This window comes from Platichthys flesus, chromosome 12 (genome assembly GCF_949316205.1).
Source record: "Platichthys flesus chromosome 12, fPlaFle2.1, whole genome shotgun sequence".
Classification (NCBI taxonomy): Eukaryota; Metazoa; Chordata; class Actinopteri; order Pleuronectiformes; family Pleuronectidae; genus Platichthys; species Platichthys flesus.
In genome coordinates this window covers 3502561-3646739 of record NC_084956.1, presented here as the reverse complement: position 1 = coordinate 3646739, position 144179 = coordinate 3502561, and the positions used below count along the sequence as shown (strand labels likewise).

The window sequence follows — 144179 nt, the reverse complement described above, 5'->3', positions numbered from 1 at the left end:
CATACACCCTGCCTGCTCCATGTTAGCAGCTGGGACATGTGAGACAGATTGGCTGCACTCAAACCTGTGATGTTTTCTGTTCATGTTTTCACAACAGGAGGAAGTGGAGTAGGGTCTTCCATCTGTATTTACAGTCTCTGGTTTCCATTGCTTCAAGTTCTTTACAGATGTTGTTCAGTTGTATCACGTGACTCAGTGAAAGTGTGTGTTTTTGTTTGACACTTTCCTTGTTTTTACGAGGCAACGCAAAACAAATCTGTGACACCCTCCCTGCTTAATGCAAGCCATGCTCTCATTCATGGTAGTGTAACATAGAATACACACTTGTGTAATGTTGTCATTACACAACTCAATCTCAAGTTCCAGGAGAATGTGACGTGATTTTCATGCTGTGCAGAAACTGATGGGAAACAAATGGCTGCCTGTGGGAAAAATATGTTTCAAAAAAATCTAAAACCCCTGCAGGCTTCACCAGAGCTGTGATTTGTCGGAGGCTTCATCTTTCCAAAACACGCTCACATTGGTGCTGTGCTTATTAAATACATGCTTGGCTTTAAAACAAAAAACAACTTTCAATTTGCATCATTGAAACTGCTTCTATTTTTGCAGAAACTCAGCCAACAAGTACATTTTTTTTTGCGAGAGGAGAAAATTCACTCAACTTTTCCACATCCAAGTTGGCTCTCTCTCTTCTCCTTCAGGCTGGGTGTGTATTTCTAAGGTCCCTGAGAATCTTCTGTTTCCCTGAGCAATACTAATGTGCACTACACATACAAATGGACAGCAGGGAAGAACATGATGCTCAAGGACGGCTTCACCCCCTGAGTTCAGAATCTATCATGGACTTCATGTGTGTGTCACCTTGCCTTTGTCTCGCAGCCCCCACTGAACGAGGTCCAGCCTGCGTGACGGTGTGTTGGAAGCTTATTGGGAGTACTGGGCTCTATCAGTGGAAGATATCTGTGCTCTTGTTTACTCTCCTTAGATCCCACTCACCACATTCAGCCGCCGGACAAATGTCGTCTGGAAACTTGGCAAACACGCCGGAAATGAGATTTGTTATCGCCTCTCGATTGTGGCCCCTCTGGCATACCAATCCAAAGGCAGAGGAATGTGTGTGTGTGTGTGTGTGTGTGTGTGTGTGTGTGTGTGTGTGTGTGCGACTCTCGTTGTTGAATCGGCCTTTCTCTGCTCACACCTGTTCGCCCGAACTCATCCCACAGACAGATTTGGCATTTTTTCCAGGTGTTTTTATGATGTAAATCCACAAGTGCACCCATGTGAGAGTCCTTTGTGAGGCAGCTGCATTGTGTCCAACAATCAGACCAGTGGCGTCCCTGCAGACTCTCTGCTTCAATGCTTTCACTCTTCATTTATTAGCGCGGATCATATTTTATGCCGAGAAGCAAAGCTGCAAATCCTATCTGTGTGCAGTCACAGCATTGAGCTTCAAAAGCCACATAATGAGGGAATAATTGAGTTCTTATCAGCATCAATCATGGTTGTATGAATCTGTGTGTGTCTCTGTGCTTTTGTTTGTGTAGATGTCTATCTTAGGGCGCCAAGAGTGATCTGCTACCAGACGATGATCTCTTTGTGTTTCTTGAAAGTTTTGCACCTTTGTGTCTCTGCATGTTTGTGAGTGTGACGATTGGTTTGAATAGCTCGTGATATATTGTGTTTTCTAGGTTTTTGGGGAAAGCCTGAGCCCGAGTGAATCGTCGTGGAGAAACTCGCTTCTGACACTCCTATTTGGAAAAGCAATTTTACTGGCAGCGAAATAGCAGCAGATGCAAACATTAATGTCCACATTAGTCCCATTTAGAAACAGCATGGGCGCCACTCTTCAGAATTTTGACTTGCATCCAAGATCTAATCTACAATTAATGTCATTATGGGCATAATTTGGAAGAAAATAGACTCGGGTCACTGTTGTAGCCTCTGGACACTCTGTGCTCTGTCAGGCTGAAACATGGATGACGTGTGTACGGGGTGTGAACTGAAGCCTGAAGCTGACGGATGCCCTCTGAAGATCATTTAACGTTGTGTCCTGTTCTGGTCTGAGGAACCTTTCACACCTGATATTTAGGTTCAGACTAAACGGAAATGTCTGAAGGTTTCTGACAAAATAAGGTCGATGTGATAGTTCTTTAAGATTCTGGTCAAATCTCTGGGCCAAGAAGTATTTTAACACTGTGGGGATTACATACCTGGCCTGGTGTCGGCTTTGGGAATCACACAGATTCCTTCAATAATACATAATATAGAGATCCATGATGGTTAAACAGGATCCAATAAAGAATTCTGTTATAGGCTACATTCTGAAAATTGAGATCCAACAAAGTGACAGTGTAATTTGTTATATTGAACAGATTTTACTTTCACATGAGATTTTCCCTTCTACTTTTGTTGCTGATCTGTGAATTCTACTGTCACACTCCCCCTTTTCATTTCTTTCTTCTCCTCGCACTTACTTTGAGGCAGAAACTTTTTTTAACTACAGTCAGTTCCAACGAGGGACGTCACTGTGATGTTATAACTCCTCCCTGCTCATCCGTTGACATATTTAAACTCTGACAGTCGCTGTCCACATTTCCTGTGAAGCATGCGCCTGAGAGTTATAAAAGTCCTGTCCAGAAATGCCTGCTTCTCTCAGATCTCTGATTAAAACATTAATCAGACCTAAACCTGCAGCCTCCCGTGGCATTGATTAAAGCCTCCGGTTAAGTTACAGATGGACTGCAGGAGCCGGGGGTGCTGATGTTGCATTATGTCTAGGTCAGATATCTGTGCAGATCAACTTCTTCAACACAGATTTTATTTCCTTTATAGACGTGGTTATGTGCATGGGGCGCTGTCCAGTTGATCCCAAACTGTTGGAAGGACGTGCTGCAGCATTAAGAGTTGTTGTACAAGTTCTGCAAAGTTAAAAAAAGTCCCCCACTTCCACAGAAAACATTGAAACTCCTGAATCACTCGCCCACATCATCGTGACATCACACTACCCAACATTTGCATAATGCTCACCCAGTGAATTGCCAGACACGCCCCCTTAGTGCAGCAGGAGCGTGAGAAAACGAAAAATCCACAGGCTGCTCCATTTTACTGTCAAATTGCTCGTCTAATCTGAGCGTTGTTGTGTATATATTTACACAAATGTTCATGCTGCAGGATAAGAAACCAATTTTTCAACTTTTCAAAACTACACACTACACAAAAAACCCTACACAAACCCACACTCAGGCTCGCAGATGTGCTCCCTCTCGTTTCCCCCTCGCAGAGATGCTGGGGAGTTTAATTGGTGCCATAGTAGCGGCCAGCCACTTGTTGTGTTGTGAAACCAGTCATTTGCATGGGGGGGGGGCAAACCACAATCAGCAAACAGCACATTACAGATATTTCCAGTCCGTCTAACAGGAGCTGCAATTTCATCTCGCAGGTGCCACTGTGGTCGAGCCGGGTTCTGTGTAATTCACCATGTGATTGGATCCATTGTTGCAGCTCGCCCGTTTCTCTCCTGGCTGTTTATCCGTGGTCCGTCCAGTCGAGACGGACGGACGAGTGAAATGATGTGTGGACGTCAGCCCCCCCCAACCCCACCAACCCCCCCTCGGGGATGAATACACAGGGATGTTCAGTGTGGAGCGGAGGAATCGACAAAAGGCTCATTGGAAATATTCACTTCCTGGTGTTTATTTTGAAATCCAGCCGTCCGTCTGGAACCCTTGACTCTTTGTACTTCAGACACAGACACGCACATCTCCCTGTCTGGACACCCCCCCCCCCCCCCCCCCCCCTCCTCTTGTCATCCGGTCGGGGGTGTCTGGTGCATGTGGCACTGCTTGTTTACAGCACAGCAGAGTCAATTAGCCGTTTTATGGCTGATTTACAGCCCGACGGGCGGACAGAAGATGGCCGCTGCATCGTCCTTGTCAAAGGGGACATTAAACTCACAACACATGCATGAGCACACACACACAAGTGTTTTTTTACAACTCAAACAAGAAAGAAAGTGCGTTACGTTTGCATGGGGTGACGACAAATATCCCAACACACACTTCGACATTATCAAAGTGACTTAAGTCTAAATTGAACATGTGGCTGAATGTTCCCCCCACTTTATATGTCTGAACACCAGACTGATTTATCAGGTAACAACACACACACACACACACACACACACACACACACACAACACTGTGACCCGGCTCACCTTGACCAGTTTGTCTAATCTCATTAACGGAGCAGCAGCAGCTTCAGGGAGGAGAGAGATGAGCAAACACCTCTTTGACTCAAACTCACACATGGATGCACCCAAACAATGTTCATACACAGTGTCGGTTACACAACACAACACAACCACCTGTGCACCAAAGTTACTTTAGAAGAGGCACCCCTGACAACTACAAAATAAAATATAAATTGTATGCATATGTAAAAGTGGTATTTTAGGCTTAAACAAAACAAATTACAGCCCGGATGAGATTTTGATAAAAATAATAAGAACTTTGATTTATCTGAGCTGCTCAAAGTAGCCAAGGCCACTTTAATAAAAGAAACCAAGGACAGAAGAAACAAGTCGAGGGGTTTCCTGGGGATAAAACTTGTCTGTAGTGAGTACTTAAAAAAAAAAATGTGTATCTCAGTTATCAAAAGTTCAAACGAAAGATTGTCTTCCAAAAATATACATTTGTGCAGAAGCTTGCAGAAGTGAACTGCGAGTAACTGATAAATGATCAATTAAACACTAATATATGGAGAACTGTATGCACTCATAAAGGTTTAAAAATGTGTTATCACCTGATGTGAAGCTGGTAGATCACAACCCCCCCCCCCGTCCTCCCACACCTCCTCACCTGAGCGCCTGCAAATGCAACGTGACACCTGCAGGAGGCCGCCGGCGTCGCTAGCGAGCACACGCTGTCATCCGAGCGCGTGTTAGCGTAGCGGGTGACAGCTAACAAGAGAAGACATCACATTAGCCCGAGTGCCGGCGCTGCTGGTGGAGCAGTTGTGCTGATGTAGCTACAGGTGTAGGATTCATTCATGCTTAAAGAGTCTGACACTGGCAGGCGAGCAGCCGGCGGCACACGAGCACAACACCTGACAGCCAGTTGATGTCGGCTCTGCCTTTTCTCTGCAGCAGACGCTCGGGTGCAGGAGGTGCCTGAGTGTGCAGGAGGTGCCTCAGTGGGCAGGAGGTGCCTCAGTGTGCAGGAGGTGCCTCAGTGTGCAGGAGGTGCCTCAGTGTGCAGGAGGTGCCTCAGTGTGCAGGAGGTGTCTCAGTGTGCAGGAGGTGCCTCAGTGTGCAGGAGGTGTCTCAGTGTGCAGGAGGTGCCTCAGTGTGCAGGAGGTGCCTCAGTGTGCAGGAGGTGCCTCAGTGTGCAGGAGGTGTCTCAGTGTGCAGGAGGTGCCTCAGTGTGCAGACTTCACCCTCGTCCCCTCGTTGGTCACCTCTCATCTGAACCATAGTCCTGCACTCGTCTGTTTTTCCTGTTTTGAATTCATATAATTGTATTTTTTACCCATTAAACCACAGCTGCAGGACTCCGGTCTGGGACCTTCCCAGTGGAGTCCAGTCTCCTGTCTCTGGACCTGTAAAGGACTTTTCACCTCCTCTTCCTTTACGCCTGGCTGACATTTGTAATTTTATATTTCTGTACTTGATTAGTTTTAGTTTTTCTCCTTGTTTCTCAACTCTCGAAAACAGCCTTATACACTGAAAGGTGCTATAACGAGCAAAGTAATTATAATTATCATTATGTTTATATTTTTGTATAAGATTTGATATTTTACTGCTCGTGCTTCTTGTTGATCATTTATCAGACTTTTCTCTGTTGTCTTTGACTTGTTTTAATTGGATCATTTGCAGCAGAGGATGACAAGAATCACAGAAACATCACGTCACAGTTTCATCTCCAACACGAGTCTTTGGTTTTTTCTTTCTTTCACTTCTCTCGCTCTTCCGTCTGTGCCAGTTTTTCTAATGACTGGATTGGGTTGTGTGCAGAGGTCACTGCAGGCTGTAAACAAACCCAAGTTTCTCTCCCCTGTTGAAGGGTCACAGTCAGCAGCATAGATTCTCTCTCTGCTTTCATTAATGTGTGTGTGTCTGTGTGTTTGTGTGTAGTTGCATCAGACAGACCTTCAACCGAAACAACGAGCAACATACTGATGATTAGAGCTTTGGCACGTTATCGGGCAGGAATGAGTTTGTTGTGCACGGAGCAGGTGGCCACCTCGGAGCTAAATGTGGAAACAAAAGCTCATTATCTGAAGTGAAGTGGAGAGAAATGGAAATCAGGGTTTTGGATTGAGAGTGGTTTTTTTTCAGGTACATATTCACCCGCTGCTCAGAGCGACTCTGCGTTTGACTTTGTGTTTGTCTGTTTGTGGTGATTTTGTGTTTGTGTGTTCCCGATATGTTTCTCTTTTTTTTTCATCATGCCCTGTTTGTGTTTTCACTCGGGGAGTTTGGACCTCATGCTGATCGAGGCCTCGCCGTTTGCCTTTGTTCAGCTAACTTTTCGTCATTAATTGAAGTTTGCCCTCCTTCCTCCTCCTCCCTCCGTCCCTCCACCACCCCCCTCCCCCCTCTCCTCCTCTTTCACTTTGATCTGTGCTCCCATCTTCTCCTCTCGCTCCTCCTCCCATCCTTCTGTCCTGACCCCCGTTTCCTCGACTTCTTTTCTCTCACCCACTCGTTTTTCCGATTTCTTTTCACCCACGTTCTCCTTCCATCGTTTCACCGCTCTTTTTCTCCTGCATCTCACATCATCACCACAAACGCACCATTTGCAGGATTTACACGCCCATGAGCAAGGCTTTAATCTTCTTTTTGGTCCATGCAGATGTCCACGTTGCACTGTTGTCCTCCAGCACTGTGTTGCCAAAATGCCGTATTCGATTTAAAGTCCCGTTTTGCCTCTGTCTCCCTCTGCAGCAGCTGATGAGAGAGCGACAGCAGATGGCCAGTCGTCCCTTCGCCTCGGTGGCTGTGGTGCTGGAGGTGGGCGGCGACCAGGAGGAGCTGCTGCAGGTCGGAGAAATCACACAAAAACATGGACACACACACACACACACACACAGAGGATCAATACTAAAGACAACAAGTTTGTCCAGTTTTTCATTTTAACGCTAAATATGCTCATCTTAAATAACAGCAGAGATCTCTATTAATGCCATGTGTGCACTCATGTTATCGTCCATAAAGTCGTCGCCATCCATGCAGACAGTCAGACCCTTATAGTTTCAGCTGCAGTTGTGCATGCACCAGCAAGTTGTGCGCTCTGTATTCTGTGGATCTGGTGCTCAGGCGAAGAAGTGAAACCATAACCTCCTGCACTGAGGTAATAACTGCAGGGATCAGTCCTGTAAACGATGTCTGTGACCAATCAAAACCTGCTCAGCTCATGTTCTGACGTCAACAAAAGGTCTTTTCATGGTGCTGGATTACACGATGTAGGAGCTGGAGACAAAATAAGTCGACACGACAGGATCCAGGTTTCCCCCTCGGGAACGTGCTGACTCCAACAGAGGTGGAGGGAGGGAGGAGAGAACACATCTGGTTTCAGTGGTTGTCTCTCTCTCTCTCTCTGTGTGTGATTCACCACCACACTGGATCCTCAGCTTCACCCAGCGGCCCTGAAGGGTCCTCCAGCGCCGCCCCCCCCCCCCCCCCCCCCCCCCCCCAAGAGGTTTCTGTGCACATGCTGCAACATGAGTGTTACATTCAGTGAGGGTCTGACTGTCAAATCTGATGTGTGCTTCTCCTGAGGGGAGGGGGGGGGGGGGGGGGCGTGTCACCTCTGTTTTCTGCTTCACGTTGCTTTGTGAATAGCGAGTGTGTGTCCAGTGTCCAGTGGGACGCAGGGACATGAATATGCACGTTTTCTAGAATTGCCTCACAAGCTGTTGTCAGATATGAACTCAAGGTATTTGTGTTCTTCCAGTTTCACGTCCGTCACGTGTTAGAAACCTCATCAACACGTCCACTCGCTCACTGTGAAGTTTACAGATGGCATTACCCAATTAAAAGGTTTCTACACTTTTATTTATCACACTTTTCCTGTTCACTTCTGTAAATCAACGATGTGCTGCCTTCTCTTCTCCAGAAAGTGTAACAGGGCAGATGATGTGATGGTTATAGTGGACAGTAAGAATCCTCACAGCAGGGACACGTTATGAATCTGTTAACACGTCTACACCTGAGCCCCCTCTGTCCTCTGAAGCCTCCGTGGAGCCCAGAGACAGATGTTCCAGGAGATTCACTGTGAACGAGAGGCCGAGAGAGCTCGACCCTCATTTATCACGCTGCACAAAAACAAATGGATCTGGAAAACCATTCAAAATGTCCGTCAAGTCTGAAAGTCGTTTGATTTTAAACAACTTTTTGTTTTATTCATCATTTGAATAACCTTCAGCATCATATATTAAAACATCAAATAAAATACTACAATGAAATGAACGCTGACCACGCACATAGGATCCAAATAACCTCTGTGTCCATCTGTTATTCAGATGGAGCAGGTTTCTCATAAACAGCTGTTTACTAACCAATCTAGGAGTTATGAGGTCAGCACCGAACTTCTGTCCTTTCCTCACAAAAAGTTGTTCCCAGTCAACGTCACACTTTTCTTTTGTTTCTACTGAAGTGAGCAGGAAGCCCCCGGCTCAACCTCAGAGCCCACTGGCTGTCGTCTGATAATAAATCAGCAACTGGGTGCAACGGACAATATTTTGAGGATTTCCCTTGTTCGTCATTCATTTCAGTGAATAAGTTGAAAATCAGAAGGCGTCCAAACCAAGGATGTCCCCCCTCGTCCTCAGATTTAGAAAATTCCAATGTAGACTCTGTTTAAAGAGATTATCCTCGAGCCGTCCCCTCCTTGTCCGATGAGTCACCGGAGCGTCCTGCTCTCCAGACGTGGCGCGGCTCAGAGGACGTGTTATAACCTTTTGTCTCGTAAACACAACGATGCCTGAAGCTCTCGGTGATCGACTTTCACCACCAGCCACTCCCGTAAAGACACAGCAAGACAAATCATACAAATACGACCTTTAAGTAAAAGTAAAGTTCAGGTATTGATTTTAATTTGATTTCAATTCGGGGTTTGTTTGTAAAATAACAAATTTAAAACCTCCTCATATCTCCCCTCCTGTCTGAGGATCCATCTCCTCTCCCAGTCGGAGCTGAAGGTGATGGAGACAATGGAGCAAAAGGCCGATCAGCACATGATGCTTAGTTAGCTTCAGCTCCGTGTTGACCAGGCTCGGCCCGGCTCGGCTCGGCTCACGTGCCAGTCGGAGCCTCCGGGGCTTCCTCCAGCTGATCTGCGTCTCAGCCTGGTTTCCATTTCATTCTTGAAGGTGAGAGACAATGGGCCAGAACGATAACTTCACACTGAGGTTAATTACACAACATCTGGTTCACAGTGGAGCGTGCAGCTTAGCATAATTGTGTAATGAATGAGGGAACGGGCGCAGAATAGAGAAACTGAGAGAGTCGTCATCGGCCTGTTCCACCACGCCGTGTTCAGACAGGAAGCAGGAAGCAGGAAGCAGGAAACAGGAAACAGGAAGCAGCCCCTGTTGTGTCCCCACCAATCAGGTTTGGTTTACTTAGGAGAAGAACGACTCAGACGATGAGGAGCTCAGTGTTAATTTAAAATAACAAATCCTACATAAACATCTCGACTTTCGATGCTCAGGTATCTGGAACACAGAGGCCGCCATCTTCTCCAATCAAGACACATCTTCAGTTCTTTCTATCTCTATTGTCATCACTTCCTTGATAACCCAAAAAACTATTCCTCCACGTGTTAGTAAAATATCTTTGAACAGAGATGGTCGACTGCCTCCTGCTTCTTTCTCCCCCTCCATATGTTAAATGGCGGTAAAAGCTCCTACATCAGTATATATCCTCCTCCTCCTCCTCCCCCTCCTCCTCCTCCTCCTCCTCCTCCTACCTGATCCCAGCTTTACCGTGTGTCATGGCTGCATTACACAACATGGGCAGAGTCATCAGCATAAATCGATGATTCCACCGCCGCCATAAAGCACTGCCGTTATGTCGTAAAGCTGATGAGCTCTCAGCCGCTAGCATCCGCACGCCTCCGCCCACGGGAAGCAGTTCCCACCTTGCTGCTGATTAACGACAGCCTCCCGCTTTCATAATGCTATTCAAAGCAGAGAATGAATCAATATCATATCTTGTGTTTTAATGCTAGCGTATTTATTCTTCAATTGCGGGGATTTAATACAGCACGGGAAGGAGGGATGATGGGAGGGGGGAGGGACGGATGGATGGAGAGAGGGAGAGAGTGGGGGCGAAAGGAGAGAGGGGGAGATAAAGAAAATTTATGAGACCTGGGAGTAATGTATGTTTGTTGGAAAAACACACAGCTAAACACTGATTTACCCACAGTACACACACACACACACACACAGCACTGCAGGGCCGATCTGATAACACAAAAGCTTCAATCAGGCACAGAAGAAAAATGAGAAACACATGAAAGCACACCCACACACAGACACACACTCATTTGCATTCATCCTGGACACACTCACACACACAAACTGCCTCAGTTTACTCTGCAGTCACCTGTGGCTCCGAGTGTGTGTCTCACGACTGGACACACACACACACACACTCACACAATCGCACACGTTATTAACTCAATAACTCACACCTCTGTCAACACTAACAAGGCTAACACAAACCCATCGCTCCTCATGTTTCTGTTTGCGCTCTAACAAAAAGGCTGTTTTGTCTTCTTTCTTTTTATCATTACAAAGATTAGTAGAAATAAAGAAAGCGTCTCACACACATTATCTCAGAGGCTGGAGGAGAAGCACCTGCGGCTCCGTCAGCTGAGCAAACGTAACCGCCGCTCTACATCCTTCTTTCCTCTGCCACCGCTCTGTCTCTCTGAGGAGTCGCTCACAGGAGGAAGAGTCAGTGGAGTTAAATAAAAATCATCCTTTCCAATCCCGAGATTTTTAAAAGCATTTCACGCGGACACAGGCTCCATCCATTTTTATTTTAAAGTTGTTTTTTTGTGGAAAATGTCAAACATGAAATCTGCAACCACTCATGTGTTCTATTTGACATGAGAGGCAGAAGGAGACTTATCTCACCACAGCTGATTGAAGCCTGGAGGGAAACCAAAGAGGATTTGAGGCTGTTGTGATTTCACCTCCTCTCCTGCAGCCGAGGATTTACCTTGAAACAGCACTGACCAATATCTCACTGGAGGGGAAGCGGAGCTATAACAAAAAATATAGGAGCTCACGTTTTCTGACAGTTTTTTGTTCTTCACCGGTTGTTTTAATAATGACTTTTATCAGTCGGGGACACGTTTTCCTGTTCACTGCTCTTTTAAAGAGCGTCTCACCCTCCTCACCGTGTTTCACCGTTTTCACAGAGAGCGAACAGATGTTTCACTTGATCTCTGACCAGCAGTCGTTAAAACAGGTTTTATTTCCAGCCCAGATTCTCTTGAACTGACTCGATCCACAGCAGCGTCGGCAGCACAGAGGTGTGTGTGTGTGTGTGGGGGGGGGAGTTCAGAGTCACTCTTTCACTTTTCCTTTAACTTTTTGAAGGACGAAATCCAAACAGTGTGTGGATCTGAAACGCTTGAGTTTGTGAGACAGGGACTATAAATCATATTAACAGCCGACCCTTGTGGATGTTTGGAAACCTGAGTTGTGAGCTCTGAGACAAAATATAGTTTTGAAACTCTTTAGGTCCGATTTTCTCAAAACGCCACAAAACACCAGGTCACCACTTCACCCTGGAACATTGTGATTCTACTCTGCTGTGACAGAACTCATCTGTACTCGTCCCAGACTCCGTGTCTCTAAAGAACAGAACCACTCTGGTGTCTGTGGGAATAACCTGAGACGATGAAGGGAAGTGATTCTTCCTCCTGTGACGGTTCATTCAGTGAAGATTCATTTCAACCTCATCGACCTCTTGAGAGTTAAAGCGTTAATCTGCGGAGCTCGGTTGATTTTCAAATTCCCCGCCTGTCCGACTTGGTGTTAAATCCACGAGAGCAGGTCTAGAGACGTGGAACCAGCTATAGTCTGGTCCCCGGCACCTGTATTCTTTCTCATTAGGCCATTTTCTCTCAGTTCAGGTTGTTTTTTCGCTGCCCTCTTAAAATGAGTGTGTTTCTCTGTTCCCGTCTTTTCTCCCTCAATCGATATCTGCACCTCCGCCGCTGTGATCCATCAATACTGCATCAGAACCAGGAGAGAAAAGCATTTTCAGGAATGATGATGGCCTTTGGAGCGTTGTTATGTGGTGCATGTGTGTGTGTGTGCGTGTGCATGAGTGTACATCTATACAGTACAAGTGAGTGTATATATAAGTGTGTGTGTGTGTGGGGGGGGGGGGGGGTGTTTGTGTGTGTGTGTGTGCAGCCATGTACATATCTGTGTGTGTATCTTCCCGTGTGGATGTAGCCTCACATCCTCGGCGAGCAGAAAACACATTCATCTTTCCAGCGCTAATAGTGAAAGGCGAAGAGGTGGAGAGGACAGTGTGTGTGTGTGTGTGTGTGTGTGTGTGTGTCTGTGTCTGGAGGAGGAGGGGAGGATGGTGGGGGGGGGGGGGGGGGGAGTGGAAGATACTCTCCACCTCCTGAATTAAGGCCAAAAAAAAGAAGAAGTGTGGCTCTTACGAGGCATTAGAGAGATGATTCATTTGTCGTCATGGAGAAAGAGAGAGAGGGTTGGAGAGAGAGAGGGATGGAGGGATTAAACGAGGGTAAACGAGGGAGAGGGGAAGAGATGGAGAGAGGGAGGGGTTGTGAAGTGGCCCTCCCGTCCTCCCCTTGCAGTAATAGGATTGTTCGCCCCTCCGACGTGCTGATTAAGATGTAAATCCAAACGCATCTCTCTCTCTTTCTCTTTTTCTCTCTCTCTCTCTCTCTCTCTCTCTCTCACACACACACACACACACTCACTCACACACATTTCATCCAGACACAGTTAGTACAATGTGCTTTAACATGCAGGTGTGCGTGGACGAGGACGCGACCCCCCCCCCGTCTCGTGAGACGAGACGACTGAGACGGACAATAAACAGGTTGAGGGCGATCATGAAGGAGAGAGCGAGGACGAGAGAGAGACATAGAAGATGAGTGGAGGAGGAGTGAGATTCTGGTTGGAGAAGTTTCCAGGAGTTAACGTTAATACTCTTGTTTGGTTTCAAACTAACAACAAAGGAGAAAAGTTTCAAAGGAGAAGTCGATTTACGACGTCGCTGTTTTATCCACATTTGTTTAATTTTGGGAGTTGGTACATTGACCCATACATTGATACACAAAATATGAGGATTACATATTAGAAACACTCGTTTGATGACATAGCTTCTTTGTGCAGGCTCGATTCCTTTGACATCCTAACGAGCTCCAGTAAATATCCTCCTCCTGGAGACGGGTTGATTGTTGGAGCTTCAGTTGAGTTACGTCTGAATCGGACGACTTCTTCTTTTTGGAAAATGAAAGATGAGATTTACCGCGTCTGTAATTTGATTAATTTGGTTTAGTGTCTGGCTGCGGGAAACAATACTGTGCAACAACAACTCCCTGTGTTTGTGTGTTTGTGTGTGTGTATGTGTGTGTGTGTGTGTGTCAGCAGAATCTGTCGACAGATTAACTCTCTAATAGATGAACATTGTAAATAATTTGCAGCGATGATGATGAGTCCCGGCTCTCGGAGCGAAGGCCTGATTCAACCTGACACTGGATCTCAGTTCCTCTCTGTGTGTGTGTGTGTGTTTGTGTGTGTGTGTGTGTGTGTGTGTGTGTGTGTGTGTGTGTGTTATCGTTCCTCATATCTTCTCCTGATTCCAATCCTTCCTCTCTCCCATCATCTCTCCCCCTCTGTCCTACCTTCTCCTCTTCTCCTCTCCTTCATCCATCTGCTCTCATCCACTATCACCTCCTCTTTCCTTCTCTCCTTCCCTCGTGTCCGTTCTTCCCCTCCGTCTTTCTCTGTCTCAGGCGGTCTGCTCATCTTCTCCCCTCCTTTCACCCTCTGTCTTTCTCTCCGTTCCTCCCTTTCTTCCGTCCCTTGAATTCTTTCATATTTCCTAATGTTCACTCACATCTGTTTAGTCCTCATCTCCTCTTCTCTTCCCTCTTCTCCTTTCTGTCCTTTCTTATCTCTACCTCTCCTCAGCATCCCCTCCTCATTTCCTCTCCTAGATTCCATCTCTTCCTTTCCATTCCTCTTCCTCCCCTTGCTTCTCCTCCTCCTCCTCCCCTCTCCTCACATAAATCCCTGTGTCAGGCTCTTCATGCATTTTAAATGTAGTTGTTGTGTGGATAACGTTGTGCACAGCCTGCAGAGGCTTTTTTTGTATTTACTTGTTTTAGAAGGAAACAAACTTTGTGAGACAAGAGGCTCTGCAGCTTTTTATGGAGATTAGAGGATGAAGAAGAGGAGAAGAGGAGGAGGAGAAGGGACGCGGCTCAAAACATCTCCCGTTGGATCTCTCTGATTACAGGGATAAAGATACCACTTTGCGCCGGAAAATCTCCTCTCACTCTCAAAGCTCGGAGGGATTTTCTCTTTTTTTCTTAGAAACACCTTCAGCATGCTGCTCCCTCCGTCACCCCCCCCCCCCCCCCCCTCACTCGGAACAGAGTCTGAATGTAAATGGCAAACTGCTCTTTTTTCCTCCTGTTATTCATTAGATAAAAAAAAGAAAATCTCTTTTCCAAATGCCACGAGGAAGAAATGACACACGCTGTGGTTTGCTCACTGGGAAGGTCAGAGGTCGCAGGCAGTGCTCAGTGGTTCTGAATTAGTGGGATGAGCTCACTTCCCCGTCTCAAACTGGTTTCCAGGTAATCACCTGATTCAGTTGTAGCAGCAGCGTCCGTGCAAAATGTGTGAAAGTGACATTAACACAAAACCCTTCCGTTCACAAATACAAAAAAACATGTTTCCACCAGACATGTTATATCACTTATACGACTGTGCTCTACACACCCACACACACAGACACACACACAGACACACACACAGACACACTCTCAATCTGTCTCGCTCCCTGATCAGAACCATTTCCTCTCAATCCTGCAGACTCCCCGTGGAGCTCAGCAACAGATACAGACAGACAGAGAAGGGAGGAAACAGGGAAAATGGGGTTTTAGATGGAGGGAGGATTGGACACGACAGTTTTCTGCCCGGGGGGGGGGGGGCGGCGGTCATGCATGGCCAGTCTAATCGGCTAAGGAGGGCACGGCGGGGGGGCGGCCACTCTCCACACCTCAGGGGTCAGAGAGCAACGGCGTGTTGATGTACGTGTGTGTTCCCACGTGTGTGTGAGAAGTGTTGGACAGGGAGGCCAGTCGGGGTGATGGCTCGTTCAAACACAATCCAGCATTGAACCCTTTGTGTCACTTTGAAACCATATAAAAGACCACCAGGGAGAATGAAGAACCTGAAGCAACCTCCAGATGTTTATTTTTCTCTCCTCTGGATCATCATTTCCACAAATAATTCAACGTAATTTTAATTTCAGATATTTTTCCTTTGCATAAATTAACACAAAAGGTGAGAGAAGTTAATTTATAAAACCACTATCCTGCCGTATCGCCCCTCAAACTTTAAAGTTGCTTCCTTCACAGCCAATAAAAAAAGATTATAACTCAATTCATCCCTGAGGTTGTAGCTGCTTCCAACTTTACAGATGTTTCAAGCAGATCTAATAATAGTCTGATTCAGATCTCTATCTGTTGACACGTCGCGTCTTCGCCCCTCACAGAAGAATTAAGAGTGGAACATGCAGACAATGAGCAGAACAAAGATCCTGCTGCGCGCTGAGATTGAGCCCCGGGCTTCTATTGATGTGAACAAAGATAAGACTCGGCTTCGTCTCAGGAGATGCACCGGATATCTGACTTCTACAGGCTGTGATCTGGGGGGATTGTGTTTGAATAACACGCAGATTAAGTGTGCGATTTCTGCACTTTTTATGATTTTGGCATGTTTTTGTCTGGGTCAGAATAATCAGAATAGCCTCGGGGATAAAAATCGAGCCACGTTTAGTTGCAAAGTAAATGTTCTTTAGACGTCTCGGCTCAATAAAACTGTTTCAATGACACTGCAGTGTTTTGACATTAAACTTTAAAATTCACCGCCGTCATTGAAAAGTCGGCTTTAAAAACCTTTGCAGACAAATTCATCCCAGTTCTAACCAGTATATGGTTCTAACCTTGTTGTCTAGACATCGTTTGACCAGTAAATCAACAAATCAGAAGAAGCTCAGTCCGTTGAAATGCAGATTGTGTCTGTTGTGCAATGTGTTCATGGTCCAGCTCAATTCGGAATGAGTGTTTGTGACAGACAAAAAAGAGACACAACGGAGTGGAGAGAGGGAGAGAGAGAGAGAGAGAGGGAGAGAGGGAGAGGAGGCCATTGAGGAGGACGAGACGGACTGAGTCATGGAAGTAATGGTGAAGACGGAGAAGCCCGACAGCGAAGATTGCAAAGGACAAAGTGGGGAAAGTGCATCTGAGGAGGCGAGCTGAGGGTTTAGAGGACGGAGGTGATTCCACAGACGCTTCTTCTTCTTCTCTCTGTTATTATGTGGATTTCTGTGAGTGTTTGTCTCCTGACCTTCAGCCACCTTGTTAGATTTCACCGGTATAATCTCACATGTTTCCGGCCAAACACTTTCTTTAGTCGATTTTAGAGATATTTTTATTCAGGTAAAATGCAACAATTTAAAATGAATGAAATAAGAATCACAGGAAAATGAGAGAAACCAATTTTTGACAAAGTTTTATTTAACGTCTACTTTGATTTTGTTTTGTTGGGTCCATGTCACTTCTGTTAACATGGAGGAGGACAGGTTTAAAACATATACAGGAGCCAGCCACTAGGGGGTGAAAGAGATGTCACATCCTCCATCTTTATACAAAGACTATGTCTGTATTCCTTTCTTTTCTCAGTAGATTGTACTCCCATGCCTCGCTTGCTGTCCACCAGTTATTCGGATGATTGAATTTAGAATTTGCAATTTACAGCTGTGATGTCGGCGCAGAACAGAAACTCTGTGAAAGCTGAAAACAAGAAAGATAAGAGAGAGTAGAAAGAACAGATAAACAGTAGTTTTCAGTGGAGGGGAAACTTCTGCCTCAATTTCCTGTGGTGTGAGAGAATGAATCCATCATGCTGCTACCCCCCCCCCCCCCCCCACCCCAACCCTTTCACCTCAAAATACTCAATTTACCACTTGTTCGTACCGAGTGTTGCAACGACTGTTTTTATTTGAGGCGAGAACGACAGACGAGAGGAGAAAGTGAGTGGAGGAAGGAAACATCTCAGTTTGTTATTCACCTTGAGTGAAAAGAGGAACCGACGGGCGGAGCTGCAGCGTAGAGCAACAGCCAATCACGAGAGACGTCTCATTAGCGTAACTGAGGGGTTGTTATTGTTGTCGATGCAAACAGGACGGATTGTGAAACACAAATTCGTGGAAACTTGACATTTTCTGGAGTTTGAGTGTGAAAACAGCTTTAGCACAGTTTTCCTATCGACTCCTCACTAATGGATGAGAATGTAAACTTCATAAGTTCCTCAAACTTCATTTTAGTTGTGGATTAAACTGTTTACTGTTCAACAGGCTTCAAATGAACCTTTATTTATAATATCGTGATGAACCGGGTTTTCATTCCAGCCGCGGTGTGATTTCCCCGAGTTATTTGCTTTTCACTGGAAGCATCTGGCCTCAGCTCTAAACACACAGCTGCAGTTATCTAAAATTTTAAATAGAAATAAAAACGGCCTCAAACCGATAAAAAAACCTGCAGGGCAACAAACAAACAACCTCTCTGGATTATTTCCAGTCGTCCTTTCGAGAACAAGGGGCTGAAAATGCTGAGTATTGCCAAGGAGCCAATTTCGACTTTGTTCCCAGTCAGCAGAAACCATTTCATGGGCTTAAGTGGCACTTGATATTTAAAATATATAAATAAAATGAGAGAGAGAGACACTGTGATGTCTTTCTCTTCCCCCCCCCTCTCTCTCTCTCTCTCTCCCTCTCTCAAACACACACACACACACATACACACTCACACAAAGAGACACACACACACTTACTGGGATTACTTCGGGAACGCAGCCAGACAAAGCTCTTAGCGTCGTCACTTCACTCGGACTCGGCTTCATCATTTACTCCCAACACGACACATGATGAAGATTCAGCTTCACTCCGTTTATCTTTGGATCATTTTGGTGTTTATCAAAGAAAAAGACAATTTAAAAAGCAGCAAAATAGAATTAAAGTGTTTATTGGATTTTGATTTTCAAATTTGATCCACTTTAGATTTTGTTAAAACACAAAAAGGGGGGGGGGGGGGGACATAAGTTTTAAATAGTTAAATGTATTATTAGTTAAATAGTTAAATGTATTATTTAGAGGAGTGATATACAGAAAAACCAAATCACCTGAAATAATAAAATGATCCTTTTCTCAATTCCTTTATTTCTCTTTCATACACTCTGTCTTTTGAGTTTCGTTCAGCTCAGGTTCAGATTCATTGTTAATCAAAGTAGCTCAAGGATTCTCTCCCTGCAGGTGACAGAGGAGAAATACATTTTTAAAACAGAGTTCACTGATGTATTTTTTCAACTTGATGTCTTTAATGGGTCTCACATCAGATAAACTGAGTTGATATTTATCTGACTCGCTGCTCTGAAGGAATCCACGTTGCTCACTTCACAGTGAAGTTAATGACTTTTAACACAATTAACCAGTCGTGACGAGAAGGAAACAAGCTAATGTCCACATTGTTGTGTTTGTGTGTGTGTGTGTGCGTGTGTGCTTGTGTGATACAACTCACTAGCTCTTTTGATCTAAGATGCACATAAATTAAGAAAAGTGAGCACAAACACACAAAGTGCACAAGCGATACTGCTGTTGACTTGTTAACCAAGTGTATGTCACCATAAAGCAAGCTAATGTATAAATTAATATTAGTTAGTTGTGTAGTTCATAGTTAGTGTGTGTCTGTGTGTATTTTACCTAAACTCAAACACACTCATCTTTTCAGTGCCAATAACACCTGTAATTCATTTTGCGTAGTGCACCTCCTCGCCGCTTTACATCTCAATCAGGAGAATAAGTCGTGCTAATGGGAAATTTAATTACACAGTCAGTTGTGTGTTTACTTGTGTTTATTTCAAATGTCCTGCTTTTTCTTGTGTCGCTCTTGTCGTTCAGTCGTGAAGGGAAGTGACAGAGTCTCATCACAGAGGAAACAGAGAAAACTGGAAATATCAGGGAGGTGGTTAAAACACGTGACCAGTAACAGGAGAGGAACAGATGGACATGTATAGATATATATTTATATACATATACTTTGTGTGTGTGTGTGTGTGTGTGTGTGTGTCCCAACAGACCTCAGTAATAAACAGGGTTCATCTGTGTGACCTCTGTGGCTACGCTGTGGCCTGAGGGTCAAACCTGATCAATACCTCAGTGACTCCTCTCAGACGTGAGGAAACTGGATCTCAGCCATTAGATGATCTGATCCCGACTCTATAAGAGACACGTTATATACAACGAGTCCCAGCGGTACCACAGTGACATATGGTCCCATGGATATAAGAGATCATTAGAGTTGAAGGGGTTTAGGGTTCGTGATTAATATCATTATTAGTTTATGTTTTTAAGTTGTAGATCGTAGATAAAGATTGACGACGTGACGGCTCCAGAAACCATCGTGACGATTTGACCTTTTGTTCTTTTTTGAAACCAGAAGTAACCATATTTTGAGGAGAAGGGGGAGGAGCCTGACTAAACTCAAGGGCACAACATGCCCAACTGCACCCATTGGATAGTATAGTTCTCAACAACCAGTGGAGTCGCCCCCCGCTGGTCAGAGAGAGAATACATGTCAGGCTCTTCTGCTTTTATATCCGGACCTGGAGTCTACATCCATTTGTATAAACAGTCGATTTGCAGCGAAGATTTGGCCTCAAATTGAGGCCAAATCTTCTTGATCACCCTCTAGTGGCTGGCTGCAGTATATCTTCCAAACCCCGCCTCCTCCGTGTTAGCATATGGAACATTGACCAAAGTAAAAAACCTGAATCTAATCTAAGTCTGTCCGGGTGTTTTGGCTTCATTTTGGTTCCAACGAGAGGAAGCAGAGACGCGTCGTCCGTCTTTATTTAGATTCATTGGTTTGAATACAGAGCTGACTTCCTCTGAGGCTTTATGGGCTGTAATGGGACGAGGGTGCCAAAGAGGCACACGGGATCTTTATGGATATAAATGAGGAAACCTGTGACGGTGCATGTGGACTGTGGAATCACAACATGTGAGCTCGGTGCGTGGAACGAGTGAGAGAGTCTCCAACCTGTTAACATCAGCTGCACAGCAGGTGGAGCTCCATAGGCTGCAGGTCGGGCTGCTCCCCCCCCAGCTGGGAGCTCTGATCCTGGGGGAGGTGGCAGCAGTCATCTGGGCAGTGGGGCTGGAGCTCATGGATGTTTCCTAGATGGGAGAAATAATATCTATTTATGTACTATATATTTGATTTTCTCTATTTTAGTCAATGCAATTGGATTTCCCACTAAAAATGTATTATTTTTGTGTGTTATTATACATTTTCTTTGCAGTGTGAGTTTACTGTGTGTGTTTATGTTGTGTTTGTACAGGCGTTGCCGAAGCCCATAGCCATGGAGCCGTGCTGGGGGAGCAGAGCAGGTGTTCTGACGGTGCTGCTGTATCTGCCCAGAGTCCCGTCTGGAACACCTCCGCCTGGACAGTGTGGTACGACACACACACACACACACACACACACAAACACACACACACACACAAACACACACACACACACACACACACACACACACAGTACAAACATCGGTAGTCGTCTGTTTTTCTTTGTTTAAATCTAAAAACTGTCTAACATCAATCATCTGAGTTTAAGGCTTTAAAGTCATAAATATGTTAAAATATTATGTAATACTAAAATACCTTCAGGTTTGTGCCTTACTTTATTCCCCTTTCTATAACATATTCTAATTAGCATACTTGAATTTTAACACTCAGATCCGACATGTTCAATTTTAAATGTCCACTTTCTCTGTTTGTTTGTTGTTCAGCGGTTTACACCATAAAGAAATCCCACATTTCACTGTAGACTCACAAACACACAGTCCACACTGTGTTGTCTTTACAAGTTCACCAGGTTTCAGCTGCTCAGTGATGTGGAAAATGACACAGATGCTTTCAAACAACAGCTCCCTGAATCTCAGGCTGTGTGAGAGTGAAACGTGTGTGGGTGTTGTGTAGCTGTGTCGTCGGGGTCGACCTCTGGTCTATTAAACGTTCTCAGGGTAAATGCAGAAAACAGAGAAACTGTGCAGATCAGCGTCTTTCACGATGAGCTGCTAATGGAATCGAATCGTGTTCCTGTCGTGACGCGTGTTTCCACAGCAGCTTGTTAAAGTCTGATGTGGTCGGAGCTGCCTGGTTTCCCTCTGTCCGATCAATTGTTCCTCTCACTGACACATCGTGACTTTCCAGCGTCTGAGCTCAAGTTGCTGCTATAGGCGGACGACACGCGATCCCCCCCCCCCCCCCCCCCCCCCCCCGTCGCTGCAGCTGTACAAATCACTGAAAGGTCCGCAGCACTTCCTCACAGCCCCTGACCGAGGCCCGGCGAGCTCTGCACCGTCAGCACCAGCCCCCCCCCCCTCCGGCTCGTCTTCCACTTCACACGATCCCTCACACCGATGCATTTAGTCCCAGACCGCTCCGGCTTTGTGTTCTGCTCGTTCCCCCCCCCTGCAGCTTTCCTCTGGGCGAGCACTGTCAGTTTGTGTGTGGGTCGGTTCTGCTCTCTGCCCGGTGGACGGTGTGTAACTGGAGCAGGTGTGAGAGGCCTCGGCTCCTCCAGGCCGGAGGAAACAGCTTTAACACAGAGAAGCGCCTGACGGAGGAAACAGACGAGGAATGAAGTGATTTGCAAGAAACGAGTCGTCGGAGCTGGAAGGAGCTTTTATATTAAACTGTGGAAACTGAAGCCTGAGAGAGAGAGGGGTGGGGGGGGGAGTGAAAAGCTTGAGGATGTGTGGGAATGAAAAGAGAGAAAATCTAACTTGTTTCCCCCAGAGGTAAAATATAAGAAATATCTATATAAGAAAGACTCGGATGTAAAGTAAATCTCTAATTTATAAAAAGTTTTATTCCAAAAACACTTGAATTTCATCGTCCTGAGCTTTTTGACATGTCAGAGAAAATCCAAACGTGAACAGTGAATAGAATAAAGGGATGATTTTAACAACCCAGGTCTTCATGGTTTGTTTTTCTGATGTATAACATTTTACTAATAACCTCGATACAGGTTTACAACCAAATAAATGCAGAAGTAAAAAGCTAATGTTTGATTTGAATCAATAATAAAGGTGTGTTTACTTAAACTACATTAAAGAGTTAGTGTGAAGAGTACAGATGAACTAGTGGTGTGTTTACAACCTGTTTAAGAATCACTTCATTTTAACTTTAACTTTAAGATGCTAACGATTTGAACAAAACCTGATATGCATTCATTTCCTAATGTGACTTAAAACACTCGAGTGAATCGGATTTTATCCTTTAAGTCACATTTTGAGGATTTCTGTCTCAAATCTGTCAACAAGATGTAGACATGGAACTCAAACTGTCAATCATCAAACACAAGCAACACTCAATAGCATCAACATATCGAGGTCCATGTTCGACCTGTCAACCAGTTTCAAGAAAATCAAATTTTTGCGTTATCAGCGAGAGAAAGCTGAAACCTCATTGGTGGAGGAGAATGTCCCAAACTGAAACCAGTTTGATGCACCAGTCCAAACCTGACCTCAAACCCGGTTCTGCCTTTGGGTAAAAGAACTTCTCCAACATCAAGTGACTTAACATTCACCCCCCGACTCTTCTTAGCATTAGCAGAAGGCCAGCGCTGCACTTTCAGGTTCAGATCAGACTGCAGATCAGATCAGTTTAAGGGCATTTAACCAGTTTGAACACAGACTGGTGGATCTGAATTTAAAGCAGTGGAGGTGTTTTCTCCTGAAGCTGGTCACAGCAGCAGCCGACTCATTTTCGAGGAATTAGGTCCAATAAGTGGCTCATCAGTTCTCGGCAGGCGGCTCCCCGGGGGACGTCGGGCTCCTCTGTTGTTTTTCTCATCGAATCAATGGAATCGCCGTCGTTATCCGTGTTTGAAGCCCGGAGTCGATGCTGGTGTGTGTGTGTGTGTGTGTGTGTGTGTGTGTGCGATCACATGGACTCACACATGCAAACACACGCGATGATGCATGTGAGCGTGTAAACACATGAAACAACTTCAAAAAACACCAGGGAGCTCCGAGCGTCTGGGCTTTAGAATGAAATGAATAAAATCGCCCACCCACCCATCCACCCTTCATCCACTCCTGCTCCCTCGCTCCTCTCCTCCCTGCATACGCCCACCCTGCTCCTCCCCAGAGACGGCGTGCGTGGGGTCAGACGGGCGGCCCTCCATTGATGTTAGCATGTATGAACGCCCAGTCACTGCGGGCGAGCTACGCCCACCCCCGCACTTCAAGAGGAATCCTCGATGAGCGAGCCGGTTTTAGCTCCGGCTCTTTGATTGTTCGTCCCGTCCTTCTCTGAGAGGCTCTCCTGAGGTGTTACCACCAACTGACCCTTTGTATGTAGGGACCAGGGAGAGAGAGAGAGAGAGAGAGAGAGAGAGAGAGAGAGAGAGAGGGAGAGAGAGAGAGAGAGAGAGAGATAGAGAGAGAGAGAACACCCATGTTGCTCTCAAAAGAAGAAATAAACAAACTCCAGTTTGAGATTCTCAGCTGCTTGAATCCATCCCATGTTCCTCTTCCACTGCTCCTCTGTCTTTCTCCATCTTCTCAGGTTGAAGACCAGGAAACAGGATTTGTAGATATCGTCTTAGTCAGGAACTAATCAAGCTTCAACAGATTGGAGGAAAGATCTGTTTCACTGCAGGTTGATGTTCGATAAAGCATCAGATCTCAGTTTTTTGACACCTTCATGAAGCTACTTCAACTGAGGCCTGTCATCATGAGCCAGAGAAGACACAGCAAGCAGGACACCCCCCATGTTTAAAGACGTGACAGGAGACCCATGATTCTATCTTGCTGAACCTTTCCTCAGATTCATACTTCAGAGTTTTTGAAGCAGCACAGATGTTTTAGGTTCAGCTCTGAGAGTCAAACTGTGTGATGAGATCAGAAGCTGCAGAAGTGAACGAGGTCTCGAAGCTCTCGAACATTATTTTTCTTTTCCGTCCGACCCGGAGAACGGAAACGTGGACCGTGTTTAAATAAAAGATGTGGATGACACACTGAGTGCCCCGTCTAACTGCAAATCACATTCTACAGTAATACAAATAAATGTCTTGTGAAGGATTCTTGGCCCAAAAGTTCAACCAGGGTCGGTGGCTGACAGCTGTCGGAGGCCAAATCGTGGTGGAGGACTCGCACACGGCACACCCGCTTGACCACTGAGCCACTGTTTGACTGACGGACGGAGCAGGAGGAAGAGAGTGACAGTCACATGGAGCTGCAGGGGAGGAGGGGGGGGAGGGGGGGGGTATTTCCCACAGCTTCTGCTTCAATTCATTTTCCTCCTGTCGCTTCTACGTCTATCAGCCCCCCCCCTCCCCCCCCGCAGCTGCCGTTGTTTGAGTTTCATATTGTTTCTTATGAAGTGGGACTCGATCCGAGGGTTGAATGGATTCACCAGGCTGCACGCTCTCAGTGTGCTGAGGCTGGAGAGGGAGAGACCACGTTGCATCCTGAGCTTCGATTGTGGGTCAATAGAGACAGAGGCAAAGAAGCATTCACAGCCGCCGCCTCCTCCGTTAATCTGCCTGTTCAGCAGCTCAGATAGACCTGGGGATATCAGAGCGGGGGGGGGGGGGGGGGGGTACAGGTGCCGTGAGATGCCGAAAGTCTTAAAATAGAACAAAGCGAGAGAAAAAAAAGAGGCATTAAGGAGTTAAGAAGTTTAGATCTGTTCGTAGAAATACATAGAAAGTTGAAAACAGAAATAGACGGAGCAGGAGATAAGTTATGATGTTGAACGAGTGCAGTGGGAGAAGGAGCCGGTTGATGGTGACGCCTCCTCAGACACTAAACCAGAGGAGCGTGTCACCACAGCGAGGAGGAGGCGCTTTGATAAACACACAGATCGGATCAAAAGGCTTCTGAATGATTGAGTCATATACATCAGACATTCTTCTTCTTCTTCTTCTTCTTCTTCTTCTTCTTCTTCTTCTTCTTCTTCTTCTTCTTCTTCTTCTTCTTCTTCTTCTTCTTCTTCTTCTTCTTCTTCTTCTTCTTCTTCTTCTTCTTCTTCTTCTTCTTCTTCTTCTTCTTCTTCGTTGTTCTCCTCCAGCAAACTCATGTGTTTCTGGGTGATTTTAAAATATTAATATCAGGTAATTGAGGATATTCTTCATTGTGCGTTCTTCAAACAGGCTGGAGGAGATGTCCTACCAGCGGCTGCCATGTTCTATTAATGAATCCTACATAGACGGGATCGAGCATCAAAGCCGTCATGTTTACTGGTCGTGTGGAACCTGGAATCGGTGGCGCGCAGATGTATAAATATTTGAATATCAATGTGTTGCTGTTTGACTGACTTTGATTTTCCTCGGCTTTGTGGAACAGACGCTGCCGAGGTTTATTTCCTGTTTGTTGTTAAACTGGATCCAGGGTTCTGTCCCCGGCGCCTTCATCGAGGGCAGAGCACAGCGTCACTTTGATGTGAGGGAGTGAGGGAGGCGTGCGGTTTGTCACGGGGCGAGCGAGCGGGCTCCTCCCGTCACAGATGCTTCTCAGCTCCAGTCCCGGTTTCCACATCGCACCGGTGCCCATTCGGTTTCCTGGGGAATTTAGTCTCCTGCTAATGACCCCATTAGTCGATCAGGAGGAGGGAGGAGACGTGTGTGTGTCTGTGTGTGTGTCTGTGTGTGTGTCTGTGTGTGTGTGTGTTAATGATGCGTCAACTCACCTGACAGAACAATCACATTAACGCTCCCCGTCGCCCTGACAGCGAGCGAGCACTCGCACTCACCTGCAGCGTGATTTGATTACTTTTGACCAATTTAATTTTGCAAATGGAGACGTGTGTGTTCACCCGGGAAAATCAACACACTCATGAAGGCAATTTGTCAAAGGTGGAAGCCATTTTGACGGAGGAATATTCAGACGTCACGTTCGAGAATCAATTATCTTTCCATTTATTGAATTTTTCCAAGTCTTTGTCTTTTTTCATTTGGAGGTAGTCAGAGAACTGGAGTTTGAAATTTTGTGGACTGGTTTGTACCAGAGCCAGAGGGAAGTGGAATGTCGGAGCCAGACACACGACACATATTACTAGAGAGTATTTAACCCAAACAATCTATATTTTACAGCTGAAGCATAAACTTTATTGTGAATTTCTATATAATAAAAAACAAATACACGGAAATACAAAGAACTTCAACACATTAAGACTGAAGACGCTGATTAAAACTCATTCTACAACCTCCAGAAAACCACCTTCTTTAACCTGAAGGCTTCTGAAAAGCTAAAACTTGAACTGAAGACGATGGAGACTTAAAATTCAAATCATTTGACGCCTTAAATATTTTCTTTTTATTATGAACTGATGCTGTTTATCTAAATGTCATTAAAACAATAAAACCCGGCAAACTTCCTCCCTTCTTCCCTTCTTCCTCTTCCTACAAAACGTAGCATCAGGTCTAATTGCCTTGGGAAATAAACATTTAACATCTCTCTTATCTTTCATTCTGTAATTTTTTTTAAATATTATTCATATTATATATCTATGTTTGTGATAACTCATAACGGCAAAGAATCGGCCGGGCTCTTGTGTTTGTAAAGTATTGTGGCTGTAAACCAGGTTCCTGTTGTGATGATGTCAGAGATATTAAATATCTGCTTCTCACTTTCAGAAAGTTTTTCATCTGATCAGAGCAGATTAAATTAGAAAGGGTCTGAAATGTCCTTTTCCCCTTTTCTTTACTTTTAATAATCTGTCAATCATTTCTTCAATCCTTTCTTTAGCATATAATCAGTCTGGATTATGTCTTCAATGCTTTAAAGCTTCAAATCAGACGTTTTAATTTCACATTGACAACTGAACCACTCAAATTCTCCCCCGACCAATAAAACAAGTCGTGTTTATTCGGAGTCATGTTTAAATTCAGCAGCTCGATGTCGCTTCGTGTTTTGTTGAATTTTTGGTATTATTTTATATTTTATTATATTTTTCACTGCAAATTCCCACCAAGATGAGTTAAGTCTGGAATTATAAAGAACATTTGCAAACAAGCTCTGCTGGCGTTTGGACCAAATTGCAAATTACAAGAGAAACAAAAAGCCAAATCTAGAGTAAACACACACACACACACACACACACACACACACACACACACACACACACACCTATACAGCCGCTGCCAAAGAGAAACAAACAACCATAATGAGCCGTGCTCCAACAGAGCAGGTGCTGGTGTCCACCCCCCCTCCGTCGTTCTGAATGAAGGGAGCACATGTTGCTCAGGCTGGCCGGCGTCTCCGTCTTCTTCCTGTGGCAGAACTTTGCAAAAACGTGCACAGGTGCATGCACGCACCTCCAGTATTTACACACAGCCTCTCACATACACACACACAGGAAACACGCTGAGTGGCCATGTAATCCGCTTTCCCCCCTCTCCACACAATCCCAAGAATCACTTGAGTGTGAAATGCTGAAAACGTCCAAATCATATCAAGAGCACAGCAGATCTCCTGTTTGTCGACTTGGCTCCTGCTCGCTGGCAGACTGAGCGCTCGCTGTAATGACCATGCATTGTCAGGCCCATGGTTGTCGGGGGGGGGGGACATGACGAGCTGCACTCACAGCTCCAGCTGCCATGACTCTAAATCCACATTAACAACAACAAGCGCTGCCAAAGAAACACAAAGCTCTGCAGCATCTGATGCCCCCGTGCATTCTGTCTGAGCACCCCCCCCCCCCGCTGTGACGAGCGAGTTCAACAGCCTATAGTGAAGCTGCTTTCAAAAGGTATGAGGAGGGAGGGGGGGGGGGGGGGATACGCTTCAGTGGCCATACAACAGGAGCCGGGGAGAACAAACCGTTCGGAGGATGTGTCACCGCCCGTCACACACCGACTTCTCTCCGACTTCACACCGACTTCTCTCCGACTTCACACCGACTTCTCACAACGTGCACAGAGTTTCACTTTCTCTCAGCTCCTTGTTGATTTCTAACCTTTTCTTTGGCCCTCAGAAATAATTGTGTGTTTGTTACCATTTCATATGATTTAAGTGCTTTAGGAATAAATACCAATCAAATCAAATTCTCTAACCTGGTGGGACTCCACATTCTACCTCCAGTCTTTATATTTAAGTTTACATCACATATAATTTGTTGTATTTTCAAATCTGTATTCATTTCTACAGGTGCTCTATCTGCAAACAGGACGTTATTTGTTTGTTCAGAGCTTTGAATGGAAATTCATCTGAAACAACATTTCGTATACTTCCCGGTTAACTCTCTTGTTTTTCTTGGTTTGTAGGAATCTCCATAGCCAGCGCTCTGGTGGACGCGTCGCAGCAGCGAGCGATGGACTTTAAGGACCGAGGCCTCGGACTCAAGCATCGCAAACACACCGTGCACCATCAGGGGACCTGTGTATGAACTGGATGATGACACGTCCTCATGTCCCCGGAGGACAAAACACACAGACAACACAACACAAAGGGTTCTGAGGATCTTCATGGATCAGAGGACGGTGGAACATAGAACTCATGGTTCCTTCCTTCGCTGCATTAGATGGACAAACCTTCAGAGCAGAGACTAATTCCAGAGCCTTGATGATGACGAGGAGGATGATGAGGACGTGATTCTCGTCTGATCAGATATTTACAAAGGGAGCTGCCTCTGCACCGTGTGGCTCAGTGTGGAAGTGCAACTGACTTACAAACCCACTCGGGAGCGAAACACAACAACAACCTGAACCTAATCAGATCAATGCAGAACCCTGTGGTGGCTGATTATTTGCTGGAGGAGGAAGTCTCCTCTGGGATGTTTTTTAAAGATCTCTGTTGTTGAGATGCGGAATCGAAACCTTTGGATTTATCCGTTTAATCTCAAAGAACATTTGTTTCTCTTTCCTTAAGTCAACATTTGGAGATCTATTTGATCTGCTCAGGTTCTGCAGCCGGGGGTCTTCATCACGTGTGTTTCTGCACTGGAGCTGAAAGGCTTCACCGACACACGAGGATCCTGTGTGAGATATTAATATGCAACTGACCGTTCAAATGTAGAGTTGACCTGCAGGTCGGCACCAGACACAAACTACTGATGGTGTTCTTACGCCTGCTCGTTCATTTCAGACTGTGAAAGTGCAGTTTTCAACTTTTTACAGTAACACTCAAGCCTGTTACACGTTTTTATATGACACGTCTCCTGTCTAATATTTATTAATAATGCAAATTAAATTTAAACAGTAATTTAGCAAGTTTTCAAATGCACTATGGACTTTTATTTGTTTACTGTTTTCATATCAAATTTCCAGGTGATGTCACTTTTTTCCCATTTATCAACCGTGTTCAATCTTCATTTAATATTGAAGTTTAATAACTTTGTATTGACTGCACCTGCACAGAATGTGAACGTCTTTAGAACTCCTACAAGGAACTTTACTTTTCTATAAACGAAGGTGACGTCTCCACCGTCATGTGTCCTAGAAACCTCGGTCCAGACGGTAAAGAGGATGAAAGTAGGTCATAAAGTGATAATAAAATAAATAATAATTCTGTTTCATAACCAGTTAAGAGGAATCTTGTAGGAGCTTTAAACACTTGGTTTGTTTTTGACTCTGATGTTTTGTCTCCGTTTCATTTTGCACCAGTTTGTTGTTGAGACTTGTTTTGACAAAGAGCCGCTCACCTCCCTGTGTGCGTCCTCATGAGAATAAACTCTGTACATTTACAAGTAAAACATTTTGATGACTCGTACGGTGGAACTGTTTTCAGTGTGTGTGTGTGTGTGTGTGTTCTTACCTCTGCCATTAAACATTAAATATCGTATGAAAACATACTATATAATAAACCCACTGATCCAAAGGTTTCAGCTCTAGAACGGACTCGTAGTTTGTGTGTAATCCTGTTAACGAATAAACCAACAAACAACAATCAATCCACTCTGAATCTGCTCTGACGGTAGAAAGTGAAACCCAAGGGCTCAAGAGAGTGAACGTGAACTTCTGATCTCAGGTCAGAGAAAGTGAGAAACCTTCCTGGTTCTGCCCAGATGATCCAGATCCGCTCCACGATCTAATCAGAATCAGAATCAGAATTCTTTGATTTGCAAAGTATATTCACACATACAGGAAATTGCCTTGGTGTGTTTGGTGCATTTGTACATAAAACAACAATCGGACATAAACAACAATATATACAGTAAGAACAACAATATAATCAGTAATGGTCGTCTCCCATCTCCATGTTGTTTCCCGTCTAACACACGTGTAATTAACGATGTTAATAAATCCTCCAGAAGCCGTTGAGCACGATCATGTTTACACTTTCATCTTCTTTGTTTACGACGCGTTGCCACATCGAGATGCAGAGTGAAATAAAAACAGCTTTATTTAACGTTCCGTTTCTTCTTCTTCTTCTTCTTCTTCTTCTTCTTCTTCTTCTTCTTCTTCTTCTTCTTCTCTGACGACTGAATGCGGCGCGATTTGAAACCCTCGTCCTTCAGGAGGCGGCGTGGGCGGGATCATCGAGGGGACCATCTCGGAGAATCAGACACTTTAATGCAAATGAGGAACTATAACCGGCAGGAGACACCGACGTGCATTCTTTCCAGGGAACGGCAGCGGAGGATGAAGCTCGCTGCCGATTGGCCGCATTTCAGAATCCTTCACACTCGTTGATGTGGTGGAAAATAAAAGCAGCGAAAACAAAAGCTCTGTGTCATGAAACATTTCCATGTGTCTCTAACCTTAAAATACCTTCTCCTCCTGCAGCTGATGTTCGTCTGACGCTGCTGAACAAACTCAATCCATTTCATTCGGCTGTTTTTTTTAAAAACTGCATCAACAGAAGCTGGAAATCTTTACTTCTCTGTGTTTATCTGACGTTTTGCTTCCTCTGGAACTTGAAAGGCCTCCGAACATCACAGGAGGTCAGAGCTGCTGCTGTCGCCACCATTAGTGACCAGGAGGAGATAAGTGCTCCTTGTTACGCTCTCAGCTCAATCCCATTTCTTTCCCTCCTGCAGATAAAAGACTGCAGTGTTTTGCATTAAGTGCTGCTGGCACCTGCGTCGGGTTCGATACCTGCACGTCAGCGGCAGCAGGAAGAGCCGCTCTCCCCCTTTTATCCTCGGCTCCTGGTTTTCCCTCAGCCTCGAGGAGAAGATGCGGACGTGTGTGTTTTCCAGTAAGAGATTGAAAACAGGAAAATACAAACACAGGAAATGAAGAAGATCTGCCACAGCTGGGAAACATCTGCTTTACACGTCACTGAATAAGATCTAAATAAAGTTTCTCACATCTAAAAAAAAATGATGTTACATCAGATTTATTGATTTTTAATATGAAATCCATTTGATCGTTAAATGTAAAAACGACAAACGTACAGATTTCCAATAATACGTCTCAACTTCGCAATACCGTATAATAAAGTATTTTAAAAGGGCTGTTTCAGACAAACTGATCCAGAATCTGTGAGACTCTCGACTTCTCGACTTCTCGTTTCCGTTTTGACCTTTGACGTCTTCACAGAGACGAGACCGATGTTTGTGATTCAGCAAATTCAAGATGAAATTCCCAGACATAAGCTCAACGTCTAGTCTGGAATCACTTTCATTAGCAAAATCAACCTCTCACACACACACAGACACACAGACACACACACAAACACACACTCTTGTCCTTCTCAAGGGCTGTCCAGGAATAAAACTGATTACTTCTCCTGGTTAGAACTCGTCCTCTGTCCCTGTCCGTCCACCTCTCTCTCTCTCTCTTTCTCTCTCTCTCTCTCTCTCTCACTCTCTCTCTCCCTCCCCCTCCATCTCACTGAGGACTCAGGGTCAGCTGAGCCACTTCCTTGTGATTGATGCCTCATCCAGGCCTCAATCTTTATGCCATTATGGGCCAATTACAGCGGGTTATTTGGGACATGGACACACTGGGTTACAAAGCGCACTGCCGTCCTACACACACACACGCACACACTCACACACACACACACACACACACACTTACATCCCAACAAACCACCGACCAGTCAGCGCCCTGTGACGCCGTGAAGAATGTCTTCTCTGTCAGTATCGTCCTCTACGGAGTCCCAGCATGCACTGCTCCGTCACCAGTGGCCTTCTGCTCTAACAAAGAGTCTCCATTCTCTGCTCCCAGCTCAAAGTGAGGGATGAAAGAGGAGGAGGAGGAGGAGTGAAGATGACTCCATTATTTCAGCGTTGATCTTCATGGACGCTCGTAGGAGGGTCGGCTGACGGGCAGAGGTGACCAGCAGCTTCCTGTTCAGTCCCACAGACGTTTGTCAGGAGGACTCAGTGTGTGTGTCTGTGTGTGTGTGTGTGTGTGTGTGTGTGTGTGTGTGTGTGTGTGTCACTCTGATCTGTGGTCCTTCTGGTGTGTTAATGTGGAGTTTTATCACCTCATCTTATAAAATGTCCATTAATGAGCAGAGCTTCGTTATCGATAGAGAATAAAAACACATGATATCAGGAGGTCGGTTAACGAGCAGATGAGATGAGATGAGGGTCGATTCTAATGATGAGACGCTTTTATTCTGGTTATTAACCTGCACTGTGTGTGTGTGTGTGTGTCTGTGTGTGTGTGTGTGAGAGAGAGAGAAAGAGAGAGAGAGTGAGTGTGTGGGTGTTTGTGTGTATCACCATAACATTAAACTTTTGGAGCTGATCGGTCAAAAGTTAAAATCCACAATAAATATGATCAAAAGAAACATTTATGTTCACACGGCTGGAGTGATGTCATCATGAGGTCATTATGATGTCACTGTAATGTCAGAGGTTGACGTCCTGCAGTGAAGTGATGCGTTGACAACCAATACGTTTAGAATCTACAGTTCATCAATGTTCACATCAGAGTTAATTATGACTGAGATGGAAAGTTCAGTTCACACAGTTCACTGAGAGGAATCAGCTCTTTAACGACTCTTAATAATCTGACTCTGCCGGCTCAGTCACTGACCGGAGGTAACGTTTGATTGACACGTCGGCTACGTGGGTTTCATTCCACGCTTCAGTAAGTGGCGCTCTGAACTCTCATAATTACTGAGGGGCTCAAAAGAAGGTGCTTTAATTCTGTGTTTGAATCTTGTTCCTGTGAAATCTGGACAAAGAAAATGATTTGGCTGAAAGGAAATTGAATTTTAGATTCTTAATCATTTTGCTTGTAGCTAATTTCAATTCAAACTTCTCTTGTGATCATTTCTTGTGAAACTTCCACAAGTAGAACAGAATAAAAACACGTTTGTCCTCCAGCTCCTGGTACTTTGTCGACGACTTTTTAACATGATGAATAAAACATTCATGTAAAACAGAAAAAGGGGGAAACTGACGAGTCGGACATTTCTCTCAATATTCTCTATTATCAACCAACACAATGATCACAGCCGTTATGACTCTGCAACACAATAACACAAAATCGCTTGTTGAGTCACCGTTAATACCGAGAACCGTATTCTTAGTAGTAAATGAAAACATTTTACTGATGAATCAAATTAAAGTTGGAATTGAGGCTATATACTTTATTTTCAGAGGTGTTTTCTCTTTGTCAGACGATTATTAGATATTTTTTCTACAAAACAAACCTCAGACATCATAAAAGTAAAAGAAAGATTCTACATTATCACTATTTTATAACTAAGGAAGTCATGAAGAGCAGATTACATCAGCAGAAGTTAAAGGCTCCAGAGCTCGATGAAAACCATACAGAGTAAATAAAGATGGACGACCGCACAGATCCTTGAAGTGAATATTATTTAAAGCGTCTGGACTTTCTTTAACAGATTGATTATTGAAAGAATTGCTTGAAGTTTTGAATGTTTCAACTGTTTTCAGTGTTTAGTGTCAAATGAGAGAACGTGTCTGTCTCTTATGAGACTTAGTGACGTTTCTTACTGTTTCTTTTTCAGACTTTCACTTCTGGACCAACGCTTTTTTTAGGATTAACTGATTCTTTCTGTTTCCCTTCGTGCAAACATGAAACTCTCTTTATCTGCTCTCATCTCTCTTCTCTTCATCCTTCTTCTCTCTGCTCTGTGACCCCGAGGTCATTGACATTAACTCTCAACGTCTTATCAGCGTCTCATGATCAGGCTGCCTGACCTCAGACCTTCTCTCATCCTCGCCTTCGCCTGTCCGTCATCCTCAAGGCGGGCGTGGCTCATATATATGTGCCCCCCCACCTCCCCCCGCTGTGAAATAAACACCACGTGCAAACAGCGTTGGTGATTTGACAGTTTTTAATTATAACTTTTTGAACATTTTTCACAAGCTAAGAGGTTAATGATGCCAGAGAGCCGAGGGAGTCTCCAGAGAAGCCATGTCTGGTGTTTCAAAACGACAGATGGGATGGAGAGAACATATCCACCATCTTTTTATTCTTTATCTTCCTAACATCAGGAGGAAGAGCCCCGGTTTCGACCCGAGGAACTTTCCGACCGTCTCTTATATTCCAGCGCCTGTGAAGATGCGACTCTGGGATTCAAATATAAAATCAACAGTTGCTTTTTTAAGACACAAGAAGAGAAGTTTGTCCTGTAGCGCCTCGTCACATTTCTCTTTTAACGTTTCCCTCCACACATTCAGTCCGTGGGGTTGAACCCAGGCGCCCGCCTCTGGTCAGATATACCTTTAAAAAACCCTTTTTAAATGTTATGGTATAGAATATATTTATCTCTCCTTCACAGTCAACATGCAAGAACAATCATCTCTCTCTCTTCTCGAAACCGTAATTCTTTCAGCAGTAAAACCAAAGTAATTATTTGAATCGGCTCTGAACAGTCTGTAAAAAACAAAAATCAGAGGAGCTATTTGAGCGGATCAATAAGCGGCCGGTCCGTCTCCTTCGATTACACTCATCCACAGTAAAAATTCGTAAAAGATAGAAAAATAAGTTCAAATCTTAGCCAAAAAAACAACATAAAACAAAACTATAGTTAGCTAATGTCGTGAACGGGGGGGGGGGGGCTATGGTACAAAGGAATAAGCTGAGGAAATACAGTCATGTTGAACTACAGAGTCACATTGATATCCTCTTTCTCAGATGCAGTAATATTCCATAATCATGTACATACTGGGAGAAAATATACACATTATAGGTAGTTGTAAAAAAAACAATATTCAGTATCTGAATGTCAAAATAGCTCACGATGCTCTGGAACAGAAAGTCATCGGACGTCTATTTGTCCGATTTATAGCTTCAGCCAAGTACGTACAGTGCATATACCATGTTAATGCTCAGTTAATAACACAGAAGTTCTACGATACATTAACCGTGTTCGGAGAAGCTACGTAAACTGAAGCAGCGCGTCGCTAATGCTCAGGTTCGACATACGATGTACGTAATTTCCTCTGGGGGGGGGGGGGGGGGGCTGATGAAAACGGACGCACGTGTCTGTGTGAGAATCGAACGTGAAACCGATGTTGTGTCTTTTTATCGCAGAAGTCACCAGGGGGCAGACGTACAATAAAGGATTTTTTACTCACGGTACCGATATCACATGTCACGTGTTTGAGTCGTCTTCAGAAAAAAGAAAAGTTAATATTTGACCATTTGCTAAGAGTCAAACTCTGTCCTTGGTCTCACAGTCACTTTTCACCTTTGTGTTGTTTCTCCGACTAGTTTGAATAGTCACATGAGAACATTTGTTTTTTCAGTTTTGTACAATTTCAATGGTCACGATGTAAAATGTAACTTCTGTCTCCTGAAATCAAATTCTTATTATTTTACTATTCAAATGCGTCACTCTGATAAAGTTATTAGAGTAAAGTGTGTTGATGCTAGGCTACATTTTAAAACCTGAGTCTGGGCGGTGACTGAAGGAGGCGGGGCTTAGCAAACGGTCAAATCAACGCAATCGCTCACAATTGAGACGACAAGTCGTAACAATGACCCAATGAAGAAGCTTTGTTTCCACTGACTTCACTCGAGGACAGTTAGCATTGGATCGTCCTCAGGACTCGGCGAGATACGTCCAAACTCAATAAAAACCAAACACAGGTGGAGGTGAAGCAGCTGCTCCGTCACTTTTCATATAGAAACACTGAACATGGCTTTGCCTTCTAACAGTTACACGTATGTACAATCACTAATGAGCAGAGTGGAATCGAACATCCACAGCAGCGTGTGATCGCAGAGAGGAATCCGTCTGCCGGCCGAACAATGCGTTTAAAAAACAGAAGAGCAGAAGCCTGGTAGGTGTGTGTGTGTTTCTCTGTGTGTGTGTCTGAGTGTGTGAACGTGTGCGGTACTTGTGTGTGCGTGGGTCCTCGCCTGTGTGCTTTTGCCAGAGGCGACGTGTGTTCAGCTTGAGCTACAGTTTGGACGCGGATGTTGCGACTTCTCCGATGTTACAGGTTGTCGGTGTTCACCCTGGAAAAGAGGAAATACTGTCGAGTGACATTTTATATTACAGGTAAAATATCGATGTCGACGTTTCAAGAATTTGAAAACACCGGGTCTCGGCCCTGACCGAAACAAACAGGGACCACGGGGGAGAGAGAGGAACACCCAACGAGTCGCCCGCGTGACGAAACGTAGCCGATACTGAACGGACTGTGACTTTTAAGCGAAAGATCCCAACGATAGCCTCAACACACAAACAGACGTGGGTGGAAACCGATTGGACGACAGTGAAGGTCAATGTGAATTTACATCGTGTGTGAACCGATCCGAGAAGCCACCAGCTGTGGTTTGTTGGAATGTTAATCCTCAAGTACTTTGTTTATTCAAAAAAGCTTTGAATCCCTTTTCTTTTTTTTTAAACGAACCGAAAAGGGAACACACAGCCAAACCGAGTAGATATAGTAGATCGGTGTTTTAGCACACAGCTGCAATGCAAAGAAACAAAAAAAAAATTCAACATAAAAGAAAAGTGTACGAATCAAAGTAGAGACAGATTCCAGAGGGAAATAAAAGTACGACAGGTTTTACCGAGAAGAAAGCATAGAACTTCTTGTTTTGCTTTTTCTTTTGTACAAATGTGTGTTTGTCAGTTCGTCGGAGCGCGTTGAGGCGTCGAGGCTACAAGTCGCCCGGAGAGGAGGAGGAGGAGGAGAGGGCCTGCAGGCTGCAGTACCACAGCCAGAGCAGCGGGGGCAGCAGAGAGGTCGGGCCCGCAGGCCGTCTGGAGGCAGCCGAGTTTCTCAGGATGGCGTTGGACGTACCTGGGCCGTCGATCTGAGGATCCTGAGGGTCAGACACAGAGAGGAGACGTTTAGTTTAAAGCTTTTAATAAATAATTTAATATTAATAAGTTTAATTATATTTTAGCTAAGATGTTCCATACATCTCTTTATCCAAACAGATATGTTGTATGATCTTTGATTGATTTTTTCAATACTGAGCTAATAAGCTGAATTTTCGTGTGGGCGAAAAGCTTAAGCCCAATTTCGAGTTCTAAATTTTCAGTAAAACTCAGATTTATCATGATATTGATTCAAAATGACATAAAATGTGTAGTAAAAATGTACAGGCAGTTGTATTAGTAGTAAACTAAACAGTGTTTAGGCTGCAGTTGTAATCATGCATGTCAGATGTGGCACATTTAAAGATATTAGTCCTTTTAATTGAATATAATCATCCATAAAATCTATAATACATTCTTCTGCTGTGACACAGTGGAAAATCAAAAGGTTGTTTCTGTAAGTAAAAGGCCACAGTGGGAGAACTAAAAACCACATTTGTGAGTCTGTCTGTGTGAATTTGCATGACTGTGTGTGTGTGTGTGTGTCTGTGTGTGTGTGTGTGTTTGTGTGGAGCCTCAGCCACGGTCTCTGGCTTGCTAATAAAGCAGCAAGCTCAGGGCTGGGTCATCTCCTCGAGACCTGTCGCTGCTTCTATTAAATGTCAGTCCAGTGCATAACGCTGCCTTATTATTGTACAATGACATTTGCGGTGAACTTTAAAAGCCACCAGATAAGCAACAATCCCATTTCAGCCTCAGAGGAACTACAAAGACCAGGAGTTTACAAAGGAGGCAGGAGGGAGGGAGCGCCAGGCTGTCACAGGATCACAGTCCGGGATCATTTCATAACTCAAACAAGTTGTTTTTACTTTAATTTACACGATTTAGTATTTATCCCAAATTTACAGATGTCAGAGCGCAGAGACTTGAAGCATGCGCACAACACGAGATGTGTCACTGCTGCTATTTTGGCAAAGGTCACACAATCGACATGACCAGATGTTTTTCACTTCTTGCTTTGTTTTTATTCTGTGATGTCTTGAAACATCTTATTTATGGGTTTTAAGGTTTAAGAGAATTTCAAGGTATTTGAGTCTAAAGTATTTTGCTTAAAATCAACCAGAATTAGTTAACTTCATCAGGACATTACCCTCTGTTCAAATTATAAAGTTCACATGATGTATCTACATGATATAATGGACATTGAACTTACCACACAGAGGACGCCATCCACAGTTGAGTTTGACTTCAGTTTCTGAGCCTGAGAAAGAAAAACAGAGAAACACAAAACTGTCAACAAGTGTTTGAACTCAACGTTCACAAAGAACACGTTAATTTCCTCAGTGACAAAGATCCAAGTAACAAACAGATGATTTCTGTGTCGGGATTTGAACACCGGCATCTTGTGGCTTTGGCGCACAGAGCCTGAACTGCGAGTCGACAGATACCAATCCACAACTGATTAATTTGCTTTGAACAACAATCGATAGAACAATTAACAAACTAATTACATTTAAAATATTCTGCCAACACATTTACACACCAGGTACAGACGACACGCAGACGCCAACGTTTGAACGCTGCGACTGAAATACCAATAACCATCAGTGTCTGGGATTGAGTGTGTGCGTGTGTGTGTGTGCGTATGTGTGTGTGTGTGTGTGTATGTGTGTGAGAGAGCTCAGCACTGATCTGATTGTTAAGGCAGAAACTGGAGCTCAACTGAAAAACAACAATGGTAACCCTGCAGATTTCTTTTTACCCAGAGAGTCTGATTTCATCCCAGATTTATCCCTCAGTCACTGTCACACACTCAAACACACACCCAGACACACACACAAACACACACACTGCTACTTTCCATGTGTGTATCAGAGGGTTCTATCAGTGACTGATGCTTTAACTGCTTCACTGTGATTTACAGGTCATTTACTGAGTATGAAAGGAAATGAACATCATGATTTTGTGTTGGATTGTTTCATCAGGACTTTTGGACTAAGAAAAAGTCTTTTTTAAATTCTCCTTCTCCATGGTTTCTAATGACCTGCGTACAAAGGTTGCCACGGTCATCCATTCTCCATCAACCCCATCATCAAACCCATTGGCTTCATGCTGTGTGTGAATGTAATTCCAGCTCTGGTTTCTGGGTATTCATGTGTGTGACAGAATAATAAATGGCTCCAGTGTTCACCACAGTGAATTCAGATTTAAAATAGAGATGTAGAGGAAGCAGCGGCCATGGAAATTCAGCGGGAAAGAAACCGTGTTCTTTTAAAAACACCTTTGCTTCGGCACTACATGAAAAAAAGAAACCTCGCCTGCAGGAATGAAGTCTATAAATCATGAACTCTGTGTAAAAGACCCAAACTGACGGACACGACAAGAATTGTAAGCGTGGAAGCAGAAAACGTAAGTGGTCTGAGGAACATGATGACTAAACACAACTGGCACCAGTTTGTGTTTCAGGAGGAGGTTCCATCTGTGTTCGGATGAATTAAACATTTTCACCTCTCAGACGCAAACACTGAGACAAGATCATGATAATAAACTTCCACAGCTCGCTGCTGAATCCCGAGGGTGCTGCTCGTTTGTGGTGCACAGCCAAAACATCCGGAAATTGAGATTACACCGATGTGAATGTTGAATTCCCATTCAGACTCCATCTGCCGCTGCGGTTTTCAAAACAAACTAATTCAGCCATTAAGAAGCAGGAATTTAGAAGTTTGAAAGCACAACTTTCAAAATTCACCAAATTCAAATCACAACATAACAAATAAATGTTTCCAGTTTGTTCTGAGGATTATTCAGACACATACAGTCGCGGCTGGAATTCTAAAACCTAACACGTTTTCTCTTTACGATCTTGTGAGAACCAAAGATACGATTCCATTCACCCGCATTCGATTGAGGTGGAATCAGAACTCTCGCCTGAGACGGTCATTAACTCAAACCCTGGTAAATAAAGCAAAGACTATATGCATGAGATCACAGCCGTTAACTCAGCCGTTAAATTACCTCACACTTCCATTACTTGTGATAAGATACCCCCCCCCCCCCCCCCCACCAGCCTGTAAATGACTTCTAAGCATTCTATAGTATATTAAACAAACCGATGCTTATTTTCACTTTAAAAAAAAACAATCTGGACGAGAACAAATTCAAATGTGCCTGTTTATTTCTGCTTTGTGTCCATTTGGTTTAGATTTGCCTAAAACCTCCATGTTCTGAAAAGTCACATTAGCATGTGGTAGATTTCCATATTTGTCCGGGGCACTTCCTGCCTGCTTCTGGAGTCAACGATATTCATGAGAACACGCTGATGGAGCCCCGGGCTTTGCAAACATATATATATAGAGAGCTGTGTACGAGTATGTGTGTGTGTGTGTGTGTGTGTCTGCATTCATGTATATGTTGTTATCTGCGGCGGCTCTGCTGTGCGCCTGAGCTAAGCCTTCTCTACGCAAAAACATTTACATCACAGAAGGAAAACACAGCAGAAACATGTGAGAGAGTTCCGGAATGAAAAGAGTAAAAAAGACACTCGGGAGAGAACAAGGGGACATGAAGAAGAAAGATTCAAGTGTCCACCCGTTGTGAAGCCATCCGTTGATTTCTGAGCCGTTTGAAGACTCCACTTTGACATTTGGTCAAGCGCCATCTTGTTTTTTATTAAACGAGAAGTAACCATAGCTCAGAGGAGAAGGGGGTGGAGCCTGACTGAGAGGTCGAGGACACTGCACCTATTGGACGATAGCTAGATGCTTAATGGTCTATTTGAATCTGAATGGCAATAAGCTTTATTGATGAGAAGACTTGAAACGTGTGATTGAGAAATAAACTCCTCGGGAAAATGTTTACTAACTTTATAAAGTGTGAATTAGACAAACTGTGGAGTCGCCCTCTGCTGGTCATTACACAGAATGCAGCTTTCAGGCATTTCTGCATTGGCTTCATTCTATAGTTTTTTAATTTGATTTAAATTGAAGGTTTCCAACTATTTATGTGACAAATGACTAAATGATTTATAATCCAACAAATCAGAGGGTGGAACAAACACACATTTTCCTCCAGTTCCTCTAAAGAGCTGAGGAGCTGGTTCTGTTCTGTCAAGCTGAGGTAAACACACAGTTGTATGTGTTGCTGTGTTTCTACTGATTGGAGTTTCTCTGGTACTATTCTGCATGTATGTGTGTGTGTGTGTGTTCCTGTTCTCAGTTGTGAGGACCATTTTAAGCATAGAGCCTACAGAGTGAGGGTGTTTCTGGAGGGTGAGAGGTTTTAACTCTTCTCCAATGGATTGTTGGGTGGTTAAGAATTCGTTTTAGGGTTAAAATTAGGGGCTAGGCAACGTATAATGTCAATGAGTGTCCTCACTAAGATAGAGGTACAAACATGTGTCTGTGTGTGTCTGTGTGTGACTGTGTGAGTGAAAAAGAGAGAGAGATCAATGAGCGGAGTGGAGTGAGTCCTCTGACATGCCTGTCCCTTGAGAGTGTCATTACAACGGCATACACACACACACACACACGCACACGCACGCGCACGCGCACGCACGCACGCACACACACACACACACGCACACACACACACACACACACACACACACGCACACACACACACACACACACACACACACACACAGTTCGCACTGATAATGAGCTTTGCTGGTGTACTGGTGCGTGTGTTTGCTGTTGGCTCTGCTCTGATAACACGTCAAGTACAAGTTAATTAAGAGAGTTGCTGTGTTAAACCACTTTTCTAGCGTGTGTGTATGTGTGTGTAGATATCGGTTGGAAAAACTAATAATAAATTATCATCTTGTTTTGTTGGAAATATGAAGTCAAAGTCACAATCTGTGATTCAGGTCTAAACACAGGTTCGTTATGAGAATAACGAGGCGAATGAGAAGTTGCTGTTCAAAACACAAGGAATGTATTTCTCCTGCTGTTCACATTTTGCCTCTTATAGTGTTACTTATATATCTATACTATATATATGTTTAAGTATGTACTTTTATCAATATGGAATGAATCGCTGCAACATAAATATTTGCAATGTAATGTCAAGAAAGCATTTTAAGATTTGAAACAAAGGTCAACAGATATGTTTCATTTTTAGTTTTTGGAGATTGGCTGATTAACAGTGACAACTTTAAATTTGAGAAGTGAGTAAATTAAGTGTTTAAAGATTTGTATGTTCTTCATGAACAATAACATCATGAACAGAAGACGTGGTGTTGATAGTAAGCTGCTGTTTGTCAGAAGGTGGATTTCATCTTGACGTTGCTGGAGGACTTTATGTTAGTGTCTGTAAACAATTAACAACTTCAGTGGTTTCACGAGGCTGCATCAGGTTGCCCTGACATCATTGGGCGAAGCAGCTCTGAGAGTCTCGCTCCGCTGGTAACGACAGTATTATCTCCACTTCCTCCCGGACCCGGGAGCACCCCCTCACCAACGTTCAGGATTGCCGTGAATGAGTTGCTTGTTTCATCAGCCACACGGCTGTTTGTTCCTCTGGAGCAGCAGCAGCTCCGACAGGGAAACACACTTTGAGAGTCTTACCAGGTACAAAAATAAACATAATTTATTATATTGTTTTTAATATGTTTTTGGGGGTTATTGGGAAATAGTAACATCGCAATGCTGAACATCTGTGAAATGAACATTTAGAAATGTATCTTCACTTTCTTTAAATTATGTTTTTTAGTCTTGATGACCAAATATATAAAGATATAATTTGTGTTTTACAACAACCAGAAGGAATTTCCCCCAGAACAGATATCGCTCTGTTCTATTAAACAGTTATGAATTGCACAGTGAGCAGGCAGAGTGATGGTAATATGACGTTTAAGTTCAAAATCACTCCTCTTTTATCTCTGCTTTGGTCTCCACCGTCTCCTGTGAAGAACACCTGCCTGTTAAATGTTCCACTTCTCCATTCGTACTTCCAATTTTCTTGTGTTTTCATTACAGACAACTCTCACTTTACTTGCAGCATATGATTCACTGCTTTAACTGGACAGATTTTGTAATGTGACAGCGCTGGATGAAACAAAGGGAGTCTGCCTGAAATCAAATAGAGACGGAGAGTGAACCCGAGGATGAAGAGGCAGTGAGGTATGCAACAGAAACAGACAGGCAGCAGATGAGCAGACACTGGAGATACATGGTGCAGATAGTGAGACACATAGAAAAGAATGGAAAGATGAGCAGCTCTGATAAAGAGCAGCGGAAACTTTGTCTTTGTAAAGAGAAAACCAACTTTCTGAAATGTCTCCTTGGATCCGGTCGTCCTCTGAATGCAGAAACTAACCAGTGTGTGAGGCTCACCTGTAGGCTGCCACAGAAGTGGTAAATCCCAGGGTCCGTGTTGATGTGGTTGTCAATAGGGTTGGGGTTGTGTTCACGGTTCTTCTGGGAGTGAGTGGTGGTGGAGGTGGTGGTCTGGACCGGGGACACAGGCTGCCACACTCCCACGTCTGTCCCGTTCCCAAAGGCCTGAATGGCATTACCTACAGAGGGGAGGGGTGGGACAGGATCAGTCAGCTGTGATACTCAAATAATATATATACTTTTGGCTGGTGGGTGAAAGAAATTAAGTTCTGAAATATGTAAATAGGGGGGGCACACAATCTACAATAAAGCAACAGCACAAGACACTATGCTGGGAATCTCTTATATTGTGTAAACATTTCCGTTGTAAAACTGTGACAGGGCAAATATAGTGTGTAGTAAATGTAAATAGTATTTCATAATATAGTATAGTGCCCCCCCTCTGATACTTGTTATTAGTTCAACTCTTTATTACGATCCCAGAGCCTCCAAACAAGTCTCCTGATGCATCTGAGCAGGTAAAGCTTTTCTTTCCAACAACAGAAACACCACGTTGTATTTCCAAAGCCGGTCCCTTTAGCACCAAACTGGATCCTATCGTGAATCACACGCTTGTTAGTCCCCATGTTCAAATAAAGCTCTATATTGCAACGGCCTAAACCACAATTAAAGGTGAGTTAGAAGGTACTTAGGGTTTGTTATCACTTCCCTCCATTATAAATTCACCACACAGTCAAAAAGCTGAGTGCTGATGTGGCTATTTACCATTAGGGTCCATTAGTGGCCCTATTAATAGCGTTCTATAGCTTTGATGTAAAAAAGACACACACACACACACACACGCACGCACACACACATCAGAGGAAAAGCTGAGGTTAACAGAGATGCTTTGTGAGCGTAATGATATTCTTCCCTCCAACAGTCAATTATGACCCTGATACAGTGAAGGGAGGAAGAGACGATCTGGAAAGTGGCTCCTTTAACCCCACTGACACATCCCCACATACATGTGCAAAGACACATGTCTTCATACAAGCAGAAGTTATCACCCTGCTGTTGCTCTTCATCGAATCATTTCACAAATCTGATGCAGAACGTATTAAAATCCAAAGTTATAGGTGGAATTCCACCAATCTTGTTTTTTTTCTCTTTTCCAGTTGTAGTTGTGATATGAAGTCTTGCTGAGTAGCAGCCAGTAACACTCAACAGTGACTTGTACGTCTCTTTGTTCTCTTGTGTCGGCCCGAAGTCAGCAAATCTGATGATTTAAGTCCAGACCTCAGCACTGTGACATCCTCGAGCCACAGAGTTCCCCTGCAGGGCCGAGGGGGCTGCTGCAGCACATCTGGAAACATAAATCCCCTCAAATGGTCTCAGGTTGAGAAATTGATTGCAGGCTGTTGCTCTCCTCTTCTTATGCTCTTTGCCAGCGTTCCCTTATTCCTGCTGACCCAGTTCAAGATGTTTCCTCACGTAAGAGGAACCAGGGAGTGTTTGGCATCTCCCAACTCAGAGTCAACAACAGCTTAGCGTCTGATTGCAGCTCTGATTGAAAGACATTAGAAGAACATGGATTTCCTAGAGGAGTAAATTAAGATTGCCCGTCACTGGATTTGTGTTTTTCAGACGAGACACACACTGTTAATTGGACTGAACTCAGTGGTGTTTGAAGACACTTAAGCACATGTTGTTCAGAGCCAGAGAGATCACAGCAGGGGCTCATCCTCCTTGTCTTTACTCTCCTTCCTCCTGCAGAAGTGGCTGTGGCTTAAACTCGTCCCGACCCAGAAACAACCTCTGAGTTAGTTCCACTCTGCACATTTAATAAACGTAACTATTAATCTGAGACAAAGTGGAGCCCGAGACGTCCCCACTTCCTCGCCGTTACTGAATTGACCTCTGGAATTAACAGACATCCCAGAAGACGTCTCGCTGTGACTGAAAATGTCGTCAACAAAGCAGCGAACGTGAGTTTGGTGAAACTGGGATCATCACCGACAGAGTTAGGAAGGGAGCTCTTTGGTTTCACTGCTCTACACACAGATTCAACTTCAAGAAGGGAAGGTCCTGTTCAAAGTACATTGCACTAGTGCTTAAAGTGTGTTTGGATAATAAACCCGAGTGCATACTGTGGAGTTAACAAGCCACTTCCACTACTGTTAAATCAGAATATATAAAAATGATTTTGCAGCCACTGCAGACGGAACAAACACACTCTGTTTCATAAGGTATCTTCTTTTTATTAAGCTATAATCTCCTGAATCACTGAGGACTGAGAGTCTGAATCAAGCTTCATGTGTTTGATCAATTTTTTCATTTGATTTGGTTCGTTTTGGGTTCACATTGAAATTTAGGGACTAAAGAATTTTTGCATAACACTGGTCAAGTACAGTCTACCTGTACTTGACTCTGATTGGTTTGTAGAAGGCTGACGTTGTTAGGTAGTCTTTGTGTTTGAATGGAGAATTAATGAGGCACTTAATTTGTTTGCCATAGTCATATTATTGTTGTATTACTACCAGCGTCACCAACCTCAGGCCCAGTAGTCCTATAATACGCCGAAGTACAGTGATCCTTCAAATACAAGCTCCCTCTAAACTTGCATTTGGTCCGTAAGTCTGACCTCTTCAAAAAATGGAGGAACTTTCTAAACCTGATATTTAGTTTCGGACTAAACTAAAAATCGGAAGGTCTGAACCAAACACTGAGGTTATTAAAGCACCATAACACTACCTCACACTCCTTGCTGCCATAATTGGACACTGCTAATGCAAGACGTTATTGAAGATACAGAGCAAGAAAACCTCCTCTTATATCAATATATCAGATCTTAGTATGTGTTTATAAAATTAAGCCCATTATTGGTGTTTAAAGTTTAAAAACGAAGGCATTGATCACTTTAAAACCTTGAGGTGCTTTTAAAATGTCTCATTAAAGCCACTAAACCAAGGATGAAAGCTGATGCCATGGTCCTCTGGGAGCTGCATCATCGATTCTGAGAAAGGATGACATCAACACATTTACCCTGAAACTATTTTTGTTGACTAGCACATAACGGGATGAGCTGGGAACATGACACATAGACCTGTTTGTTGACGAGATGTGGGGGACTGAACTTCTTGGATCAAGAGAAACCCATCAACCCAGTGCTAGCCCTGGTCTAAATTCATAAAACCAGCCCTTGGTGTCAACTGGGCTAAATCCCAATCCACAAATATCCTCGCTTTAAAAGTCTGAAACTCTAATTGGTCCTCGAAAGATAAAAACATAAGAGTGCACAGTCCAACACACACCTTTACAAAGCTCCAGTGCAAACATGAATTCAACCTTCACCAGTGCAAACAGCGTGGTGCATTGGGCAAACACACAATATCATCTTTCCACCGCTGCAGATATTTGTGTTAGCTGTGTGCGTTCGCCTCACACGGACGTCTACCACTTTATCTCACTTTACATGAACACGGTTTTCTGTAATACTAGAATTATGATTTCCTGTTGGATGGTGTGACCTTTGCAGTCGGTGCATATCCCAGAAACAGAGGGAGGACTAACACTGGACGAGCTTTGAATACATTCAATCGTTGGAATACCAGAGTCTTCCCTGAGAATATTGAAGCAGTGGTTGGGATATGCTGGGATCTCTGATGAATGGATGGCAGTGGTTTGATATTTCACGGATTATTATAAACTCGCACTGATGTGTTGTTACATTGCTTCAAAAGAGTCGGACATCTGTAATAGAGGCTGCTAACATCAATATGTGACCATCCACAGTAAGATCTGAAAATAAAGAGCTATAAAGCTATATCCTCCGAGGATAAAATAACTAGAACGAAGCGCAAGAACAGAACAGCCCTCTCCCTCAGTCACATTCTCTCTCTCTCTCTCTCTCCCTCTCTCTCTCTCTCTCTCTCTGTGTGTTCTTTTCTTTCTCTATTGTAGTTCCTCTTTAGCCATGACCCTGTAGCCGGCATGTGTCAGGATCTTCAGAGTTGCCAGTTCCAGTTACTGCTGAGCAAGCTTAATGAGAGCAGAAAGAGAGAGGAGGGGGGGGGGGGGGTGGGGGGGAATGAGAGGAGAGAGACAAAGCGATGGGAAGAGCAGTAAGAGGTGAAGCATGAGCGGGAGGAGAACGAGTAGAAAGGAGGGATGGAGCTGGTGGTGAAGTGAGGAGGCAGTGAAAGAGAGAAGAGACTTATTATGAGAAGTCAGAGGACGCATAGTCCTCAGCTCCCCTCAGCCAATCAGAGCAGAGACCAGATATACGGAGAGAACATTTTAACCCACATTAACCCTCTTTGATCAAGCAGATCTCATAACTAACACACACATACGCATGAAATCATCACAGTCAGCTGCAGAGATGTTCAGTGCAAGACACACACACACACCAAACGGAAGCACCTCCAGCTGCAACTTGCTCTCACGCTCACTCTGCAGAGTACCGACCAGCACATTAACCAATTGATCGCCTCATACAGGTGTCTCACGGCCGATTGCCTCGTCAATGGAAAACCTAACAACTCGATTCATTAACGACTCGGCTGCTGGGAGTTTGACTCTTTCCTTCTCAATCTCTTTTTCCATTTCCCTGCCCCGTCATGCGAACATCACGGTAACTATCGAACAGGTGGGAAGCGAGCAGACCACTTTCTCCCCGAGGCAGACGCTCACCTGGCTAATGTGAGACGTCCTCAGATAAAGCATCATGGAGTGTGTCTCTACTCGTGGGACACATTTTGTAATTCAGCCTCAAGCTGCTGATTGTGTGTCTGCGGAGAAGCAGAATCTTTGTTGTGACTATCACTGTGCTTATTCTTATTGAACCTGAATCCAGCTTGAAACCTGTGATTAATGATAGAACAGACAGGACTGAAGGTTTAACTGAGAGACTCCACCTCCAGCTGATTCTCCATCACATCGGTCTTGTTGAAATGCAAAGGGCTTTTCAAAGCTGCTGATACACGGACGTTTGGCTGAAAACTCATTAGGTCGACAACAGCCAAGTTTCATTTTGGCCTTTGGTCAAGTTATTATTGGATTAACGGTGTGCAACAGCTGATCAGTTTACCAATGTCACTGCAGCTAGTGAAAGTGGCTGAAGTGCTGAGTGGGCTTCTATCCACAGAGGTCTTTCCGTGTTGATGCTCTCCCCGGGTCTGCGTGGGCTTTCCCTGCTTGTTCTCCTCTTTAAGTGTAAGAGCAGGATTTATTATTATTATAATTCAAGCACACTCACCCTGCAGAGCACATCTGAGCACCAGCAGGGGCCACATGAGATAGAGCGCATGTTTTTTGAGTGCACGTTTTGAACTTATAATCAATAACTGCTGCCCTCAAGCTGGAAGACCACACTCCTTTATTTCTGTGGGTGCTCCGGCTTCCTGCCACAGGCCAAAGACAGAGAGCCGGTCTGTGGTCAGGTTAACTGGAGGCCAGTAGATGGGAATGAGCGTTGTTGTTTTAGGGTAAAAATCCAAACCTCTTGTCCAATGTCATCGGCTCCAGCTCCTCCTCATGGCCCTCAAAGGATAAGTGATTAAGGATTCAACCATATCTTAATCCAACTAGCACCCACTTACTGACCCTGTTATCAAAAGGGAAATGCCAAGTAGGGTCATTTTTATATATCAAGCTGGATCTTTGGAATCAAAGTGGATTTGTAACCCAGAGAAGATTTGTTGGAAAAGAAGTTTGGTGCATCGAGAGTCAGCAAACATTCCATAACCAGATCCACGCTCAGGTGATTGACTCAGCGTAGGTGTCCTTGAGCAAGATATTGTAAATATGACCCTGTGTTCTGACCTGCGTACAGGAATCGATGAGGAGTCGACTGACACTCGAGCTGATTGCTGAACTGAGCGTAGCATCAAAACAGAAGCAGCAGAGTTAGCTCCTATTACACAGCAACGCTCACTCACTGAGGCTCGGCTGGAAAACCCTGAAACCTATTTATCTCGGCTGGAAATACAGTAGGTGTGTTTGTATGTGTGTGTGTGTGGTGGGGGGGACAAAGTGTGGGTTGTTAATTAAACAGTGTGGGATGAAAAACAGGCTTTCTGCCCAGGATGTGGAGCAGGAGATGTGCTGCAGCTTTCAGGCTTCCAGAGACTGTGGCGCAGTATGACTGGTTTCTTTATGATGCAGAGGGATAACAATGCCAGCTTGGCAATGGGATATATTTGGGTGGAAGGGGAGACGGCGAGAGAAGAGAACAGAGAGGATAAAGGAGCAAAACAGGAAAAGCATCCCCCCTGCTGAGCAGAGGGGATGAAAATAGATAGTAACAGAAGAGAGAGAGAGAGAGAGAGAATTCAGAACACACAGAGATAGAAAAGAGGAGGAGAAAGCAGAGAAGACAACAGCTGGTCAGGGGGAGAACTTACGGAGGCAGGTGTTCTCGGTGAAGAACTCGGTGAACTTGTCGCACTCGTCCTTGTTGTTGCCGCTGCTGCTGCAGTCGCAGTACGGAGACACGCTGATCTTGGGGGAACGCAGGTAGTTGGGAGTCATCACGGTTCCTGCAGCCGGTGCACGGGAGACACAGTTCATCATTCATGCATTCATACGTCTTTGTAAAAGCAAGAAACGTGATCCATAAACAAGGATTATCTGTGACTTGCTGCTGTCAAGGGCCCCAATATGCTGCAGGATTATTTAAATCCTTCAGGAGACAGTTATCATCCTGCATCGGTGTTAAATGATAACAAAGTTAAATCACTGCTACATTTATTTCCCTCTCTCCGACCCCGTGTGCAGAAGTGGAGCAGAGTGCCGGAGCTTCTGCAGGAAGCAGAATGCAGAGACGCCCGAGTGAAGAATCGGCTTTTCTCTCTGTGAGGGAAAGTAAATAGCTCCAGTCAGTGATTTCTCACTCCCTCAATGGATTGTTCCCTCGTGCTGGCTGCGCTCCAGATCAGGCCTTTTTGTTTTGCAGTCGGCAGAATGAACTGGTGCTGCCTGGACCGAGTGTGTGTGTGTGTGGTCTGGTCAGGGACTCGTGGGGACTGACTCTTCAGGGGAGTGTTGTTGTGGCGAGGACGTGACGGAGACGAGGCTCACAGCTGGAGCTTCACGAAACATGGGCCTTAGGTTCAGAGTTTACTCATTGTCTTGATCAGTAATGACCAGAGACTACAAATAAAGATGGATGTCTGCACTTCTTCAGAAATGGAGCAAACATACCTGTGATACAAAAACTGTCATTTAACGCCAATGACATAATTTGGAGCCAGAGCACCGTCTGGAGCGAGGGGGGGGGGGGGGGGGGGTGGAGCCACTGTATTCAGGTGCTGCAGATTCACAATGACACATCTTCACTTGTTGGAGCCGCCCATGGGGTCCATCTTTATATAGAGTCCATGGCTACAGTGTTCAGATAATCAGATGAACTCTAAACATTTGTTTTTCAGCTCCCATCGTTTTCTGCTAAATGACGATTCGACTGGGGCGCTCCGAAGTTACCAAGCTTCAAGAAGAAGTTCTACGATTACATTTATCTGACGTCAAACTCTGTGGTTGGTGCTAGAGTGGATCAACTGGAGGGACAACGTGTCCATTATTTTGCGTATTAGATCTAAATATGTGCTTCTCGTTGACAGCTCGTCAGATCGTGTGCTTGCTCACGGTCGGAGTCGTGTCAGACCACCGATACTACTGATGCTGCAGATTTGCCAAATCCACGCAACTGCTTTGCTCAGTACCTTCCTCGTGCAGCCCGGTGTGTTCTCCACTGCCGTTCTGCTGAAGTTTGCAGCGGGGAACTCTCGACAGCAGCTGAATGTTCAATTTCACAAGCTGATACTTTCCCCGAGCTTTCCGTGGAGTCTGAGCCAATTTCAAAATTTGTTTTTGCTTGGAGACAAATATCAGAAGCTCCTGTACTGTATCTCAGGCTCTGACCTGACTTCTGCAGCAGCTCCCAGATTTTGTACCTCTTACTATTTTTTGGTAGGACATTTTTTAGAAGGAACAGAATCGATTTGTAGAAATAAGAGGAAACAGATCCACAACAATCCACAGAGAGCAGGAGCAAATGGAAAGAGACAGAGCTGAGCCATAATGATCAAGTGTCCGTGTGAACTCACCAATCAGACCCGAGTACGAGAGGAGGCAGTCCGCGTAGTTCTCCTTCAGACAGCCTGACAGCGAGCGAGGCTCCGGCTGGCAGTTGACAAAGAAGTCAGCCAGTCGTGACCTGCAACAAATCCACAAATATGTCAGAGCCAAACACGATTAGAGCTCCAACAGAGTCTGTGCGAGGGGGATTCAGGAGGCCGATGTGACTGGAATGTGCTTCGAGATGCCCGGTCCGACCGAGCGTGTGCTGGAAGCCATCGCTCTCAATGTAATTAGGCTCCTTAATGGTCGTCTTCAGCCGAGTAAGATGACCCTCTTACGTTCGCTGGGGCTGGTTTATATCCTGGAGTGAATGAGGCTGAAGGCAATTCTGCACCGAGTCGGCTCCATTTCATTTACTGCCTTTTGCAAATGTTTGTTTACACTTTGCCACAGATGCAGCGGCATGTGAAATTGAAATGAGCTTCTGGTTCCTGAGGAATCCACCGTTTGAGGAGATACTGAGTGTGATGCAGCGACTCTCTGACACGAAGCCGGACCTTCTAACATCGAGTTCGGACTCTAACTCTTCATCTACAGGTCTTCATCTATGTGTTCATATAATCTGGATCTATCTTTGTTCATCTGGACCTCATTTATTGAAACCTGGGGGAAGGGTGGAAAAACTATGTTGCTTTTGGAGCAGATTAAATTAAGGGAGCTAATACAGGAAAAACTTTTTTTATACTTTCTTAAAAATTGCATGATTTCTCAACATTTTGGGGAATTTCTCAAGAACAGATTTAATAAAGAAAAACATAATCTCAAAACATGTGTTTGCAATATGGTTATAAAGTGGCCACTCAGTATTGGAGGAGGTGCTATCTCTTTTGAAAAGGTTTTGGCCAACGGTAAAGTCTGTGTGTGTGTGTGTGTGTGTGTGTGTGTGTGTGTGTGTGTGTGTTTGTTTGTGTGTATGTCTCTGGGATTAAATGGAAGCATTAAGCATCATAAATGAGCTCCATTTGCTCTGTGGCCTCAGGTTCCCCCCCCCCTCTCCCTCTTCTCCTCACCCTCTCTGTCGCCACTTAACAGCAACGGCGGTAAATTCACACTACAAGTGTCTGTCCCTCCCTGTGTGTCTGTCGTTTCTCTTTTCCATAGTACACTGACTGCACTCTATACATCAGACATAAGCTCAAGGCTGAACAACAGGTCTCGGTGCAGCGCCCCCCCCCCCCGCTCCATTTGTCAGTTAGCACAGATAGATCACAGCCTTTGCTTTTACCACAAGCTCCCTCTCCATATGTCAGGTGGAGTCGAGTGGCTGCTGCTGACAACTCTCACCTCTCTACACCGAGCTGCACCGGGCTGCTGGGACTAGTCAGTGCATATACCTGAGAGTGAGGTTTATGTTTGTGACTGAGAGACAAACACATTCTCATCTGAATGTTATAAAAACTCTTTCTTTGACTGTCCTATAAAGTTATACAAAATGAATTCCTACAGTTTTCAGTGGTTTATGGTTTCCTACCTGCAGATGTAGTTGGTCTTGCACGTGACCTGCAGCTCCAGACAGTTTGGTTTCTGCTTCTCCTCGTACGAGCAGACGGGGACGATGGTCTGACGCCGGCGCTCGGAGCACGCCGTCTGGTCTCTGAGCGGACAGGAGCAGTACAGCATGCCGTAGCTGTGCTTCGGTGGAACCTGTTCAGCAGAAGATGCAAAACATGAACTGTGATGTAGCAGGAAAGATCTTTGAATTTCTTTTTTAACTCTTTAGATTACGTTCCTTCTGTGGATTTTGTGTTTTTTGATTTTGTATTTTTGTGTATTTAATTACCCATAGATTATATTGTACCTGCCCATTCCTTTTGTTTACTTCAGACAATCAGATCGTGCTGCCACTATAACATTTTAATGTTTGAATCTTTATCAGCTGGACGATATTATTGCCGATATGGAATCATTGATTATCTTTGACGATATGCGTTTTGTGAAAGCTATTATTTTACAGAATAAACAAACCAGGGAAGCTGTGCATTTATGTTTACATTTTAAACATTGACAAAAACTACAGTTATTTTCTTCTATAAGTTCTATATATTTGGATGTACAATAGTTGTTAATGATAAACACTACAAATTAAATTTTGTTGAAATAATTGAACACTACAAGTGTTGTATATAGATGTTGGCTGATATATCGTTATTAGGAGTTTTATACTTGAAGGATCCGTCTCAGTTTGCCTCCACTCTTCAGTCGGGCGACAACAGAGGAATGTCATCACAGTTTTATCTCCAACACAAAGAAACTCAAAGCTCAGAGCTGCACCCACACAGAATTTTTACACAATTACACATCATCCTCACATTAACAAAGCTGCGTGCTCTTTCTAGTTTTTCTATTTATTTGTATTAGTATTTTCTTGAAGTGGTCCCAGTAAAGATATTCCAAAGGGGACATCACAGGAGCTGCGTTGCAATTACACTGTTTCACATCAGTTCTTTATGAAACGACGCCGAGAGGGAAAATATCTTTTGTGTTTGATGACGGAATCAAAGTCAAAGTTAAATGCTGGAGAATCCAACCCAGAACAAAAAGAACCCACATGATTATTTATTGTGATTTTGACAACCCCTTCAACGTTACCCCTTCAAATCCTTCTCCCCTCTGAAGCAGCTCCTTTGTGATTTATACGTTCAGCTTCTATCACACATCAGTGGTTTGTAAAACCTCCAGCGTGTGTGCTCTCTCTGCTCCGTGCTTCTTTGTTTCTCTGTGATGAGCTGGTGTCAGAGGAGCCTTGCCTTGTCAAAGAACTGCCGCAGGGCCTTGTGACACTTCCTCTTGTTGCAGACCTCGGCGGTGGAGACGCGGCTGGTGCAGGGGCTGATGTAGGACGAGCGGTACTTCTTGCACGTGTCATTCAGGTTGCAGGCCTTGGCGGCGTTCAGACAGTTGTTCTCTCTCGCCACCGCAGGCTCACCTGCAGACAAGAGGAGGAGTCGTCAGACGGTGCATGATGATAAGTGAGTGACACACGTCAAAGACCTTGATTGACGGCAGGTGGGAAGGAGAGCAACTTAACAAAAGAGAGAAATACAAGTGAAAACGGACGGTTACAGGGGATTTGTGTGAATAAGAATGCAAGTGAGCCTTGGGCAGAAACTTTTGAAAACCACTGCTCTAGGCTAACCCGGCAGACATGGGTGTGTGTGTGTGATTGTGTTTGTGTGTGTGTGTGTGTGTGCAGCTCCTTCTCCAGAGCAGGGTCTCATCTGGCAGCCTCCACTAATTGCCAGGGTTCTCCTCAATCCGCTATTAATTAACTTTTCTATAGACTTCATCTCCATCCGGCTTTTTCGAGAAAAATGAGGCAAACAAATATATTTTTTCTCCCTCACTCTAACAAGCATCATTTAAATGAAAGTCGAGTGATTGGCTGTTGTGTTGTTCCCAAAAAATGGCGTTAATACGATTCCACACATCAAGGGGAAGGGAGGAGAAAGACCTTTTAAAAGGGACGTACAAACACGAGTGTGTGAAGAGAGGTGATTGGTCCAGTGACGTCTTAATTGGCGACAGAGACAATGCTGTTAGTTCTGCTAAAGAAGAGGAGATTCCTCCAGATGAATGTTCTCCAGGACCTCTATCGGCCCCTGAGGGGAAACCTCGGCTGGCTCACTCGTCTATTTCATTTCTCTACTTCCCTTTGTTGTCCTCACTTTCACATGTTCCCTGCAGCGGCTCTGCTTCCCTGCACATGCCCTCTTCTCCGCTCTCTGTTCCCTCGGTAAACACTTCCCTCCCAGCAACACTGTGGTGGTGGGGAGAATAAAAGAAACTCCATATGAGCTCAGTTTAATCTAATGTAAATATGAAGCTTAAAAGAGAGTATTAACAATTAAAAATTATTTGTTTTGCATAAATGGTTTAAATCAATCATCGCCACAGATGCAAAAAATGGAAAACACAAAAAGAAAAGACAATTTCTCTGAATGAAAAAGCAGCGTCACAAACGTAGAAGACACAGGCAAAGATGTAAAGAGACATTTTACAAGCATTGAGTCTGAAATTCACTCCTACAGGCAGTAGAGACTCTTTAATTAACCCAACCCACAGGTCTCAGGTCTGTGGGAGGAGGTCGAGTACCTGGAGATAACCCACGCATGGCATGGCACCTGTCTTAAATGTTAAGTTGTCAATGCTTCCATTCACTGATGCTGCTTTTCCTTTTAGTTCACACTTGATCTGCTGTCATTTTCATTATGCAAGATTAAAGAAGGAAGTGAATGCACTAACATTAGCATAATGACAACATTTCAACGCCATTTGTAGTTTCATTGATGACAGTTGTATGGGAGCATTAATGAGCTTTCTGAAAAGGATATTTTTCTTTTCATGACATTCTGCAGTACAGAAACAGAGACAGTGAGTTCTGGTGCTAATTCATCTTCCTTAAGATATTAAAAAAACTTGTTTAGTGGCTGGTTCCTACGTTACCGACTTCATCAGGCAGAACATGGACATAGAAATATGAATCGCACAACCACAGAAATTGAAAAACACGACCACCATCAGATTCGTACCAAAAACTTCTCTCCTTCTTTCATGAAACCCTCTGAGACAGCTTCCATCCCGACCCCCCTCTCCCACTCCCAGACCTTGTGTCTGCCTTTGCTCTCCTCCTCCATCTCTCTCTTCTTCTCTGGATCCGTTTGTTCAGGGATCAGATTCGTAAAAGTCACGATCTGCCTCAGACTGAGGGACTGACTCTCCTCCGTCAACCCTGCAGACCTCCTCTGAGCACAGGAACAATATCTGGCTTATTGCGTGTGCTCAGGTTTGAAAGCAGTGGATCAATAAAGACCTGAGAACTGAAGGAAACCTCAATGGCTTTGTTTGACAGCAGCGTAAAGAGTGAACATTCAATGAAGGAGGTAAAATGGATGGAAGAAAAGAGAAACTTCAGTCTCCGAGTCGGAGGATGAGTGGAGAGAAGTTTAGAGGAGGTCACAACAGGTAGACATTTTCAAACCATGATGTCTGACTAAGGCTTTACGTTTTCTCCGGGCTCTGCCTGAGTGCTTCGAGAACGTCTCCTTTTCTGTGACCATTTATCTTCGCCAGCACCGAACGGAGTCCAGGACTTAATGTACGTGAAGCTGATCGAGCACTTGGCCCCTCCATCCTTTTCATATCACGAGTTTTGCTATTATACACTGCACTCTCTCAGCCCGGCTGACAGCAGCTTGACACACACCACATCAAGAAAGCGTTAAAACGAGTGATATACAGCTTCCTTCACTCATACAGCAAGCTGAAGCCCCCCCCCCCCCGCCTGACTGGATGAGAGCAGCACTCACTGGAATATGGCACCTGTTCAGAAAACATCACTTCTCTCCCAAACGGCTGTGAAAGGATCTGAGGTGAGAAACAGGTCGTTCTTGTGAAAAACTCAGCTTTAAAACATCTGTAAAACATTGTTTATTTGTCAGTTTGAACTTTCAGCAAATTGTGTTGTCAAGTAAACACTGAAGTGAAAACTGAACTCACAACCTACTTGGGCTAGTTACGGCTTAATTGAACTATTCTATAGAAACTGAAACTTTTAGCAGCGATGAAGAAGAACTCGTGAACACGTGCAGAGGAAGGTGAAATACTGATTGAACTATGTACCTGACATCTACATCTCCTGCATGGAGCCCAATTCATCCAACTGTAGGGACCTGATATTCAAATATTCTGATATCGATAAATCGGCCTTTATAAAATACATTAAAAAATTGGTAAAGATCTCAACAGGGTGATTTCAAACCCTTGTAACAAATAAAATACAATTTAAGCTTGATATTTTAAAATGGAACCACAAACTTAAACTTGAATTCTGAAATGTTAACAAACTCACACATTTTATCTGCTATGTTCATTCTGTAAAATATACGCTATTCATATCCGCAGACATAAACACAGAATCTGTGAACTTGGGCCACTAGGGGTCTCTCAATCAAAACAATGACAAAAAGCCTAGTGTGATGCGGACGTGAAGCAGCGTGGGATCATGGGAGTTCACCATCGTTTTGCCAAAATCTGCACAAACAGCGTCTTCAGTCACTTTCCTTCAACGAGCCTTCGTGGGAGTCCCCCCCCCTCACGAGTGCGTGCACACACAGAGCCACACACACAAACATGTAAACAGTATGTCGCCTGTACCCTACTGCGCCCCTAGTGTCAGCTCATACATCTGCTGAACTCCCTTTGCACTCCTGGCAGATGGCACTGTCTCTCAAACACACACACACACACACACATACACACACACACACACACACAGTAGTGTGACAGCACAGCGCCCACACAGGGTTGTGGTTGGGGCCATCTGGAGGCCTGGTAGGGGGAAGGCCCCCCCCCCCCCCCCCCCCCGCCCCCGAGTGGCTCATGTTTCCGATTCAGCTTCAAATTGATTATCATGTCGCCTGCTTCCTCCAGTCCCTGCTGCCCCTCCACCCCCCCCCCACCTAATCTAAATTACCATGGGACACCACAGGGTCGAATCCTGACCTCGGCCGCCTCTGGACCCCCGGCACCGCTCTTGGAGTCCATCTCTTCTTCTTCTCATCTCTTCTTCACTGTTCTTGTGACTCCTCCAGACTTTTAAAGCACCCCCCCGCCCTAAAAGAAAAGAATCCCCAATTGTTCTGTTTCTCTCTCTGTGCTGCTCTTTCATGTTTTCATCCATGTGGCTCTGGATTGTCTTCCAATCATTAGCTCCCTTCCCCTTTCTTCGTCATCATCATCCATCTCTAAACTTCTCTCTGGTGGCTCTCTCTGGTTTCTTCCTGTGTCTCTGCTCCCCTCTGCCATCTGCCCTGCGTCTTTTTGTTTTTCCTTTGGGGAGAAGTAAAGTCCTTTAATGGCCTCCAGTAGCCTTTCAATGCTGCAGATGATTTCAATTGGCAGCTCTGACCATTTATCAATGTTGTATAATTTGACTCTGTGGTTTCTGGATTATTCTATTCTGTGACGTGGGTTCTTACTTTTCTCACCAAGAAACTTGACTTTTGGAAGAAAACCTGCAGGTGGCAGGTTCAACAGTCTTAAATGATTTAAAGACAAAGTTTTCAACATTAGGTAAGAAAAGTATCCTAACTCCAGCTCTCAGGGCCTTGGTATAGCGGCATTATGTATGTTATTGTCCTTGTCATAGCTTGTTTAAATATAATGCCACATTACTGTCATGCTTGCCACTAGACAGAGCTCCCTTCATCCAGCCAGTTGAGGATCAGTGAGGGGAAACTCTGACGGGTGGGTTTGTTTCCACCACCCACAGAGAGTGGCTGCATGTGGAGCCACCGGGTGAATAACTAGAATTCGGAACCTCTTTGTTTGCTAAGTACGACAAATGTGCGGGGATTTGTCCCGGTGGCGTGGCTGCAGGGGATTACACAACAAACACACTGACACTCGCCGCAGGGGCGACAACACTTCACACACGGGTACAGACGGGTACGTTCAGAACACAGCGCTCTGAGGCTGAGCCCTGAAACTGCCACTGAGAAGAGGTTGTGCTAATGTAATTGGTCAACTAATCGATTAGTCGATCAAGAGGTGTAACTAATCAAATATTTAAGAAATTAAAATTCAGTGGTTACAACTTGAAATGGAAAGTTCAGTGTTCAAGAAGTGTGAAGTGTCTTTTATTCAAGTATAAATAAACACAAATCCTATGAACACTAAGATAACAAAATGTGAAGTGGGTGTCTTTCTATCAAATTAACTCAAGTTCTATACACTGGGTTGTTTCTGAGTTTTCTCGTTATTTGTACTGATAATAAAGTTACAGCCAATTTAATAGATGACAGAATATTTTCTTACCAATATCCACATCGGCCTCCTCAAATCCATAAAAACTTTATCATACAAAGCTTGTTAATTAAGTATTTGCACAACTACATTCTGATATCAAAAAACTTGGCTCACATAAGCAACATATTTGCCAGCGTTTAGAACTTTTTTAGGGATTTTATCTCTTCTTGGTAATAAGTTCAGAAGCACAAGAGTTTCTTTTTCTTCTTCTTTTTACTGCAGAGGCTGTTTTCGATTTCCATTTCCCATTCTACAGTTGCATTGTAAACCAGGAATTATATTGGAAATAAAAAATACCGGACCATTGTTTAATTGTACTCATATTTGAGGACCATAAATTCAGTAGAGTAAACAGTTCACAATGTTCCTCGTGGCCATAACCCGATTTCCCCTGTGAACTCATTCAAATCAGACTAAACGCTCCCTCGTCCTTGTCTACACAAGTCTCGATTATTCATTGTGTGAATTACGCTGCTTGCGCCTCCTCCCCACTTTGAGAAATTACAGCACAGTCAGATTCAATAGAAACGTTCTAACATGATAAAGGAGTCCTGGGGTCTTCTCCCTCTCTGTTGATTATCAGTGGTGAGTTACACCACCGTCCACTTTAATGGGCTCCACGCTTGAAAGTGCAAGACAAGCAGAATTGGAGAGAGCGGAGGGTCGAGGGAGGAGAAGCGCTGGGAGAGCTCCCACGTTGTCTTTGTCTCTCCCTCTCCGTGTCTTTGCTGTGAACTCTCCTTCTTTCTTCTTCACTTCCTTCGCCTCTCCGTGCGGTTAATAATCTCCCTCTTCCTCCCGACACTGTCCCAGAGCAATAAAGCCACACGGTACTCGCGGCTCCTGGTAATTGATCCCTGTAGAGCCACAGTCTCTCTTTCCCTTTCCCTTTCAATTCCATCTATATCAACTCCGCCTCCATCAACTCTCGTCATCTCCACCCGCTTCTCTCTTCCACTGCCATTGGATTTATTGAGCTTTATTGGCACACTGTCCAATAAACACCTGCCAAAGAAAATGATTTCTGTGTTTCCCGTTGGCCGTTTTCCGCTGTTAGCCTCCTGACATCTCCTCCTGTTCCAGTGTTACACTCCACCAACAAATCCATTCACCTCATTTCATCCTCATTCCAATAAGCCAGGGCTCCACAGAGGTGCATACCTGAATACATGATAAACTCTGGGGAGCTCATCCCTTCTTCCCATTTCATACATGGAACTTATTTTCTTGCCTGGAAATTTCACGTTAGATCCAAAATGGTGCTGGAACCGATTTGAGGAAGACAAATACTAGTTCAAGGCTAATGCTCAGTGTTGGTACACGTTTCCCTTGCCTCAGCATTATGTTCATCACGAACTACTACTTTTTAACTCTCTGCCTCTATCTGTGTAACCTGCATGCAAGTCAACAATCACTGAGCAGACAAACAATTAAGCCAACTTGCTGGAAAGTGACTCAGGGTCCAAATGACTTCTCCATCATCCTCAAGGTGTCTGCTTTACACAGTTAGATGAAGAGGATGATTGTCTTCAATCTCTATTTACAATTTACTGTTAGATACATTGGGACGATCTGATTTCAAACAGAAATCATGTGATCTCTAACTGTAATGGAAGCATTTTAATCGCGCTGTGATCAGAGAGCAGAACCAGCAACGAGCTGGGAAAGAAAACCGACAAGATGCAAACCCATGTGTGCTCCGTTTGAGCCAGATGCACTGCAGCACATTCAATAGACCTGAGAGAGGGAGAGAGAGAGGGAGAGAGAGAGGGAAAGAGATCGAGCGAGAGAGCGAGAGAGAGAGAGAGAGAGAGAGAGGGAGAGAGAGAGAGAGAGAGAGAGAGAGAGAGAGAGAGAGAGAGAGAGAGAGAGAGTTGCCCTGGCTTTCCACAGAGATGAATCTCCAGCAAGGCCTGTTTCATTACCCGTCTGCCAGCGTGGAGATCAGCCGGTAAGAGCAGGCCCTGTGGGGCTCCAGCAGAAATATATGGCTCTTTAATAATCTCCACAAACACATTCCAGTACAGTATTGTGCGGTACACCACCCCCACACTGCTCCCCCCCACCCCTCAGGGGCCACTATCTCCACTCCTCTGGATTTAGGTCTGTGACCACGAGCCACCTGCAGCCAACGCAAACCTCCTTGTCATGTACAGAATTAAAATTTCTCAGGAGGTCAGTGCTGCCCTCTGCACGGAGCGGGGGGGTATCAAACGTAATGTAATGTATAAGGTCTGAAAAAGAAAATCTATTATATGTTTACAACTTTTGCAATAAAACTCCTCAATAAAAAATAGCCTATTAGAGCCTTGCTGTTGTATTTTTCACAGAACTGAACACTTGAAAAGAATAATAATATATATATATACTTAATAAGCAGAGCTGTATTTATAATGATAAGAGTGCAATGTTTCCTTGACTAAATACCATCAGCAACTATTGGTTATCTTCTATTTACGATGTCTGCAGAGAGGTCAGCCGTTCTTCTTCCGAAGTAGAATTTATGGATCAAACTCAGGGGAGCTGCACCTTATCTGTCCTCTCTCAGCGCCTCTGGGGAACACTGCTATCCACTGGTATCTGCTCTATGCACCAACAGAACACAATGAATAAAATATAAAGTTTGAAGAGCGGTGAATCTTTCAGAAGTAATGGCCTGGTTGTTTTTTGATATTCAAGTTTGTTTGTACTGATGACAAAGTTAAAAGTAAGTGTGAACTCATGCAAACTAATTAAAACAGCCGTGTAAACCTTTTTTGAAATGATGTGTCTTATTAAATGGTAAAAATAATTGTTATTCGCTGCTATGGATTCTTCAGCCTCATTCAGTTTGTAATATACGAAGCGATATGTCCATTTCATGTCATGTTGTAACACTCACTGCAACAACCTTTTCGTGGCCATGGTCACATGGTTGTCTTGCTATTGGCTAAACTTCCCCACAATGAGCATAAATGAGCCTTTAGAGGGACTTGGCTGAGAGACGAGCTGGAACCCAACAAATCGCCGTCTCTCCGAGGGGCCAGGGAGCGACTTCACAGCTCACCTGGCAGCAACACAGATCTAATCCCTCTTTCACCACTGCTACTGACCATAACATTAAAGGTGTCCAACAAACAGCAGCAGTAAAACTTTTATCATCAACACCCCAGATCCAAATCACTATCTTAATATCAGGCTCTGTGGCGTCGAACTTCTCAGTACCTCAAAGTTAATGTGTCATCTCCCCGCCTCTCCCCAGCTGCCTCACTCATATCTGGACAAAACCCTGAGAGCCCATTCCCTTCTGTTTAATATATGCAGCCATTCTGTCTGCCCCATCTCCTTCCACTGGGCCCCACCTCAAATCGCCCTGTCCCTGCTCCCCGGTCTCCAATATCTCCCGACCCTTCTGCCACCCACCCACCTGCGGTCCCTCCCGGAACATTAAAAAGTCCACTGCGGAGACGGATGTGGACATCGAACAACAGGACGGCCTGTTTACTCGGCTCTGAGTACAAGTTGCAGCGTGAGCAAATGGCACATGAATGTATTCAGCAGCTTACCCCCGGAGTCTGTCAGATTGATTTACAGTAGTGGCAGCGATGTGCCAGTGAATTTGTTATGAAGCCGGAGTGGAGCAGGGTTACTGGGTAGATTGGAGGGGGGGTCGGGGGGGGTGTTATTGTTTATTGTTGGTTCATAATTAGTCCTGCAGGTGCCCTTGCAGGTGTTGCATGTGTTCGAGAGCGGCGAAGAGATAGACAAAGAGAAAGACACAGCCAAGAGGGAGGAGAGGGAGAAGGAGGGGGGGGGGGGGGGGCACAGTTCCCAGTAAACATTAAACTGGTGACACTGTAAACACTTAAGTTGGCCGGGGAGAAATGGAGAAACAGGAAGACAAAGAAGATTTCGTTTTCTCTGCCGTCCAAAACCACAATCAACGAAAACACTGGGAACAACAACACTCCAGCAGAGTGGGGGGGGGGGGGACCACAGCTTCTCCTTTATGACAGGAGGAGCTGATGGCTGCTGAAAGACGTCTGGAGGCCCAGGAATTCCAGATCGATACTGAGGAGCAGCGGCGGAGAGAGGAAACCGAGGGAGGCTGTCACTGCGGAGTCACAGACTGTCAGGTGTGACATCTTCTCCTTTATCAGAAGTATCTCAACCTGCATGAGAAGCAGGTCATCATTTAGAGAGCTGTCTTCAGGGATCCAAACAGATATTTGTGTCAGACACAGGGGATTCACTGACAGCTGAGTGGTTTCACAGACAACCAGGTGAGTTTGATTCCAGCATCAAATATGTCCTGCTTAAGTGCCCTCGAGCAAGACACTGAATCCCTGTTGTTTTCCTCTGTCAGCCGTCAATAACCTCTCCACATGCATCAAGGATTGATTACAGCAGGCAGGGTCAAAGGTCACATCAGAGCGGAGACGTCAACATGAACACTGAGGTCATCTCTGGATTATTTTTGTGTTTCTAGTCAGAATGCAGATGCGACTCCTCTGAATCAATAAGAGTCACAAAGACTCACAAATCTCCCTGATGTTGATGAATCCATCTTGGAAAATGAAGCTTTTCAGCTCCATGTCAGAAATGATGAAAAGGCAAATCACACCGTCTCATCTACAAGTGGCTGCTCAGTTACAATCACTCCTGCGAACGAGGAACAGACGTGTTAGCGACGCTTTGCATTCGCCGCTGGAAGCTGAACAAGTCGTAAATGATAAGAACCACTTAGGATGTGTCTGCGTTATCCTTTCCAAGTGTCTTTGTCTCCCTATTTCCACAAACCTAAAATCTAAAAACTAAAAACAGGGAGCAGAGATTTCAAGTGTCTCCACCTGGATGTGCGGATCCTTTAGGATAAAAAACATTTCATGGAGGTTTGATAATTAACATTCCAAATCTCCAATTACACCATCTACATTCTGTGCAGTGTCAGGACTGACTCCCACTACTTTTCCTTTCCTCCATCAATCTTGAGCTCATGTTAAACCTGCTCTCAGTCTGTGTTTTGCACATGTTCTCCCTCTGTGTCTTTAGGTTGGTCTCACACGTTTTTCTACTTTATCGCGTTCCCTCATTTATTATCATTAATCTACAGATGAGAGTTTTTAGAATAAATAAGATAAAGTTGTTGTCATCGCCTTGTGAAATAGACAAAACATAATCCTGCTCTTCATTGTGTGGTGGACAGTAGTGAGACATATTGTCCAACACTAGATCAAGACTATAGACAAAAGGCAGCATTTTGAACAGAAACCAGAAAAAAACTGAATAAATACATAAATAAAAATACCAACAATCGAAATCCCTTTGGATCAAGGGGCTGTTGACGAAGTGGCTTCAAGCTACAAGCTTGTTGTACAAGCACTGCTCCTCTTCAGAGACAGAGAGTCCATGTATCACATCTGATTTGATGTCTGGATGAATGAAACACATCACACACATATGCAGCGTTACTCTAATAGCCGTCACTTCAAATACAGTTTATCTGAGAGGAAGAAGACGGAGCCGCAAAAAATCTAAAGGCCGAACATCAGACTGGTCTCTTTTATTGTCTCTGACTTTGTGCGTCTTCTTGTATTCACACACAAATGAGTGATGTGGACTAGTTTGTGTTTTGTTTTGATTAATAAAACTGCCGTCACCTCGTGCATTATAATTGGCTGATGTCAGACTCTCTTGTCTAGAAGCCTTTGCGGGGACGCAGGAAGCTTTTGATGGATGATGTTCATTTTCTGGGATGTGTGTTGGACACTTGAGGTGCAAGCTGCCCACTTCTTTTGGGCTATATGTTTTTAATCTAACATCCAGGCCCGTCAACGTCTGCCTTGAAGATGGATGGGAACTCCTCTACCTCTGCTGGCAGGTTGAAAGTGGAAAACTCGGTGGGAGGGGTTGAGATGAAGCACGGGGGGGAGGGGGGGGGGGGGGGGCAGATAGTGTATGAAAGCTGCCTTATAAGGAGAGAAAAAAGGAGGAGAGGAGCAGACAGCGTCCAGACTGCTGACAAAGGCGGATGAGATGAGAGGAAGGAGAAAGAAAGAGGGGAAAATGGGCAAGACGGAGAGAGTGGGACGGAACTTAAACAGAGAGAACAAAAAAGAGTGGTGTCTGGGGATGGAAAGCAAAGTGGGAGAGAGATGGGAACAATGTGATGGTCAAACTGGAAACGAGAGGAGAAAGACAAAGGGCGAGGGGGAGCCGCCATCTTTCACCCGGAGTGAATCACAACATATTAGAAACACAAACAGTTGTATCCATTTTTTCTACCAATCAGGTATTTGATGTTACTGCTGCCTCGTTATCAACTGATCGTTTTCTAAAGCAAATTGTTTGTTGTTGATTGTTTATGTCCCGTTTAGAAACTCACTACTTTTGCACAGGGCAAATCAATGTAGGAGTCAAACATTTCAACTGTTACAGGAAGCCGCATGTTTCATGTAGCAGAGAACAGACAAAGCTTATAAGCCCCCCCCCCCCCCCCCCCCCCACACACCACCACAATCATGGGCAGTAATTATCTGGCCCTTCAATGTCAGTATAACAATCTCCACAACACTGAACGGGGTCTGGGGGCTCGGAGGAGGGGGGGTGGGCGGGTGATGAGGTCATGATTAAATGAGATTAGTTAATGATTACCTAATGACTTGACAGGCGACCCCAGGCTCATTCACTGACCAATGACTTCCCCTGCACGCTCATTATTTGGCAGCACGAGAACAACGGGTCACTGTGCTCTGACGTGGTCTAATTACATTCACTGTGGATTCTGTTTCATCTCAAACAAGGAGAGTTTCCACCAACAGAAAAAAGTGAGGCAATTTTCCATGTTTAAAATGATCTTTATTCATAAAAGATGCTTTTTTTTCGGTCTCTGGATCTAATTGTGTTTCCTCACATTGCTGCAGGTTTACCGTCCTCTGTGCTTTTGTACTTCGAGTCTTTCTGCGTCTCTCTCAGTTTCTCTCATTATCTCTTGTTTTGCCCGACAACTCCATCCTATATATTCATTACATATATATAGTGTTCGATAAAAATAAATCCAAACAGAAAGCACTCACAGGCAATAACCAGTGGCCTCCAGTACCTGGGTCGTCCATTTGGCCAAGCTGCGGCTGCAGAAAGCTGCGCCTCTACTTATTTTATAAATCCGCCTGCCGAGTGAATCAGGATCTTTGAGCTTTCTTTATCCTACACAACAAGGTGGGAGTAAAATGTCAGAAAGTGAAGAAGGAACAAAAGTTGCACAAAGATGTTTTAAGTGCTTTGCTCTTTAAACGACCGAGGCGATATCTGGCCGCAGCAGGACAAAAGCCGGGTTTTTGTTATTGTGGTAAAACATCTACAACAGTTGTACATTGTATAACTGTAACACAATAAGTGACGGATCCCATAGTAAGTAAACACTTTTCGTCTAAATCCGATTTGTGTTTTCTTTGTAATTGAACTGAGATGGAGGTGTGTGTTTGTGTTCATGTGTATGTGAATCTGTAGAAAGTCAATTTGCATCTGCAGCTTTAAGTCCAAACTTGTATCTGTGTTGTGGCTGCGTGTTTGCACATCCCCTCTCCGTGAGGGCAGTCACATAAATATGAGTGTTTACCTTTATGTGTCTGTGTGGCTGCTGAGTGTTGTCCAGATTCCCGCCTGTGGTTTATGGATATTCATTACAGAACCATTACGGCAGAGGTTACACGGGACGGGAGGGATGTTTTATCTGCTAATGCATAAAACACAATCACAAACACACACACACACACACACACACACACACACACACACACACACACACACACACACACACACACACACACACACACACACACACACACACACACACACACACACACACACACACACACACACACACACACACACACACACACACACACACGTCCATATCTCCTGACATCTCAGGAATGAAGGCATCTATCTTCCTGTGTGGCGGATCGACCCCCGTGTGTCAGTGGCGCTGTGTATCGAGATGATGAGAAACAAATCACCCGAACGCGTCCCTATCTGCTTGAATCACAGGAAGTCACAGCAGCAAATCACAGCGTGGCCCGGGCCGGCGCTCGTAAACACGACTCACTCGCAATCAAGCTTCTCTTAAACCCGGGAGTTTGTCAACAGCGAGCGGGTCACAGTCGCTGCTGGAGTTCACACCAGACTAACTTTCATTACACTCAACAGCCAATTCACTCGGTTTCCCCCCTCGTGCTCCAATCAATCTCATATTCTGCAGCTGATCCATAACATCGATCGGCATAGCTGATCATGTGATCACTAACTGCCGGCTGATGCCTTGCCCGAGGCCCTGTCAGTTGCAACAAGGGGTGTTTTTATTTACTACTTACTCCATTAACCGACAGAGTAAAGGCTTGTTTCATACGTTCAGCTTTGATGGCAATCATTAGAAAAATAGGCGGCTTGTTACGATTGTTATGGGAATATCAATATGATGGAATACTGCCCCTCGAATCTGTGACTGCCATAAATCAGCCTGTGAGTGGAAAGGTGTTGATTTGCTCTAGATCACATTCCATGAAAAGCAGTTTCTGACAGTTCCTTTAAAAGTAGTGATAACATATTATTAGGATAATCAAAAATTAAAAATGTTTGTGTCGTAAAATGCAGAACGTGTCGAGCCGTGCGACACAAAAACAACAACATGGGTTTTAGTTAAAAGCCAAAACAAGCAGAGCCCATTCATTATGAGTACAGAGACACAGTTTCCTGGAAAGTAGGTCTTTCAAATATAAATACTTTGAGGTTCCTCGTTCACGATGAGCTTTGGGGTATTGTTCATTACAATCAGCCTTTTCTTTGGTATTTAGCTCTTTGTTTGAAGAAGGTTATTAGAAGCGGGGCCGAGCAGAGAGAGGGAGCTCCCCCATGTGCTCGTGTTCAGAAGATAAACACAGGACATTAGCTCCGGGCTGGATGAGCCTCAGGGGCGACATGAACTAATCTGCTGTAATCGACAGACCACATCCACTCATTACAGCCAGAGGGCTCGGGGCTGGTCACCTCATCTCTGCTGCGGCCACGCAGAGACACGGGGGGGCTCGAGGAGAAACACTGGATCTCAACCAGAGGAAAGAAATGTTCAAAGATTCTGGGATTTCTTCTTCTTCTTTTGATAAATACTCAACTTACACTCTTAAATACCTGCCAGGGGAAAGTTAAATCTCTGTGGCCAAGTTTATGAATTAATAGAGAAGGTGTATGATAAATATTTCCGCAGCTTCAATTGGGTTGGTCAATATTATTGGCTAATATGAGCCTTTCATAAACAAATGTATGTGCTGATATAAAAGCCTTTAATTTACAGAAAAGTATCGAGGACCAAAACTGCCAACATTTAAAATAAAGAAGAAATAAGTAAATACGGAAAAATGGTTTGGTGATGAAATAGGCCATTGACAACAAATTTCTAAATTTCTTTGAATTAAAAGTGACATTTGAAAAATATTATTTGCACATACAGAACTGAACAAAGGGAAAAAAGGAGGACTTAAAAATGTCATAGGGTTGTAAAGAAAAGTGAGTCGTGAAGTAGTTTTATTGTGAAAGGGCGCACAGTCCTACAGACAGCTGCTGACACTGAGACATACACTTCGCCCTTGTACCAGACACAAGTGGCAACACACTCTGAGACAGAGTGAGGGAGACAAGGACACACAAAGAGGGACAGGGAGGCCGAGCCAGTGACACAAGAGGAAAACAGCGGCGTCCTTTAAGGACAAAACAACATCTTTGATTTGTACTTGGAGCTAAGTGGCTTCTACCCACCGCTCATGTTTATTTAAATCTCTTTTCCACAAATTCGTCTAAAGCGTTTTACAAATCAACGTTTGATTCCAGCCTCTGTGGGTCTAAGTGACTGAGCTGCTGACCACGAGGGAGTTTCAAGTAGACGTCACCTCATGAGCATCTCCTCTGATAAACCCGCCTGATCACCTGAACGCTAACTCCGCTCGCTCAACAAATCCCACGGAGGCCGAGGCCACGTCCCAGATCTGAATTCATCAACGCACACTTTACCCAGAGTCGGTCTCTGCGGCGCTCGCTAATCAGGACCTTCAGAGCTGCACCATTCCCACTCCATTTCTGAGAGCACGCCTGGAGAGGCACCGATGGAGCCATCACCTCTGCCAGCTGTTAATTCAATCCTCTTCACGCTGTCGCTCTCCTCCCCTCTTTAGGTCTCTCTCTCTCTCTCTCTCTCTCTCTGTTTGTCTTCCTGTTGCTTACTGCTCCTCAGCAACTCACTCTCTCCAATTCTGTCTCTCTCGTGAACCCCCCATCCCCCCCGGTCTGTCCACAGTTTTATTGCCTGTTCCTTCCATTTCCTCCAGCCGGTCTCGCTCTCATTTCAATATGCTGATGCAGGAGACTGCATCGAGTTGTGTGGCTGCTTTAATCAGGGACACGTGGAGCCGCTCCAGAGGCTCCGGGTCCATTACTGAAACAATTAATAATTGATCGAGTTAGCGAGACAAACATAAACTCACATAGATAACAAGTTAGTCCACCCACGGATTAAACTGCGGTCTGTAGGTTGGACTCGACGTGCCAGCGAGCCTATTGAATCGTGTCTTTGAAGATCACAGTCTATCAATTTGGCTCAGAACTGGGGCTTTGCTTTTGAGATCCAAATTATGCTGGTGAGTGGAAACCGTGTAGGAGGAACTAGGCATTAGTAAGCGATCACTGAAATAAATCACTGGAAAAGTATGTATAAATAAAACTATTAGTAATAACAAGTTATTCATATCTATAAATCTGTGCCAACCGATAACTTGGTTGAGTGATTAATGGAACTCAACCAAGTTAAAATATGCAATGTCTGATTTAATGAGCAAACATTGAGTTAACTTTCCCTGATTGTGTTGTTTTGCTCTTTTAGTTCATAACATGTACATCTTTACTTTGATCTGATATAAAATAGTTCCCTGGTTGGTTTTGGTGAAGAAATGAGAACAAACTTCATGAATAAGAACTTGAAGAAACTTAAAACTTCCCTCACAGTGAAACAGTGTCAGTATTGAAGGCAGATGTACTGGAGACACCCGCCCACCATCACTAACACAGCAGCCTTTCTTTCTCCTGCATCATTTCACTGATGACTCAAAGTCTGTTTATTAATTTTTCTGCTTCTGTTTGCTCAGTGCAGCCGTTTCGTCGTCTCTAATATTTAATCTAACTGTTATTTGCACCTTGGCTTAGGCACTTTGTTATTTCTATAAATCGTGTGCTCGTCTGACGTGGGACGGGCCGTTCCAGATGGAATGAGCTTCATAACTCTCAGTGAGTGAAGGTGGTGGAGGTGATGAGGAGGTGATGCAGAGACTCAAAACAACAGATCTGGGAGTGTTTGGGAATGAAGATGCTTGTTAACATTAATCAACTCTGATGTCACGAAGGGGCTCACGTCTTGAGCCCCTGTAGTAAACTTCCCTCATAATCACACAAGCCAAGATCCTGCAGCTAATGAAGGGAGAAGCTCGGTGTAGTTCTTCTTCTTCTTCTCCCTGTAGCAACCTGATATAATCCTGCATCTGTCCAGTGATATTCAGGCAGCAGCCACAGACGCATTCTCCTCAAAGGTCACTGCCCTTTCGGTTTTCCGATTGATGAAGGATTTTGATTTGTATCCCGAAAGGCTGCAAGGCAAGCAGAAGTAAAACTTCAGAGATGGATCTTTGGTTTTTATCTGCTGAAGAACTTTTAAGTGATTCTGGATGTAATAAATAACAGCAACAATCCGCGCTGTGAAAGATACCGGAGTCTTATCTCCATCGTGATGCTTCTGTTGTTGTCCAACAGGTGGAGAGCAGAATGAACACAGTCAGAATCTGAATCCTCAGAGCTGGAAAGTTTCACACTCACCCTCATTTGACCAGCACACCATCGAATCAAGCTGCCAGTGATTTCCCCCGAGATTACACATATAGTTCTATACATAGATTTTAACTTGTGATATGCTGAGAAGGATTGTTTGCAAAAGAGTTACTGGTCACGACTCTCGGATAGTTTGTTTGTTTGTTTGTTGTGAGGCAAAAACTACTGAACGGATTTCCACAAAACTTGGAAACAAGAAAGGACAAGAACCTTCTCTCATTAGTCACCTAATAAAACATCTCTCCTGTCTATTATAAAGACAAGTGTTATGATGTAGAAGGTCATAAAGGAACAAGTGACGCTCCACAGAACAAATGTATACATACACCTGGACACCGTCACACTATAGATCCTTATTTGTTTGAAAGCGGACGATGCCACACACACACACACACACACATACACACACACACACACTCGGAGTCTAACTTGGGAGACCTGCTCTCTCATCCATCAGCTGCAGTAGCAGAGCCTCGTCCCCTGACAGTGTTATTCAAACACTGTCCTGAGCGGCTCTGTGACGATGGAGCAGCGACCGCACCGTGAACCCTCCCGTGACCTCTCACCTCCACAATCACACCAGATAACACAGACTGACCACATGGTATGCAGCAGCAGCAGCTTCCTTTCTTTTGTCAACAGTAAATTGACAAATTAATTCTTTGGCGCACTGCAGAATATTTATTTTTCTACCTTTTGCTGCTCAGGAAGGTAAAGTGAGGAGAGGAGAGCAGGTGAAAAATCAGCACCAAGAAAAGATGGAGTGAAAGTGGATTCAGTGCAGATTCATATATTTTGTATTTAAAAAGTATTATTTTTGCGGACTTTGCATTTTTTTCTTTCATATTTATTGTTTGATAAAAAGTTCGTTTCAAGTTGTCTAAAATTTTTCATAATTTCAATTCATAATTCATACTACTAACAAGACAGCTCAAACCCCTGCTGCTCCAGTGGCCATACATAATTAGGATCTGAATAAAACAGAATAACAACAGATTGGTGAAACGGAGTTTGACTAAACTACACGTCTTCCTTGGATGAATAAACCTGACTGCATCACACACAGTTAATCTACACATGAGAACTCTTTCTTTGTCCTCCATGGGCCTAAAAGAAGAAATATTCGTTGAGCTGAGTTCCCAATTTCCAACTTCCATTCCCTCAAGGTTTCTGGTGAAGCTTCTGCTGCTACCACACGTTTACTCTTACTTGTAATCCGGGTTATCCGAGGAGAAACCCATCGCCTCTGCCAACATTTATTCATTCCAAACTCCTTCATCACGTGGAGACACTCCAGATGTCAGACTCTCCAGCCCAGCGAACGGGGGGGAAAAAGAGTTCCCGAGTTGTAAAGATGATGGAGAAGATAAACAGTGTGGTGGGGGTGGGGGCAGGGAGCAGAGGTCCCCTGTTGTTTTGCTTGAGCGGTCATTCATCAGGTGTTCAGGCTGTTGGGCAATCTATTTCTCGATCCTTTTAGCCATGTCGGTGAGCTATGGCCTCGCGGGCTTGTGGGCAAAGGAAATGAGCTGTCTGTCTGTTTCCTTGGGGGGAAGTGGATTTATTTTCCTCAGTCGGAGGCTCAGAGAGGATCCGACCGATCCCAGGGACTTCACCAGAGCAGGACTGGACGAACCCAACAGTGGTGGAATTTGTTCAATGGTGCAACTGATGCAGAAAGAGGATCTGGGCCTGAGCTCATGAAAGGAGAACGTAGTGTGCTGGTCATTCGTCTGCACGACCACCAGAGTTACAGAAAAATGCCTTTGAGCAATCCTGCCCGGAATCATTACTCTGTCTAAAAATCAAAGGGGGAGTTGATGAGATTGTAAAAATTCTATAATGGAGGAAGCTGAGATGACATTAAAAAAGTACAAACTTTAGATTCCAATGTGTCACTGCCTTTTTAATACGACAGGTTTATGAACATGTCACTGGTGATTGGACGACACCTCTGACACACCCACCACACAAGGAACACATCCTTGAGCCTGTTTGGACCCGATATGTTGTTCTACCCGGAAACATTTTCAAATTGTTTTGAGATTTATCGTGTTCCACATAAAACAAAGGCAGAGGCCGATATTTCTAACATGCACTGGAAGCGGTTGACCAATCGCAACAGAGTCAACCTGCTGGCCAATCAGAGCAGACTGGGCTTCATCAGGAGGGGGGTCTTAAAGAGACAGGAGCTGAAAAGGGTTTGTGACAGAGGCTGAAAGGGGGAGCAGCAGAAATGGACAGTCTGAGGAAAGTGATGTGTTTTCTGAACATTAAAGCATGGAGTCATTTTACAGTCGTAACACTTCCTACAATCATCAACCTGAACATGAGAAGAATCTCCTTTAATGGAGCCTTTTCTGTTGTGTTGGAAGACAACACATCTCACGTTTGTCTACGTGCAGAAGTCGTGTTTCAACAGTCAGTGTGTTTGATCGACGACAGAAAGTGAGATAAGATGCAGACTTGAGATCCATCTGACGCCCGAGAGGGAAAGTTTTATCAAAAGTGACGGGCTAAATGAAATGTCACAAACCGTGGTGCTGGTGAGTGTTGCTCAAACGCCCTGACTTATCACTGCACCTCCGCAGCACTGGGGTAGCACTTCAATGATACGCTTCCCCCGGACCATTTGTAAAGAGAGAGCTGTTCTAGTTTCTCAGACACAACATTTCCCTACTTGGTCTCCAGCTGTGAAATATGACTTCAATTCCATCCGAAAAGGTAGAAGTGTATCTACTCGACCCTTCACTCTCTCCCTCCGCACCTCGCCTCGGAGACAGATGGCAGCGTCGGGGGGGCTGTGATTGGTGATTGAAGTGGAGGAAATGGAAGTGGCGTCTGACGGTTTTACCCGCTGGGCTTTTTATGTGTTTGAGTGGCCGCAGGAACGTGATGGCTGATGGGGGGGAACAATGGGGGTGCTCTCCTTTTGGGGACCTCAGGAAGAGGCCGATGGTTGATTAAAGAAGGGGTGAGGGCTTCTTCACCTGGAAGAGGCCACAGCGACGGGTGGAGACAGACAAAGGGACGCGAAGGAAAGAGCAGCAAGAGTCTACACATGTTGTTCAAATGTGAAAGACATTCAAGATAAAACACAGACAAACATATACAATAATATGACTTTTTACCCTGGATCCTTATGTAAGGAAAACAATATAAAGGAGAGAGAATGCAGCACATCACCCGAAACACAGAGCTCCATTATATTCCTTCACTTCTCTTCAAGCTATTTATGTGAGAATGCTAATCAAACTCACCTTTTTATTATCGAGCTTGGCTCTAATATTCACTCTCAGAAAAAACAAAATCTATTTGAGCGCGAGCAGCTTTATTTATTCAATTAAAAGAGACAATGTCAGAGCAGAGAAGTAATTCCCTTTTAACTGCTGCCAGCACAATATGGCTCAACCGACATCCATATTAAAGACCCCAGTGCATTAATTAAAATCTGAAGAAACCAGTGCACTCAGCTGCAATTTGAGTACACAAAAGAACTCATTCATTTGGCCTAAATAATCACTACAAAATATCCTGTAACTCAGTGTTGAGTTTTCCTGTTATTTATTCATTGGATGTCTATTAACCTGAAGGCATTTCACAGAGAGGCTAATTTATTATTCAATGAGGTTGATATTGCAGCGCCGACTCTCTGAAAACATCGTGTATTCCAGACAAATGTGAAATAAATCTCCGGTTAGGAGACTGAGAGACGGCAACGGAGAATGAACAGGAAACTTTGCAAAGCTGTTCAAAAAGTAAAACCTTGAGGAAGTGTTGGTTTTACTGATTTAAATGTTCTCACAACAACTGCAGTTGTCGGTTCTGTGTCTCCAACAATAATGTGATTTTCCGCCTCCAGGCTAAAACTGACCATTGCATTTTCACAAGTTATTGACTATCTAATTTGGTGGACACGGTCTGACCTTGAAAAACACAAACACACAGATCTGGGTCAAACAGCTGCACTTGCTTACACACAATGCAGCATACACACAAACATTAAAACAAATAGTCCAGGACCCAAAACACACACATACGCTGTTACCAGAGATTAAATTCTATATGCTATTCAACTATCTGTATAAAAACAGTTGATAAATACTTTAAAATGTTGTTTACCAAATTCCATACACGTGCACTCTATGCATTCTATGTGTTAATACATATTGCAGGAATTCACTGAACGTCTCTGTGACACGATGCGACAACAGAGATGATATCATGAATGTTTTATCAGCTCAGTTCTTAGCGAGACACAGAATTGTGTACAGCATGAAAAGAGCAGGAAATTAAAAAAAATATTGCTGTGATAAATTACTTTAATCGTCATCAAATGAAGAATATGACAACACGGCTGTAAATCAATCTGTCACAGGGTTTCTATCCTCTGAGTTCAGAGCATCAAATCTCCACATAGCTTTTGAAATCTGCACTTTCTCCTGATCATCCTTACATTGGAACAATCCAAGCACCATACGGAGCTGACTTATTTCCTAATGGAAAGTAATTGTACTCTTAAAGACCCACTTCCACCACAATGTGAGCCCCCCTGCTGTCATTACACAATACCACTGTCAGTGCAAAATACCCTGAGTGCAAGTCTTGATTTACTATTTTCCACTCTGGCCCTCATCATACAATACAGAGTATATTTTAGGTTCATTAATGGATGTGAATTTTCATAACCATACGTTACCTTTATTTTACAGAACATTTTCTTATAAGAATTTCAAAAGCACTGAATCCTCAGATCCAGCAGAAGCTGTGCAATTAAAGCGGTGGCTATTGAAACAAATCCCCATTCCGCATCTCGGCTGCAATTATCCTCCACCTGCATGGAATCGGCCTCCACCAGCCATTTTTCATTCCTCTCAAAGAGCTGCATTTATATATTGTAACACAAAGTGGTAATATTTCAAGTCGACGAACTTTTAATAGCAGGAAAAAAGGCTTAAATCAAAACGTCTTTGAGGTAAAGTTACAGTGCAAGCAGAGTTGAAAAAGTGGAACTCAGCACTGGCTGCAAGTTAAGTGCAATCCTTATCATTTTTGATAGTTTCCTTCAGACAGATGCAAGTCATCCCACCCAAGTGCTCTCCAAGTGGACTGAAAAAAAATAATAAAACCCATGCCTCTCAGACTCCATTACTTTCTTGGCGGTCGTCCAGCATGTGGATATTTTTCAGCATTTAGCGACGGAAGATAAAACAAACACACACACAAACTGTTTCTGTCAAATTTCCACCGCGCTGCAGCGTGATGGCTGCAGGTGTAGAACACAGCCAGCGTGCTCCTCACTGGAAATCTTCCTGTTTAATTTCCCAGTCCACCCGCCTGCCTGCCTGCCTGCTTCCCTGCCATCCTGAGAGGATATGTTAAATGTGCTCGGCCTGGGGATGTTTGATTTCTCTCTGCTGCGCTCCCTTCCATCTTACAGATTGGAATAATAAGGGGAGCTAATTGGAGAGGCTGCTCGAACGCTGATTAGATGTGATTTTTTTTAAACAGGCATCCGCCTCTCTCTTTCTTCCTCTCCATATATTTATATTTCTCTCTGCCTCTGTTAAGATTTCACTCATACCGGTTCCTGGGTTTATGGGAGTGTGTGTCCTTATGAAGCAGAGTGTGTGTCTTTCTGCCTGCTGATTTGTGTGTGTCTTTCTGCCTGCTGATTTGTGTGTGTCTTTCTGCCTGCTGATTTGTGTGTGTCTTTCTGCCTGCTGATTTGTGTGTGTCTTTCTGCCTGCTGATTTGTGTGTGTCAGTCCATATCCCATACGTCTTGGGCATTGCCTCGACTCTCTCCAGCTTTCTCCAGCCAGCTGATAACGGCATATCGGGACACATTTCCAATTTCTACTGCTTAGCATTACAACGCCTCTTAATCCGGGGGAAAATCAATGGCTAATAACCTATGAAAATGTACATTTGCTGTTTTACCATTGCCAAATGCCTTGCCTGGCGTCTCCTGGGCATTCTGCTATAAATATGCCTGCATTAGTACTCAGAAAAAAAACTCAGGAACAGGCTGAAGTTTCAGCTGATGCTGAATACTCCAGCTAAGTGGAAGAGAAGGAAAGAGAATGGCTCCTTTTGTTGATGAAGGTGTGGGAGAGCTTTCTGCAAACTGCTCGAGTTTCAACCTGGTGTTTTACTGTATGAGAGGATGTGTGTGTGTGTGAAAAGAGCAAAAGAGAAAGCAATCAGTCATCAGCCACAGGAGTGTGTCTGCTAATGCTGCTGTCGCCTTTAAAGAAGGAGCCTGCACACCACTTTGAAATAAATCCTAATACCCGAGCCAGTTAGTTATCACACATTTAAAAAGAAAGAAAAAACAGTATTCCACTCTACTACTAAGCATTATCATACCAGCAGTCTTCATGTGAGCGAGAACAAAGACCACACAGAAACTTCAAAACACGCTTCCTTCTCCGCCACCTTCCTTTCAGCTGCGCTTCCCGAGCCCGTCTGTGTGAGCTCTTGATATTTCTTCGAGGAGCTTCTCTCCCCGGCTTCTGAATTTAACAACCACCGAACAATGCCTCCTGTGCTCCGAGACAAACAAAAGAAGATTATGTTGTTTTTTTGCCCCACAGACTTTACATCCAAGAGTTTACCTCTGTCGTTCCCCCCTAAATGGAGTGAACATTTAGCTGGTGTTAAGCAAACTCTACTTTCCACATGGATTCGCCTTTTTAACGTCGCCTCACGCTGTTACTGCTGCGATGAAGGTGTGACCTCCGTTTGCCTCCAGGAACAAAGAGGCACACAGCAGATGAACTTACTGAAGTCTTTATGGATTCAGTTTTCTCTTCGAGTACTACCGCGTACTCGTTAACAGTTGAAACCAAATTCTACACGCATTCACTTTAGAAGTTTAGAGGATTGTGGAATTCGATATTTACAATGTAAGAGCTGAACTTTAGCAGTTTTGCTTAAAATTAAGTTTTATCTTAGTTGACCTATAGTTTCATCTCAGATCTTGTTTGCTATTCCTACTGTAATGAGACTTTTTCAACTTAAAATGTCCTATGTTATCCTGACATGTAACCTTTGTAGGCTCTGTAAATAATATATGTTGTCATAATAAACTGTAAAGATGGACAACATGATGGCTCCCCCAGGTGGAGCTCCCAATCACCCCCTGGATGGATCCTCTATCTTTATATACGATCCAATACCCTGGAGAATTTGTTGACTAGAACAAATAACCTTGTCTACTCTTCTTGCCATTTTCTTTGATTTCTTGCCCAATTTAAAACCTTGCTTACAACTCAGTTTGCAGTTCAGTACAGAAAATTCATGAATTCTGCCAATTTCCACTTTTCCAGGCCACAGATTAGTACGTTTCCTTGGACTTTGCCAGATTTCTGTGTATCTGTTCTCTAAGAGCACATGTATGTGTGTGTGTGTGTTCCGGCCTCTGCAGCCGTTTATCTGGCCTGTTGATGAGCTGCAGGACAGATTGCCAGTGGCCGGGCTGAGCAGGGAAGGTCTGACCCAGCTGGATGTAAAAAGCATCAGATGAATACAGGGGCTTAGAAGGCAGACTGGCTGGAAGGATGAATGGCTGCACAGCTTAGCTAGGGCCTCCGTCAACATACCTACACACACACACACACACACAAACACACATACACACACACATCACAAATAACTGCAGCCACTCCTGTGACCGCCGCTCTCCATCTTGAGAGAGGAAGTTCAATTCTGCTCAGTCCTGCTCTCTTGAATGCATATGGACGTCGAGTGCAGCCCCGAGCTGATCACTGGCAGCCATGATATTAAATCCATCAGCCCTGCCTCTGCCTCCAGAGGAAAATGAGGAGGTACCATTCTTTCCCCCCTTCACACACACACACACACACACACATATGAGTCACCCACACAAACAACGTGATGGAAACTCAAGCTATTTTTCTTCAGGTTTCATAGATTTAACAATCAACCAGTAATAAAGCTGATCATTTGCTTCAATCCCCAACGTAAATTATGAATGCAAAGTCAAAGTTGAAGAAAGCTACACGTGTTTGAAGCTGATCCGTCATTCCATTCTTGGCGCCCACCTTCCCAAAGCATCTTTTTTAATAACGTTCATAACTTGTGCCCGGCAAGAGCACTTCTGCCTGGCCTTGACAACTTCGATAGCTCTTTGGAAAATCAATGCTCAGATTGGACCGAATCAGAGCCTGAGGGTGGAAGGGAGCGATATGAGCTGAGTGAAGAGAAAGAAAAGGTGGTGAGGAGATACCGGGGGGGAAGAGGAGAGGAAATAAGACAGTAGGGGGAGTAGAGGGGAACATAAACAAGGGAAGGGAATCAGAGATGCTGTTATTTGGCTTTTATCAAATCAGAACTTCTCTTAGTAAAGCCTTTCATTAAAATCAATTGTGCAATATATTTTTATTTATAGTTAGTTCTACTAGAGTTGTTGCTTAAATAGTAAAATATCAAACCTCATATATATTTCATTGGCATTTGCTGAATACTTCCTCTTTTTATATGTATGCCAAATAAGGGCATCATCATTGGTTCCAAAGAATCCATACGAATTGGGCTCCACTTCTTTTACCTGCATCCTGCAGCAAACGTTCTATTGGTCTGACTCCAGTGATGTGTTTTCTGTATTTGGTAAAAATCAGGGGGTTGCTTTTCTTGGATGCAGCCACTGAACTGGAATGCAGCTTATCACAACCAGCGAGCTGTGTGGTGTTTGCACAGCAGTTGTGAGACCAGTATCCATGGTGAGTATTTGCTGTGGGAACCGATGAATGTTGCCTACGGTCTGAAATATTCTTTATTTGGATAATCCCAGACAAACCAGCTCATCGCAACATCAAACCAAGCTTTTCCAGTTTGGATTTGTTTTCGTCCCTCCTGCATTTCCCAATTTAATAGATGTATAACATTTATTAAAACACTCTAATTAGCTCAAAGGAAGATTGGTAAAAATCTTGCTTTGATTGATAGATGATTTGTATGACAGACAAGTGCAGGGAGAAGGAATAAGTGCTGAAGGGACAGGTAGACAGGATTTATTTCTACTTAACGATTAGAGCCGAGTGAAGCAAGTTGAGGGGGGATGTAATTCAGCTGGGAGCGAGGGACGTGAAGTATTTCTTGAGGAGATGACAATTCAGATAAGAGATGACCTGAGGACTGATGGCTACAGGTAGCAGAATCCCAAACAGTGTTTTCCAAAGTTCAGCATCAACATCATAAACTGAATGTTAAGAGCAAGTGAAAGGACACAGGATAAACAGACGGGTGTTGAAGAAAAAGATGATATAAAGATTGATCAAAGACAGATAAATGGATTATATATGAATCCAAATAAAAAAGTTACATTTCAAAAGTGAGAATAAGCTTTAAGGCCTTTAGTGCAACAACATGTGCAATGAGATTTGAATAACTGAGAGATGAGGGAATGAATAAGATTATGACCTAAAGTAATGACTATGATATCCTGCGATTATCTGTAGAGAATAATAACAAATAACCATTTCCATTCAGAAGGTGTCGTCTGTACTTGACTGTTAGTTTCTTCAAATCCAAGATAAAATATGAAATTTCATTATCCTGAACTTACGCCTTCATTAATCCTTCTGTGTCTTCCTCTAAATCTGTTCAAAGCACAACTCTGACAAACTCTGGTGGAACAAAGATCCACCAATAAAGGTGGAAAATAAAAACTGTACCTGACAACCACAGTATAAAGCTACCGCTAATGTTTCCATCAAGCCAACATCCAGAAGTGCTGACACGCGTGGGTCCGTGACGCCCTGACGTCTTGGGGGATGAGCAGGAGGGATAAAGCTCTGCTCTGCAGGAAGAAGGGCGAATGCTAATTCTGTCAGGATTTCACAGCATTAACAATGAATGATTAATGACCCAGAATTCACTAACGATGGAAACTGTAGGAATTCCATCTTCATACCAGGGAACTGTCTTTCTAAATGAAATGATCAGCAATAAATCAATGTCCGAGCTTATCAGTGATCTGAAGGGTACAGGCAAGAGGAGTCCTTCCAGGAAGCAGGTGCCACTTACACAAACTGTACATGACAACAATTGTACAATTACGTTAAAATGTGCAATAAGAGCCAGCTATTTCTAACATGCTTTCTAGAAGTCTATCAAAGTCACACATCCTTTACACCTTTGTTTGATTCAGACTTTCATACGTTGCAGTTTAGTCTAATATAGATATAGAAGGTGCGTCAGGCTATCGTCCAGATCCTAGGACCAACATTAGTCTGACCAAAAGAAAAACTGATCAAAGTTTGGTTCGTTTGCAGAGTGAAAACACTTTTTGGATAGTTTGGGCGTTTGGACTAATCCCAGGAAGTAGAGACAGCATTAAGATTAAGATTAAGATTACAATTAAACAATAGAAGAAGAAAAAGAAGAAGAAGCAGCTGCAGTCTTCACCTTCGACAATATAATGTTTGAATCACAAGGACTTTCATTTGGTGTATTTGAACTAGGGTGGAGTACTGCAGTACTGTGGAGTACTGTAGTACTGTGGAGTACTACGCCTTAAAGTATTGATGCTGGGAATACTACCATAATGATATTGATATGGCAAACAAATTACAGCTTCATTCAATCTCTACATTCAAACAGGTTGACTCCACCCCCACCTGACTGACAACACGCCCATATCAGATGCCGTCTACCAACCAATCAGTGTCAAGTATCGGTAGACGCCGCCCACATAGGTGATGACGACAGGACGTACGTATGTCAGCTAAAATTCTTTAGTCCCTAAATTATGATGTGATCAAATGAAAACAATGATATGAAGCTTGGTTCACACCTTCAGGAGTGTAAACACCACATCACAGAGACTTGTTATTGTGTCTTTGTAAAACCCTAATGCTCCTTATCCCTGTACAACCATCGCCTCAAGAGCCTTTTATGACTTCTAAACAATCGAGTGAGGGGAACATGATAATCAGTTGCTTTACAAGGTCACGATTGAACTGTTGAGTTACAACTTTTATGCCAATGTCCTTCAAGTCCTTTAAGAATCTTGCCTCTTAGCAGCATCAGATATAATGCACATAAATGAATCCTGCCACAGCGCCTGTAGGGACAGATGCAGCAATTCCAACTTTAATTGACACTACGAGTGGGGGAGTGTGCACGTGATTGTGCATTTGAGTGCCCGTGTGCACATTTACACGTCTGTGAATCCATGTTTGTTTGTGTTAATGTGTGTGAATCTGCCTTTTCTACACGTTTACCCCCACACCCTCCCACGGCCGTGATTCACACCGCTGTCCCCACACAGAAGTAAATGTTCCGCTCTCCATCCGACTCTGAGGCAGCTGATTAGATCAAGTGTCAGCACCTAAACAGATTACTCTGGAAGGAGGCAAGCAACAAAGCAATAACACACTCCCCGCCTCAATCTGTTGCATTAAACTTCATTTCAGAGACACACATCTCATCTCACTTTCAATATCTGCAGCAGCATCACAATTCAGCTAAAAAGCATCGAGAGCTTTTATTGGATGAATTGTGCCACCGCAGCTCACCCGCTCCCTCTCCCACCGTCTTCACCGCAGGATGTAATCTTTGTGTTTTCTTTTATAGAAGATAGGATCTGTAAGAATACATGTTCATTGTAACTGTCCTGTTTGACACACCATCAGCATAAAAGTGAGGAGTCATCTCCCTGACGTGTGGAGAGTGCAAGGGACAGGTATACAGATCGATGAGCTCACAGGGCAGCGGGAGTGGACATTAAAAACAGACTCCATAACCATAAAAGCCTTCGAGCATCAATCAACGTCCACATTGTTGCAACCAGCGAAGACAAATATTTGGATGTTAGGCAATAAGTCAACAACATGCAATAAATCTCAGTTACAAATACAAAATCTTATCAGTGTTAAGGCATGTGTGTTATAAATATTATTTGTGTGAAAATTCCCGAAAATGCTGTTTGTCTATTGAATATTTGATTGCACAATAGAAACTGAGCTTAGAACATTTAACTGTGTTGCATTAATTGGGTCAAGTCTAAGAAATAACTATAAATAAATGTATGTTTCTATTAACTAATCTTTATTAAGTCTGACGAGGGGAAAATAAATACACACAGAGTTGTGTTCCCTGTTCAATACAAGACCCAAAATGGTTTCATTAACTAGCGAAAGACAGTAGCAGATGAAAATGAAATTTGAATTGCTGTGATTCAGGAAAATTGCTGTTCAAGCTGCCAAAATAAGCAAGCAAACATCATTGATTAATAAAGATTTCTTTATTTCTCTCTATTTGTCCCTCCATCTTCTTTTACCATTTCCTCTAAAGCTGCCTCCTCCACCATGAGCTCAGAGTCTTATTTTGTGGTAGCGTGGGGATGAAATGGAATTTTCTGTGTGGGTTTCAGTGTTTGCAAATGTAGAATCACCTATAAATACTGAGGTTTACTTATTGAACATTAGCATATATATCATTCCAGATATTTTTCAGGAGTTTTATCTTGAAACTAAGCCGACTCCTGCAGACATCACACGCTTATTGACCAATAACCGTCTTGTTTACTTATCTGCCTCATATATCGCTCTGGAGCCGGGGTTAAAAGACAATAGAGTGAAAGGGGAAAAGACAAACAGAAGTTCAGTTCAGCTGAATGCTCCTTGAAACTAAACTGAACCAGGAAGCCACAGCACCATCTCTCTTAGAAGTAAACCTGCTATTCAGCCATGCGTTCATGTACATGACCAGATGCATCTACAACTTTATATTACCCATTTAAATCATACTGAACAAACGAGACAGTAAAGTCGTTCTGTTGGGAAAGTCACTTATACAGCAGTTTAAATCTGAGATGGAGAATCTGTCTTTTTACAGGGCTGAGGACACAGAGGTGCAGTTTCCTATTTTTTTTGTTTTGGCAACAAAATCAAGGACTATAATTCCAGCACCTCCCGCTCCTCGTGTCAGGCAAAGCTAAATTCAATCCCTTTGACTCGCAGCTGCTATTTATTTTTCTGGATATCACTTCTCATTAATCATAAATGGTTTTCACTATATGGTCGAGATGCTGTGTTCTATATGAACAATCTGTCACTTGGATGGACAGAGAAACTGTCTTAATAAAAAAAAAACGATCCCTGGGAGCTGAAGGGCGAAGTCCCACGATGCTCAACCACAGTGAGGGCAGACAAATTAATTGCTCATGTGAGACTTCACGCTGGCTTACTGCAATTAACTCCACCTATGTCTGGCTGCAACCTGAGCTGCTACATGATCTCCAATGTGGACAATGAGATTAGATGCAGTCACGGGGAGGCTGGACCGACTCACATCTGTTCTCTACATCCTGATTTACAGTTTACAAATCAAGGCTAAGCCCTGAAAGACACAGTGAGGAGAGATGTTTGGATTCAGCTTCGACTGGTTTCTAATTACTGATGTTTAAGACTTGGAGTAAATCGTAGCACAAAATAAAAGAGATAGTTGCAGTAGCCTCTCAAATTTACTGAAATAATAGATATATACAGTGGGCTCCTGAAGTCTTCCTGACAGCACTTTATATGAGGGGGGGAGGGATCAGTTCCTTTTAACCACACATAATCCAGGCAGCATCAATGAGTTTTGGTTTCTTGCTAAACTATAATTCTACAGCAGCAGATGAGGCTGCAGAAACTAAATAGAACGTGCACTTAAAGGTGATCAAAATAAATCATGATATCAAAACTATAATTTGAAACACACACTTTAATATTTACTCAAATTCCTCCATAGATCTGGATTTGAAGCCTCTTCTTTCATAATTTGCAAAAAATAAGCATCAGACGACTTAAATTTGTGAAAACCTTAGTTATTAATCTATTGAATATAATAATGTAAAGGCTGATTGAGGAGATTAGACAACACATATACCCAAGCTTTGCTCTTTTAGGCATCAGATGTCCTTCTTTTTAAGCTCATATCTCCATGCACAATTCACATTTACAGTTTAAAGATCTCATTAGCGTTCGCTTTATGAGAAAAGTGACCTCAGACTCCATCAGGATCAAATTCGCTCTTTTTAAACAAATGAATCGATGCATAAATATACAAACGCCCACATTCATTTAAACCACTGCAGCCGTGTTTAAACACTTCACCTTCCTTTTATCTCCACTAGCCCTGAGGAGGAGAGTGCTTCACATGCTGGGACCTCATGTGAAGCCTCTGACACAGGCTGAAGTGGTTCACCTGAACGGCCGCAGTAAAAACAAACAACACTATCAACAGCCGAGCCATCACAGAGTGACCTCACTGATAAATTCAAGTGTGCGGCACGGGAGATCTAATTCGGTCTCAAAGTGCATCAGCCACATAAGCCATGGCCGAATTAACTCATCACATCGGATCCTGGTTATTCCAGGGGGTAAATCTCTAGTCAGGAAAACAAGTCAAACACGTGAAGATGGAGTGTGGCTGAGTGTGGGAATACATTACTTTGAGTTCCCACTCGTAAATGAAATTGGTTTCCTCGCCAGTGGTAAGCGCATTTGCACTGAGTACATTTCAACCTTCACTTCCCCAAGTTAAGATGCAGGAGCACCAGCACTTTGCATGTAAATCGCACAAGTTTAAGCACACAGCCTACGCTCACTGGCTCTGTCTGTCTCCTTCCTTCTATAACACACACACAAACACACACACACACACACACACACACACACATACACTCGCTCTCTCACACATCTCACACAAAGCTGCACAGCAAATCCAGCTCTGATTTAAACTCTCTAAAGCTTTACAACTTGTATTTCCTGTGAAATACACTGTGGGCAATTCCAAAAGAAGTCACTGGCAGAGACCAGCAAGTTCAAGTGTGCACACACTCAGCTTGCACACACACACACACAGACAGACACGCACACACACAGACATTTATTAAATCATTAACACAGCTGTAGCAAAGATACGCAACAACACCTACACAACACAAATCAGCGTCTATCTGCCATGTAGCTATGGGTAGATTGTGTTTTTCTGTTTCTACTAAACATCTTGTCCTTCAAGCACAAGCAGATAGAAGCTGAGGAGGTGCATACTCACTTGTCCAGATAATACACAAGTGAGTCCTTTCCCATCTCTGAGCGGTGAGGGAACCATCTCCTCTAACCTGGTTTGACATTTGTTAATTCACTGTGGCTCTGTTGAAATCTCAGTGGTGAAACCTCACGTTACATAAAAGCCATAAATCACAAACCCGACCTGGGATTTTGACCAACGCAAATCAACAACTGGTTTGAGTCTCAACCGCTTCAATCTGACACCATGAAAACAAACCTGGATTTGATTTGCATCCCAGGACCACACACACATCACCTGAAGCCAAAGAAAGCTTCTTGTGTTTTGACTTTCACGTGTCTGGAGATTCAATCCAGACCAGAAAATGAATCCAAACAGCAAATGCAGCATAATTAAAGAGTTGTTCAGCTGAACGACAACACTCAGAGCCCTAATGTCCAATATTTATATCATTATCTCCTGCGTTTTCCAGCGAGCTGCCTCTGCCTCACGGCGATCTGGCACAGGAGTCCTGCTGTCCTCACGTGTCTCTCTCCATAAGTGTAAAACACTCGCCGAGCGATTTCACAGTTTTATTTTTGGCCATTTTGGAAACTCTCACGAGCTTGTTTAAGTTCTGCAACCTTCTGTTGTTTTCACAGGGAGGCTGAAACAAAGCGAGACTGACAAACCCAGAGTGTGTGTTTGTAGGTGATACACAACATTCACTGTTGTTTTGACGGAAACCGGATGGAATTTCAATCTGAAACTACCTCGGTTCTTAAAAGTATCTGAACATATTCCAACCCTTTCACAGAGTCGGTACTAGAGTAAACACAGTGGGATCTTCAGACTGTGATTTATTACTTGATTTGAAACTCTGGATTTGTGTTATTGTCTCACTACATCCTAATTCTATGCAGGTCTGCAGATACACTAAGATGACCAGCCTGCTGTTGGGCCTTGGCGGTAGTTTACTCTCAATGTGCTATTGTATTTCACAGATTATTTCCAAAGTACAATAAAACAAACACATGAAAGAATGTTTAGTGATGTATGGTCCGAACCTAAATTACAAACATTATCTTAATGACCGAAGTCATATCTGAACGTACACAGTTATTCCAGGCACATAACTATTAGCTACAGAAATTAATAGACTTAATGTTCTCCAGGAAGAGGAGAGGCTTTTTTTAAATATGTGATTTAGGTGAAAGTGAAGACAAGCTCGATTATCTACTTTACTGCTCATTATATCATTATTTAAAGGCTACGTTTTAGTGAAATAACTTTCATCCCTGCAGGCTTCCTATGAATGGAGGTGATATTTTATTATAATAAGTCAGGTTCTTCCTTGGCAGGTCTTTCACAGCTTTAACGGTGTATTCGGTGCACCATAGATATAATATATATGAGCCCTTAAAACTCAAAATTAGTTAAAATGTCAACACTTCTCTGCAGAAGCTCTCACATGTTTGCCACATCCCCACACTTGTCCTCAGGAGGGTAATGGTACTGCCCGCTAGAGTCTGACGCCAGGGGCTGAGCCCCCGCAGGCTTTCCACTATCACTGCATACTGGGAGCAGTGGGAAGGAAATGCCCCTGCTCATTTTTCAGTTCACAGAAAGGAGCAATGAGTGTGTGTGTGTGTGTGTGTGTGTGTGTGTGTGTGTGTGATTTTAAATGGATATGCTCCACAGGAAAAGCAGCAGATTATTGTGAATCACACATCAGGACACCTGGCTCTCTGCAGGATGCACAACGAGGCCAAATCTGTGCACTCCAAACACACACAAGCACACAAACACACACACACACACACACAAACACAGTAAGTAAGTGTGCGGCCCTCTCTCTGGTCCCCCTCACCTCTCCATCTCTCTGGCTGGGCAGCGATAAGTCTGCCGCTCTCAGTCAATGTGAAGCTGTGAATAATGGATGAAGTACAAGTTGTGAGCAACCACAGCAGAGCACTGGCATGATGGACACAGACAAAGAGAGACACAGGGGGGACAGCAGGCATCTGTCTCTAACTCTTGTCTCCCGTCTTACGTCTCTGTTCGGCTCCGTCTTCATCTCCAACATATCAGCAGATAAAACAAGCCTGAAAACCACAGGATTCAAGTTCCTGAAAACTTCATCTCACTCAGAAACTTGTTCTGTCAGACAGCCTCGAGTCATCTGACCCTGGGTCGGTCAGCTTCACCTGTAACGCTCTTCTTTGACCTTAAAAACACTCACACCACGTCCATCTCACTATGAATAATAGCAACGTGGCACACACACACACACACGCACACATCGCTCACCGTCCCCTTAAGGTTGCACGGTCGTGCCAGCTCTGATTCTCACAACCCTCCACGATTCTATTTCGAGCTCTCCTGAAATGCTCTCCCTGTCATTGTTGTTCGTTTTAGCGTGCATGTGTATGAAACACACACACACACCAGTGAGAATGCAGATGTGCGAACAGTCGGTGTGATGTTTTGTGAGGCGTTTTCCAGCTCAGTGCCGGTAACCTGTGGGGTTGGTACCTCGCTCCACGCTCGATGACCTGCGCTGCTCCACTCGAGCAAATACAACAGGGGGGGGGCGGAAGCAATTCATGGGTTAATAAAAAAATTGTAATGTCATGTTATTGACCCTGCCTTGGTTTATGAACTTGCCTCTGACACTTTCTGGATTTGTTTAAATTTCTAACATCTATAATTCTATACAATTATAAGTATATTTATACATGCGCCATCTGTTTTATATTATCAATAAAGCCTGAATCCTAACATCACTCAGTCTACTATCGTCTTGATCTACACTTATTGTGTCTCCTCAGCGAAAACACATGCCTCCCTCATGAATTATAAAATAGATGCGTGCTGCCTGCTTCACACCAGGAAAATGAATATTCCACAGTAAGTGTCACTGTTTTAATGACGGCCTCTGTCCTAGAGTGGCTGAGAAATATCTGATCTTCCTGTGTGCTTGACGGCTTCACCTTTTTAATCAGCACATCTCTCATTTCTGCCTCCTCCCTGGACTCCACGCTTATTTCATGCAGATTAGTAATATTTGTCTCAGGCAGTGCAGTAATAAAAGTGCCTATTTAAACAGAGCTGAATTATATATTTACCTTACAGCTCTGTTTCTAATTAATCAGCAGTGTTGAGGCGGTAAGAATGGAGTGAAAGCGCGAAAAGCTCTGGGCGTGGCCCCCTCGTAATCTTCTGAGTGAGAACGCTGATTTGAAATAAGCTCTCGCTCTCGTTCACACAGTCGTGACTCATTTGGTTCAGGAGGAGATTTCCGTCTTCGTCATTTAAATGATAAGAGCTCATCCGAAAGGCGAATGTGCTGAGCTGACGAGGCAGCGGGATGATGACATTATGTTCTGGGTGGTAGAGAGAGAATAATCAGGAACAGGTTTCAGCTCCAGAGGTTCACTTGACCTGTTGTGTTGACTTCAACAGAATTCTTACATTTTAAGATCAGGTGAAAGGGTTTATTGTCTTTGGTTCCAAATGAAAACTGGAGATTAGGGTTGATTGGGACTGGAGCCAATCTCAGTTGATATCCTACAAACCATCCACAGTCATATTAACACCTACAGGCGATTTAGAGTCTCAATTAACCTAATGCCCAAGAGCAGAGCAGACAAGTAAAAATAATTAAATATTTATGTCTAATTTAAACATTCGAGAAATTCATCCACTTATTCCCTTGAGGGTCTTGGGGTGAGCCTGAGTCAAAATTCAGATTCCAGTACTTGGAACACATACTTGCACTCGGTTAAGGTATTTCCCATTTCTAATTTAAAGAGCGGACCTCATGCACTATAAAATACTTCATGTAGTTTGAAGCTTCTCTGAAAAATACAACCCTGTTTTGTTCCTCAGCCTTTTTCCACCTCGACTCTCGGCGGCTGTCTCCAACTGTCAGCTGCCTGGAAACTGCAGAACTCAACCACCTCATATGAAATGCTGCTCAAAGAAAAAAAAAAAAACACACTGTTTCCCATCGTTTCACTGAAGAGCTGCACAGTTCTCGGCTTAAGAAAACACTTCGACCTGCCTGGGAAACAGAAAAGCTCAGAGAGAAGCCGTTTCTCTTCAACTGACATGAAGCCGTTCTCCACATCACAGATATTGTGCAAAGGAAAGAAACTATTTTCTAGTGGTGCAGTTTAACACTTATCATTCTCTCAAGGAGTTTCACCATTAAACCGTCTTTTCTGAATTGTGTGTCAGGGCGTCCTGACTGAGATTAGGGACACTTATGAGCTGTGATCCAAACCAGTGGTTCAAACTTACGATATTCAAAAAGTCTGACTTGTCTGAAACATCCTGTTGGATCATTGTTGATTATCAGTGATGTACCCAGCTGGCTTTAGTCATGAACCCTGGTTTCTGAGTTAGGCAACACAAACACGAGGGCTCTGAAAACAACATAAACTATTCATGATGTGCCGTTTGTAAACGGAGGGTTGATTTCTAAACAGTTTGGACGACAGGCAGCTGCAGTTTTTTCTTTTTCAATCAAATCTAGTTTTGTCACAGCAACATATTGAGCTTTACATAAATGTCTTCTGAGAAACTACCACCGATGTGTAGCTAAGAATGTGGATTCAGTAGAGACTCAGCAGTTTATGTGTGTCTTATAGTTTTATGTCAGACTTGGTGCAGAGGACAGTTCAGTCAGGTTTGAGCTCTGCTGAGAGACATTCTTGCCAAATGTTTAAACCTTTACTCTTTAATCCTTATTTTCTTTTAAGCGTTTCCTTCCCAGATTGAAAATCTGCATTTACCAGGTGGATGGAAACGCTCCTAATGAAATCAACAGGGACGCCGTGCGCTCCCCCACAGGTTTGATTCAAAACCCACAATTCAGTATGATTCAACCTCACAATCCTATTGATGTAATCCCCCCCTTCGGCACCACTCGCAGCAGGAAACCTGCGTGTGTGTTTGCTGGTGAATGTGCATTTCTCAGTTTGCTTCTGCGGCAGGTCTGCCTGCAAACACCCACACATATGTGAAGGTGTTTTTACACATGCGTTAGTTATTGAGAGAAGCTCATGATCTGTCAACACGACACATGCCAGTGTCTGCGTGTGCACTCGGGGGTAATGCATTTGTGTAACAAAACTTTAATTACGAAATGAACTGCAAAATAAAGATCTGATTTATTGAGGAAGACTTTTCATCAGGCTGCGATGCCAAATGAAATATTTCCTTTGTACCATCACAGCCGGCAATGAGCTGTTTTTGGCCATAAAACTCGCAGACACGGACATTGACTGCCCTCTAAAATGGAAATTCAAGACAAAATGGCACAGTTGGGATATCAAAATATGACATATCCTCTACTTTTTCCACTCCCTCACCCCCCCAACCCACTTCTCTCCGTCTCTCACCGCACTCCATCCCTCCGTCTCTTTATTCACCGGTGAGCACATCTGCTGTAGGAACTCTGAAGGACATGTCAACCCTCTATGACAAAGCGGAGTAAGCAGACAATGACCGACACCGGTGGACTCACAATCAATAACCCCGTCTTAATCTGATCCCAAGGAGGGTAGAATAGGAGTGACCAGTTAAATAGAGCTCAACACAGCGACTCTCATATCTCAACCGCAAACATATTTGGAGTAGATGCAATAATTTCCCTTGTTATTGTTGCTTCATTTTAAATTCTGTCACATATACTGTAATCGTTTTGTTTTGGTTCAGACGCGGTCCGCTCCATCAGCAGAGAGGAATCTTAACCAGCTCCAGGAGAACAAACCACAAATGAGGGTTTATGGGAACGAGAGAAGGAACAAAACAAACCAGAGCAAACCCATTTTTCTATTCCAGCTATCTTTGCATCATTAATTGGTCAGAGAGCAGGAGATTAGGAAAAAGAGCACAAACACAGAACGGTTGTGTTTCCGCTCAGAAACACAGCGGCACATACAAATCTGATGACGCACATCAGCCTATAGATGAAAGCTATATGATCACATTGGTACAGAGTGAACAACTGCCAAAGAGTAGAAGGGCCTGTTCGTTCCTTGCTACCCTGAAACTCAAAGAAAATCAACTGCAGGACAATTTCAAATCTGAAGAAACCTATAGAAATGGATCGTGTTCTGTTCTGACCATAGATCGTAAGTAAAGATGGCCGACAGGTCTCTCCTTCCTTCCACTATCCAGCCGAAATGTCCCAGATACCAACACAGCAATCTTACACAGATGACATCATTGGAGCCAGAGTCCTAGGTTCCAAGCTATCGACCAATTACGTTTTGCCAATTACCAATTATCAGACAAATGCTGATAAGACATACCTAAAATGACGTTAACCATCTTCTGAAAAATTTGTTTTAAGTATAGCCTACTTACATTGTTTTAGTTTGGTCCATGTTTCATTCATTTACATGGAGGAGGCAGGCTTTATGACCTATACCACAGCCAGCCACTAGGGGTAATTAGGACCCCTTCCCTTTTGGGTACACATCACATCGTCCTCCTTTATTCACATTTTGTGGTTCTGAGTCGAACTTTATCTTAAGAAAACAATCATGCAAGATGAAACACACACAGACAAACACAGCTCTATGTCGTTACCCAGTATGGCCCAATTGGGATGAGCTCTCCTGTTTCTACTGGGGTCCTGCAGGTCCGTGGAGGAGGGGCTCCCGCGGCCCAGAACGGGCTCTCTGCCCAGGGCGCCCCCCCTGCCTGGAGCCGAGGTTGCGGAGCTGCTCCAAGGTTCCCCACCCTCTGCAAGAGATGCGCTTCATTCAGGACCACCAAGCAACAGCCATCAGGGGTCATCAGGGTGCACAAAGGTCACAGGGAGGTCAAGACTCCAAACGGTGCTCGGGTCAAAAGGGGAAAGGTCAAAGAACCGGGAAAGACAGCATTCACATCATTCAGCTAACGGGCAAAAGTCACATTCCGGGTGTTTTCCAGGTAAGGCGGAGGTAAAGGCACAGGAGGTACACAGGAGCAAGGTTTCTAATGATGCCTGAAGAATTGTAAGAGGAGCCGAGTATGCTAAGAGAGGAGGGAAAGAGGAATCGTTGTGTGTAACATCGCTGAGGGAGTATAGTTCTTATCTGCAGCAGACATTGTCAGTAAAAGCCCGATGCTCTTTCAGTGTCAATGTCAATCAAGAAAACACAGACAGGTCCAAATCATGCTCGGAACCAGCAGAGAGGTTCTGCCCAAGCGCCACAACTCTCCCATTGTTCTTATAAACTCTTATATAACACTTGGGCTGGAGCTTCCACTGCTTTAAGTGAAAATAAAAACCCACTGATGCAGCAAAAGAACAATTTGTGCTGCATTTTCATAGATTACTCTTTGACCAACGGCACATCTAGCGTGGTGAAAGATCCTGATAGAGCCCACCAGTGTGTGAAGAGGGGGTGAACACACACACAACCAGAATCGATCAAACGCTGTGCGAGACTCTCATGAAACGAGCCTGCAATAGAAGCATCTGAAGCTGCCTGGCAAATTGGGGGCACGCAGTTATAGATTTTTAGTTAGAAGGACAGTTGTTGATGAAACAAATGCAAATTTATGTATCAATGCCCTCATTTAACATCTCTGAGAGCAAGACTGGCACGGAACAAGAACTCAGCTGGATACTGTTTGTGTGTTTTTTTTTCGGGTGCCAGCGGGCGCATGCATTCTTGCATGTGCGTGTCTGTGTGTGTGTGTCAGCGCTCTTGGCTTTCGTGTGTGTGTGTGTGCCTGTTTAAAGCTGTGTTTGCTTTTCAGGGATGCTGCTGCTCTGTGATCAAAAGGAAAGCACAGAGGGAGAAGAAAGAGAGAACAGGGGTAAAGCTATTATTCTCCAAAGAGAGGCGGTTGTTAGTTAGAGACGCGGCTTTAATCAGACGCACTGTGGCTGTTGACAAACGCGGTCACGGGGGACAGAGTGTAAATTCATATCGTCCAGTGGGACCTTCAAAAAGAGCGAAGCCACAGAACCAAATTTACCCTGCTGCTCTACAAGAAAGCAAAAAAAAGTTGTTTGAAAATCGCATTGAATTGGAAAAGTGTTTTCTAAATAACCATGTGAAGCCGCATCATGGAAAAGCTTTGCATGGTGATCACCACAAAAATCCTTTTCACAAGCATCAGCAACTGTCTTCAATGGAAACTGGAATCTGCTACTGACACATGTCACATTACCACATATTCAACAGTTTGGATGGAAGCTGTTTGCACCAGAGAAAAGAATAAACTGGGATCCAATGAAGCAGGTATATAAAACAGCATCATGATAACACCTTTGTGTTATGTGTGCAACAGTCATGAAAGTGTGGATTTCGCTTTTTATGTCTTCGGGAAATCAAAACTGCAACAAAACGAACGCAGTGCTTTGCGAAACGACAGGAACAACCAGATGTGGTGACAAAAATAAAAACTGCACTCCATTAATTTAACAATCCCGTGGCATCACATGGCTGCAGAGCTTTTGAACCATAAACCCTAAATCCACCACGTGCACTGAATGAACAGGCTGGTGCAGCAGAGAGTAAGTAAAAACAATGAAAAGATATATTTGAAACAAAAGAGTGAGAAAGTACAAAAATAGAAACAAAGACTGCGAGCAAGGCTTTAGATTTACTAGACTAATCTGCATTTCAAACATCACCTATAGTCTACGAAGAATTCAACGCTAACACCGTCTCTGTTGGGGTCTGACAGTAAAACGCTCACGGAATTAAGACATTTCAGCTATTTGCAGCAGCGGAAGAAGCCTATCTCTACTAATCCACCTCTATAAAAGAATGAAACTGTATAGCTCAAGGTATGAAATTCTATTAAGACACAACAGCACCACGGAGAGCCCTGACGTTTGGAGCCTATAGACGAGTTAATCCTGCGAGTTAACTGAGTGCAGCTGAGGGCTTAGAGCAGCAGCTTAACACAAGGCCCCGACTTGGACACACCTGCCACTGGTCAGCCTGCACGACCAGCTGAGCAACACACAGACCATTATAACACATCGTAGAATCCACAATAATAAAAAGATTAATTGTTTTTGCAGCTGAGATAAATATTCTGATCTGTTAATGTGGCACCAGAGAGAAGCAGCAGAGATAGAATGGGCATATCTCAGAAATAAAAAAAAATGCATTAACAACACTAATCTGTATAAACGTTTGACCTAAAACTAATCTCGATTGACTTTAGTTGAAAAGCAAAAGTTTGTTTTAGTGTTGTTTACAAATAACCACAGTTTCACAGATAAAGTTGTAACTGTTTTACCATTTTAATGCCAAGTTAACATCTTTTCACTCCATTCAATATTTTGGTCACAATTAATAATTCAAATCAAATGTTTTTCTTGATTAGAAGAGTTATTTCTTTGTTCTAACTGTATGTATTTCCACAATCAATCCTTCCCTTTGTAGGTGCCTGCAACTGTGTATGTACAAAGTTAATTGTCCACATTTGCATGCCGTAGAAAGCAGCAGCAGGAGGCAGACCTGGCACATGCTCCCTCCCACTGATTTGAGCTGTCAACTGTATTTATTAACTATGATGAATCATCCCCCCCCCGACTTCACATCCAATCACAAACCCCTCAGAGGGACTCAAATGTGGTCACCTTTAACTAAATGATTTGCTCGGCCCATGGCGTGCCAGCCTGTGATTACGACAGGCAACCTGATGATATGGCTGCTGTTAGAATGATTCTGTCATGGTCCCACAGCTGGATGAGTCAATTTGAAACAGTGGGGTGAGTTAGGAGGCCAGCTGACATGTTGCAGCACGCGGAAGGAGGGTTATTAAATGCCTGGTTTGGACAAGGATGAATAAAAGCGTTATACAGTCTGTGAAACATAGAGTATAAAGATATTCTTACAACCTTAAGGACCTTAAGTCTGATATAAGTTTAGTCCTTGCTGCATAATAGTACTTTTTGCAATCCAAGCTGACAGCGACCAGTGAATTAGAAACACAAGGCATTCAGCCTTTTCTCCCAAACCACCAACAACTTCATTGACTCTATTTTTAACAAAAATATCCCCATAAATCTCTTGGACTCTCTGGATATAGTTCCCATAACAAAATCCACTGTACTGAGATGAGACAAGGTCAATGAAAACACGAATCCCCAACAGGCCGCGTCCTTCTCCAAGAACAAAGCAGCTCAGTCTGGAACCCAACACCTCAAACCTTGCTGAAGGGTAAAATCTTTTGATCCTGGCCTGAGCGGAAGAGCTTCGGCAGAAAACGAGGAGGGAACAGGGGAAAAGGAAGGAAATCAATAGATTCTTGTAGACACAGCCTCAAGTTTCCAATCTAACACGGCACCGTATTGATCAGGCTTCATGTGAGACAAGGCACTGGGACACTAATTTCAGCAGTGGACTTGGGAGTCTTTAAGAAAACCAACTCCTGTGCCGGAGATGGGACGGCGAGGTCTAGTGGAGCGTTACGAGCAAGGGACAATGAGGCCTCGGACAAAGGATGGATGCATAGACACAGAATTAGAATGTGTATCAGAAACGTGATGACTAGAAGAGCTTAAAGGGCAAAAATCTGTGTTTCTGTTAAAGTTAAACCATTTTAAGACCATAGCTGAAAATCAAGACCAATGTCATCTATAAAGAAATGTCTGAGAACCAGAATTACTTAAACCTCCTTATAATTAAAGACAAGGTGAAGTAGCTGAGTGTAGAGAATAAATTTGGAAATACCAGCTTCTCTCTCAAACTGGCCAGAGTGGGCAGAAGCATAAGGTACTGATATCAACTCTGACTGGGTTTTCCTCAGACCTGAATCACATCAGCTGTACTTCAGCGTGGTAACATGACCCGCTGGTACCACGTGATGTTAAGCTTCACCCTTGGTAGCATTCTATGGGACCATTATCTCAAATTAAAAAAACATGTTTGCTTGCACTGGAGGAATAATCCCTGAAGTCGTCACAGCCAACTTCCTGTAGTTAGGGAATGTCTGTGCCAAAGATTTGTGGCAGTCGCCGTCCAGAGATTCCTTTCTGCCAAATGTGTTGTCACCAACAGATGGAGCAACTGACAGACTACACACCTCGTCTGTGGAGGAGACACAGTCTGTGGAGGAGACACAGTCTGAGCAGCTGCTTCGGTGTGTCCACACACGATGAGTTCAGGCACAGTGTAAAGTGTAGGCCATCTGTGTGTTGGATGGACTGAGAACTCAAGACGCAATCGTATCTTTTAAACAAGCTAGATGTGAGAAAACACACGTGTATCATGAAAATAGGATTTGGGTCATGTTTATATACATATAGAGTAAATGTGAGCCATAGGCAACTGATCAAGACAATTGCAGCTTCATAGGTTTGTACAGACAACTAACATGCCAAACCTTGGTGGCACATGTCCAAAGGTTTCATGTACTTCTACCATGTATACTTTGCCAGAAGGGTTTCTCCGAGAATGTGTGTTGAATGTGAAAGTCAAAGTATTGTGATTGTTCTCAAACTAAGTTAATTCTGAAGTATGTTGTGTTGTTGCTGAAGGGAAGAAAAACAAGTAAGCAATGAATATGCAAGTCACCAAGTGTAGGCAAGAGGAAAGTACCCTTGATAAAACTGTCTGCAAAAGTCTTTCAAATTCAAAATGAAAGATGCTACGAGTCGGAGTAGACGTGGAGCTGCAGCTCTTGTGTCTGATCGGCATGCAGGAAGAGAAAACCATCTCTGTAAATGATGCAGCTTGAATGATATTAGCTCCAGGCAACTGAGTCATTTAACTTATGAAGATGGAGCTGCCGGTTTCAGGGAAATGATGCTGAAGGGTTTATAAGTACGCCGGTGAGGTCAGAAGTGATCATGATTGTGATGCCAAAAACAAAACCAGGAAAACTCACAACCTCATCAGCTGCTCTGCACGTTCCCAGAAGAGCACAAAACTCATTTTAGCCGTGACTCCACTTTTTCTGTATTTAATAAATCTATTCACAGAATTATGTTGGTGGGGGGGGGGGGGAGGGGGGTCTGCTGACTCATGATATAGTGCATGCACACAGAAAAACACAACTATCAATTACATTTACACTGACAGCAAAGATCGGCCCAATATTAACAGATATCGATAATAACTTCTTTAATAACTTTGGTTAGAATTGTTTGAGTATCGACCAATATCACTATGGAATCAATGCATTTCTACCAGTGTTATGAGAGAAACAATAAACCTATTGTAAATATGGCAAGAAAACAGGAAAATAGTGTGGTTTGCCATTAGAAGGAATTCTTTTCCTGACCAAAACATTTCTTCCTTGAGATTAAGATTTTGAGTTCTTGGCTTTGCTTTTAAAACATGTCTCGAACATCAGTCTCAAACTGTTTGGTATTAACTCAGCCCTTCAATACTTGCTGCTCTTTTCTGACACAACTAAAACATCTATCGGTGGAAACCATCAGCTGAGCAGTAGGCCTTTGTCGGTTTCAATTGTCTTAGAGTTTTGATGGCCTGTCCGGCCAAAGCCTGATCTGTTGTCAGGATCTGCACGGATCATGCATCACTCTGTAAAATGCTGAAGACATTATGGCTTCACTTTCGTTCAGAAGTGGAGACACGTCGTCCCTGAGTCACTGAGAATCACCCACTCTTTCACAAACTCCATCTGTAAGGTAAACACTAAATCTGCTTGGTGGCAAACAGCGTGGGATGGTTTATATCCAGAGCGACTCCCAGCAACAAACACATTTGAGTGAATAAGTGTGAGGCACAGAGGAGAGGGAGCGAGTGCGCTCAGTCAACCGACTCTGGATGAATAAAGTCAGAAAAACAAAGTTACGAAAATAAACAGGCAACTCTCTCTCTCTCGCTCTCTCCGTAAGATACAGCTCGGATAAATGATGGTTCTACCTCTGTAACTCCTCTGCATTCCCTCCCTGACTCTATCTCACACACACACACACAGTTGCACGCAAACACAAGAAGGGAAGGAGATAGCAGCGGACACTCTTATCTCTAAGCAGTGGCAGCTCGTAATTAGAATGACTTCGTCTGCAGCCAGTGGTTGAGAGGTGCTGACAACCTCTCAGCCCTGCATGTCAGCACAGGGGGCTTTGAAACACTGCTTTTGGCTTTGACAGGCCAGGCCAGGCACTTACAGATGTTTTCACACTCACAACACACACGTCTACATGCACTCACTGCAGCAACTGTGCTTCAAGGTCGAGTTCGCTATAGAGCGGCGAGGAGGGAGGAAGGGAGGGAGGAAGGGAGGAGGACGAGATGTGTCTGAAGGCTTGACACATGGACCATATTGAGCTTTGGCGTATTGGGGCTTATGAGTGGTGAGTGGGTGATATACAGATACCAGCCAACTGGGAGGAGGACATAGATTAAGGAGAGAGTTTCAGCCAAACAGACATTGATACACTATGAGGATAAACATTCATTACAAGCCAGAGGACACGGTTTCTTAAAAATAAACATATATAAAAGTTTAAACATGCTCAGGCTGGAAATAAATAGCAGCAAAACCCTGCACAAACTTTGGTCTCAATTAAGTTGAATTGAACTTTCACTTCCTTATGCCCTTGACTTGCAAGAACAAAGAAAAACAAAGCATAACGGGTTTGGAAACATTTTAAAATTCCAGATGCCGTTTACCATAAAGTTCTAGAGTACAAAGTGTAGTTTAAGATAAGTGCTGCCAACCTCAACACTACATTATCACGACTGTTTACTACTTTAAAAGGTCAGACCACAGGCCGGTGTGTAAACCATAGTTGTGTAAACTCATCTTTATTTAAAGGTCGCACCTCCCTGGAAACTGTGATGTTCTCATTCATTTTCACCCACTACCCCCCCGTCACTTCACCACAGCTGCTGTATTTACATTGAGACCTTTCTGGCTGCGGCCCAGCCTGTCGATCATGGTCCCTGTCACTTTTGTCGCGCCTTACGTTTCTCTCCCATCTAATCACACTTGTGCTAAATGATTGTTGGCTCACACTGTCTTATCTGCAAACAGGACAATCATGCACCGTAATCTTTGCGGCCATATGCCCAAAAACCTTCATTCCTCAGATGTAGAAATGTCAAGAATAACTGAGTTGTGCTTTGTGCACGACCAGAGGAATAACAAATAAGAGGCCGAGATGATCAGGAGAGCTGAGGAGGGAATATATTTTAGATATTCAAAGTATCAAAATAACAAGGAAAAGAGGGAAGAGGACTACAAAACGGATTCGAGGAAAATGTTTTGAAAAAAGGCAAAAGGTACCTTGAAGAGAGAATAGAATGTGAAACAAACCAGGATGTGTATTCATCCATTTCCACAGCTTTGGTTTTCCAGCGGCCGGGGACAAATGGTGTGGCAGTAATTCTAAGTCGGCTTGAATCTCAGAATAATGCTCCCCGTTTCTGTATTGCTCCCTCCTGCATGGATCACAGACTCATAAACATGGGCAGAAAGGCGGCCATTTCATCTAAACTCCACCCGCTCCTTCCTCTGAGCTGAGAGGAAATCATGCGGTGCGATACCAAATGATAGTTTTGTTCTGCTTGACGTGATTTTTGGGGTTTCTGATTCACAAAGATAGCATCTTACAGAGCTCACATCTCTCCGAGTTCACAGGAGGGTTGACTCCAAATGTACCAATGTTATTGCAGTGAATGTGAAACAAATGCAGCACAAGCACAGAGAGGAGTAATTTGTTGGGCTAGGAATTAGTGGAAGTAATCAACAGCTTAAATTAGCAATGGAAAAGGAATTAAGAACAGAAAACACAGGTGTACATGGAGGTATCCTCACACACGGAGTCTTTATCACTGCCACTACAGCTGAAAGTAGTTATTTCTTGTGTGCAGTTCATGTTCACAGGTTCCTAGTTTGAAGCTGTCATCACTTCATCGCAAGAACTAATCACAAGTTTAAAAAGAGGAAAATAGAGTCTCTGATAAAACCATTAATGATGCTCAGCTGTGAAAACATGACATCCACGACCACAGGAGAACGTTTCTCCTGGTTGTGTGTGTGAGTTGTGTACATGGAGAGTAGAAGAGGCTCCTATGTGTCATCGACTTACACAGCACAACAACCATAGTCAACACCTCTCTGCAGTATCGAGGTTGTACCGATTCATGTGCTTAATCGCAAGTCAGTCACAGACGTTAATCACCACGTCCACTCGATTTTTATAGAATCAAATAATTAATAAAAACTAGAGATGTTCCAATCCCTCTTTTCCTTCAAGATAGCTGGACCCTGTGAATCAGTGAGTACAGATGCCGGATGCCACTCAGTCTGGTTTTACTGCTTTTTAAATCTCAAACTCTTAAGTGTGTTACAATTCCACTATTTCTCAATATTTTCATGTTCAAATAAGACATTTTTGTCACACTTTTATTTTATTTCATGTCTCAGAAGGCACCAGTAAGGAGTTAACCACTGCAGACTTCTTCTCTGCTGCAACAGTAGTTGCTCATTTTTCAGTGCAGAGGAGCGAGATGCTCACAGTGACTCACTGGACTCTGCCCCAGAGGTAGAAGCACTCTGCCCCCGGCAAAGATCCGAAAATAATTAGCTAAATTAAACCAGTGGAGCTGCTGCATGTTGTGTGCACATACAAGCCAGGAGGTTATATTAAATTTGTCTTAATAAAAATGTAATAACATTCCTTAAGACATGTGTATTGTACATTTCCACAGATTTAGAGTGACTCATAATGAAGATGATGACATGGAGAGGAATAAGATGGTGTAGTGGTAAAAGTGACCAAGTGGGAGATCCATTTAAACTTTGGGGATTACTCTCAATGGTATATGATTAATTTGCTTACGCCTACATACGAATGACAACAGGAAGCTGACTTCATTATTAACAAGGTATTTTTTTATGTAACAGAACCTTCAAGTATCATTTAATGATTTTCTGTATGTATTGATAATGCATAGGTCCACTTCACTTTCACATACAGGAAAACACCCTGCATGTCTCTATAATAAAATCAGACTGACACATATGGGCCTGTCATTGGGAACAGGTGTCCAGGACACTGCAGTATGTGTGTGTGTGTGTGTGTGTGTGTGTGTGTGTGTGTGTGTGTGTGTGTGTGTGTGTGTGTGTGTGTGTGTCTGTGTGTGTGTGCGTATGAGCATCTGTGGACTGTATGTAAGAGTGTCAGTAGAGATTAGTGGCTTCGGTCAGAGACACGGGGTCGACTATGGAATTACAGGACCGCAGAGTGTGGGTATTGTTCCTATAGCCTGGATCAGTGTGTCGTACAGCCTCACTTAAACAAGCATCACAGATGTTCACAGAGCCTCCTGAAATAAAAAGGGGGCTTGACCACACGCTGCAGACGTGATCTAAAAAGAACCTCAGACTATCCCCCAAGGATTAAACTGTCATCAACAGATTTGTGCTAAATCTTGTTATCTCATATTTTATCTTTCATCAAAGTCTAAAAATAAATCTGTAAGTTATATAAGAGTTATGTAAAAATATGTATACATAAATAGCGATTTGTCGTTTTCAAATATAAACTCTTTTATCTCTTCATCAGATAAAAATCTTAGAATATAAAAGTTAAGATTGAACTCATTTCAGATCTTCTGAAGATTATTTTGAAAGTGAGTCACATTTTAAGGAAAAAAGTTGTGAATCACTGAATTTATCAATATAAAATGAACAATGTAAAAAAACTTGATTAGTCATTTGAATCTTTCAGACAACTGATATTTGATTCCAACTTCTTAAATGTGCATATTTCCTATTTCTGGGGTTCGCACTGCTGGTCAAACCAGAACTTTCTAAAGACTTCACTCTGAGATATATATAAGCACGCAAAACATAATCAACAGATTAAGTACAATTTGAAGAATAAAAAATGGACACCTCAGTCTCTGTAACTGTTCTTTACTGACTACTTATCGCTGGTGCTTACAAAGAGATGTATTGTATGTACATTGAGCCATCAATCAACATAAGTATGCGTTTGGACATCGAATGAGGAGTGGCGGTAAGAATGACACTATAAATCTGTCTGTCCCCACACTTATGGGCCTGAGAGTGTCCTTCCTGAGACTAGTTTGCAAATTAAGAAGCAGTCATGAAAACTGTAACATGTTAAATATTTTGAATAAGAGGAGGAGGAGGGGAAATAGGCTTTAGCAAAGAAGCTGGCATTTCAAACAGTTTCTTTAGAATCAAATTGGTCGTTAAGTCGATACCCAGTTGTAGATGGGGTTCATTTTTGTATCTTACCACACACATTGTGGGAGAAGGATTGGTTTAGAGACAGAATATGACGGTGGTAACAGAAGGTAAAAGGTGCCTCTCTACCAAAAAACTATCTATCAAAATATCTGCCTTGTTCTTTGAGGATGTGGCGGCAGAATTTGTCTGCTTGATTTGACACGACTCTCATCACCTGCAGTGTAACAGTGACAATCTAAGCAGCGACACATTCACAGGGCAGGCGCTCAAACACCCACAACAGTCTCAACCACAGGACCACAGAGTACCTGCGTGGCTGTGAAGAAGGGAATAACATCGCCATCTAGAGGCACGACCCAGCATCTCCCACTTCAAGCACAGCTCTGAACAGTAGAATGACTGTCATGCTCTCCCACACATCACTCACAGAGCTGCTCACTCACTCACTCACTCTTTTCAACAAGTGGATTCAAGCAGCCACAGGAGGAAGCTGTCCGAGACAACAGCCCCAAAAACAACCAGAAACAACAGAGAGTCGCGGCTTCTTCCTCATATGCTCGATGAGACGTAGAACTATAGCTCCCCATGCAAGGTCGGGTCCAGCCAGCATGCAGTATATCTGGGGCGAGTATGAGGGGAGAGAAAGACAGGTAGCGGAGAGGATGAGGGGAGATAAATACTTGACACAGGGATAACCTTCAGTGAGAGCATGCACAGCTTGGAGCTTTAACCACCTCTCAAGTGAGACGGGCATCCAATGAAACAAGGAGAAACACAAAAAGAAGGAAATGGAGGTAAAGCCTCCACAGAGGAAGATTTAGTTTTTGTCCTTACCTAGGATGGGAGCCAGGCGAAAAATGTCCGAGAGACGACTGTTCACAGGTTCGTATGGAGAATCCTCCAAGAAGTCATTGCCTGTGAGGAAGATAAACAATCGTTATCAATCGCTATCTGTAAGACAGACAGGCATACAGACAGATTCTGTACATGGATAGATAGATAGATAGATAGATAGATAGATAGATAGATAGATAGATAGATAGATAGATAGATAGATAGATAGATAGATAGATAAATAGATAGATAGATGTATATATATATATAGATAGATAGATAGATAGACCCTCTCCTCAAAGACAGACAGATTAACCCTCTCCTGTTTGTTTATCACCCCCCCCCCACACACACACACACACACATTGGCCTGCATGTGACAGGGTTATTTGGGCCAGTCAATATCAACGCTGGCACACAGCCACACGCTTGATTAGGCAGGTTGGTCAGCTGCGTTGCGCAACTGGAAGTCGCCTCGCTGGCAACGAGTTGGATGCAGTTTAGGGACTAAAAGCCCCCCCCCCCCCCCCCCCCTCTTCCTGCCATGATCAACACTTTAAGATGGCAGTGCCAGCGCTGAGGAGCTTCACGCTCCATTACCTTCAAGGGACGTGATTTAAGAGGTCAAAACGTGGGCCCAGGCTCTGCAGGACCATTTGCTGTGTGAACCCAGTCAGGGGCCAAATTTAAAGGAGAGTTGAGTGATTGTGCTGGATGGCATTGGACTGGCAATAGATACAGAGCTGTGTGTGCTAGGGTTTTATTTGTTGTGTTTTTGTGTTTGAGGTATAGGCAGGGTAGGGGAGGGCAACAGAGCTGGAGGGGAGAGGGTGGTGGACTGATGCTGACCCCTCCATAGAGCAGTGGGAGGAGCAGGCGCAACTCATCATCTCACCCTTTAGATTAGACAACGAATTCAGGGAACGTACATTTTTTTAATAAACTATAGCTGTAGTACGCAGAAGCAAAATCGGGATTTTGTCGAGCATTACCCACAAACAAAAGCTGATATACTGGTAAATATAACAAACATGAGCACTTGAGGACATTACGCAATAAAAAACACGAGTCTGCTCAAGGGCTGAGAACTATAAGTCCCACAACACACACTAAACACCCACCTTGTAATGTCTGATAGATCCCCCAGTAAATGCGCAGACAGTTCTTCTCCTTCTTCATGCCCCTTTTACACCGGCAATTGTACAGGGGGCTCTGCTTGAGCGCGTCTATGACGCTCCGGCACTCGTCCTTGGCCTCCAGGCCGGCCACCATGCTGAAGTTGCTCTCTCTCCCGCCGGCCACGCACTGCCTCATCGTGCGGTACTTGGAGCTGCAGCCCGGCTCCTTCAGACACTGCTCGCTGGCTCTCACACAGTCCAGCCTGCGCACGTTCTCCTCGGCGTAAGACAACACATCTGTACACACAGGAGGAGTCAAGCCCATTATTAATAACTATAATAACGATGCTGAGTGAAATCATATTCCCTCATTGACGCGTATTTGCTTTCTTGAGCACTTTGCAAGCTGTGATATAATTGAGCTTTTTCTGTAAACACATGAAAAACACGTCTACCATGCATTGTCACAGATCTAAACAGAGGATACACAGCAGGTCAACACTAATTCAAATCTGATTTTACTGAATGAGTTCTGTCATGCAGACTCATTTTGGAGCAGTTTGGACTCTAGGAGCCTCAACACGTTACACTGAGCAGCCGCTGCCTCTGCAGGACTTACATATATGATCAGCTCCAGCTCACAAACAGCACTAAAGAAACATTAATATAAATCTACGGGATTAATTCGTGTCAAACCCACAGAAGTCGGTGGTAAATACTGAGGTAAAACTTACCCAAAAGAGGCAGGAGGACGTACAACCCTGCGAGGATCATCGTCTTCGTCTCCATGTGAAACACAAACCCTTGCAAAGAACAAAATGTGCGACCTAAAAGCAACTTAACAGTAGTTTAATTCCCAGGGTACTTCCACCGTTTGGAAATCCATTGAAAGACGTAGCAGCGTGCGCTCCGCTGTGCACAACACATCCAGCTTCGCCTCCTGCGAGAGATAATCCGCTTCCAGAAAAGTGTCCGGTCCCGATTCGGCAGTGTTCTCTCACTCTCAGTAAAGTCTAGATGTTCAAAGATGGAAACGAGCTTCTTTATTTCTCTCCTCCCCGTGTTGTCGCCGCCGGGAGACAGAAACCAAGGGATCAGCGCAGCGGTGGAGGCGAAGCGGGCGAGCGTCCTCCAACTCCAGCCAGTGGGATGGATGCTTGCGTCTGTGCGTCTGAGCGCACTCAGCCAACTGGAGCCCCACTGCTGTCTGGCGCATTCAGCAGGAGGAGAGTGCCAGCTTCCCCCCCTCGCTCTGGAGTGCAGTCATCTTATCATGAATTAGCAAAACATAAATCACAGGGAACTCACTCCAATGCTGCAATGACAACACCTAAATTTAACAATTAGCGCAAAAGTTCAATTAAGTCACAAAAAGGGATTATTTTGGAAGGTTGCAAACTAACTACAAATCTTTGATTGGGTTATATGCTATTTTTTTAATTATGTTTACTTCCCAGCTCACGTTCTGCCTAAAGTATATAAAAGAACATAATCACTTATGCAGTTCATATAGACACAGGCAGTGCTACATAACCCCAGAGGCCATGTGTGGTCGCATTTAAAACGTTTGGAAGTCATCGAGTCTGCACAAGCTGGTTTTACATTTCAGTGTAAGTGCGCTGACAGGCAGAGGGCAAAGAGCAGGACCCCTGTGCATTTTTATGACATGATTAATATAGCAAAGAGCTAAACCCGTAGAGGAGCTTACAATGCAAATTCTAAAGTGAGTGCCACTTGAGTGACAAAATGAATGGACGTGTTTCAGCCTCACGCTGTGCTCAGGATGTCTCAGCCCTGTGTGGGGCTCCTCCCTGTTTGCTATAATAGTCAGAGAGAGGAGAAAGTATAGTTATGCAACAGTAGCTGTCAACAGCGAGGGGACTTAAAGCTGTGAGGTATGAGATGCTGACACACACCAGGGGGTTGTGATATAAAATAAAGTCTCTGCACAATATGCTGATGTGATACTTGCCAACCTGAGCAGCGCTGCACTGAGGTAAAGCTGCCTCCCTGTGCGTGTGTCGCCATCTGTCGGAGGTTTAGGGGTAAAGGTCACTGTTAGGAATAATGATGTGGTGCCATATAACACACACATTTCTCAAGTGGAAATATGAGCATCGTATTCTTAACACATTTGTTGGATCAATATGTAGTAAAATGGCGAAAAATCAGACAAACAGAACATGCTTGTAATAATAATAGAGATGAAGCATCCTGCAGCTTGTAACTCTTCCTGTGGCTCATTGATTGTCTACGTGGGCCATTCGAAGGCTAATCCACTTGGCTAAATATGTGGAACCTGATAATGTCAATGAACCTCTCTCTGCATTACAGACTGGACTGAATCAATCAAGGATGCAGGCGTCCGGCACAATAAATCAACCCTAACACGTGTGCACACTTACAGAGAGATGGCTCATTTGAACTACAGTAAATAACCCCTGTTGAACAGGAAGCATCCGGAAAGGTGCAGTCACTTTTCAGAATGACTTTTAGTTTAGCTAAATAGAATTATATCCATGCCTAGAGAATATACTGTAGCTGGAGAAGAGACAGAAAATGGGCACTGATGAACGACAGGCTCCTATCTGGGCTAATTGTCTGCTCACAGTTTGATGACGTTGCTGTTCTCAAGTCTCCGAAGGGAACCATGCCAGTCAGGGGAAGGCTCAATGTGGTGATTTATGAAAAGCCACAATCAATATGTGATATTAATTTTGGAAAATGAATGTCAGAATGATGTACTCCTCGGGTCATTTAGCGTCCCACGGCGTAATGTGCTTCATGGCACCGGATCAGGAGCGTTTCTTTCTCATCCTGTCCCACTGGTGAAAAGAGAACATTGGTCAAAGGCCGGGATCGTGTGACAGACAGTGGAGAAGTGAGACAGCCGAGTTGTGCCGACTCAGCACTTGATTAAAGTTCAACACCATGAGTCCGGGCTGATTAATCAAAGTGTACTCTAATGGTGCTGTGAATTATTAACTAGATGGGAACTCAAAGAGGCAAATGCTTATTGAAAAATTAGACTTTTGTAATAATTTGCATTGTGCATTCAGTGGAATTAAGACCAACACTGTCATAGAATTACAAAATACCTCCCATCAGATGTCAACTACACAGACAGGGTAATTAAAGAGAGCCTGACCAGTGGTAGCAATGGTGCTAAGCTAGCTTAAGTGAGACTATTCAGTCCTGGACATTATACTAACTAGAAGCACCTACACAAGGTTAACACTGGCTAGTTAATAACTGTTTTAAAACAAGATGAACCAGCACCAGCAATGGCTTTAACCATGTGGACATTATTGAAGCTAATATTGAGTAACTAAAGTTAGCATTGCATAATCACAGGTGCTAACCCTAATTAATAGGGAGCCTCACGAACCGAATATGTGCTAGCAGTGGTGCTAAACATAGATACATGATTGGCGCTAACTGTAGCTAGCTAAAGGCATCCTAAAAACAAACCTAGCCGCTGCTAATAACGCAGCTAATAACGGCTAAGCCTGAAACATGCTTCTGCGTTTTCACGGGCCCGTAAGCGCGAGCTGTGATTGGTCTGCTATACATCCCTTCTGGAGCTGCATTTCCGGTTTCATGCCCCATAATACCGGCAGAAATCACGGAAGATTTAGAAGAACGAATATGGACCAAATAGAAGAGCACTTGGCAGAAGATATCCGATAGTATGATCACTTGTATAACCTGTCACTGACTGGCGGATTTGTGTAAATAAACAATCGACGAAGAAGAAAGAAGGCGTCTCTAAGGTCGTCTTCGACAAAAAGCATTACTCCGCCTAGTGTTCTGGCGCGGAAGACTTCTGCGACTGATTGAGAGCCTCGAACACACCTGACAGAGTTGAAGCTAACGCTAGCTAACTGAGGAGAGGCTCAACAGGTGCTAGTCGGTGTTAGCTACATCTGGGTCCTAATTGTAGCTAACGGCTGCGTTGAGGTTATGTTTTAATTTTTAAACATTTATAAAAAAAAAACATTTTCAGTTTATGAGAAACTACGCAGCCGCCATTCTTAAAAAAAAAAGCCGAAAGGCTAGCTTGTTTCCTGCGTAGCTGAAGTTCAGGGGGCTAACTAGCCTCCAGCTAACGTCACTCCGGGAGTTTATATATTAATTTGAATCTAGTTTAGTTATTCAACCAGCTGTGGATTCAAGATGAGTCTGGACACGCTCTTCCACCAAATACTGGTGACTGAACAACAGCTGACTGAGCAGACACAGAAGTTTAAAGAAGGTAAGTCCTCCTTCCTCGTGTAGCATTAGCTGTTAGCTAAGTGAGGCTAGCCAGGTTAGCAAAAACGAATTACTCTTTTTGAGCAATTTTAGTTTACAATTTGATTTTCTTCTGCTTTTAATCAACCAAATTCACTCTACACACTGATTTGTGACAGGTTGTTTAATGTTTTGCAGTCTACAGCTTCATTAGCTAATAATAAAAAGATTAACTTTACATGTTGAAATAAAATAAAAATAAAATGCATATAAACAAAATAAAGTGATAAACATGATAAAATAGCTTTGTATGTAAGGAGTTGAACCTTATAGTCAATCCTGTGCGTAACTAATCGGTTTATTCTTTATTGCAGTGAAAGTTGCCATCATCAGATGTAGTGAGAAAATCAAGGGCACCTCTGAAAAGATTGAAAAGTCCAAGAAAGAACTGGATGAAAAGGTGGGTCTACATTTGTCTCCTTTATGTATTGCTAATGTTTGAATGATAACGAAAGTCTGATAATAATCGCTTTTATACAACTGATACATATTTATGGTTTTCTTTAAATATACACTTTACATTTGTATCACTAACTATGTCAAATATAAAGATGTCCTCTCTTTACCTTGAGGTGGCATATTGTTTTAGTGGGATTGATTCATGAGGTAAAGAAGTGCATATTGGCATATTGATGAGCTGATCTGCTTTATGATTTAAAACACTTAATCTCTAGCATTCGTTTCATCAACTGTGCACAGGAATCGGCAGCAAACTGCCAGTCTAAAATCAATGGCTAATTTCCACCGGATAGCATTAGTGAAACCTTTTAGGACGTGTGAGGTTTGATGTCAAGGACCGGCTTGTTGACCTCGCAGAAATATTGCTTACTTGTTCCTGTACTTGTTAAAGTGGAGATACGATCAAAAGAGCAAATGAGTCCGATAAGGAAATGTTGCTGAACACAACACCACGTCTGTCTGAGTATCATCTGCCTCTCCGCACGTGGACCTTCCAATACACAAACCGTTTACATCATTCAGAAATGCAGGGTCTTTTTTCAGCATGCAGTGTTTACAGCTCTCCTGGTGTAATGTCTTACAGTTTATAAGAGCTGTCTGAAGATAATTACAGTGTTTAGAAAAATCGTAACCTGATTGCACTCGGCTGTAAACGTGCAGGGCTCCTTGGCTACTGTATAAGAAACAAAAAATCACAGTCTCCTTGACAGCTCATGTCATAGACTGACAACCGCTGAAAGTCATGCCTGAGGCAACGCTGAATTGAATTTACCTTCCTATATAATTTAGCAATTTTCCTTTCCTCAGGATGTACCGTGTAATCACACAGGACGAGGAGACCAAGAGAAACAGGAACTAAACACACAAAGTTTCAAAGGGAACGATGTATATAGTCACTCTGCAAAAGTATATGTTTTTACAAGTATTCAAAGGCACAGGTCATTTTTGTTCACATATAGATTCTCAGAAGGGGTCACCAACATGCCTACCTTGAACATTATACAGTACATAATCATCGTGCTGGCTGCCCGTCCTAGAACATTCTTCTTGTTTCTCCTCCTCTCTGATCAGTAACACATATCTCATATGTAAAGTAATGGTAATCTGTCTCCGTCCCTGTACATCTGACTGTCAGACTGCACCTCTTCATTTCCCTCTCATGCATTTATGCTCCAGGATCAGCAGTTGTCTGTGATGCGGCTGCAATACGAGCTGATGAAGAAATGTGAAGACCAGATATCGAAGCAAATTGAGGAGCTGCTTTGCCAGAAGAGTCATCTAATGGAACGTCTAGTCAGTTGTAGCCTGAATTGATATTTACATCGCATATGCGTGTGGTTAATGTGTAATATAGATACCTGGTGATTATTTTTCATAGCTTGTCATATAGGTGCTGGATTTACTGTATTAGACTGTTTATTTATTATAATTTATAAATCTGATCTACTTTATAATGTCCATAAAATTAAAACAATGTGAACAAGAATGTAATAATGCTAGAGTGGATTTGTCAGATAAGTTTGATTAATCAGACTCTTTTAATTCTAACAGTACACAATCTAAATACTTTATATTTAAAGTGATAGATAAACCTGAAACCAGGGAATGTATACATTTTCAAAGTTTTTGGAGGTGCCATCCTCGTTAAAAGGACTTAAACCCAGATACATGCTACTGTTGTAACAAAGCCCTATTAGAGAGCATGCTTCTTTATTCTTCAGGGATGCACTTACAAATGTTATGCCCCAATAAACCTTAAGTTTGCCCGACTTACAGTGATTACTGTGGGGTGGGACAGAAACTCAGTGATTTACATTTACAATACATATATATATATTACACTAATAGTAGCAGTAGTACAAGTTTGCTGTAGCATCAGCAAACATCTGTGTTTGTGTTATTGTTGGGAGTATTTCCCTTATCCTTCTTTTCATACCAGGCCAAAATAAAGAAGGAGTCTAAAGAAGAAGAGGAAAGCTTTCTTCAAGAGATCTCAAGGTTCAACAGTGACTTCAGTCTTCCAGGGAACAGAGAAACAGTGTTCAAGAGCCAAACACACACTGAGATCCTGAACCTGGAGGGGGACGTGGAATCATTATACAAAGGTCATAAAACACACTTTATTGTACTGCTGTCACTGGAGACACATGTTGTATAATTCAGATGTGGCCCTGCCTGCGCATTACAAAATTATAATTTGAGTCTCGGAATATTATTGAGTACAAGTAGCTGAATACATACACACACAGATGAATTATTGTCATGATCACGATCATTGACACCGATACAGTGGATAATAAGTCAATATGATTTCAGGAAGAATATAATCTGAAAATATAGGTAATGGTCGAGAGTGAAGGTAAAATTGATATCAGAACTCATCACTGAATATAATTGAACGTTTATACTGTATGGATCAGACTAAAAGAAGCTGAAAAGTTTTGGAAAGAAAATAGTTTATCATTTTGAAAAAATCTCAAAATTCCTCCATGAGTGAAAAACTGACCATATGGTCTCAATGGAGGCTAAAACAAATATATAACATAAGTCTGGCAGGAAGCGAAATAGTTTATTGAGCCGAGTGTAAGATTTGTGGTTGATGTATCTTTGCCAGTATACATACTCTCACATGTCAGTGCAGCAGGATTCTGTTAAATGCATCATTGTAAACTTTATTAGATGGATTTCTCTGTGTGCAGAAAGAGAAGGCAAGTTTGAGTTTCCTACACACAGTTTGAACTTTAAGACTTAATTTTCCCTTTTAATCATGAAGTTTAACCAACAAATATGTAGTGATTCCATGTAGGGAAACTTCTCTGCCAGTATATTGTATTTTTACGGCCAAGCAAACTACACTTTGATTTCGTTGGAACTCTTTTCATTAGTTCCACTCGTCTAAGGCCATAGCTCCTATCTGCAGAGACAAAGACCGTCTCCATGTTACTCTTTGTGTCTGGGCTCAAGGGAATACAGTTATCTGATTGTGTGTACAGTTAAAGTGAATTTCAAACATGCTCACATTGCACCTTTGCAGAAGATAAGTTTTCTTAGCAGCGTGAGTTTGATATGAATCTGTCTTTTCTCTATCTACAATCAGAGATGCAACTGATGAGCAGTGGGAACAGTCACCTGATCGCTTTGCAGGAGGAGAAGCGAGCGCTCCAGCTCGAACTACAGGGCCTGGATAGTAACCGGAAAGGTGAACAGTTTATTGTGCGTCAGATAAAGTGGTTCTGAAAGAGCATGTGACGGTACAAATGTTGTTTTTATACCGCAAAGTGACAACACACTTCACAAGCTTCTTTTGATGTTTCAAGTACTTTCTCACACCGCCTATGAAAAACCATCACTTCCACTTCCATCTTGTTAGTGGTGCCCTGCCTTTGATGTCTATGGAAATCAGAGCTCGGTGGGGGAAAAACAGTCATCTATAAATGTATCTGCTGCCAAGCCAGCTAGAATTTGAAAATTCATACGTGCTGCCAAGGCCGGTGAATCTTGAGCCCAGATGTTGATCATAAAGTATGTTGGCTTCTGGCTCGGTGGTTAGGTTGGAAGGGAGATCAGGGATGTGAAGAAATTCTGTGTGTGTGTGTTAAAGGGACTTTTAGTACACACACATTTAATATGTAGCTACCCAGGACAAATATATGTTTAGTTGTGTTTAAGAGCTGATATTTTTTACTTATTTGACACGACACATCCCACTGATGCTGCTCCACTCATCAGTTACCTCCTCTGCTCGCTGGTGGAAAGCTAACGGGTGAGGCAGCAGATTTGTCGCCATCGAAGAGTAAACCAGCAGCTTTGTTCAAAGTCGGCAAACCTTTGTTCAATACTTTGCCGTCTACAGTGTAGCTCACAAAGCCTACCACTTTATTTTCAGTCTATGGTCTCAGACGCCTGAGCAAATGTCTTAAAAAAAAAGTCGCTGTGTTATTTATTCTTCTTCACTACAGACCTGGATCAGCAGCTGAGTTTGGCTGAAGCAACGACAGATTCTCTGAGAGCAGACAGCCTGATTGTCAGTCAGAAACCTCTCACCGACAGCACCTGTCTGAGGTGAGTACCATCATCTGTCTGCAGGCTGAGGACACACACACAGTAACTGGTTCACCTGCAGTGTCTTTTATGATCCGTATGAGACATAAAAGCAGTGAATGCTGCAGGAAAACAAAGGCAAATAAAACTCAGAGGAGAGAAGTGGAAAAAATAAAAGGTAAACACAGCAATAAGCTGTTAAGCAGCTCATAAAACACGTTGTTTCGCAGATGTTTCCTTTGAGCTTCCTGATATTTTAAACAGTCTTTTGCTGAGCCGCTGTGATGCTGAATTAGGTGAGTGCTCTGTGTGTGTTGTGAAGGCTGTCAGGCCCGGTGTGTGACAGCACAACTGTCCTCTCATCAGAGGAAACACACACAGCGTTAACAACACAATACAAACCACCGTCCTGCATACTTAGATAAAAGGTGTTACTCACAGAGGGTGGAAGTGATTCATTCTGTGAGAAGTGCTGAATAGACCAGTTAATTCCGTCTGTGTTTCTCCCTCCGTGTCGTTGTGGCTGGAGTCCAATTCTGGAAGTGTAAATAACAGAGCATTAAGACCATTTGGCTTTATTAAGGCTTTGATGTGCAGTGTATTTCATTCAGTCAACAAGTATAAAAAGAGAGGCTAATGTGATGGATGCAGGGGGAATGAGCGAGGGGAGGGGAGTTGCTTATCCAGCGACTTCTCAACAAATAAATTGAGTTTGATTTGAGTGGAATCATACATCACATTTCAACTGGGGGGGGAATCTAAATTATTGTTATTAATTTTGGAAATCTATTATTATGTAAACTGGTTTTAAATATTGAGCCTTATCAGGTAGAGCTGCCTTTCTTCTCAGGGTGTGACGATGTTCATTCTGATGAAGAATCCCTTTGTTTTCTCTTTCAAGATTAGACTTCTTTTGAATATTTATGTTTATCGTCTGAGAGAGGGTTTGGATGGTTCATATAATATCATCTTTCCATGTTAGTTATTACTGACAAGATGGACATCCACATGCAGCAGTATGTTTAGAGAGTCATCATGGACTCTATAAGCCAACTGCACATGGGAACAGGGAGTTGATGCAGAATAAACAGAACCACATGTACATTCACTACATTTTTGAATTGATCAGGGCCTTTTAAGCTCCAACGGTCATATCGGCTCAGTTACATTGGGCTAAGCTTTGTGAGGTGAGGTCTGTTAGTATCTTTCCAAGATGCTGTTGACACTTTGTGCTGCGGTTGTTTTGAATCATCATGTCAGTGATTGCTGACTAGCAAGAGCTTAGTTGGTCTACTCTGTAAAATCCAGTGGTAATGTGTCTCTGGTGACCAATTGTGATTGGATCTCGCTCTCCCCCTCTATATGTAAATACTGACCTTTGTAATTAGTTTTTTTGCTTGGACCTAATGATGTTGTTTTTTACCCAGTCTGTTTTCAGATGTCTGTGCTTCTTGTCACCTGTTCTCTAAGTCTATGATGTTCCTTTGGTAGGATAAACACTATTATTCCAAAAAATAGTCCTGACATGGGGGATGTTGCCCTTGTTTTTCCGTCGGGTTCATCCACATTGGTTAGATTTTCTATTTGAGTTTTGCCTTCTAATCTGGGGAACACATTGTGCTCAGGCTCAAACCAATAGTCTTTTACGTTGTTCTCTGGCTCAGATGGGTTCGGACAGAAAATTGCAGCCAGAGACGCACTCTAATATCATTCACATCATATTCATCCTCATCGAGCTGTCAGCGACACCCCGGTGCCCCGTACTGAATCATCTGCACAAGTAAGGTTTGTCTTCTGGTTTATAACGATTTTTCAGGATCGGTAAAAAACAAACTGCAGCTTCCAGCATCTTTTCTTCCGAAAAGGTTATGAGACGCGTCAATCATCCGTCTGTCACTGAGTCAGACGCTGTAATTCAGCATCTTACCAGTTTATCACCAGCAGCAACTTTAAGCATTTTTAAAATGGCACCTTTTGACACTGAGTGGGAGAATAAATGTGTGTTTGAGTACAATTCTCTTTTTTATCTATTTAACTTGGTAAAACCTGTATTTACGAATGCTCTTTTGTTCCTCATCTCCTCAGATTGAAGCACAGATAGTGAACAACAGCAGTTGTAGAGACATTTGAGACACATGTCCGCTCATCCCAGCAGAATATTAACTAATGTAGAATATTAATTGAGGCTCAGCTCTATCGGAATGCGTGTGGTAGGTGAACGCTGACCCACATTGTTTCCCCACAAAGAGACTTCCTTTATTTAATTGAAGACTGGAGATCAATAGTGTTCCAGGAAGGAAGGGTCATTGTTATTGCTGATGCCACCACTTTGGATAATATCTTTTCTACAATACTATGGCTGTGAAGTGATTAACAAACTGCCAGACCCATCTCTGCGATAACGCAAATCAGTTTTTAAATAAAAAATAGTTATTTATTCTCACTGGTTTTGAATCGTATTTCCCAGTTTTTCATTAAAGACCATTCTCTTCATATATCTGCTGTTGTGTGGAGAAACGAAATAGTCAATCACTGCTTTGACATTCAGCGGAATGCTTTTCCTCATATTTATTCATTTATTATTCTCTTTCCTTCACCCCCCCTCTCCCTGCTGTGCCTTTCTACGAGTCCCTCCTCCGTCTCCCTGTCGTTCCTTAAATCATGCATGTGGGTAGCATGTCCTGTTCATCCGTCGGCCTCATTAAACATACCAGGTCTTTCATTACTCAGGGCTTATTAGTCTCAGGAAGTGCTGAGGATGTGGCTTTGGAATGAGAGAGCCGCACCCCCCCCCCCCCTTCACTCTCTCACTCATTCTTATGATCATCCATTCTGAGCTGAAACCATCAATCCTGTCTACAGCCTCTGTAGTGTCTCTTTAAAACACATATTTTAACTCCCCGCTTATTGATCGCTGGAAATTGAATGCACGTCAATTTGAATGAGTGCTTCAGTCATTTAAAAAGTGTTCAGTGTGCAGAACGGGGGGGCGGGGGCGGTCACTGCAGCGGATCATTCACTTCCACACAATAGAGAGATACTTTCACATATTCAGTCTATGTGCTCGGGATGGATTGATGATTTGAGGAGTTGTATCTTTTTGATGTGTAGCATTATTTTCATTGATATATCACTGCTATATATTTAGTATAGTATAATAAAACCCACAGAGACCAGAGTGGTTATAGTTTATGTTTCATTAGTCTTAACTTGTATGTAGTTTTTCTATCTCCATTTTTTATTTTAAGTACATAAGTCGTTTTTGTTTTATTTTGAGGAATTGACAAGTTTTTGTTCTGTCACCTCCACCGAGGAGGTTATGTTTTCTTCAGTGTTTGTTTGCTTGTCTGTTTGTGGCAGAATTATTTAAAAAACATCAGGGAAGAACCCATCACATGTTGGTGTGGCCCCAGATCAGAAGCTGCCTCTTTCTGGAACTAGTCCAAGTTCAGTTTCAGTTCATTTTGCATTGTTCATTGCAGTTTTTAGTTTTAACTCAGGATTTGTATTTCGTTAGAAATAACCTTTTCACTGCTCAACATAACCCGACAGGAGACCAACAATATCCAAACTAACAAATGAGCATCTCTACAGCTACAAGACTCTTTCTTCTGTGACTAAACTCACCTCATCAGGAAGTTCCACAGTGAGATGTAAAGTTTAAAACACTGCTGTTTGTTTTCAGAACTTAAAAAAAATATACTTTAAGTATGGATGCTATACTCTTTCATTAACTTTCAATAAAAGAGACAGAGGTGGCATGTCTTAGATTTTCATATGTGGCTCAGTATAGGTCCCACCCACACGCACACACACACACACACACACACACACACACACACACACACACCTGTCATAATAGTTAAATAACAGACGAGGCATCAAGTAGCATGGACCCAAGACCGATGGTTTTTCAAGAGGGAAACTGAGAAGAGTAACACCATTTCATGTATGTTTATGAAATTATAGTGTGAAATGTTTACTCTGCTGCCATAAGAGCAAACTGAGGAACAGCAGTCTCGTATTTTCTTTTTTGTGTTGTTTTTTATGGCATTGTATTGAAACACACATTAAATATATAATCCAGTCCATTGAAAATGCATTATCATTAGGTTTCCTTGAGGAGAGATGATTACAGAGTCACTGCTGCATGTTAATTACAATCAGAATCAGGTTTATTTGTTCCAGGTGAGTTTGCACACTCAATGAATTTGGTTCAAGCCAATGGTGATGGTCTAGTATAGATTTGTAGACTTGACGTGTTTAACATGATCCACCAACTCTTGTCCTCGCCAAATTTTGGCTTCTACTCTTGATATTAACTCAACTGTCAGAACATTCATGTCATCATCCGTTAAATTCTCACATATTTAAGTTACCCAGACTATTTCCGAGGATGAAGTTGTTTTTGTATAACCTAGTGTATTTTTGTTTCATGTAGTCTCATAACACATCACTCTGAATACGCCTTAAATTACATCAAACTATTTCCAACCAGACTTTAGGGGGAAATCTATTAAAATAAATACCAAGTTCTGATTGTGTGAGTTGGATCTTGAGACGACCTTTGCATGCAGGGGCAGTCTGTGTCTTAAGCAGGAATACTAACAAGACGCTTTAGCTTCCTTTATTTTTGTTTAGACTGAGGTAGCTGAAATCCTTTGATACGTTTTCTCCGTCCACAGCTTCAGTAATTGAAGCTGGTTTCATTTGTTCACCAGACTGAGGCAGGAGCTGGAGATGCATAAAAAAGGAGAACTGGAGCTTCTGCGTGAGACGCTCGGCTCAGAAATCCAGATCCTTCAGACCGTAAGTGTCTGTGTGATGCAAATGTCTTTACTTCAAGTTTAGTTCAGACAGGACGCAGTCTTTTCTGTCCAGGATTAGTCAGACAAAAGCAGCTCAGGTGGAGCACTAAGTTGTTTTTCTTTTTTGTAAGTTTTCCTTAGGTAACGAAAGTTCAGAACTCATTCATGTCCAAACCTCAGTCTGAAGTGTTTCTTTGTCGTCTCTCACTCGGTTTCTCTTCTCATTATTTGCAGAAGCTGGAGAGCAGCCAGAGAACTGAGCAGCGTTAGAGCGATGAAGCAGGAAGGTTAACACCCGTTCACTCATTGTGTCTTTGGTTGAAAGAGCGAACAAATATAAGAAAGAGGACAGGAAGGAGCAAACAGCGACATTCTTAACTAAACCCGCTGGATTACAGGTATAGTTTAGTCTTTGTGAGGTTTGTTCGCTTTTCAATTTAAGTTTTTAGAAGTTTCAGCAGTGAGTTTCATTCTGACATGTTAATCTTTAAAGTTATGTTCGCTGCTACCAGATAAACTAAAACAACATTTCACTAAAATCATTTCTCCTCTTCTTGTTTACTTTCAATCCCAAAATACTTTGACAAATATGTTACTCTCTCGAAAAATGAAATGTGAAATATCATATTTTTTGCACAATAGTTAATCATAAACACACTCACAGATAATGTTTGTGTGTCTGTCATAAGGGGTTTGATATAAAGGGAACTTTCAAATTGTAAATATATGCTGCCCTCTGCTGTCCAAACACTAACAATACAATAAAACAGGCTCTGAAACAGCAGTGTGTAAACATAGATAAGCAAATATACGTTTCCTTTAATATTTTAGATTTCAATTGAAACAATGACTCTGAATTACATTTTTTCAATTTAAAAAAACGCAATAGAATATAAGTACTGATTCAAATATTTACTGTTACGGCAAAAACTAAATATATTGCCAGAATCTTGTGGACTCAGAAACGCACATGTGTTAACCCTGTGTATGAGGTGTACAAAACCAAAGATTGCTAATTACACACTATTATAATATTGTTATTTTACAGTTAATAGCGTTGATGAGGAAAAAAAGACATGTTTGATGGACAAGGATAGAAAAGACAATAAATATTAAAAGGACACATTGGTCACATGAAAACTCTACAGGCAATCTGTTAAATGTATTTTTAAGTAGTAGATTAATATTAGGATTAAATCCTGTCAAGTCGGGTTTATTTATCAAGCACATTAACACAACTCAGTGTGGCCCAATGGGCTGTGCAATACAAAGAAGAACATGAAGAGAAGTACAATAATATAATAAAGTAGAAAGTAAAGGAAAAGAGTGAATAAAAGATGATGATAATCCCTTATTTTAGCAAAAAGAACCATTATGATAAGAGAAGATAATCAGCTGCCACCTAATGGGAGACATGAGACATCACAGTGTATCGCCATTAATCCCTCAGTCCACTGAGCTATGTCAGTAATTGATGATTCGTCTAAACGAGAGGGTCGTGCTGCGGGTCGGCTTCTCTCTGATTGGAGTGATTCCTAATGCAATGAGTGGAATGTCAACGTCTGCCTAATGAGAACCTGCGTTCTCGTGGTGACTTTTTAACCTTGACCTCAGCGAGCGACGTCTGGATGTGTTGGAAAAAGCTGAGAGAGCAGACAGGGCGTGGTGGTTAACCTCATTTCAACTGCCTCACTCATCCACGTCTTGCCATCAGGATCATTTTACTAATAGTCGCTCACATAATGGTGAGTGGCTGTTAGTGAAATGAAGTCAGACCCAGAGCAGAGGAGGCAGCAGTCAGACACTTCTTCTGCATTTATAAAATGTAGATGCAGAGTATTTGTGCAGGGAAATCGAGTTTATTCAAGTGACCTCGTCTGTCTGTTAAAACCGGACTCTGCTCTGAAGCAGCATCATTGTTCTGCAGTGCCAGCCTTAACCTGACTTTTTTAGTCAAAGAAGGACAAAGAAGGAAAATGAACCATTTCATAAATTTCCTGGTTTCAGGTTTTTCAATTATTTGAGGATTTGCTGCTTTTTCTGTTTTTCTATCATGTAATTTTAATCAAGTCCACATACTAGCTTGTGTTTTCATCCCTGTTCTTCTGTTTGTTTGTAAGATGCATTTCTAAGTGGACCTACAATGTCCACAATGTGAAACCTCAATTTAACTTCACACAGATTTGCGAAGTACTTCCAAAGCTTTATTTCCGCTCGATGGAAATTGAACACTCACTCACTCAATTTGATTTCTTTTATTGGTTTTCCACATCATGGTTATCCACAGACAAGACAGGCGCCGTGCAGATCTCCCTCTATTTTTTTGGCCTTCAGCTCAGCGACAGCACTCTGGATCAAGCTGTCCTGCAGTTGGCTCTTGGTTGTCAGGCAGTCCTGATCTTTTGGAAAATACGCCGTCTGGTTTCCTGAAATTGGAATCATTGCCGCTACAGAAGAAGGGAAAGTACGTCAAGTTCACCCTCTCAACTCAACATCAAACAGTTTAAACCTTAAACAGGAATAAAATATAACCTGAAGGAGGAAGCTGGATCTTTGTAGATTGGATGCGTAAAACAATTACTGCTTTGACTTCAGAAATCGACAGATAGTGATTTAAAAGGAACTGTCACAGTCTCACCATTGCACACAGCCAGTCTGTTTCCTCCGACATACTGGGTGTCCCATCTGAATCTTGTCTGAGGACCGCATGAATCAAACAAACGACTTCTCCTCAGGAAACCAAAATCATAACCCTGTGATAGAAGAGTCAGGTTATATCACTCATCCTTTTCCCTGCTTGTGCAGGAACTATCATACAAATGACGTGTGTTATAGATACTTGTATGAATTCAGTAGATATGTAATATTGCATGCGTGACTCACGTGGTTGCACAAAGGTTTGCAGTAGCGCGTGTTTTCTACAGTGACACAAACCAATCCTCCGTTCTCAGGGACCTGGGCTTCAGGACATTCCTTTGGCTCAGCAAGTTGACAGTCTACACATCAGTGAACAAACTTCATGTTGTCATTACACATTTCACTTGTTAGGTGTCATTGTGATGAAATCTGGAAATACCTGCACAGGCAACATGTTCATATTTAACTTTATTTCTGTCTCATGTGGAAATTAAGCTTCACGGGTTGGTTTAAAAAGTGCATCACAATAAATAACATAAATACAATATTAAAGTACAGACAAGAATAACAGGCCTGGTTCAAGTGGGATTAATGGTTATGAAGTTATTGTATCTAGGATCTAAAGCAGTTCTAGAGCGCCTTCCTGAGGGAAGCTTAATAAATTCTCTAAAAATGAAATGAGCAGCATTCGAGACAATTTGTCAAACTTATTCCTCTCACCTGTGTTCTGTGAATCGCTCTGCTCTTTCAGGCCATGTTTGTAATTCTGCACGGGCCCCAGATGTGCACACCACGTGTGTTTTAAAGTTATTACATTTTAATGGATCCTATATTCTGTATCCTATATTAAGCAATGACCCTCTTTCATTCAGGTGAGTTCAGATGTCCACAAACATCCACTTCGGCAATCAATATGTAAGCCAGCTGTAGAAGCTGCAGCACATTTTTATTTTAGTTTCTTTGAGGAGAGCGTTCTCTGCAGAGTTCAGTTACTTCAGTGTAAGACTCACTACTTTCACAAACGTGAAAAATTAAATGCACACTAGCACAACTTTTAAAAGGATTGTTGACCTCACAACGTGTCCTCACAAACACACACACACAAACCTCTGACCTTTCAGCTGGTGTTTGTGCAGTAAATCCGTCAGATGCCTCATAGACTCAATGAGTGCAGCTGACTGCTGAGAACTCCATCCAGAAGGCAGGTTCCCAACGCTCTCTGCTGCCTCCTGTTGGTCAGTAACAGACGGCACACTTGTTTTAGTGTTGACAATAGAGCAAGTATATCCTATGCTGATTTTAACGACTGTTAAACGACTGCATCATTTATAGTTTACCTTCACATCAGCCGATAGACGCTCAAAGAGCGGAGCTTGGGAGGTGCAGTTCTTGAAGGTGTCATCTGAAGGTTCAGAAACGCACACGGCTGCAAACACAGACACAGATGTTTCTCCATGACTTCAGAGGACGTCACATCCACCTTCATTGGTTTCCTGGAGACTTGTTATGACCTGAACCATAGTTACTACTTGCCTAATCTTAATTTGAACCCTCAAACATGTCTTCACCTTAAAATGTAATGATCCACAACATGGGGACTTGCATTTTGTCCCCTTAATGTGACAAAATACGGGTGCAGGTCCTCATAACATGAGTAATACCTTGAGCGCGCACACACACACACACACACATATTTTTAGTTTTAGCCACAAGAAGACAAAAAGTCGTACTTTGGAGATATTCTCACTAACACATAGAAACGTGGGATTACCTGCTAGAGAGAAAATCCAAATCAAAGTTCCTGTCGGTGCCATGATCACTGGATGTGATTTTTTTTCTGTGATGGTGACAGAACTCAAGCAGAAATCGGTGGCAGCAGATTTATTCACTCAGGCACAGGGGCAAAGTTCACAGGATTGGTTAATTTCCCGCTCTGTATTTACCAATGTTTTGACAACATTTCCAGCAACTGGCCTCTTGTGAAACGTGAACTTTGTCTCTGCACACATCAGAATCATTAAGTACAAATTACCAGTATTCAGGTTTGTCTTGATAAAACAAATGTTGTGTATTTGTGTCTATCCTGGCTCTGTGCTGATGGGGGAGCTGGTAACACACGTTGAACTGCTCCAATTTGTCTGTGCACTGTTCTTCTTCATACAGCTTGGCACTACTACATCTTAGCTGTGAGCCCACTGTGGTGCCAAATGTTGTTATGAACACACAGACACACACACAGACACAATCACCTACACAACATCATACACAATGGGTGACTCAGTGTCAGTCAGCAAGTTGTCCCACGAAGTATGACTGTGTAAATAATTCATTATGGATGTCTGACGTTCTGGAAGCGGGTGAATTATTGAAGCTTTTAGAAAGAGTGATGGAGCTCATTAACACAGAGATTTGCCTCTTTGTGTTTGATTTGAGGAGCGAAGATTAGTCGTCAGACCTCGAGAGCCGTCGTTATCTTCTCACCAGCGCTGCACGACTTCTCTGGAACCCTTCTCTCGTTATCCACAAATACACACAGCGGGAAGATCCACAGTTTATTGGATGATCACACGTTTGTAATGAAGGAAAATTACAAAAAAATAAATAATGAATAAAGGCTTGAATCCATGAGGATCATAACAATGATGGCAGGGTGGTTCTTGTGGAAACTACAGTCGACTAAGGATGAACAAATAAAAAGGATACTTTTACTTGGTTTGATTATTACTGAATGATATTACTGAGTGATTAGTGTGTGTGTCGCTGCAAGTGTGGCTGCTGTTCTTCGGTATCGGTTTGTAAAGACATTGTTATTCCTGCAATAGTTCATGATACTCTCCGTGAAACGCGTGTTGTGAAGTGTTGTTTGGATGAAAGGATGGATGGTTGGTTGTAAGATTAGATGGTTCGGTAGTCGGTTGATCGGTTGGTTTGATGGTTGGTTGGGTAGTATATTGATCGGTTAGTGGGATGGCTGGTTGGTTGTATATGCCTTGAGATTGTTTATGATGTTCTCTCTCTTTCCCTTACCCGTCCACTGTCCTTACTTATCACACTCTTATTTGCCCTTTGGCATAGAACTACATGAAAAGATATGCTCCCCCTCTCATGTCTGTGTGTTTGACCTGAGGATACAACAAGCAGATGGTTTTACTTTTGGCTCTTCAGCCTTAAGACCGACCCTCTGCTTTGTTAGGATTGAGATTTGGTCTCCTGAACCACAGCTGCACAGAAGAGTTGAGTAGTTCGCCCGGTTCTTTCCAAACGTAAGAAAACTCTTCAACCTGCAAACGGCTCTAAAGATCGAACACTCAGGCTTTTATAGCAGGTTGGTTAAGATTAGGGAACAATCATACTAATGGTTGATCGTGTTTGAAATACAAATCTGCGCTTTCATTTTTTCTAGAGAAGCTGTTTAACAAATTCACTGTAAACAAAAGAACACATCCTCACTAATGCATTCAAACCATTCCACACTGCTACCTGCACACACACCTGAACACACACACACACACACACACACATAGACACGCATCAATAGCGCTACAAAGGCCCTGTGTGACTGTGTGGTATAAACGTGATGATGAATGGCGTGTGTGATAGCAACACGCTCTCCTCTCTGTCTAACCTTTCCCAAATACTCGTGACATTCCCCCACGGCGCTCCCCCCCTCCCCCCGTCCTCCTCCCTCACAGCCATTGTGCCGAATTAGGCGGCCATGGAAAACGGCTACTGTGTTGTCAAATGATTCGCATGGATGAGCCGCGTAAAAGCCGAGCGGTCAGGAGCTCATTTGTATTCAGGACGACACCGTGTTACCTGTTTCAAAGTCTTTTCCTGTTTTGGAAGATCACTGGCACCTCCAGGGAAACTTTGAATGCAATTGCAGCTGATAAATAGCTAATAAGGTCTATTAGCTCATTTTAATTACTCTTCTGCTTTTATCACAAAGCTGATTCATTCCCTCTCGCACACAAAAGCCGCGGTAGTTGCGGATCATTTTCAAAAAGGTGCAGCAGACAGCCTCGTGAAAGATTTTGGAAGACTAATCTGCAAACGCCTTCAGAAGCACGGATTTAACACGGATATTCAATTTTGAGCTCGTCTCTACGATACAAAACCGAACTTGTCAAATGAGAAAGGGCGTCTCTGTCTCAACACAAATCAAAGTAAAGTGGAGGGGGAGACGAGCAGGGAACGGTGGCAGTTGAAAGTTGTCCTGATACCGGTTCAAACACTTGAAGCTCAGCAGGAGGCTCCAACAAGAGGCTTTCTTCTCCCTGTCTCTTCAAACCTTGCACGCTAATCAACGGATATTGATGGGGACAGAAACGTCTGCTGGCGGGACGAGAACATCCCATGAAAAGGGGGAATATAATAGTCGAGTGACGGCTCCACTCATAGTTCATCTCCTAATCTCCAAGTCTTTCTCTCCTCCTCTATTTTTGGTGCACACAAGGAAGTTGATTGTCAGACAGGTTCCACCTACAGAGCGTTCTCAATGAAAATAGCATCTTCTCCCTCTCTGCTTTCCAAATGGTTCCCACATGCACTGAGTCATTCAATCCGTCAGTCAGATGAACGAGCCCATAGCTCAGCACACACAGGAATGAGGAGAACATCCATGATGCAGCAGCCCACGGGTCATACCAGATGGGGGAAACTATTAATCCATCCAATATTAATAAGTTGCAAATGTAAATTTGGAAAAAAAAGATGGCTCTCTCCCCAAACACCTGTTCCTCCGCCAGTGTATAGAACTCTTGTTTACCACTTGTCTTCTTACACACTTTACCTCATCCTAAACACCAGCAGGCCCGGGACTGGCAGTCATGTCTCTACGATTATTGCTGTTTACTGTATGCTGTTTTTGTTTAATTTCCTTTTTCAGAGTCACTCACTGTACTTACCTGCCCTGTGCTTCCTGTCTTCCTGTTTCTTACCTCTGGTTTCTTCCTTCCTGTCTTCCTGTTTCTTACCTCTCGTTTCTTCCTTCCTGTCTTCCTCGTCCTGTTTCCTACCTCTGGTATCTTCCTTCCTGTCTTCCTCGTCCTCTTTCCTATCCCTGGTTTCTTCCTTCCTGTCTTCTTCGTCCTGTTTTCCTACCTCGGGTTTCTAACTTCCTTTCTTCCTTGTCCTCTTTCCTACCTCTGGTTTCTTCCTTCCTGTCTTCCTCGTCCTGTTTCCTACCTCTTGTTTCTTCCTTCCTGTCTTCTTTGTCCTGTTTCCTACCTCTGGTTTCTTCCTTCCTGTCTTCCTGTTTCTTACCTCTTGTTTCTTCCTTCCTGTCTTCTTTGTCCTGTTTCCTACCTCTGGTTTCTTCCTTCCTGTCTTCCTCGTCCTGTTTCGTACCTCTGGTTTCTTCCTTCCTGTCTTCTTTGTCCTGTTTTCCTACCTCTGGTTCCTTCCTTCCTGTCTTCCTCGTCCTCTTTCCTACCCCTGGTTTCTTCCTTCCTGTCTTCTTCGTCCTGTTTTCCTACCTCTGGTTTCTTCCTTCCTGTTTTTCTTCGTCCTGTTTCCTACCTCTGGTTTCTTCCTTCCTGTCTTCCTGTTTCTTACCTCTTGTTTCTTCCTTCCTGTCTTCTTTGTCCTGTTTCCTACCTCTGGTTTCTTCCTTCCTGTCTTCCTCGTCCTGTTTCGTACCTCTGGTTTCTTCCTTCCTGTCTTCTTTGTCCTGTTTTCCTACCTCTGGTTCCTTCCTTCCTGTCTTCCTCGTCCTCTTTCCTACCCCTGGTTTCTTCCTTCCTGTCTTCTTCGTCCTGTTTTCCTACCTCTGGTTTCTTCCTTCCTGTTTTTCTTCGTCCTGTTTCCTACCTCTGGTTTCTTCCTTCCTGTCTTCCTGTTTCTTACCTCTTGTTTCTTCGTTACTGTCTTCTTTGTCCTGTTTCCTACCTCTGGTTTCTTCCTTCCTGTCTTCCCCGTCCTGTTTCCTACCTCTGGTGTCTTCCTTCCTGTCTTCCTCGTCCTGTTTCCTACCTCTGGTTTCCTACCTCTGGTGTCTTCCTTCCTGTCTTCCTCGTCCTGTTTTCTACCTCTGGTTTCCTCCTTCCTGTCTTCTTTTTAAGCTGTACTTTCATTCTAGAGACCATGCTCAGGATTTTTGTGCCCTCCAGATGATGCTTGGATGTTTGATTGGTTGGATAATTGATTTGTTAGTTGGATGGCTGGTTGTCAAACTGTAAATTAATATTGTACATATTGCACAGCCTTTTTTGTAGTCTTTATATTATTTTTGTACAATTTCCTCCTAGCTACTTTGTAATAAACACAGATTTTGATTCTGGTTGGATGGTTGATTGGCTCTTGCATTGGTTGATTTGTTTATTGATTGGATGTTTTGGTCAGTCCTTCTGGAGCGCGACAAGCTCTGCTCCATTTTTTTTCTTTATTTCGCATTTAAGGTTTTAACATTTTGTGCAAGCTCAGTGAGGATTTAGCTTTTTATTGAGTTTGGATCATCGAATCATACAAATTATGGAAACCCTGAAAATGGACGACCATTGGTTAGGGTTAGGGTTATTTCTGGCATGAAAGAAATTCAGGGACCATCCAACAGCTGATGTGTCTCAAAAAAAGGATTTAAAAAAACACTCAAATCATACAGAAATCTGATGAGGGGGGGAACAGGGTCCAAGTACAGAGGTTGGGTTCTGACTCGACCTTGTGCTGCTCATCTGATGAAGCCTGAAAAGAATCCTCTAACGACTGTCGTTCTGTTCACTGAGCCTGTTGAGCTGCCATCAAGTCTTACTGTTCTCTGCATATGATAAGTTTCTTATATGTTCGTTGAATTATTCAGCTGATTTCCCCTCGGTTCCTTTGTTTCTGAGCTGAATCATGTTTATATGCAGATTTTCCGTATCAGTTATTTATGCTCAACTTATGACAACTTTCTGGGTCGATGTAGGAGATAATGTGATGTGCATATACACTGTACAATGATATAATCATGGAGTTTCTTTACAATGATACCAGTTAGGGTAGAATTCAAGTGAGGAACAACCCTTCAAGATGCAACATAATGCAGTTTATGAGCAACACAATCTGCTTCCTCTTAAACGGCTGTATAGATACCTGGAGGGTGTTTTTGTTAGAGGTGGGGAAACGCTCTGCGGCCTCATGGGAGATGGTCCCATGGAACAGAATTTCGTGTTCCCTGAATTACAAAACTGATATTGACAGTACCATAATCATTTCATGTGGTTTGTTTGAAAAAACAAGTTAAATTACAAAAAAAAAGAAGTCAGAAATCCAAGAGAATGATTTGCTCAAACTAAATTAAAAGTAAACTACTAAAATAATAATGTTTGATTAGAAAACTCCTCTCAAATCAGCCCGTCTGTAGAATATGTTGCTTTTAACGTCTTGGTTTTTAGTTAGATGACAAATGCAGTCCGGCCAAGTCGTCTGCAGCTGGAGGTGTTTGGCACTTCACGTGTTCTGTCGCATCGCAGCTGGAAGTTTTCCGTCCACATCAAGCTACCGGGGAAATGGCCTTTAATTTGGATGCCACCAAACATCTGTGAATTGTAAGAAACAACTGGCAACGGTTCAGCCGACGTTTTTTCATATTTCGCTCGCACACTAACTCATTTGCTGTTTCTCAGGAGAGCCTGATCCTGCTAATGGCCCCAGGACGGTCACAGGCTTTTCAGATTAGTGCTCCAAAAGCGGCTCGAGGATTCTTCCCGGTCCCGGCATGTGGAGCGAAATATGAGGGAAATAAGGTTTCTATTAAAACCTAATCAAATGTTGAGTCGTACTTTGTCGTGTGAAAGTGTGAGATATCAGTATGTGTTGTGGGGTAAAGCATTTATAAGTGTGCATGTGTTGAGTTCCAGGCTCTGAGTCTGTCGGTGTGTGAGTTGTGAGTTTAATTTTCTCTTCATGCGACTGCAAACGACCACGATTTGATTAAAGCTACTGAGGCTCGTGAAAGCGTTGAGATAGTGGATCCAGTTCAGTTCCTCACATGTGAGGCAGAGCAAGTTGAATCAGCACAGATGAGAAGAAGAGTTCCTCCCCTCGTCTCCATCAGTTATGATCTTTGCAGTCCCACTCAGTCCGTGATGCTTGTTTCTTGTTCTGTGGCGTCGCTTTTCAATCTGACCTCAGATCAGCGAAAGGAACTGGATATGAAGTTAAAGCACAACGTGGGTGGAGGCCCAGTCATCCACATTTCCACTTCATCCAGCCCTGCAGCAAATGTATTCCTATTACTCATTTGATTTCTTTTTCAGACCGCTAGGAAAAAAATAAATATATAAAAGGCATAAAAGAAGCTCGTTCAAAAGCCGTATATCAATTCACATACATCAATGCTGGGGAGACATTTCACTCGCTGACATTCATGAGCCAATTTTTCTCAAACAGTTAATTATAAATCCGAACATTGAACCAATTTGTAAGAAAAAATCTTAAAAATGGCTCCACAGTAAGTCTTTGGAGCAGTTACTCTGACAGGCAGTATGTGGTGATTTGTTCATACAGCCTCATTCTGGATTGAAAACGTGGAGACGAGAACAAAGCAGCAGATTTACTGCAGTGTAAACCCCCTTTGTGTTCCTATTATTACGCTTCAAATAAAAATCTCCGTCATACGACTGCGGTCCACCGGGTACATGCCTGGAACCATCATAATAATTTAATGGCTCGAGGGAAACGTTAAGATCACAAGCCGGTGTATAGAAACGAGGGCGCACATGTTTACATCGACTTCAGTGTTCACATTAGATTTGCTTGTCTTGGCGTGTGACATGAATAAGTAACACACAGGAGTTCTTATTGTGCACTTAACCTCAGCGATGTGTTTCACATGATCACAGTTAGAATCCACCGCTCATCACAGCATCACGCTGGCTCCATGATCACAACTGATCACACCCCCTCTGATCAGATACAACTTGTTTGTTTTGAGTGTTTTCATTTGAAGCTGCCTGAGTCTTTGAGGTTGAAGCACAACTGTGTGAATTATATAACTTCTTTAGAACCTCCACTAACATGAGGGAGGCTTTGATTTGAACAGAAATGTTCTTTGAGCTGTCCAGTCTCATAAGCATAGAGAATTCCATAGGTCAAAACCAAATTAACAAATTAATCAAAGCAGCAGCAAGGGATCAGAAAAAGCAACACAGAAATAAACTAGTATGTCATTGAGTGGAGCTGCTGACTCCACCGAGGCCAAACAGTCCCTTTATGAAACAATACATTTAATATATGCAGATTTTTGAAATATTCCCTGAGAAACAGGTAAAAATGATGAAAAACATCCTCTCATAATGTTGAAGAAATTCAAATAAAAAGTCCTGGGTCACTTGAAATCACTGGATCCACAATTCCATGGGTTCTATATTTGGTCATTTCCCACGCCTCCAGAGTATTTCATGGAATTGGATTCAGTACTATATAGCGTTGTACTGAATTCCTATTAATTCTGATTAAATATGATTAACATCATCTTGTGATGAGGTATTAGATGAAAAGCACAGGTTCCTGTCTCTAGGCTATTTAAAACATCTTGCCCCGGTACTTTCCACAGCAGCATCATTAGCATATGAGTCAGAAAACCAGAGGGCAACACACGCACCGATGTTTAGAGGAGCAGGGAAAGATGTCCGACTTCGCAGGTGTTGTTTACCTCAAAGTCCTGCGCTCTGCGGGTGGGCTGGTGCATGTGTGGGAGGAACAGAGGAATCAGATGCTTCACATCTCACAGATCGACTTCTTCAGTATTGTTAAACGTCAGTGTGGTCTTTGGATCCTTGTGTCCACTGCAGACATCACAGTCTCAGCCCTGTGTCTCCGTCCGTCCTGTCCTCAGCGGCTATAAGAACAATGAACAGTTATCTCATTCAACTTTCCACATCTGCACTTTCACTGTATTTCTTTACTTTATTCATCATACATTAGATATATTGTTTTGTCATGTTCACAAAGTCCCTGGAGTGTGTGTTTTCCGTGCCGTGTTTGTGGCCCAGCGGTTATTTTCACCTCTGCAGGGGAATGTGTGGTAAACCGTCAGAATGAGCTCGTGCACAGATGACGGCTCCACCTGAAGCTTCGTGACTAATTGATCGATTGTTTGTCAGCCAGCGACGCTCAGCTGCTGTGAAGCCGGTTCAAGGTGAACACGATCAGAATCTGTCCCTGGAATCTGCTCCTCTACACTCACACCTAGATTCTGACTGGTTTCGAACATTAAATATTCTATAAAAAGAATCCTACAATTTGAATATTAACTTTATCTGTGCTTTGAAATACCTTAAAACGCTTGATGCTAACTTGCACTGTTCATTTCGCTTAGAGAGAAGTTAAACACCGACTGTGACAGAATCCTGGACGATCGTTTTACTCACTTAAACATTTCACTGTGCAAATCAAATTGTTACCTGTTTACCTTCTGGGCCCGGGCCTCCGGCTGCATAATTAAACCACATTAAACAGACACAACACTTTTTCTTTGAGCCTCGTCGAGCACGTTCAGAGGCCGGGACTCAGTCTGTCAGTTTGACTTTAAATTAATTTGTTTTCAACTGAGGAGAAAATGAAGGAATTTCTATTTAATGAGGAATAGATTGCAGCGAGTCCTGTCATTGAATCATGTTGCAGATCCAGCGGTTGGACTGCGTGGTTGGCCCTCAGGTGGACCATCTGTCCAGACAGACAGACGGCCAGATGGCCCAGCATATTTACCGGCCCCGGGGCCCCTGCACACAGACAGACTGAGCAGGAAACTGGAGGCTAACCACATCAACCCCGTGCAAAGCAAATACACACAAACAGACACGCTGTCACAGATGTGCACGCTAACAACACACACTCGCACAGAACTGAACGTGGTTCTGTCCTGCAGACATTAATATCATTAAACAGTAATAGATGAAATGAGACAGGAGCGCAGAGAGACCTACAAAAAAAAAGAATGAACTAGAAATGTGTCAAGGTCAAATATCTGAATCTGTCTGTGTGTGGCAGACACCAGGTCGTCACAGGTTATGTGTTAGTAGAGAATAATTGTGTCAGACTCAGCTGTCAATCCTGACCTTTCATTTTGCTAAAATCAAATAACTCTCTTAGCACAACTTGTGGGAAAATGAAACTTTACATGGGATGGAGAGATATTTTTTTCTGATATTTAGCTGAACTCTCTGCCAGTGTTCTGCTCAGAGCGGCCTCCTCTCCATCCTCTGACCTGTGCTGAGTCTCCCTCGGTCTCTTTCTCTGAGCTCCACTCGACTTATCTCCCAAGTCATTTTCTTTCCAGTGATTCTGTAATCAGCGTCTCATCACCAATGTCTCCGGCCCAGTCTTAATAGGTTTCCCTGTGGCTAATCCAGCTCCTCGTCTCTGTACACCATTAGCCTCTGTAATGGAGGCGTGACCTCCATCCCCGCTTCCTTCTCTCCCTTCCTCCCGGCCCATCCCGAGCTCGAGACACCACAAAGGAGAGGTGATGGAAAATGTCGCCTCTCGTCTCATTCAACCTGACATCAGCTGTTTCGGCTCCTCTGAGGCTCACGGAGCTCGGGTCGGAGACAGAGACCGAGACCGAAGCAGCAGCCGTTCGGTCGTGATCTGGCTTTGTTTCCTGGAGCTTAAGTTTCATCGTTGGAGCTGAACCTGCAGAAACCTGCAGATGTGAATCTCAGCAGCTGTTAGACAATCAAATAAATCTGGATTTGGAGAAGCAAAAGTGTTTCACCCTTAAGAATTAGCTTCTGGACAATTATACCAAAATAGTTCAAAACTCTCCGACAGGATGTGTTGGCATCTAATTGGACGTAAAGTTTCATTATCATTTTCAAAACAGTAGGTTCAAAGCTGCGTCATAATGATTAATGGAGTGGAGACAGGAGTGAAGCTGGGGAACACTAAACCTCCCCACATTCATCTTCAGCATCCTTCAGGCAGCGGTTGGGTGTGAATGGAAAGTGCAGAGAGCAGCAGGGATCAGCAGCAGCCGGGTGATGAGTGTGCAGACGTAGTGACTGGTCCCAGCAGCGAGCACAAACTGCACAAGGTAGAAAATGTGTTGTTCAGTCACGAGCCGCGCTGCTTAGAGCAAGATGAACTGTGTCCCAGTATCCATGAGTGAGTCGGGGGGGATGAGAAGTCGTGCAGGCAGGAGCAGGGCGGAGCTGCTGCCGGTCACTAGTTCCTGGAGGCAAATCAAGTCACGGGCCATTTAAATACTGTATTACATTCTATACGTCAGGTTAAAATGTTTGATTCCAAATGAAAAGTAAAGGAAAAGTCAAATATTACAAATGTTTTCAGAAAAGGAAAGAAAGATAGTATTGTTGTTATTTTTAGTGGTAGTAGTATTGTGAATACTACAGAAAATACAGAAAGATCTTAAATAAATAGTCAATCTTTTTTGACACACACAATTGCAATATTTAAGTTTTCAGTATTCACAGACACATACACAAAAACACACACACACACAGCTCTCAAATTGTTTTCACATTCACTTTGTAAATAATTTTTTCTTGTCTACTTAACTGCTCTATCGTTGCTACTTTGGAGCTTCTCCACAAAAGTTGTTCATATAGGGACCATTCAAGTTTGTCTTTATCTTCTGGAGAATGAGTCTCCAGTGGGACTGTAGTTATGCTGCACAATCTTCTGATGTGAATCTCACTGCACCTGAAGAATTATCTGTTCTCTTTGGTGGAAACTTTACTAAACAATTGTACAGAACTCGGCTGCTTTAAAACTTTTATTCTAACCAACGATTGATAACAGCTCCTGCACGACGTGTAGTCTGTTCTGAAGCTGTCAAATACTTTCACTCGTGGATCAATCAAGTGTCAGTGTCCGCAATAAATGATTTGGGTGTCGGCAACATGTCTTGGTTCCAAAAAAAACAAACTATTTATCCTGGAAAACAACAAACAACACAAATCAAAACCTCAGCTGGGTTCATAATTCATGTTCGAGTCTGAGTGGTGTTAAACACAGAGACCATGTGACTGTGGAAAAGCACCAGAATCAAAAAAGCCACACGACAACTGAGTTTCTCCCTCAAATGTTAGTTTCATCTGAAAAACTAAAGAATGGCCGAAACTCTCCTGGAGTCGAAGAGAAGCTCATGCAGATGGTCGACGGTGAATCAGACTTCTCTGTAAAAGCATTATTGAAGAAATCTGCTCAAAAATAACCAGATCGAGCAGATTGCAACATACTTGAGGTTATGTGGCTCATTAAAACTTTATGAAATATGCAGCCACGCTGGTTTTCTGAATTCATTTCCAGTGCAGGCTGGAGTCTGTAAAACCATTCATTTGCTTGAAACCTGTCCTCCCAGCTGTGTCATTACGTCCCTGGTCCTTTGGAGCTGTAATCGCCTGGACGTCAATAATTAATGACAAACTATTCTTGTGTAAGTGCTGCCCTGGAGCTGTGGTTTCAAACACACAACTTTATTACAAATGTCTCCAAAGTGCCGGTTAAAGCAACAATATCGCTGATAACAACTGTTATTCCAACAAATGTTTCGAAAAAGCCTCCAGGAGCCGAATGGAAGTTTGGAATAATCCTCTGGAAAGACTTTTCGTCCCATTACTCCGCTCTGAGACAGAAGCTGTAAGTCCGAGACCCCTCGGCAGCGCTGATCCTGAGCCAGCAGAGACATTTGGTAATCCAGCCATGATTGTTTCTCCCCCCAATGATACCATTATAGCAGAATCACATTTTCCCACTGAATCCACTGGGATGTTTTGCGGTTGAAGTCGTCACCATCGACTCGTTCTCAGATATAACTGGTGCCAGGACGTCTCTCACCACCGTGACGTCCACATCCTCACGATGTCCTTCTCTGAATGACAAGTCAGGGAATCATCCAACAAGGGTCTAATTCCAGCTCTGATCAAATCATGCATCGGTTGCCTCTCTCAGATCTGGATGATGGAGACACCTCTGTCCCATCTTTTGTCAATTTCATTAGAGTCATTAGATCGCCTCTGATCTGCAGTTTCTGTTGTGGAGTTATGATTTGCTCTTCCAGGCGTTGTCATGTAAAATGGAACAATGTGCTGAAGAGATTTTCTCTGCGGCGTGAAAGATGCCACACTGACAGTGAGGTGTGAGCTTCTCAGTCTCTGGTGCGTTGAACATGACTCAACAGGACGGATGACAAACTGAAAAACACATTTCTCTCCTGGCCAATGGGAAAGTAGCGTACCTGCTTTAAAAAAAGTGTGTACCTACACCGTCAAACGCTCTGAGTGATTGAGAAGCACGAAATTAACATAGTCCAGCTCCTGATGGAGATTTGAGGCTGATTAAATATGGATCAAACAAATGAATGAAGCCTTATTGAAAATATGAAGATCGCCATCTTGATTTCTCGGGTTCGATGTCAAGAAAACCACGATGCAGACTATGTTCTCTTGATTCAATTCTCCTTTGGACTCTTTGTTAATGTTTGTTGGAGAAACAGAAACTTTGCTGAGTGGATTTTAGATTCTGTTCTTCTTCATGTGTATTTTAATCTGAGCAACAAATTTCGGATCACAGGAGAGGACACGATGCCACCGACGAGTCGTCTGTGTCGCTCTGTGTCTCCTAGAAACACAGTCACATAAGTTCCATCTCCAACCCATATCAAACACACACCCGCCTCCATCCTCCTCATCTCCTACCTGCCTCCCTTCTCCTGCAGCCCCCCCCCCCCCCCCCCCCCCCTTGGTTCAGCTGCGGCTGCTGACACAGTGCACTAATCACCGGCTCGATGAATCCATGGCCCCGCCAATAACCATTATTTCAAATTAGAGCTGCCTGCACCTGTGAGGAAAAGCAGCTGACACCTTCATAACGGCCCCTTTCATTAGCGGCCATCGACCTGGCCGGGCGGGCAGCGAGCCTGCAGGACAACAAGCGCAGCGGGGGGGCCAGGAGCAGCAGGAGGGGAGGGGGTGGCAACGAGAAGAAAGACACAGAAAAGAAAATCCAAAGTTGTTTCCAGTAAATAAATCTTGGCTGCGAATGAATTCCATGCGCTAGAATTTATCCTCCTTTAACAGATGGGATTGGGTTCACGGCGTCTGAGAGGCAGAATGTCTATATGTGTGTGTGTGTGTAGGCGTGTGTGTGTGTTTGTGTGTGCACGCACTTGTTTTGAGGCAGGGAGGGATAGGAGGATGCATAAAATGGCAGCCTCTCAGCGTCTTTCCCTCCCTCCATCTCCTCCACTCCCCCTCCATCTGACAGAGGCACAGAACTGGCACATCGATGTGGGTCACATGTAAATGAGCGCGGCGGGTCGAGCCGGCGCTGCCCCCCCCGCGGCGGCATGCCCCGGCTGAGACACCGTGCATCAGCTCATCATCTCAGCTCGCTTATTGTAAGGCAGCCGCTCACACTGTCGCTTTATAGATCACTTATGTAAGGGGCAGACTTATGTGGGATTTGGTTCTCTTAAAGGCTGCAGTTCTCTCAGCGGCCCACAGATGGCAGTGTGGGATTGCCAGTTTTGTACTGCTGGTCATTCGTTGTGTTGCTTGAGACAGAAAAACAGGAAGGTTTAGGGTCAACACAAACACACACAGACACACACAAACACACACAGCTTTCTCCCGAGTTGTGCACGATGATAACAGCTCGTATAGTAAAAGCTCTGCAAACATTAGAAAAGGGCTTCGAGTGCCGGCTGTGCTGAAGGAGGACGCTCATTTGTGATTTACCTCCGCTCAGCTGCAGCAGGCGCTGGGTTAATTGCTGCTCCGTGCTCACGTGAAGATACCGTGGTGCAAGAGCACAACAAAGCTTGTTTATTCAAATGCTTTAAATACACCCCCCCCAACCCCCCACCCCCACTCCACCCTCCTAAGCATCGCAAATCATCTGATAGCGCAGCCTGCTGTTCACGCGTTATCTCCTCCAGTCAGTCCTGTTGCATTCAGAGCTTCAACGTGTAAACCCGGAGGAGGTAAAGGAGGAAGTAGCACCTGATTGCTGACAGCTTGCTTCGGCCATGGACACCAGCTACTCCATGTTTCCTCGTGTAAAGTCTGTACCTGGTGCTGTGGATCCACGTCAGCACCATTTCTGCTCCTGAGATGTGGATCAATGGCGTTTTTCTGCCAACTCTCGGACCATTACCCGAGGATCTATTGTGACCGAGCAGGTGCAATGGGCCCGATTGACTCCAGTGAGGAAACAGACAGCTTCTGAAATCTCCAAATTATTCTCTTTTTTTATTTTTCTGTGGGGAGTATGGATTTTTCTTTCATGCATCACAAAACAGCAAAATTACCTCATGGGATTAGAAAAGGGCCAGAACTGTGGTGAGCTAATCAAAATGAAGAGCAGTGAATACAAGAAGATATTCCTGATAGCTGCAACATAGGTTTTCTAATCAGGTTGGAAATCATTTCAATGACATATCAATCTCCTGAAGATGGACGATGTGTTTCCACCTCCTCCTGTTGCACAAAAATTAAGATAAATATGTTTTTGACATGATTTGGAGCCAGAGTCTGTGCTGTGGTGATCGTGTAATGGAGCGTGGCAGTGAAATCCAATCAGGAGTCAGTCTCAGCTGTCAATCATTATTACACCCCTGTCTATAGATGCACAACATAAGTTGAAAATATAATATTTGCCTTCCCAAACCAAAACCATAAACACTGAGATAAAAGCACAGTTTTATTCTTCGAGATGATAATAACCAGAAACCAATACTCCAGGGTGAGCCACGGCCAGAACAACAAGATTCTATTAACTCCAGAAAGAAACTTTCAAACAAAACAAAGACAGCGATTAGACTCAACTCCACAAAGACAGGAGTGAACAGTGCAAAAGAAAAGGTGACGGGTCACTCCCATGTTTCCGTGCTTGTTTACAAAGTCAAGAAATACAACACAATCAAATCTTTACAATCTCGAAACTCGATCACTGGATGTCTCGTCACCTGCCGGCTCAGGTGATGGAAGAGGAGAGCAACACACACTGAGCCCTCTGGGTAACGGAGTTCATTTTGGATGATTATAAAATCACCCAGAGAACCTGAGATAGAGAAGTTAGTCGAGCGCGGCCGTTTAAAGAATCTGAGTAAATAGAAGCAGCAGCAGATGAAACTGTGAAACCAATCTATGGACTTTCTAAATGATTGCTGAACATCTTAAAAAAGGATAATTCGGTCAAATACACTCGTGCTCCCTCTCTGAGATGTGAAGATGAATTTATCAGATTCATGTCTGTGCATTAAGAACAGAGCTGGAGTCGGGATGTGATCAGATCGGCTCAGCGTAGAGATGAGTTATAATAATCCACTCTCAACTTTTTCTTTGTGTTTCTTGAACATTGTTTATCAACTTGTTTCTCAACATTGTTTTTCACCGGCCAAAGTTAAGATTTATGTTAAAAGTCTGAGGTTCTTGTGCGTAAAATGAAATATAATCCTGGCAGCAACTTGAAATTCAAAATAACTTTTTTTATCTCAAATTTTAACACAAATCTCTGGTGTTTGGGTGGGGGGGGGGTCTGGGTGGATCATGCAGGAGGCAGGACCTGATAAATTAATTCAGATGAATTGTTTCACCAGAGTTTTTTGCGTCTGTTGTTTATTGGAAACGTCAGAAACACGCCCTCTCGCTCGGGCGGTGACATTATCCTGCTTTATTCTCACATGTGCTCAGTCGGACCTTCTCCACAGTGTTTTTATTTGGAGACTGGAGCATTAGCTTGTGTCAACACATTCACTCTGACTGCAAACACACGCTGCTTTGTCCTCAAAGGAACACAACACACATTTGTTTCTGTCTTTCTCTCCTTGTTTACCTTCTCTGTTTTTTCTCTCCTCGGTTCGCTGCCGACCATCTATCATTATTTGAGCTGTGAAATTATAATGTTAAACATAACTCAGGTCTCTAATGGAGACGACGACCCAGTTCCCCACTGACTCCCAATCTACCAGTAACTTCATCTCGTCCTCCCGTGCCTGTCTCACGGCTAATTTTATCGATGGCGCCATCTTGCAAAGATGACTGAGCCAGTTTCGATTTTTCTGCAGCAATCTTGTGTAATCTTTACACCTTCCTCTCCTCTCCGAGGGGCGAGAGGCAGCAGGTAGTAAATCACAATTATTGGGAAACCGGTGATCGTCGAACAGGAATAGACGAAGCTGATTAAAAGAGAGATGGGATGGATCCTTCCGTGCTTCCTCTTTGGCTCGATGCTGAACTCGAGGAGTGATTTCTGATCAACATGAGGTCACAGCTGGATGAAGGAGAGAGGAGCTGGAAGACACTGTTCTGTAAAGTCTTATTAAAGCTGAAAACTTCTCACTCATCCCTGTTTCTTCTCGTCTTCAGTACTTTACAGAACGTACACGAGTACAGTTGAGTTCTGTAAACTTCGGCAGCTGCAGGATTAAGTTCTCTTTTTTATCATCTGCTCTTTCAGGAAGGAAACACAGAAACACTGAAGGACCAAATGGAGGAGTCCACATGAAATACTCAATTCATATCCAATTATTTTCAACTTTTCAACAAATCCCTCATGTTTACCCATAATGCATCGGTACGCAAGCTGCATCATTACTGGAAACTGGAAACTAGGCAAAGTAGTACATGACATTTATGCACAACAGATGGGTTTCTATCTAGAGGAGAAACTAATTGACGGCTCAGTAAGTCTAAAAAACAAAACGCTAAAGACTTTAAAATGACCCGTCACTTATCCAGACATGTTCCCTGTGTGCAGTTAATACACAAGAAAACACAACACACTGTTTTGTGTCTTTTAATTTTGTAAACAAACATGTTTTTTTCTGTTTAATCTCTTGAAGATTTGAGTTGCTAAAAGCCCTGAAACCTGCAATATGGTGCAACTCAAACATATGAAATATGAAAGTCATTTTTTTGTGCATGTACCACAATGCTGAGCAGCACAGAGTAACACTATTCATTTATTTTAATGATATTCCTGCTTTTGGAATAACTTGAGGTTTAATGTAAACACTGTGTAAAGGTATTGCCCTTTGTGTGTGTAAGTGTGTGTGCGTGTGTGTGTGTGTCCTCGATGTGCTCAGCTGGTGCAGGACCCCCCTGCCCCTCGAGAGTAGTGGCAATGGGATGTGATGTGGACATGTTGTACAATGGAGGAGGTTGTGTTTCTTGAATAAGTCTCTAACATGTGATAGATGCCAAACTGATAAAAAACAAAAGACAAACAAACAAAGGAGCCGTTCAGAGAGAAGACTCTGAAGAAGACGTCAACTTGAAAAGCCAACGGAACTCGAGAGCTTTCGGTGATCGAGGGCGAAGCCGACACACGATCTCTGGAGGGGATTCATGTTCGCCTGACTCCAGATCAGTGGAGGTAGCTCAATACCCTGAAGTCTAAAATTCAAGATTAATGGCTGGGTTTTTGTACAAGTAGAGGAAGTGGACAGTCTCTGGCTTTAATTTGTGTTGCAGTACTGAACACACTGGTTTATGCACTTTGACCTACACATATAGAAAGTGTAGGTATGAGGCCTAATCTTATTACAATCACCATGAATACAAGTTGCAGACCTGCTGCCAATCATCACTGTGCTCCATAAAGAATATTGAAGTCTCATATGACACGATGTCTCTCTACTGTCTCTACTGCTGATGACAAATATCAGTGTCTCTGTCGTGAGTTCATTGACGTTGTTCTCTGTATTGAAAGGTCGGATTTGAATGCAGGACTTTGAGACGACAGTGCGACCGGAGGCTTTTCTGACTTATTAAGCATTTTAATCAACTTTTCAATTACTGTTCCTTTGGCTGCAGCACCTCATAAAGGATTTCCTCCCGCCGTCAGCCAAATGATTGTGTGGCGAGGATCTGGACAGCAGAGCAAAAAAGCTGCGGGATACGATGCTAAGTCTCTATTCTCTCCTCTCCCTCTATCCACAGTAATCCACCAGAGCCCCGGATGATAATGGGTAATGGATGTCCAGACCAGTCCCTTCCAGAAACACACACACACACACACACACACACACACACACACACACACACACACATACACACATGCTGAAGCAGCAGGTACCTGTGTCTAACACACTGTGTCCCTGGACCATGTATTCCATCCCCGGCGATTAGCAGACTAACAGGATTACTGTGTCCTCCCTCTCTCCATTCACACATCCCATCATTCCAATCCCCTCCTTTACCTCGCTCGCTACGGGTGTCGGGAAAAGCGAGGCCCAAAATACTGAGGTGTCTAAAAAAAGGGAGAAGTTTATAAACAGCATTAAGTGCAGAAAAAAGTAGAGAATGAGTCAGAGAGTGGGTTATTTTGGACTGGAGGCTTGTGGTGTTATCAACAGCCTGCGGAGCCATGTTCTCTTGTTTCGGTGGAGATTTCACACGAGCTCTGCACCTCGTTTATCTAACAGGTTGTTATTTTCCCAGGTAGCTGCAAAAGTAAAGTATGTGTTTGTGTTTCAGACCCTGAGTGGAGTCGTGCTGGTTTGACACGACGTGCCTGGTCCATGTCAGATCAGCACATAAGTTGACAAACGCAGCTGATGCCAACTTGAAGGAAACAGCTTGTGAGGCAAAACACAACTTGTACCAACAACACTGAACACTATGGACGATTAAACACTTAGATGCTGTTCTGAATAAGAGCTTACAACAGCAGCTAATACAGATTCTGTGTCAGTTGGGAAATGGTAATTATGAGTCTGTGCAAGTTGGTGCTGATCCAAATATGAATCTGGATTATGCTCTCTAGTGCTCCTCTAGTTTTACACTGCACTAGATTTGTGCATTTAAAAGTGAACTCAATAGTAATTGCACAAAGACGGAAACCCTCAGAGAAACTCCCCTCAGCTCCTCAAAAAATAACACTTTCCTGAAGCCACTTCATAAAATAACGATTCAGCTTTTTCCACTTTTTCACATTTCTGTGGTGGAGGAGTGGTGGCGCAGAGGAAGGTTGGTTGACGGATGAAAGTCGGCCCTCTGTTGCTGCGCTGACCCGACCCGGTGGTCAATATCCGAACAGAGGCGAATCAAAAGCCCCCGGATGTCCAGTAGCCTGCGGCCGTTTGCTGCATTTCAAAGCTCTTGGATCTCGAACCCCAGCAAACCTCTAAAATCCCTTTTAACCGATGCCCGGCAGCAGCAGCCCACAGAGCCGCGGAATTATACTCCTCATCTGCGGTGGACGCCGATATATACTCCACCTGCTCTGCATCAGTCAGCACCTTCAGAGATTCATGGCCTGGTGTAGCCCACCCTCCCCAGGTCTCCCTCCACCTTTGTTCTTCACTTCAGAGTCAGCCAGTCAGACGGATCTTTTAAATCAACCTGCTGCTGAACAGAGAAACTGCAGAATGACCTTTACCTCTCGGTTCACGGCAGGTTCAACACACCTGCGGGGCCCTCGGGGCAGGAGGAGGTGTGATGCCCCCATTGACATCTCCTCCGACCTTCTGCCTGGGCCTCAGTAGAGTGCACGTGACAGCAGAGTGCACGTGACAGCTACTGTCGTTCTGCAGGTCAGTGTGATTAAAGCTTATTTTACATATCGCAGAATGATGCACCACGTCTGAACAGTATCGATGTAAAGTGGAGGATCTTGACTTGTTGATGAGATTTGTGATTGATGGCCAGCTGCTGAACACGTGTTCGGACTCTAGGTAATAATAAATGTTAAATCCACGACAAGACAGGACCTTCAACACAGGCTATTACTGCTGGGCCTGATTTAAGACCCTTATCATTTTTGCCAGCTGTCACAACAAGGCAGGTTTTGTTTCCTACGTGTTAGAGTGTGTTTGTATCGTCACTGTGAAAAGGAGCTGGAGACGTCCACTGTAGATGATGTCAGCAGATGGTTTTCATGGTTCACGTCACAGTTTCATCTCATATCACATTCTGAACTGAACGTGAGGTTCTCATAACGTCGCCTGTTATTGGAACGCTCCACCTCTTTGTTGCAGGACAGGTGGAGCTGACAGAGCCTGATGATGACAGACCTTGTGATGGTGGCTTACTTAACGTCAAAGCTTTTTTGCTGCAGATCTGAACAAGACGTCTTTTCACTCTCTTTGTTTTGTCCTTGGCCGATTTCCCATCAGTCCACCAAGCTTTGTAGATTGTTGTTTTTCCTGCA

The 144179-nt window shown here is 43.4% G+C and overlaps 4 protein-coding genes across 11 annotated transcripts in view; 2 read left to right on the top strand and 2 right to left on the bottom strand.

Moving 5' to 3' along the window:
• Nucleotides 1-30224, top strand: part of atrnl1a (attractin-like 1a) — a 163393-nt gene extending 133169 nt beyond the window's left edge. For 2 of the 3 annotated variants that reach the window (XM_062401750.1, XM_062401749.1), the window contains 3 exons: nucleotides 6944-7039; nucleotides 20698-20812; nucleotides 28635-30224. In XM_062401750.1, the coding sequence (XP_062257734.1) occupies nucleotides 6944-7039; nucleotides 20698-20812; nucleotides 28635-28756 (333 nt within the window). In that variant the 3' untranslated portion in view covers nucleotides 28757-30224. Of the gene's footprint in view, nucleotides 1-6943; nucleotides 7040-20697; nucleotides 20813-28634 lie in introns of those variants that run through there. The other variant, XR_009923973.1, reaches the window with a different exon arrangement.
• A 4339-nt stretch (nucleotides 30225-34563) lies between these two features.
• On the bottom strand, nucleotides 34564-115183 carry gfra1a (gdnf family receptor alpha 1a). Of its 6 annotated transcripts, XM_062401745.1 has the most exons (13): nucleotides 115073-115183; nucleotides 114554-114755; nucleotides 107817-107868; nucleotides 106575-107658; nucleotides 105844-106137; nucleotides 104723-104803; nucleotides 54731-54909; nucleotides 53455-53627; nucleotides 51950-52059; nucleotides 50249-50383; nucleotides 43860-44041; nucleotides 38741-38788; nucleotides 34564-37529 (listed from the first exon to the last, which is right to left on the bottom strand). In XM_062401745.1, exons 4-13 carry the CDS (start codon nucleotides 106627-106629, stop codon nucleotides 37365-37367), a joined length of 1422 nt encoding a protein of 473 aa, XP_062257729.1. In that variant the 5' UTR covers nucleotides 106630-107658; nucleotides 107817-107868; nucleotides 114554-114755; nucleotides 115073-115183; the 3' UTR covers nucleotides 34564-37364. The 6 variants fall into 6 exon arrangements, with proteins under 6 accessions (XP_062257729.1, XP_062257725.1, XP_062257726.1 ...); XM_062401741.1 differs by having other exon boundaries at nucleotides 106575-107868; nucleotides 114554-114679; XM_062401742.1 differs by lacking the exons at nucleotides 114554-114755; nucleotides 115073-115183 and having other exon boundaries at nucleotides 106575-107107; nucleotides 107549-108706.
• ccdc172 (coiled-coil domain containing 172) lies at nucleotides 109955-119817 on the top strand. The gene is made up of 8 exons (XM_062401746.1): nucleotides 109955-110095; nucleotides 110448-110533; nucleotides 111769-111885; nucleotides 112532-112697; nucleotides 113690-113791; nucleotides 114552-114654; nucleotides 119355-119442; nucleotides 119676-119817. Exons 1-8 carry the CDS (start codon nucleotides 110017-110019, stop codon nucleotides 119709-119711), a joined length of 777 nt encoding a protein of 258 aa, XP_062257730.1. The 5' UTR covers nucleotides 109955-110016; the 3' UTR covers nucleotides 119712-119817.
• Nucleotides 119818-121681: 1864 nt separating this feature from the next.
• si:ch1073-126c3.2 (uncharacterized protein LOC555816 homolog) lies at nucleotides 121682-124008 on the bottom strand. Its single transcript, XM_062401747.1, has 6 exons — nucleotides 123850-124008; nucleotides 123416-123504; nucleotides 123193-123307; nucleotides 122325-122437; nucleotides 122080-122194; nucleotides 121682-121888 (listed from the first exon to the last, which is right to left on the bottom strand). Exons 1-6 carry the CDS (start codon nucleotides 123890-123892, stop codon nucleotides 121719-121721), a joined length of 645 nt encoding a protein of 214 aa, XP_062257731.1. The 5' UTR covers nucleotides 123893-124008; the 3' UTR covers nucleotides 121682-121718.
• Nucleotides 124009-144179: the final 20171 nt, after the last annotated feature.

Bases quoted from the DNA above. Each gene is read 5' to 3' on its own strand.
- gfra1a (XM_062401745.1), bottom strand. From the start codon at position 106,629: ATGGAGACGAAGACGATGATCCTCGCAGGGTTGTACGTCCTCCTGCCT. The intron at 54,910-104,722 runs GTAAGGACAAAA...TCTTGTCTGCAG, and splicing joins TCGCCTGGCTCCCATCCTAG to GTGAGCCTGCGGTGGCGAGA. The intron at 52,060-53,454 runs GTAGGAAACCAT...GATTTGTTGCAG, and splicing joins AAGACCAACTACATCTGCAG to GTCACGACTGGCTGACTTCT.
- ccdc172 (XM_062401746.1), top strand. From the start codon at position 110,017: ATGAGTCTGGACACGCTCTTCCACCAAATACTGGTGACTGAACAACAG. The intron at 110,096-110,447 runs GTAAGTCCTCCT...TCTTTATTGCAG, and splicing joins GACACAGAAGTTTAAAGAAG to TGAAAGTTGCCATCATCAGA. The intron at 119,443-119,675 runs GTAAGTGTCTGT...CATTATTTGCAG, and splicing joins AAATCCAGATCCTTCAGACC to AAGCTGGAGAGCAGCCAGAG.
- si:ch1073-126c3.2 (XM_062401747.1), bottom strand. From the start codon at position 123,892: ATGGCACCGACAGGAACTTTGATTTGGATTTTCTCTCTAGCAG. The intron at 123,505-123,849 runs GTAATCCCACGT...CTGTGTTTGCAG, and splicing joins TTGGATTTTCTCTCTAGCAG to CCGTGTGCGTTTCTGAACCT. The intron at 122,438-123,192 runs GTCAGAGGTTTG...ACTGATGTGTAG, and splicing joins GCACAAACACCAGCTGAAAG to ACTGTCAACTTGCTGAGCCA.